The 121,896-nt window shown below is 40.9% G+C and overlaps 5 protein-coding genes and 2 long non-coding RNA genes across 11 annotated transcripts; 3 read left to right on the top strand and 4 right to left on the bottom strand.

The window, feature by feature from the left end:
* The first annotated feature begins 4,516 nt into the window (after positions 1 to 4,516).
* On the top strand, positions 4,517 to 8,812 carry LOC124644599. Of its 5 annotated transcripts, none has more exons than XR_006986090.1 (2): positions 4,517 to 4,818; positions 8,262 to 8,812. XR_006986090.1 is itself a non-coding variant. In XM_047184084.1 (2 exons), exons 1-2 carry the CDS (start codon positions 4,671 to 4,673, stop codon positions 8,586 to 8,588), a joined length of 504 nt encoding a protein of 167 aa, XP_047040040.1. In that variant the 5' UTR covers positions 4,517 to 4,670; the 3' UTR covers positions 8,589 to 8,812. The 5 variants fall into 5 exon arrangements, 3 of the variants coding, with proteins under 3 accessions (XP_047040040.1, XP_047040039.1, XP_047040038.1); XR_006986089.1 differs by having other exon boundaries at positions 4,517 to 4,833; XM_047184084.1 differs by having other exon boundaries at positions 4,517 to 4,847.
* A 2,834-nt stretch (positions 8,813 to 11,646) lies between these two features.
* Positions 11,647 to 12,310, top strand: LOC124644631. The gene is made up of 2 exons (XR_006986092.1): positions 11,647 to 11,809; positions 12,120 to 12,310. It is a non-coding gene; the product is annotated as an uncharacterized LOC124644631 (long non-coding RNA).
* A 2,396-nt stretch (positions 12,311 to 14,706) lies between these two features.
* LOC124644571 (zinc finger protein 557-like) lies at positions 14,707 to 34,893 on the bottom strand. Its single transcript, XM_047184037.1, has 15 exons — positions 34,653 to 34,893; positions 32,103 to 32,237; positions 30,212 to 30,334; positions 28,904 to 29,043; positions 27,711 to 27,860; positions 26,368 to 26,494; positions 25,881 to 25,985; positions 25,143 to 25,294; positions 24,493 to 24,552; positions 23,911 to 24,024; positions 22,049 to 22,180; positions 20,912 to 20,983; positions 18,979 to 19,195; positions 16,795 to 16,941; positions 14,707 to 14,958 (listed from the first exon to the last, which is right to left on the bottom strand). The coding sequence occupies exons 1-15, from the start codon at positions 34,800 to 34,802 to the stop codon at positions 14,833 to 14,835; spliced, it is 1,950 nt and encodes a 649-aa protein (XP_047039993.1). The 5' UTR covers positions 34,803 to 34,893; the 3' UTR covers positions 14,707 to 14,832.
* Positions 34,894 to 36,495: 1,602 nt separating this feature from the next.
* LOC124644601 (zinc finger protein 888-like) lies at positions 36,496 to 49,774 on the bottom strand. The gene is made up of 2 exons (XM_047184085.1): positions 49,454 to 49,774; positions 36,496 to 40,211 (listed from the first exon to the last, which is right to left on the bottom strand). Exon 2 carries the CDS (start codon positions 40,203 to 40,205, stop codon positions 38,994 to 38,996), a length of 1,212 nt encoding a protein of 403 aa, XP_047040041.1. The 5' UTR covers positions 40,206 to 40,211; positions 49,454 to 49,774; the 3' UTR covers positions 36,496 to 38,993.
* Positions 49,775 to 50,163: 389 nt separating this feature from the next.
* LOC124644441 (tubulin beta chain-like) lies at positions 50,164 to 64,631 on the top strand. The gene is made up of 11 exons (XM_047183795.1): positions 50,164 to 50,344; positions 52,098 to 52,209; positions 55,657 to 55,782; positions 56,802 to 56,903; positions 57,704 to 57,831; positions 60,659 to 60,826; positions 61,490 to 61,604; positions 62,080 to 62,290; positions 63,395 to 63,554; positions 63,866 to 63,967; positions 64,521 to 64,631. The coding sequence occupies exons 1-11, from the start codon at positions 50,288 to 50,290 to the stop codon at positions 64,593 to 64,595; spliced, it is 1,356 nt and encodes a 451-aa protein (XP_047039751.1). The 5' UTR covers positions 50,164 to 50,287; the 3' UTR covers positions 64,596 to 64,631.
* Positions 64,632 to 65,609: 978 nt separating this feature from the next.
* Positions 65,610 to 67,384, bottom strand: LOC124644442 (RNA-binding protein 48). Its single transcript, XM_047183796.1, has 2 exons — positions 67,169 to 67,384; positions 65,610 to 66,362 (listed from the first exon to the last, which is right to left on the bottom strand). Exons 1-2 carry the CDS (start codon positions 67,274 to 67,276, stop codon positions 65,616 to 65,618), a joined length of 855 nt encoding a protein of 284 aa, XP_047039752.1. The 5' UTR covers positions 67,277 to 67,384; the 3' UTR covers positions 65,610 to 65,615.
* Positions 67,385 to 67,981: 597 nt separating this feature from the next.
* On the bottom strand, positions 67,982 to 68,932 carry LOC124644693. Its single transcript, XR_006986097.1, has 3 exons — positions 68,780 to 68,932; positions 68,344 to 68,425; positions 67,982 to 68,064 (listed from the first exon to the last, which is right to left on the bottom strand). It is a non-coding gene; the product is annotated as an uncharacterized LOC124644693 (long non-coding RNA).
* Between the last annotated feature and the right edge of the window lie 52,964 nt (positions 68,933 to 121,896).

The raw sequence follows: 121,896 nt of genomic DNA, 5'->3' as shown, positions 1-121,896 counted from the left end.
CGGACATAATCAGATAAAAATATGCCTATAGAAGTCATCCGTAAATTAACTATTTAACACTGATGACATTTTTCAAATCGTATCATATCTTTAGTTCTTAATATTGAACCATTCAAACAAACTTTTTAGTTTTATAATATTGAACAGATGCCTGCTTAATTAACCAAGTCTCTGCGAATAAAGATTTTCATTTAATTTCATTAAGTGCAGAAATGAAATGACGATACAAGGATTCGTGACAATTTTCTACTTTAACACTTAAATGAGAAAAGTTAAAATTTCATCAGAAAAAAACTATTTCATTTTAAAAACACAAAAAAAAAGTTTATTTTACTCTTATAGGTGACTGTTTCGGAGGGCACTCCGAAATTCTTGGTTACGAAGGAACATGGTAGGTTTTAGTCATTAAGAGTCTGACACTCCCTCACGCTGCTAACCCACAGTGGGAGGAGTCTTATACGCCTTCTATGGAGCCGAGCATTTTTTATAATATCAAAATTCGTTGACAGATGTCTCAAAGAACCAAAACGCCTCATTGCCTGCATTATGACATCTGAGGTCATTTTTCCTTACTCCGAAGTTTAAGTAAGACCAAAACTGTAACTTCTCGGTAAGCAAGTGACGCACGGACCTTCCGTCCACTGATACCTTAAAAGCGGTCAAGTGCGAGTCGAACTAGAGCATGAAGCTTAAAATCATAAGTAATAATAATAACCCCATAGTGTCCATGGGATTATTTCAAAAATATTTATATCCCTATATCTAATAAATTATTAATACCAAACAAAAAATTTAAGAAATGAAATTTTGCAATGTTTATAAATTAGCAATTATTTCCAAAATTTAAGAAAAAACCAAAAACATTTCAAATATCAAACAAACTGTCCAGAACTAAAAATAATACAAAAATATAAAATTAAATAATACTAGACGTTTACAAAATGTTAACAATTTTACATGTCAGAAGAAAGACAAAATAAAATGTTTAATTGAATTAGGTAAGTATAGCAATTATTAAATGTATTTTTTTTATTTATGTTATAACTTAGAAAATCATTTATCGTATAACCCCATAGATTCCATGGGGTTATTACAAAAAAATTTGCAGTCATTGTCATAGAAAACACATGTTATAAGTACAAATGAAATTGATGTTATAGTTTGCCTTATTGAATTCTTGTAACGTAACCATACCGCGATGTAGGTTTGCACAACTCGGAGCAACGCCATCTGTTGAGCAAATGTGGTAACGTGCAGTTGGGAGATTTTGATGCCGGTTTTCAGATATAATAAGCTATCTATACATATAATAAATCTGTAAAAAAACTGTGTCTGTACATTGAATATATTAAAAAAATAATAATTGGGTGGGGTTTAGAAACAGTAATGGAGCACAAATCCAAAAAAAAAATTCTGTCTGTATGTCTGTATGTCTGTATGTCTGTATGTCTGTTTGTTTGTACACGCTAATCTTCGGAACTACTGGACGGATTTCAATGATTTTTTCTTTGTTGTATCAGTATTAAGCCTGGTCAACATATAGGCTATAATGTATCTTCGAAACTTGAAGACCTGATGCAGAACACCAACAGACCAACAAAACTATAAGAGATACAAAAATGATGCCATGGCAAAAATTGTTTCATGTGATGAGCATTTTCAGCTGAGATAATACATTTTAAGATCTGGAACACCTGATGTGGAACCCCAAGAGCCCAGCTTCTCTGTACCATATACAGGTATGGCGTTTTAGCAAAAGTTGTTCAATTTGATAAGCACTTTCTATTGACTTATACAAATTGAAGATCTAAAACACCTGATGTGGAACTCCAGGGGCCCAGCTAGACTATAGCATATAGAACTATGACGTTTTAGCAAAAGTTATTCAATCTGATAAGCACTCTCTAAAACACCTGATGTGGAACTCCAGGAGCCCAGCTAGATTATAGCATATGAAGACATGACGTTTTAGCAAAAGCGGTTCAATCTGATAAGCACTCTCTATTGACGTATAAACATCGAAGATCTGGAACACCTGATGTGGAACTTCAAGAGCAAACTTGAAATGTATAGAAATGAATGTTATGAAATAGGTATGGTGAATCAAAAAAAGTAATTAGTCCGTCTTTTAAATAACCCTAAAATAATGGACACGTATTTTTCTTTTCTCTCTCTCACAAACAAATAATAACGAAGATGCAACAACGCTTGAATTTTGTGTTAAGTCACTGCTTAGTACAAATTTTACATATCTAGACGTGACGTCCCGAGCCCCCACTCTCCGACTTTGTTGCGTTATATCTCATTATTATTTTGTATGTCTCTTCCGTACCTCGGGACTACAGAGTTCCGAATTTTTGGGAGGCAAACGTGGGGCCGAAGCCAACACGCTGAAGCCCTTTTGAGACAACTTTTATTAAATGGTGACACAAAACCGACGATTATCCCTTTATACACTATAGAAATGAACCCAAGGACAATCCCCGGTAGACGTCGTTAAAAAAAAGACAATCCCCGGTGTCGGCGCACCTCAGCGAGCAACCGCGATGGCGACCGAAGGGAGTGCTGCGGAGGCCGGGGCGGGGGCTGCCCCGGCTGGCGAGCCCGCGGCCGCGCTCCCTTCACTTCTCCCTGCGACGCGCTTGACCACGGGCACTTACTTGTTTTCTTGTTTATCTTGTAATTTTAACGGCATTAAAAGCCTATGTAATACAGTCCGCACAAAGTTTTATTTATGAAGTCCCGTTAGGGCTCCTACAGTTTGGTCCTTCGCTATAAATTAACGCCAGTCGTGTCGTTAAAATTCGTCGATTCCGCATCGTCATTTTCAACGGTCAACGGTCAACGGTCATCGCCGATGCCGCGTGGAACTTCAACGTGGCCACCGAACACGAAGACAAAGAAGTCGTACTCGTGCAGCGTGCTTCGCCTTATAAGGAGCTGAAGTCATTTACTGGGAGTATAAACTACTTATTTGAGTGAGTCGTTCCAATTTAGTTATTTTTTTCCAATTTTTTCTTGGTGAATAATCGTTTTTTCCCATTTATTTCGTTGAGCAAGTACATTTCCCCCTTCACAAGTGATTTATTGTCAATAGTGCTTTAACGCAGTGTTTATTTCGACGCTTCTTCATAATTGCATAATTTGTAGTAACACTTGTGCGCGCACGCCACTCACGCCACACAGGTGTTAACGTAATCATGACCGATCTCAGTAATTAGAACCGGTCCCTTTTGTTTGCGCGCAGCTGTTTTTTCTATAAGAAGCTCATTAGTGGTATCTATCGCCTTACTGCAGTTAAACACGTGGTTTTTTTGCTTTGTTAATTGCACTTCAAAATGGCAGACGCTTTAAAGACTTTACTTAGAAAACGTAGTTCATTAAAATCAAAGCTTACGATTTACAGCAACTATCTAAATTTAGTTAAAAGTAGTGCACATATATCTGAGATGCAACGATTAGACCTGCAGGAACGTTTTAATAAGTTCGATTCCTTACATAGCCAATTTGATGAATTGCAGACAGAAATCGAAATGCTTGCCGATGATGCTGAGATTGCGTTCGTGGAGCGTGAGGAGTTTGACCGCCAGTTCTTCAATCTGGTGGCACTCACGCGCAGCCTGCTCGGTTCTTCGGTCAACGGTGCTGGTTCTGAGGCGGGCTTCAAAGATGCTGACTCAGGTGCACATGTTTCTAATAGCTTTGTTCGTTTGCCAAAAATTGATTTGCCTCACTTTGACGGGAACTACCAATGCTGGCTCGAGTTCCGGGACACGTTTACGTCATTGATTCACAATAACGCTAGCATAAGCAACATAAATAAGTTCCATTACTTGCGTGCTTCTTTACAAGGTACTGCAGCCTCTTTAATTAAAAATATAGAATTTAGTAGTGATCATTATAAGATTGCTTGGGACTTGTTGTGTGAGCGGTATAACAATGAGTACCTGCTTGTGGCCAATCATTTGCAAGCTTTATTCTTTGATGTTAAGTCAATAAATAAGGAGTCTAGTGTTTCCATTAGAAATCTTGTTGACGTTATTAATAAAAATATTCGGGCACTAGCAAATTTAAAAAGGCCCACTCAGCATTGGGATGACATCATCATTTTTGTCATGGTCAAAAAGCTAGATTTAATCACAAGTCGTGAATGGGAGGAATACAGGAATAACAACATAGTAGGTTATCCAACAACTACTCAATTTTGTTCTTTTCTAAACAGGAAAGCAGACTGGTTGGAATCTGTGGAATGTAACTTTCAGGATAGTAATATTGTGGCCTTGAATAGTAACACTAATTTAAATAAACATAGTCATAATTCATCTAAACAAAAAAACTCAAATAAATCAAATAATAATTCTCATAAAAACAATAATAAATGTCCACTTTGCTCCCAAGTACATACTTTATATAAATGTGAATCTTTTAGAAGCTTATCTATAGAAAATCGCATACAAAAAGCAAAAGACTTAACTGTTTGTCTCAACTGCTTACGTATTGGGCATTCTGTTAATAACTGTAAGTTTTCAAATTGCAGATACTGCAAACTTAAGCACAATACGCTTTTGCATTTAGAAGCTAGTGAACCCAAACCACTTTCTAATCCTCTGCCTTCTGCACTTCTTTCTGTATCGCCAACTACTTCAGATGTTGCGCTTTCAGCTAATTCTATGCAGCTTGCTACTTCTTCGCATGTTTTCCTATCCACAGCTTTGGCGAAAGTGACCAGTGCGACGGGTAAGAAGTTTACTGCGCGCCTACTGCTGGACAACGGCAGTACGGCCAACTTTATCACGCAGAGTTTAGCGGAGCAACTGGGTTTGTCACAACGCGGTATGAGCACCAAGGTAACGGGTATTAACAATCATGTTTCCACCAGTACACAGTCTTGTCACCTTTCTATAGAGTCTTTATGCTGTGCCTTTACTGTAGACATCGATTGCCACGTTCTACCTGAGATCACAAAGGTCCTACCATCTTCGTTTGTAAATGTTAAACATTTATCCATACCTTCAGGCCTTACATTGGCAGACCCGAACTTTAACGTTCCGTCGGCTGTCGACATTCTAGTAGGGGCTGAAGTATTTTGGAATGTCATAGGGTCAAACACGATAGACTTAGGAAAAAATCTACCTAAATTGTGCGAAACTAAATTTGGATGGCTTGTATCTGGTAGTATTTCGCATCAATCTAGTTTTCTTTCCTCTGCGTCTACTCACTTTTGCCATCATTCCAGCGTCACTCCCGACTTAACTCAATTTTGGGAGCTTGACCAAGTCTCATCTAAGCATTCGCTCTCTCTTGAAGAGAGAATGTGTGAACAACATTTTGCAGAAACCACCGTCCGTAATAGTGATGGCGCGTTTGTTGTTAAAATGCCTTTTAAGGAAGATCCAAGCTCGCTAGGACATTCTTATGTTAATGCTAGGAATCGTTTCCTTTCCCTTGAGCGGCGATTTAAGCATGATCCTTCCTTTCACAGTAAATATAATGATTTCTTGCGTGAGTACGAGCGCTTAGGTCATATGACATTAGACACGGGCTGTACTCCTTCACCTGAAAATTCCAAGACAAAATATTTCATTCCACATCATGGAGTCATTAGGGATTCTAGCACCACTACTAAACTACGCGTAGTCTTCGACGCATCAGCCCCTACAAGTACGGGAGTGTCGCTTAACGACATTCAGATGGTCGGTCCGGTAGTGCAAGACGATCTGTTTTCCATTTTAACACGTTTTCGTCAGCACAAGTACGTGGTCTCAGGTGACGTAGAGAAGATGTATAGAGGTATCCAGCTCAGTCCAGACCAGCGCTCTCTTCAAAAAATTGTTTTTCGTTTTGATCCATCAGAACCTCTCAGATCTTACACATTAAATACAGTGACCTACGGTACTGCGTCTGCTCCTTATTTAGCCACCAAATGTTTGGTAAGTTTGGCCGATAACATTGAGGATAATCGGGTAAAGAGAGCCATACAGCGCGACTTCTACGTCGACGATTATTTAAGTGGCGGGAGCACCATATCTGACACTGTAGATATAACAAAAGCAGTAAGATCAGTTCTTTCATCGGCTAAATTTAACTTACGCAAATGGCGTTCAAATAACGTAGAAATTTTAAAACAAATTAATTCAGAAGTAGTAAATAACAATGATAATAACACTCTTCAATTTTCTGAGCATGGTCTCAACCCAGCTCAATCTAAAACCCTAGGGCTTAATTGGGTTTGTGACTCTGATTCACTCACTTACACAATAAATATAACGTCTGCTAATAAAGTCACTAAACGTCACATCCTCTCTGTTATCAGTCAGATTTTCGACCCACTGGGCCTCGTAGGTCCGTGCGTTGTCGAGGCGAAAATACTAATGCAGCGTCTTTGGCTGAATAAATACGACTGGGATGATGCAGTATCGCTCGAGGTAAGGGACGCTTGGTCTTTGTTTGAGAGCACAATAACGGCGTTAAATTATTTAAAGATTCCTCGTTGCGTTTTGCATGAAGACTCCATTGCACACGAAGTACATGTTTTTACCGACGCATCCGAAAAGGCATACGGCGCTTGTGTGTACATTCGGTCATGTAATAGTGTTGGAGCCACAGGTGTACAACTTCTAGTTTCCAGAAACCGTGTTGCGCCCATTAAACCTACTACCATCCCGAGGCTTGAACTTTGTGGAGCGTTGTTGGGTGCAAGGCTGTGTACTAGGGTTCAGGAATCTCTCACCATCCCCATTTCCAAGTGTAGATTCTGGTGTGACTCCACTATAGTTTTGGGTTGGCTCTCTACTCCTTCTAACCAGTTAAAACCTTTTGTTAGAAATAGAGTAAATGAGATACAAGAGAGCACATGTGGTCATACCTGGAGCTACGTACCGTCGAAGGACAACCCGGCTGATCTTGTTTCTCGTGGTCTCCGGGCCGATATTATTAAGGAAACACCTCTGTGGTGGTCCGGACCTTCTTTTTTATTACATAATGAAAGTGAATGGCCCACAATGCCAAACACTGAGAAGCATGATTTGCCGGAAGTAGTGACTCATTTTAATATTAATAGTAACGATCATTCACATAATGTTCATCACACAGACGTAACCTCTCATTCATCTTTCATTCATAACTTGCTATTAAAGTATTCTAGCCTAACTAAAATTCAAAGAATATTTACATATATACAAAGGTTTATTTACAATTTAAAACACAAAACCAATAAGTTGTGTGGCAATCTTTCATTGTTAGAACTAGAAAATTCATTAAATGCAATTATTAAATTCTCACAGCAACAAATGTTCCCTGAAGAATATAAACTTTTAAAAATCAAACAAAAATTGCCACGCAAAAGTAGATTACTTCCTTTGACGCCTTTCATTGATAATCACGGACTTATTCGCGTAGGCGGGAGGCTTGATAACTCCCCCTATGACTTCAACGTGAGGCACCCCATTCTTTTATGCAGTAAGCACATTCTTACCAAACTTATTTTTCAAATGCAACATTTAAAGCTTGCTCATGCTGGTCCACAGCTGTTACTGTCGCACATTCGACAATCTTATTGGCCGCTAGGTGGTAGAAGCTTGTCTAGATTTATTGTGAGTAAATGTCTTAAATGTTACAGGCATAAAGCTCAAAATGTGCAGCCTGTGATGGGTCAACTACCATCATCTAGAACTAATTTTGAGTTTCCTTTTTTAAATTCTTATGTTGACTATGCCGGGCCTGTATTGATAGCCGACCGCAAAGGACGTGGTTGCAAACTAACAAAGGCCTACATGTGCATCTTTGTTTGTTCGGCAGTAAAAGCAGTACATTTGGAGCTCGTCACAGACCTCACCACGGAGGCTTACATGGCCGCTCTAAATCGTTTCGTGGCGCGTCGAGGCAAGCCCCGAAGCATCACGTCCGATAACGGGACTAACTTCGTAGGCGCGTCTAATGAAATGACCAAATTTCTTAACGCATCAAATGTTGCATCGGAAATGGCGCAGGAGGGAATCGAATTTATTTTCACGCCTGCATACAGCCCTCATTTTAATTCACTTGCTGAAGCTGCTGTTAAATCTTGTAAGCACCACCTGAAAAGATTGCTTAGTCTTACACACTTCACTTTTGAGGAACTGTCGACTTGTCTCACTCACATAGAGGCAGTGTTGAATTCACGCCCTCTTACACCTCTTTCTTCGGACCCTAACGATTATTCAGCACTCACACCATCTCATTTCCTAATTGGACGACCGCTCTTATCTGTACCATGCTCTCAGGTGACTGATGCCAACATCACGAGCCTGGATCGCTGGAAGAGGATCCAGTACATCAGACAGCACTTCTGGGGACGCTTCCATAATGAGTACACTTCTCTGCTGCAGGCCAAGTCAAAGTGGTTAAATTCCAGAGGCGAAGTGACACCAGGGTCCTTAGTCCTGATCAAGGACAAGACGACGCCACCGCTGCTCTGGTCCCTGGGTCGGGTCACTAAGACCTATCCCGGCGTCGACGGAGTCACGCGGGTGGCTGAGCTAAAGACGAGGAGGGGCACCATTCGTCGTGCCTTCAACTGCATCTGCCCGCTCACTATCGGAGACTTTTGAAGAGCATCCTTCAACCCGGGGAGTATGTCGGCGCACCTCAGCGAGCAACCGCGATGGCGACCGAAGGGAGTGCTGCGGAGGCCGGGGCGGGGGCTGCCCCGGCTGGCGAGCCCGCGGCCGCGCTCCCTTCACTTCTCCCTGCGACGCGCTTGACCACGGGCACTTACTTGTTTTCTTGTTTATCTTGTAATTTTAACGGCATTAAAAGCCTATGTAATACAGTCCGCACAAAGTTTTATTTATGAAGTCCCGTTAGGGCTCCTACACCCGGTTCTGTGCTAAACTATTGCTAACTATGGAGGAAACTACTTGGGCTATTGTGATGGGATGTTAGTGGATGACAATGTATTAGGTACATGTAAAAATGGCAGGTGGAGACTCGCCACCTCACTTACTGGGCCCCCGGAGACCAGTCACTGAATAGCAACAAGAGGGCAACAGGGACATGAGCGGCTGAAGGGTGAGGATACCTCGGCGGACTTTAAACGCAGATTACGCGCTCCCTGTGCTTACCATGAGGCACCCACCCTCCGAGCAGGGCTACTAATAGTGCTCTAGCGACTCCACTCTGGACGGCCAAGCCAAACCAGAGGCGTGAGACCTACCCCCGTCATGGTTCACTCCGACCGGCCGGAGATGGGGGCATGGGGGCAGTATACTCTCCCTGGAGAACTCAGTATATATGCCCCGCGGGGTCGCTACTCCCCGTCATCAGCCTCAGATGTCCTGCGGTGCTTATATCTCATTATTATTGTAGTTATTATCTCAAGAGCCTTTGTTCCAATTATGTTAGGGTCGACTTCAAATCACGATGCAACTGAGTACCAGTGTTTTACAAGGAGCGACTGCCTTTCTGACCTCCACAACCCGGTTAACCGCTCAACCCAACACCCCTTGGTAAAACTGGTCAGACTTACTGTCTTCTGACTACCCATAACGACTGCCAAGAATGTTCAAGGACAGCCGGAACCTACAGTTTAACATCCTCTCCAAATAACCGTCATTGGTATTCAAAATATACGTAGAAAGTACAAACGAACTTAGAAAATTTGCATTGGCAGGTACTTGCCAGACCTGGAATCAAAGACGCACGCTCATACTTGAGAGATTGGTTCTCTACCCACTAAACCACCACGACTTCCACTAACTCATCACGACTTTGTCATCTCAGTAACATTTAATGTTTTTTTACGTAATAATAATATTTTTGCCACACACAACTTAAATGCGGACTAATTAGAATCACTACTTTTATCCCTATGGTCACGTCTATTGCGGTTCAGTTCTCAGCGTTTTGTTTAGTCTGCTGTGCTTTTGCCGTTAAAGTACAAAAATGAAATATATGGAACGTTTCTAATGGTTATGCGTATTCCGTTGTTTTCAAGTCAACGGGCCCTTAAAATTCAATATCAGACGATTCAGATCTTTGATTTTGCTGACCCCGTAGTCGCTGGCATAAGGGATAGGATCCGCGTACGAAGTCGCGGGCAGAAGCTAGTAATGAATAAAAATAAGCTTGCAGAATTTCTCTCTAAGGTGATTTTCACACTGCCCCGCATCACGCTGCATATTGCGTGTCGACGCACCTACGCGCGTTCCTGCGGGAGTCCAGATCTGCATCATCGTGCAGGTTTTTTGCGCACTCACGCGCGTGGGTGCGTTTAGTAGATTGACGCACGGCGGCTCTCATCAAGATCCATTTTCAAATATACACGTCACGCCCATTCAAAATCACGCGCGGCACTGCGGGATTCGGTGTGCCATATCTTGCGTCTCGCCCCGCACCTACGCGCGGGGGTGCATGTTTCTCCGCGTGTATGCGCGTGATCCGCATGAACGCCCGTGGATGCATTTTCAGTGTGTTGGACTGTGCGTGTTTTCCATACAAACGGAGATATTTACAAGCAACGGAAGAAAACGCATCCACGCGCTACGCTGTATCATGCGGGGCAGTGTGAGAATCGCCTAAATTGACTGTTTGATAATGAAAATATTTTCCTTATCGGTAGAATAGTTCCTGGTTTTAACCATCAAAATGAAGTTACTTAGTTTGTCAATAGATGGCGTTGTGCTCCCTTATTTTATCCAGGTATACTGGGAAGAAATATCCTCGACGCGGCAGAAACCGCGGGAAAACAGCTAGTAATTTACATTAGCCACGGACTGCTGTTATGCGGATTAATGCGAATTAGGTATACTTATGAATTAATAATAGTTAAAGATTATTTATGCTTACCTTAAATTATAGATAACACGCTCAAATAAACAATAATAATAGAAATAAATTATTTACGGCCTAAATGAACTGTTACTAATTAATTATCATAATCACTTAATTACCAGATCAAAAAGGTAAAAGTAAGTATTTAGAGAAAATCAAGATTAACCATATAGTGGATTTTCTGTTTTGATAAAGCAGCCCGAAATCTGGCAGTATCTGATTGATACCCCTGCTTGTGATCTCTCTCCGGTGGTGTCGGATTACCGTGCCATCGCGCGCAGAGTGTGGAAAAGATTGAGTGCACCTGTGGATAATATGTCCAGGGGCCCGATTCTCCTAATTTTACTCAACATACGATTCACGTTCGACTGCGATCCAATCCCGACTCGATTACGATTGAAACGTATGTGGTATTCCGCTATTTTTTCTTTGAAATAAACGTTTTTATCCTTTTCTGTCATTCAATAACGAATCATTTTGTCTGCAAATGATTAACTATTGCAATATGATTGTAGAGCAAACTACCGTATAGACCAAAATCACCAAAATAGCAGACCAATCGCAAACCAATCGAATGTCGTTTTAATACGATTGGTCTTATATTAGTAGCAGAATGCCCGATATGGTTAAAACTGCTATTGCGATCATATTGCGATTCGATTTCTATTAGATTTTGACATTATTAACTTAGGAGAATCGGGCCCCTGAGCAGCTGGCCGATTTCCTTACATGAGATCAGAGAACAGCCGCCGTGGCCGATGAACGGCTAAGACGCCATTATTATTGTTCTTTATCCGTACGCATGCATTTCAGACTTTTACAGCAACATAACTATTCCATATCATACCATAACTATATAATATACCTACTAAAAATAGTATAAAAACCATGGTTTTAGTTAGAAAAATCATATTCTTACTGAATTCATTCAACATGAAGTTCTTACAAGTTGTACTACTCGCTCTAGTGGCGCTCGTGGCTTCTGTGGCTGGTGCAATCCGTAAGTACCTACATATATATAATATCATAAAGCTGAAGTTCTATTTGACTGCTTGAACCCCAACTATGTTAAGGTTCTTCCAACCTACAGACAGACATGTGTTGCTGGGGAGTTTGTTGTGCCACTTCTTCTTCCCAGCAAAAACACATAGGAAGTGGTGAAGGGTGGGCGTTTTGGGGGCTGTCTTATGTAAATTCCTGAGGTTCAAAAAATACTGTCTTGCAGCCAAGTTTGAATAAATATTTTTTGATTTTGTATAGAATTAGCCATGAGCTTTAATGAGTTTTAAATATGGTGTTATTGTTGACAGCGAATGTACAGAATCCTGTCGTGAACATGCGCGATGCTGATCCGAATTTTATAACGGTTCCCCCAAACTGCCCTCCTGGTCAGGTGATGGGTCCAGATGGAGTTTGCCGTGAACCCTGGTAGACTGCGGCTGCAGTCGCTCATGCTGGACTCCAGCAGATGCTAAACTTGCAAATAAATAACTGAATAAAACTGTGGTCTTGTTTTTTCAATTTACATATTATTTTTAACAACCTTTCCAAATATAGTATCTATCCGGTTCGCTTACCACAGATAGAATTTTGCCATAACACCATTTGTTAAAGCACCAACCTCTGAAGTATGAGACTGCGCGTTCGATTTCAGGGTTTCAGGCATGTACTGCCGGGGCTGCGGGATTGTTCGAAAGAGTTACCGCGGCCTACGCCATGTCGTAGGCATTTAATGTACCAGGCGTTATTATTAAAAAAATATTTTTCATTCAAGAAATGCAATTGTTTTATTTTAGCCTAAAGCTTGTGTACGCAACTGTACCATATTAATAAATATACTAACCTTCCAAGTTAAGAACGTTTCTTAGACATATGGCACGGCCGCTTTTTTGTAGCTATCCGAACTTGGTCGGATTATGTAGGTTTTCGATGCTCCGTCAGTATTATAATTGTCTTTCTTTAATTACTGAATTTAATGACATGAAATTTTGCAAGTGAATAGTTGAATGATTAAACTAATTATTGGCATACATTTTACCATGCAATTCCTTTAGAACGTCGTGATATTCGACTGCTTTGTAAACAGTGATCTATTCATGGTAAAATATCCTATAACTTTTTAATTACTAACGGAACATCATTGATACTTGGCAACATGTTGGAGACACTTACAAGGTTTGTGTAAACGTGAAAATCTAGACCCCAAACTGCATACTTTAAGAACTAAGACCTAATAAGTGTATTTTACGTTTATATTTTTATCTTTTAAACCCTACGACTTTTTCTAAATCTGTTTTTTAAACAAATATAAACAAATTCAAAACAACGTATGTAAAAATCTACAGCTCTCTATGTAAGCGCTTTATATGAAAACTAGCTAATGGCCAAACGTTCGCGTAGCGGAAACTTGAATTTCTCCGAAGTTTATGCATGCACTGATTTCATTCATACATAATCAATTATACACAAATACACACTAATTTTCGGACACATCTCTTTTCTTCTAAAGTCTATGGATTAAAAAAAGTTCCGCCAGGACAACGTTCGCCAACGTTCGCCCAGCGGAATCTGTTTTTGGTGAATTTCTCCACAATGGCTGCATACACAAATTTTTATTTACCATACACAATTATAGGACGTCTTACACTAATTATCTGCATAATTAAAATCTTTAAATTCAACAACATTCCGCTGCGCGAACGCACACCATTCGAGGGGATTATATTAGTTTATATAACTATAACTGCCAGAGCTATCATTATTTTGCAAAAAAAAAAACTATTATCCAACCAGAAATCCCGCTTTTTGCGAAGTCGAATCAAAATAAGCATTAATTACTTCCAAACTTTCCAATGTTTTAGAGTCTAGACTACTCAATATCATCCTTTTTTCCTTATCCAGAGGTTTGTACCAATTTCAAGTAAATAACACAACATATTTGAAATATATAATTTATTGAATACCACAATCAGTTCACACAATTTATTTATTAAAAAAAGTCTTGTTTTTACTTTAAATTATAAAATTAAACATAAAAAGTTATTGAGATCATAATTATTAGGACTTATATTAACACTGCAAACTTTTAGTCGGCCGATAGTTTGTTTGGGCTCATAAATCAGTATGAAGATGAAGGATAGTACGCACATTACAAAGATCAGATATATAGTCGGTATCAGACCGACTGAAAACTTTTATTGGAATTAAGATTTCCTTTAAAAAAATGTACCAACCGTCGTGACAACTGTCGGCCAACTTTTTAGTCTACTATTATGCCACAGTTCAAATTCTCGTCAAACGTTTTGAAAAACCCCAAAACTGCACAAATACCACGGAGGAAGGAAACATGAGCCGAGATGCCATAATGCAGGTAGGTCAGGCGCCTTCTGCTAGCTCAAATACTTACGGGAAGCTTGACCAAAACGATCAGTTACGAGTGAATTAACTATTCTTTCGGGTACTCTGAGACATCTGTCAACTATTTTTGGTGTTACAAAAAATATCGGGTGCAAAGAAAAAAGTCAAAGTTAAATCATTTAGGCCATTACAAGCACTTGTTGTACTGTACTGTTACAGCCTTTTTATCGTCCCACTGCTGGGCACAGGCCTCCTCTCACAAAGAAAAGCACAAGCATTTATGAACGTCAAAAATATACATAAGTTTGATTCTAGTTGTCCATTCCAAAAGTAACTTCCTATGGAGAAGAACTCCATGGTTACCTACTCTTTTAAAAAAAGGGTGAAGACAATAACGTTCCTCGTCCCTCGCCCCGCCTGTTGTCGCGTTACTTTCTTAGGAGATATTGCGTTATGACATCTCTGCTAGTCATTTTATTCTCCATAAGTATAAGGTCCCAGTAAGTCTGACACCAGACCAACCGAGGGGTATTGGGTTGCCCAGGTAACTGGGTTGAGGAGATCAGATAGGCAGTCGCTCCTTGTGACACACTGGTACTCAGCTGCATGCGATTAGACTTGAAGCCACAACATAGTTGGGTGCTCGGGAGATGATGATGGGTCAGTCTAAGGTCCTGCGCTGACGCTGAAGAAGACGTCGCAAGGCTGTCTCCAGGGTTCAGGGAGGATGAGGGGCTCCGGCTTGTACGCCTCCAGCTTCGGGGACGGCGGCGCCGGGACTTCGGGCTTCACCTGTAAATGATGATGATGAAATATAATATAATAGCGACCCGCCCCGGCTTCGCACGGGATAACAGTATTTCCCCACTATTTAATTTATGTTATTATACGTATAAACCTTCCTCTTTAATCACTATATCTATTGAAAAAACCGCTTGAAAATAGGTTGCGTAGTTTTGAAGATTTAAGTGTACAAAGGGACAGAAAAACCAACTTTGTTTTATACTATGTAGTGAAATCTAAACAGCTACCTATTAAGCTATTGCATAGCTCCTATCGCAGGCCTTGAGCGCGGGGACCAAATCCAGAAATTCCGTAACGAAAAAACCTCACGCTCCCCACTCCGACGGGCACGGAGGTGTGGCTTGAAGGCCGTGCATCGTCTAACGTCGTGTCAGTTCGGCAGTCTTCGACACGGCGCTGTGTGTCGTGCGATTAGACGTATTGTACGACTTTACGGAACTCGCCCGAATCGAGACGAGCTGCTCCGAAATCGGACGAATACATAATCAGCTGTTTGTGAGAAAGTATATAGGTGTATAAGTATTTATCTACAACAGTGAACGGCTGTACTTGTAAAATTTGTGTATAAAGTGTTTTGATATCATTGTTAGTTGATACAGAATGCTATGCAATCAGTGGCGGATTAAGAGTATCCGAGGCCCTAAGCACAGAGCCTGTGTAGACCCCCTATTACTTAAATGGAAATAGAAGGTTGAAGAAATTGACCGAGCAAAGCGAGAGTGATGCACATGTAGTTTCAAATGCGCGAGCGAAGCGAGCGCGAAATTTTTTTCGGACTCGTACGGAGGTAAAATTTATCCCAAACGTACTTAATTTTTTGTTTGTTGACAAATGCAAAAACGAAGGCACATAGTTTCTGAATACGCGAGCGAAGCGAGCGCGAAATTTTAATTATTTTTATTATAAACTCAGAACCAAAATTACGTACAATGTAGCCCAAACGTACTTAACTTTTAATTTGTTGACAATTTTAAAAACGAGGACATATATTTTTTGAAAACGCGCGCGACGCGAGCGGGAAATCTTGATTATGTTTTAAGACTCAGAACTAAAATTTCGTAAAAGGGCTACATTTCAAACCTTCATTTCTTTCTGTTGGACAAGTAAGATGGATAACGTAAGATCGATAACAACGTCCGCGGACTTAACCGGTGGTCCGCGGACCACTTGGAATGCCTCCAGGCACCACCAGCCCACCACCACCAGGACCACTGATCTAAAGCATCCAAAATTTTCGGATATGTTTGTTATATTGCACTCGTAGTTACAGCGTGAGCTTCCCAACGACTGTACGATAGCGACTTCGGAACGCTATCGTTGCCTATTAATTCTTTGCCCAACGATGAGTAGAAGCCGAAAAAAAATTGTATAACAACTGCACAATTGAAAAAAAAAATCACTGCGATCGTACAACAATCTACAGCACTGCGACCAATCAAGTTTAGAGGCGGGGGTGTATGAAGGGTCACTCCCGAACTGCTCGCGCCTTGTGATTTCGGATATATTGTGGATGAATCTCGATAAAATGTAGGTATAAAATGAAACGCCAGCAGAGGATGGAGGCCCCTGGAGAACAGGGGCCCCAAGCACGTGCTTGTTGTGCTTATAGGGTTAATCCGCCACTGTATGCAATAGCTTTACCGTGGCAGTCCCCGAGTGCCACACGTATTTTTTTGGAAAACAATTTGTGTCCATGCTCCAGTGAGAACTACTGCCCGTACCGGGATAAAATATAGCCTATGTTACACGGGAAGAGTGTAGCGCCCCAACAGTGAAAGAATTTTTAGTGAAACAATCCCGCAGCCCCAGCAGCTCGCCACCTACCTTAGCAGTCCTGGCGAGCTTGAGGTGCACGAGCTTGACGTGCGTCCGCATGGCGGTGCGCTGCGTGAAGCGACGACCGCACTCCGTACACTCGAACGGCTTCTCCCCCGTGTGCGTCCGCACGTGGTTCACTAGCACGCTCTTACCCTGCAATGTCATCATCATCATCATCATCATCATAGTCATTATTATCATCATCATCATCATCATAGTAATCATCATCACCATTGTCATCGTCATTATCATTATCATCGTCGTCATCATCATCATCGTCATAGTTATCATCGTCATCATCATCACCATCATTATCATCGTCATAGTCATCATCGTCATCATTATCATCGTCGTCATCATTATCATCATCATAGTCATCATCATTATCATCGTCGTCATCATCATCATTATCATCGTCATCATCATAGTCATTATCATTATCATCATCATAGTCATCGTCATTATAATCATCATAGTCATCGTCATTATCATCATCATCATCATAGTCATCGTCATCATCAACGTTATCGTCATTATCATCATCGTCATCGTCAACACCATCGTCATTATTATCATCATAGTCATCATCATTATCATCGTCGTCATCATCATCATAGTTATTATCACCATCGTCATCATCATAGTCATTATTATCATTATTGTCATTATCGAGTTAAGTTTACTTATATTCAGATACATACTCTTAACGAAAAAGAGAAAATTAAGAAAAAAAGCAGGAAAATTACATTTATTAGACAAGATGAGAGAGGCTCCTTACGTTTATGAAATATTATATTAAAAAAAAAAAAAAAAAAAACATTTTTTCATGTTAATTTTTCTAAAAACAAGTACAATTCATCATGTAAATGATACTGAACCCCACACTAGGATACCCTGTGTCGTGGGGCTCAGTCTCTTTCTTCCGTGCAATAAACAATAGAAACTTATAAACTAGAACAGTCTAATAGTACTTAAACATTTATATTTGTACAGAATTTTTTACAAAAAAAATAATAATAAAATAATGACAAAAAAATTGAATAGAAATAGGTATTTAAAAGTGATGTTGTAACACAAAATTATATCGTGTTGTACTTTCAATATTAAAGAAGGGCTAAATTGTGTGTGTTTTTTCAATCACCATGGCAACTGTAACAAACTAATATCACAGATTATATAATAGTTACTACGTAACAGATAAATCACTCCATACAAAAAAGTCCATACCTACTGTTATAAGCACCTACAAGTTCCCCAACTACCTACAAATTCCTAGCTGCGTTATAAAATGAACCTTAATAGCTCGAGCGCTTGATTGTTATTCCAATGCGATAGCGCACAGTTCAGTGACCGCAACCGTGCCGTGGCCGTGCTTAGGGTTGCTTCTTACAATTTATTAATATTTAAGTAGGAAAACAAAGTTACGCTTATTTTAAGAGAGCCATTTTTAAAACTGAGTTTTTAAATAAAAAGTAATATCAAGAATATTTTTCTTTAGTTAACTATTGTATTGCCTACTAAAATGGAGTATGGGTATATATTACTAACTAAATATTACCTAATACGTAAGCATAGGTAAGTACTTAAGTAAAGCTTTCGTCAAAATCAAAGTCGGTTTCCAACTATTTTTCGAGCACAAGTGCCATACCCCATATGGTACAACTCCGTCGAGTGTGTTGATACATACCTAAAATTGGTTTCTGCGTAGCGACACGCGTAATGTTCCGAGTTGTCATTAAGTTGGAACTATACCTACTTACACTCGAGATGTGTTTTGAGCTACAAAACTCACAATACAGTTCATATAACCAAGTAGGTATCTAAAGTAAAATAAGTACCTAATGATCTCTGTTGTTAAAATCATAAAGTAGAAATGTATTAATTTATAAAAAAAAATAGAATTACTAGATAAGTTCATACATATAAAATGTTTCTAAATCTTACAATAGTAGCATATAAACCAACACAACTCAAAATAATCCATCAGTTTGTGAGGTAGCTTAAAAAACCTAATAAAAACCAACAGCATAACATGCCATGAAATAAAAATAATAATATTAGAGCGCGCGCGGCGCGTGTGACTGTTGAAAGCCCTGAGCCGCGTGGGGCTACCGGTAACCCAGCGAGCGGTAGGCATTTATCGCGCGCAAGTACGTCGAGTGACAGAGGCCTGCTAATATGTCCACTAACCCGGAATGCCTTCCCGCAGGTGTGGCAGACGTGCTTGGCTTGCGCGCGGTGTCGCTGGTGCACGGCGCGCGCGTGCTTGCGCAGCGCGCCGCGCGACGCCAGCCGCGCGCCGCACGCGCCGCACCCGTGCGCGCGCGTTCCCTCGTGCTGCACGCGCACGTGCACGAGCAGCGCGCGTGCGCTGGCGTAGCGCCGCGGGCAGCGCGTGCACTCGAATCTACGTGAATGAAACCGGTCAGACGGGTAATCAATAATCGAACAAAACAGAACATCTGTTGCGCAAAAATGTCTTAAGCTGGGTACTCACTTATCAGTGAAGCACGTAACGTATCAGATACGGTATCAAGTGAGTACGTAGGCACGAGCCCGCTGCGAGCCGCTCGCGCGTGGAGCGCTGTAAGCTCGCAGTGACCCGCCGAGTGGCGGTTTCACTGCGAACACAAAGGCGGCTCGCAGTGTGCTCGTGAGGACCGTGGACGAGCCGTACCCACTTGCAGGTTGATACCGTATCTGATACGTTACGTGCTACACTGCTAAGTGAGTACCCAGCTATAAGCTGTGTCTACGCTAGACGAACCAAGCACGAGCGGAGCACAAGCGGAGCCGTTTTCGGCTCGTCGTTCGCGGCGTCAAGTGTGGACGTACAACGATCACTGTTAACAAATCCCTTTGTGTTCGTCAAAAACCAACAACAGGGGAACGCAGCCGAGCACGAACGAAATGCTTGCAGCGCGCTCGTTAGAGGCTTGTAAGTTAGAGCGGGGGCACACGATGCGTTGCGGCGCCGCACCGCAAAGATTTCACCGTATTCAGTGGGCACACGAGCGGTGCGGCGCCGTAAGGTTGTTATGTCGCAGCGGCGCCATAGCTTTGGACAGTCTGTTGTCCTTCCTCGTGACGCAAAACAACTGAGCGGCGCCGCACCGCCGCCGCAACGCATCGTGTGCCCCCGCTCTTAGTCCACACTAGACGAATTGTGTTCTCTCACAAAGCAGCCCGACAAAAACAACACCACGTGACGCTTGCCACGTTGGAATCATGTTGTCGAGCGTTCGTCGTACCGACGCCGCACTGTTGCCGCACCGTGCGATTTGTATGAGCATCGTCCGTGCGTTATACACATCTAACACACCACATAAGTTGAAAACGCCCTAAAGTCGCGTTTTCGCTGAAGGCCACTTCTTGGAAACAAATCGTCTGACATTTACATAGTTGTTTCTGTAACAGTTATGCAACAATGGCCCACGACTAGGGCTGAAATCCGTCCGGGTTTCCCCGGATTTGTCCTCGTTTGGAGACCGTCCGGGGGCCGTCCGGGCGGGGTTTCAAGAAGTGTCCGGGGAAAACCCGGACACTTTTCATGTAAGGAAGCACCTCATTGAATTTAAGTATATGTTAATAGTAAATGGATTACAAATTAGGTATTATTTAGTTTTAAAAAAATCGTACTCGTTCGTGGAAAAAATGCGATTTACGCCAAATGTCCGGGTTTTTTTAATGTTTGTCCGGGTTTGGCGAAATTCGAGATGGCAGCCCTACCCACGACCCATGACATGGTCCAATCGTGATCACTATATCGCCAGAAGAGTTTCTCATGACGACTGACCTATTAAAACAAGCATGTTGTATGTAGCCAACTACATAAATGTCGAACGATTTGTTCCCAAGAAATGGGCTACACCGCATAGATAGTGTATACGTCAGTCATTTAACTTAATCTACTATTTAGGTAATCACGCGTCACTAAACATCCAACATCAGTTCAAAGTTTAGACAGATTATAACATAGCCCTTTGAACTGAATATGCATATAACTCTTTAACGTCTCATAAGATACTAAATGACAGACGGACTACAAAGTCGTGGTCATAAGGTTCAATATACTCTTTGGGTGAGAAAAACACCAAAAAAAAATAAAGTTTTTGTCACTTACTTTAAAGTCTGCTTGTCCCGATGTTTCATAGTCTTACTTAAATGTTGGCGCAGATTATGTGCCGATTTGAATCTGAAAATATAATAGAAATGACCTACCTTATGAATATCTATACTAGCTATATGACTGTCAAGTTTCATCAAAATCCATCCAGTTATTTTATAAATAGAAACATAAAAATAGACATCTGTTATCTCAATAATTGGATTTCAGACACCCAGTCAATCTGTGAGTCAGTTAGTCACTCACACATACACTCAGTCACTCACTCACCTGACATCACACTCGACGCAGTAGAACTCCTTAACATCAGAATGGGTGTGCTGGTGAATCTTCAAGTGAGTCCTAGTCCTGCTTTAGTCAGATAGTCAGTCACGCAGTCATTTAGTCATCATCATCATCACCTGACAACACACTCGACGCAGAAGAACTCCTTAGGAAGCACTCAGTCAAACAGTCAGTCAGTCAGTCACTCACACACTCGGTCAGTCCGTCATCATTATCATCACCTGACATCACACTCGACGCAGTAGAACTCCTTAGGTAGCACTCGATCAAACAGTGAGTCAGTCACTCACTCACCTGACATCACACTCAACGCAGTAGAACTCCTTGGCGTCAGAATGGATGTGCTGGTGATAGTCCTACTTTAGTCAGATAGTCATTCACGCACTCAGTCAGTCACTCACTCACCTGAGAACACACTCGACGCAGTAGAACTCAGTCAAACAGGGAGTCACTTAGTCACTCACTCACCTGACATCACTCTCGACGCAGTAGGAGTCAGTCAAACAGGGAATCACTTAGACACTCACTCACGCACTCAGACAGTCAGTCATCATCATTATCACCACTTACCTGACATCCCATTAAACGCAGTAGAACTCAGGCTAACAGGGAGTCTCTAAGACACTCACTCACGCACTCAGTCATCATCATTATCACCACTCACCTGACATCACACTCGACGCAGTAGAACTCTGTCAAATAGGGAGTCACTTAAACACTCACTCACGCACTCAGTCAGTCAGTCATCATCATTATCACCACTCACCTGACATCACACTCAACGCAGTAGAACTCAGTCAAACACGGAGTCACTTAGACACTCACTCACGCACTCAGTCACTCACTCACCTGACATCACACTCGACGCAGTAGAACTCCTTAACGTCAGAATGGGTGTGCTGGTGAATCTTCAAGTGAGTTCTAGTTCTGAATCGTTTGTTGCATACTGAGCATTCATAATGCTTTATGCCGTCATGGATTCTGTGGACAATAAAAATATACAGCCTTACTACAAAAACATCTGTTGAACACATGTCTAAAAAAGTGTGGCTGCAAAATGGATCTTATTTCAACGTCATAATCTGGCTATTTTTTTTAGACAAGTGTTTAACAGAAGTTTAAACATTTATAAGGCAAGACAGATATAGTTTAAAGAACTAAAAAATCGCTTTTAAAAAGAAAGCGTGGATCGTTTACGATCTTTATTTGTACAAAACGCTCCACGCTTTCTCTAGCGTGTTTTAAATTTTTTTTTAACTATTATTATATCTTTATCGTATTCTTGACAGCAAACCCTTTCATTTGATACCCATATCATGGGTGTAGATTTCAAACAGCCAGTCCGCCATCTTGGATAGGCCGCCATGTTGGATTTGTAATGACGTTTCATAGCTATACATGTATTGTCATCAGAACTCAGAGCGTGTGCAAAATTTCATCCTAATCGAAATCGAAGACCGGGAAGTGGATCAAATAAGGATTCTAGGATTTTATTACTTACATAGTTACAAGTGAAGCTAATATAAGCGTGTAAATAAAAAAATAATAATTAAGAATCCAAGATGTTCGTATTCAAAGTGTTTCGTGCCTAATCACATTAAATACGTTAATATACTGGTTAATATATGTTGATTAGCACAAAGAAAAAAATAAAATACGCAAAAAATAAAAATATAAAATGTTTTTTTCAAACAAAGTAATAAATAGAATAAAAATGTGCGAGAATTAGAACACCATATAAAAGTGGGTTATTCCCGCTCGGTAACACCCTTTCATCAACACTGTTGACGATCGGGAAAAAAAAGTTTCGTTCGTTCACAGTGTTGACGAACGCTACTTATTATTTAAGTGTAAAATGGTTATTATGCACATGATAAGGCCACTTTTATTTTCTAGTTAATTGTGTTTTAAAAGATCTAACATAATCCATTAAAACATTTTAAAAATCCATGCCATTTATTTCCATATTTTAAAAATAAAAACCAGCATTCATGGAACTGTGAACGACGAAACTTTTTTTTCCCGATCGTCAACAGTGTTGACGAAAGTCGTGGTAGCCTAGTGGGTAAAGGACCAATCTCTCAAGTATGAGGGCGCGGGTTCGATCCCAGGTCAGGCAAGTACCAATGCAACTTTTCTAAGTCTGTATGTACTTTCTAAGTATATCTTAGACACCATTGGCTGTGTTTCAGATGGCACGTTAAACTGTAGGTCCCGGCTGTCATTGAACATCCTTGGCAGTCGTTACGGGTAGTCAGAAGCCAGTAAGTCTGACACCGGTCTAACCAAGGGGTATCGGGTTGCCCGGGTAAATGGGTTGAGGAGGTCAGATAGGCAGTCGCTTCTTGTAAAGCACTGGTACTCAGCTGAATCCGGTTAGACTGGAAGCCGACCCCAACATGATTGGGAAAAAGGCTCGGAGGATGATGTCAACAGTGTTGACGAAAGGGTGTTACCGAGCGGGAATAACCCATAAAAGTCAGTCGTTACAAACAACGGAAATTGTCCCTTGAAAAACTCCTAACTTTATCTCTGCTTTATAAAAGATATTGTAAATTAAGAAAACGAAAAATGACTCCTGTGGCTAAACCACTGAATGAATTAGGTATTTTTTTTTACAATTCGCCATAGAATATTATAAAGTATATGTAATAGGATTTAATGTGATTTTGTAGAAACACTTTGTATAAGCGTGTTAGAAACAAACTTACTGTTGATGTTCAGCCAAAGAGTCTTTATTTACAAATGTTTTTCCACACTGGTCACACTTCGGTCTATCGCCGCCGTGGTGATTTCTCATATGACCACGATGCGTTTTGTTATTGCTGCAAATAATACAAAAATATTGTTAAAAAGTCGTGGTAGCCTTGTGGGTAAAGAACCAACCTCTCACGTATGAGTGTATTCGATTCCAGTTCAGGCAAGTACCAATGCAACTTTTCTAAGTGTGTATGTACTTTCTAAGTATATCTTGGACATTAATGACCGTGTTTCGGATGCCACGTTAAACTGTAGGTCCCGGCTGTCATTAAACATCCTTGGCAGTCGTTACGGGCAGTCAGAAGCCAGTAAGTCTGACACCAGTCTAACCAAGGGGTATGAGGTTGCCCGGGTAACTGGTTTAAGGTGGTCAGATAGGCAGTCGCTCCTTGTGGCACACTGGTACTCAGCTACATCCGGTTAGAATGGAAGCCGACCCCAACATAGTTGGGAAAAGGCTCGAGAGATGATGATGGATGATGAGTGAAACTCCGGGAATAGTTTGTCTATTAATTAATATAATGAAAACTTACTTGGAAATTTTCCCACAAATACTGCATGTGTATATATTTACGTAACCTTCATGTTGTGACCTGAAGAATAGAAAATCATTTTATCTATAGATACTAATATAATAAAGAGAAAATATTTTATGGTTTATTTGTTTGTGCCCTAAAAGCTCCGAAACTACTGAACCGATTTGAAAAATTCTTTCACAGTTGGAAAGCTACACTCTTTCCGAGTAACATAGGCTATATTATATCTCGGTACAAGCAGTAGTTCCCACGGGACGCGAGTGAAACTGAGGGCAAAAGTTAGTATGAAATAGACACAGTCTAAAGCCTGAGTGAGGACATAGGCTACATATAGTTATCGGCACGAATCTTGAGCTCTGACCTTCACCTGCGCAGAAGTTATTTATTGGGTCCCTATTGTGGTATGAAGTGAGGCGCGGGGGCGGCGGTAAAGCGGTGATTGGCCCGCAGTGCATCGTGTCATAGCCGTCACTCGGGATTGGTTCTTTGCTAATAAATCACTTCTGCGCAGATGTAGGTCAGAGCTCAAGATTCGTGCCGATAACTATCCTGTGATACTGCAGTAACAAATATATTTTAGAATAAAAATCACCTTATTTTACTAATTTCATCAAAAAAAAAACTATAAAACTTTCTATGAAACTTACATATAATGATCTATAATAGAAGTCCGGTCGGTCATCTGTCGCCCGCAGGCCATACATTCATATCTCCGGTTATGTATGTTCGAATGTACGCTGAAACTGTACGCTGTGGGCAAGTACATCTGACATAGTGTACATTCGTACGGACCGCGGGACTAGAACAGAAATACAAAAATATTTTAGCGCAACTGTTGCGCAACTTTTTTAGCCCAAGTTTTTTGCGCAAACCCGCATTTAAAAGCAAATGTAATGTGCACAAAGCAAAGCGGTTTTGCGCAAAAGTTTACACGAGATTTTTGCGCAGTTAACATTACTGTCACAATATTTTATTTAAATAATTTTGCGCCTATAGTGACCAGCTTGACGGGAGCCATACATTTATAGCTTCAGATATGTATGTTCGAATGTACGTAATACTTTTGGCCGTGGGTAGATACGTCTGGCATAATGTCATCATATTTGAGCGCCAATGTATTGCGCAAAAATCTACGAAAAAAGTGACTTTATGCAAAAGCTTACATACCATTTTTGTACAATAATTAAGCATTGTAACAACATTTCTAAAAAGTAAATACACTGGTAATAAGACTTATGCAATTCTGTTATTAGGCAATTATTTGCTAAAGATATTGCGCGAATTATTTTCACAAGACTTTTTGCGCATAAATTACTTTCGATCATCCATTTCATAAGCTCTTTTGAGCTAAGCTACTTAATGACCAAAACTTAAATAAAACTCACCGGACTATGCTTCTTCATATGATTTTGTAATTTCGACTCAAAATTGAACCCTTTATAGCATAAATTACATTGAAACGGGAACTTTAGACCCATCTTGCTTTCTTCCTGAAACGAAATAAACATCATTAACCGACTTCACAAAAGGAGGTATAAGCAGCTTTAGCGGTTACGTATGCATGTACGTTTGTGCGTCATTATTTGACGTTTGGATGAAGCAATTTTCATACGGATTTCAGCATCACATTTATTAGGTGAAAATCTTAAGAGATAATTTGAAGTCAGCAAATTATTTTTGAAAAAAGTTATTTTTTATATTTTAGAATAGTTTTATATAAAAAAGTCGGGGTGGCCTAGTGGACAAAAAACCAACCTCTCGAGGATGAGGGCGCGGTTTCGATTCCAGGTCAGGCAAGTACCAAGTACTAAGACTGGAAGCCGACCCCAACATAGTTGGGAAAAGGCTAGGCCAATGATGATGTATACATACCTCTCTCTGCTTAATTTGTTCTTCAGGGTTCAAAGTGATTATTTTAATCTTGGTAGGATCCAATTCTATTGTTTTTCTTATGGAAGACTTGCCCGGTGTAGATTCTGAGTCTGGCTTTATTTTTTCTCTGCAATAGAAGTGTTAAATACATGTTTGATAAGTCAGTTTTTGCGCAAAGATTGCGCTATTTATTCATTTGCGCAATTTTCAAGTTTTGATGCGCAAAATTGATATGATATAGGTATGCAAAATTCTTATTTTGCTCAAATTGATATTGCATTGAGATTTTGCTAAAAAAATATGAATTTTGCAAAAGCAAATAATGACTTTCTGAAAACCAAATATGTATCTATACTGACATTATAAAGCTGAAGAGTTTGTTTGAACGCGCTAATCTCAGGTGCTGCTGGTCCGATTTGGAAAATTATTTCGATGTTAAATAACCAATTTCTTAAGGAAAGCTACAGGCTACATTTTATCCAGTCATATACAGAAAGACATAGAAGTCGTGGTGGCCTAGTGGGTAAAAGACCAACCTCTCAAGTATGAGGGCGCGGGTTCGATCCCAGGTCAGGCAAGTACCAATGCAACTTTTCTAAGTTTGTATGTACTTTCTAAGTATATCTTAGACACCAATGACTGTGTTTCGGATGGCACGTTAAACTGTAGGTCCCGGTTGTCATTGAACATCCTTGACAGTCGTTACGGGTAGTCAGAAGCCAGTAAGTCTGACACCAGTCTAACCAAGGGGTATCGGGTTGCCTGGGTAACTGGGTTGAGGAGGTCAGATAGGCAGTCGCTTCTTGTAAAGCACTGGTACTCAGCTGAATCCGGTTAGACTGGAAGCCGACCCCAACATAGTTGGGAAAAGGCTCGGAGGATGATATGATGATGCAGAAAGACATAGGGTCCGTTCAGATAGAACGGCTCGGAGAGGAGAGCAAATCGTAACTAATATTATAAATGTGAAAGTAACTCCATCTGTCTGTCTGTCTTTTCTTTTTTTTTCACGCCTAAACTACTGAACCGATTTGTGTGAAATTTGGTACAGACATAGTTTGGTACTTGAGAAAGGGCATAGGATAGTTTTTATTACAAAAAATAATATTTATTCCGGACATACAGCGCCATCCTGCCGGAAGTGACTAATCTACGCGAACGAAGTCGCGAGTAAAAGTCAGTATTTACTAATATTAAAAAGCTAAAGAGTTTGTTTGAATGCGCTAATCTCAGGTACATTTCTTGAGGGAGGCTATAGGATACTTTTTATCCAGTTCCATCAAATATTTCCAACGGGACACGAGTAACACCGATGACAGAAGCCAGTAAAGACACAAACTCACTCTTTCTTCTTCTTCTTAACTTTATCCTGCTTAGTCTTGTTCTTCTTACTCTTCTTGTGTGGCGGTTCTTCTTTTATCTCCACATCTATATGTCCAGTCTCTTGTAATAATGACTGTATGTCATCATCAGTTATCTTTGTGGCTACCGTCCTGAAAAATGGTGTTTATCTCAAGTTATTAAAATCATCATCCTCCGAGCCTTTTCCCAACGATGTTGGGGTCGGCTTCAAGTTTTTTATTGTTTAAATAAAGTGACCAGGTGCGAGTCGGGCTTTAGCCACTCTGCATAAAACTCGCCACCGTGAGGGGCAAAAATGACGTTTGTTGTATGGGAGACCCCAGAAATATTTATTTTATTCTAGTTTACATGACCTTCGCATGATGTTATTGTATGTATCAATACATACAAACTGTAATACCATACTATTTTTAGGGTTAATACTGTGTTTTTTGCCCATTCTTCTCCATATGAAGCTACTTTTGGAATGAGCAACTAGAATCAAACTTAGTTATATTTTTGACATTCATAAGTGCTTGTAAAGGCCTGAATGAAATAAATGATTTGACTTTGACTTTGTTTTCGGTATTTGTTGTTATAGCGGCAACATACATCATCTGAATTCATTTGTGAAAATGTCAACTGTTCAACCATCACGGTTCATGAGATACGGCCTGGTTACATACAGACAGATTAGAAATAGTCCCGTTTTTAGGATTCAAAAAACGGGACCCTATTGTTTTCGCTGCTCTGTCCGTCCATTCGTCCGTCCGTCTGTCACCAGGCTGTATCTCATGAACCGTGATAGTTAGAGAGTTGAAATTTTCACAGAAGATGTATTTCTGTTGCCGTTATAACAAAACTGAAAACTAATAATAATTATTAAAAAAATTTTTTGGACGGCTCCCATACAACAAACGTGATTTTTTTGCTCATTTTCTACATAATCGTACGGAACCCTTCGTGCGCGATTCCGAGTCGCACTTGGCCGGTTTTTCTGCTCATTTTTGCTCGATATCGATAACGGCAACAGTGAATATTTCAAGCATCTACTTGAAATATTCACAGAATATGGAATGTATTGTTATTATGGAACGTTTTATAAATAATTGTACGGAACCCTTCGTGCGCGATTCCGACTCGCACTTGGCCAGTTATTTTGTATTATTCGTCAATAGTCGTAACAACATCTGACCTGCTAATTTCATCCAAAGTTATATTGTCTTCGATGTCAGAAAATCCATTGTTTTCCTCTTTAACTGCCTCATTATCTATTTTATTAAACAAGTTTATATCTATGTCGTCCAAACCTGATTGGTTAACTAGTTTTTCATGCTGAAAATATAAAAACATTAATATTATATTGTGTACTAATATGGTATCTATTATGGTGAAGGGCGGGCGTTTTGGGGGCTGTCTTTTGTAAATTTGACATTCAAAAAGTACTGATTTTCAGCCTACTTTGAATAAATTATAAAAAAATAAAATGTAATAAAAAGGAACAAGCTTTTCTTTTAGTTTTTTTGTACCCTAAAGATTTCGAAACTACTGAACTGATATTAACATTTTTTCACTGTTGGAAGGCTATATATTATTCCCGGGTCATCATCCTCCGAGCCAGATTAACAGTCTAAGGCTCAATTCACACCAAAAGCGCGGCGAAGGGCAGCGAAGCGAAGCGCGGTTTGAGTGTCATTTGAATTTTTACTTTATTCCCATTACTATAATGTATATTTTCGCATGAGAAACTCGAACGAGTCGCGCGGATGCCCGCGGCGCCGCGGGACTTCCCGCGAATTCCATGAACGGAGTCGTGCGACTGCGCGGGAACTCCCGAGAATGCTCTAGCAGTAGCGAGCGGCCGCTGGCAATATCCCGCCCCTCGCGCGTCTGTTGCGAGCGCGCGAGCGAGTGGGTTTTTTCTTTTTAATCTTTTCTTTTTTCTCATTATCTCTTCGGCTTCTTCCTCTTCAATTATATGTGCAATAATGATTAAATCCAAAACACCCATATTACTGCTTAAACACAAGTTTCCTCTTGTTTTGTTGAAAGTCAACTGCGCTAGAAGAGCCGCGGCCCGTGAATTCATCGCGGGCGGGCTCGAAAAGGCGCGCGCAGTCCCGCGACTTCTCGAGCATTCCAGCGAATTCTCGAGCAGTCGCGGGAATCCACGCGCGTTCTCTACCGAGCGGGTCGCTGCGCTTCGCTGCCCTTCGCCGCGCTTTTGGTGTGAATTGAGCCTAACCGGATTCAGCTGAGTACCAGTGCTTTACAAGAAGCGACTGCCTATCTGACCTCCTCAACCCAGTTACCCGGGCAACCCGATACCCCTTGGTTAGACTGGTGTCAGACTTACTTGCTTCTGACTACCCGTAACGACTGCCAAGGATGTTCAATGACAGCCGGGTGACATTGGCTATATTTTATCCAAATATGTACAAATAATTTCCACAAGGTGTGGGAAAATAGCTAGTTGTAAATATGTATATTTTTTTATACGTACCTCTAAAACTTGGTGATAACCAGCTTTTCCTTTGCCAATAATATCTATAGTGAGCACGCCGGTGGTACTGAGATTTGGACTGGAGTATTTTAACAACTCTGCATCCTGAGGCTCGATTGGGAACTGAAATGAAAAAAAAATGGGGTTTTAGGTTCAGGAGATGATGATTTTGAAAGTCGTACAAATCATATATGGCCTTACTACAAAAACTTTAACCCCTGTTTTACACTTGTCTAATAAAATTTTGGCTGCAAAATGAACCGTATGTCAACGTCATAATTTGACATTTTTTTAGACAAGACATAAACTGACGTTTAAAAGTTTTTGTGGTAAGACGGATAATGTTTATGATGAGGACGTAATCTCTAAAAAATATGGTTAAGTGTGACTTGGAACCACTTTCAAATTATTTATTTTCATTTAACCATTCATGTACACCAGTGTTTCCCAAAGTGGGCGATAACGCCCCCCTGTGGGCGCTGCAGGTCTCAAGGGGGGCGGTAAGAGACCCAGAAAGAAAATGGGGGCGTTGTGTAGAGGCCTGGGAGGTGATTTGTAATTTTATTTAGCTAGGAGGCCTCTTAGACAATGACTGCATGAGCTTTCGACTCTCAAGAACAAATTGTGAACATCAACTAAGTAATATGAATTAAAAGATTGCTCAAACTCGGTTCTATATTTCTCTCCGCGTAGTTCATATATCTGTCCTATTTTATTGAATATAGAAAAAAATAAAATCATATCAATGTCTGTCGCTTCGTTTCGTAATTAAAGTAGACACAAACAAACAAATAAAAAGGCAACAGACACATTTTCGAAGAAGTTATAGTGGTTTTTAAATAGGTGAAAAACCGGCCTAGTGCGAGTCGAACTCGCACACGAAGGGTTCCGTACCAGAGCAAAAATGAGCAAAAAAAACACGTTTGTTGTATGGGAGCCCCCCCAAAATATTTATTTTATTCTAGTTTTCAGTATTTGTTGTTATAGCGGCAACAGAAATATCAAAAAATCTAATCTGTGAAAATTTCAACTCTCTAACTAACATGAACCGTTCATGAGCGAAAACAATAGGGTCCCGTTTTACCCTTTGCGTACGGAACCCCAAAAAAGGGGGGCGCTAAAAAAATATTTATTCTCAAAGTGGGCAGTAGACAAAATAGGTTTGGGAACCACTGATGTACACTATAAACACATGACAGAAGAAGTGCCTAATAACATAAAAACCTTCCAAATGCGAGTCGGACTCGCGCACGAAGGGTTCCGTACCGATTTATAAAACGGACAAAAAAATCGCGTTTGTTGTATGGGAGCCCTCCAAAATATTTATTTAATCCTAGTTATCAGTATTTGTTGTTATAGCGGCAACAATAATACATCATCTGTGAACATTTCAGCTCTCTAACTATCGCGGTTCATTAGATATAGCCTGGTGGCAGGCGGACGGACGGACAGACAGAGGAGCGAAAACAATAGGGTCCCGTTTTACCCTTTGGGTACGGAACCCTAAAAAGACAAAGGAATTCAGGACTGTGTCTACTAAAACAAGCAAAAAACATTCGTTGCATGTTGCACTCTAAAATAACAGTATTTTTGTTGTTATAGTGGCAACAGAAATACACCAACTGTGTAATTATCACAGCTTAAGAGATTCAGCCTGGTGACAGATACCTAGGAAGTGCTGTAGTACAAAGTTGACTGTCTTTGGTTTTGAAATTCTAAAAGTGCTGTTTTCAGACCACTTTGAATAAATGGTTTTAGATTTTGAAGGAAATGCAGAGATAACAGAAGTATTCATGATAAAGACCCATATTACCCTTTGGATATGAAACCTAATTTGATATAAAAAATTGATATTTTACATAATATATATTATGTACTCGATAATACGTACTGGAGCACAGCGTGCAAGATAATCATACAACATTGTATGAGCTCTCAACACCTTATTCTTGAAGCGCAGACTCTTTTGCAGCAACGCACCGCACTCAAAGCAAACCCACGGTGGTAGACCATCTGACCCAGTTACCTGTAAACATTTGGAAATTATTATTATTGTTAAATAAACAGACATAAGATCAGAGAATAAGCATTACCATCCAGCATGGCCACTGGCAATCCTACTAATATTATGAATGCAAGTCCATTTGTTTGCTACGCTTTCACCCAAAAACTATGTAACCGATCATCATGAAACTTTGTACACATATTCTTGGTGGTACTAGAATAAAGACAAGATACTTTTTATCAACACACCAGGCGGGCAAAGCCGCGGTCGGATGCAAGTAATAAGTAAAGAGGAAATATTTTTTGTTTGTACCCTAGGGCTTGGAAACTAATTAACTGATTTAAAAAATTCTTTCACTGTTGGGAAGCCACGCTATCTGCGAGTAACATAGGCTATGTTTTATCCGGGTATGGCCAGAAGTTCCCATGGGAAGCGGGTAAAACCGCTCTGGCAGATGATAGCTTATAATATTAGTATAAGGTAGACTGGTAGAAAACGCCTAAGGCGTTAAGTCCACCCTTGTACAAAATGTGCAGAAATATTGAATAAATAAATTAGTAAGTATGTAATATAATAAATCTTTAATATAATAATATAATAAATCTTTATTAGGCATTCCAGAGTATACAGTAATAATTTACAATGACAACCGCACTAGGCAAAGCCTGTATCGCGGCTATCAACAATACGGTTTCCTTAAGGACTAATGAGATCAAAATACAAATACAAGACTTAAAGTAATTATAGCAAGAAGACAATGTGTGTGTTTGTGTGTGAGTGCGTGAGTGTGTGTGTGTGTGTGTGTGTGTGTAATATGCAAAAAATTTCTTCCTCTTACCGTGTGGGTTTTAGTAGCTGTTCTACTTCGTTATATGATAAATCATTTAAATATTTTGTAACCTTTTTTTGAATTACGCGCGCCGTGTCGTCTTTTAATTTACAGATTTTACAGATTTTGTTGTATAAATAAGGAAATAAAAAATTTGAGAATCTTTGTGCAAAGGAAGTAGTAACTGTGGGTACCGGGATTCTAAATATTCTATTTTTCAGCAGTTTGTTGTAAGATTCAGATTTTAATATTTGTTTATGTGTAAGACAGACAGCAGCTTTTATGTAAAGGCGGCGAATACTTAATAAGTTCGTTTCATTGTAAATAAGTGCCGTGGAATACCTTATAGGCTTTTTTAGCATAACCTTTAGCACGGACCGCTGAGAGAGGTATTGATACAATACGTTACAATCGATTGACAAAGAGCAATATAAATATATTTTGCAAGATCTGGATTTGCTACGTCTCTTATTTGTTTCATAACATATATCAACTTTCTGACCCTAGCTGATAGAGCTGCTGTGTGATCACTAAATGTAAGTTTTTCGTCAATATTGACGCCTAAATATTTAATGGTATGAGTTCGTTGAATGAAGTTACAGTTACAGGAGTTAACATTAGGTGGATGATTGCAAGTACGCTCATGAATTTTGATATCAGATGTGACCAAGGGAGATGAAATCGCGGTTTTATGAAAACATACGTATTTCGTTTTTGCAGTATTTAACATCAGTAAATTATCAGAGAGCCACTCAAAGACTTTTATCATTCCGTATTCTACACTTCTAAAACATTCACTCCAATTTGCTTCATGGAATATTATAGCGGTATCATCGGCATAGCAAATAATTTCAGCATTTCGCAATGTTAACGAGGCAAGATTATTCAAATAAATTAAAAATAAAGTAGGACCAAGAACACTGCCCTGCGGAACACCAAAGGACAGTTCTCTGGAGGAACTAACCCATGAATCTATTTTTAAACATTGCTGTCTTCCAGTGAGATAGCTATGGAACCAATCAAGAGCTATACTTCTGACACCGATGCTTTCCAGTCGTCGCAGTAGGATTGGAATTGACACGGTGTCAAAGGCTTTTGCAAGGTCTAGGAAAACACCAATGCATGCCCTGCCATTGTCTAGATTATGTACAATATTATGGGTGAGTAACTTTACTGCATCCTGGGTTGAGCGTTTTGATCTGAATCCAAACTGATTTGGTGATAAAATATTATTGGATTCAAGATACTTCACTAAACGTTTATTGACCACTCTTTCTAATATTTTTGAAAATACTGGCAACAAAGAAAAAGGTCTAAAGTTATTGTAATTATTTAGTCTAATTTCATGTAATTATTTAGTCTAATTTCTTAATTAAATAAGGAATAGACGTGGAATTTATTGATTGTTCTGGATTAGTTAAACCTAAATCCCAGTAGATTTAATTAAAGTGTGTACTTAATTTAACATTAAACATAAACACGAATTATTTTTTTCTTCAAATTAGGTTAGCTCAAAAATTATGTATTCTACGTTGGAAAAACAAATATACATGGCTAATAAATGACTCCTGTAAGTGTTTTTGAATTAAATACTGTTTAAAACTTACGTTTAATCCAGCCAAATCCCTGAACAACGTCTGGAATTTTGTTACGCTCATCATTCGTTTTTCCGTCGTTAAACAGCACCTACATATTACTTTAGTAGGCTCAAAATCATATTTAACATCTTCTCCGGGGTCTAAGACTATTGTTTCCATGATAAAACGAGTGTAATTGAGTTAAAATTAAAAATAATCGCACGCAAGAAATCGGGATACAATGACCCAAAATGTAAACAATATGGCGGGGCGGTGTCACAGAGTAACTAAACAGCTGGGTCACCACAGATTAGCTATGAATTTGGTCTTAAGTCGTGGTCGTGGTGTGAACCAACCTCTCGGGTATGAGTGCGTGGGTTGATAGCAAATCTAGGTTTGTAGTAAGTGTATCTTGGACACCTATGACTTTGTTTCGGAGGGCACGATAAACTGCAGGTCCTGGCTATCATTGAACATCCTAAGCAGTCGTTACGGGTAGTCAGAAGGTAGAAAGTCTGACACCAGTCTTAACAAGGGGTATTGGGTTGCCTGGTAACTGGTTTCAGTAGGTCAGGGGCCCGATTCTCCTAAGTTAATAATGTCAAAATCGAATCGCAATATGATCGCAATAGCAGTTTTAACCATATCGGGCATTCTGCTACTAATAAAAGACCAATCGTATTCGATTGACATTTGATTGGTGTGCGATTGGTCTGCTATTTTGGTGATTTTGGTCTATACGGTAGTTACTGTACAATCATTTTGCAATCGTAAATCATTTACAGACAAAATGATTCATTATTGAATGACAGAAAAGGATAAAAACGTTTATTTCAAAGAAAAAATAGCAGAATGCCACATACGCTTCAATCGTAATCGAGTCGGGATTGGATCTCAGTCGAATCGAGTCGAACGTGAATCGCATGACGCTTAAGTAAAATTAGGAGAATCGGGGCCCTGATAGGCAGTTGGTCCTTGTAGAGGAACTCAGCTGCATCCGGTTAAACTGGAAGCCGACCCCAGCTTAGTGTGCGAAAAAGGCTAGGCAAATGATAAAGTATCCGTATAAATGCTTTGTTAATGAAGAATGTCGTTCCAATAAGTGATAGGGAATTAAGGAAAAATAAAACAACACGTCAGCTTCACATCAAAATATTATATTTACAATAAATATCCATTTGAAATAAAAATAATATTTAACATTAAAATGTACCCACTTAACATCTACGTAGACTGGTTTTTCAGCTGCAGCTTAAAAAAAAATTAAAAGAATATTATTTCAGATCAAATAAGTACTGACAACCAACCATAGTATAGTTCTCGTCAAACGTCATCATCATCTTAGCCATAGTACGTCCACTGCTGAACGTAGGCCTCCCCTTTAGATCTCCACAGATACCTGTTGGAGGCGACCTGCATCCAGCGTCGACGGCGACCTTTATAAGGTCGTCTGTCCACCTCGTTGGTGGACGTCCTACGTTGCGCTTGCTAGTCCGTGGTCTCCACTTCAGCACTTTTCGATCCCATTTTCGTCAAACGCAATATAACAGAAACATAATATCGGGTGTGTCGTTCATAATCACATTAAATCCTATGGCATATACTTTATAATATTCTATGGCGAATTGTAAAAAAAATAACCTAATCCATTCAGTGGTTTAACCACAGGAGTCATTTTTCGTTTTCATAATTTACAACATCATGTGTAAAGCAGAGATAAAGTTAGGAGTATGGAATGTTTTGATCAGTTGACAGCTGTCAGTTTTCAAGGGAGAATTTCAGTTGTTTGTTATGACTGACTTTTATATGGTGTTCTAATTTTCGCACATTTTTATTCTATTTACTTTGTTTGAAAAATTCATTTTTTTATTTCTACGTATTTTTCTTTTTTCTTTGTGTTAATCGACATATATTAACCAGTATATTAACGCATTTCATTTAATGTGATTGTGAACGACACACCCGATATAACAGAAACCACTTTTCGGCGGTTGACAGTGGGCGCGAGAGGTACAAGATGAAATTCGCGCTTGACAGGAATTTTACTTTATGCTGCAAAAGTTGCCCTTATTGTCGGATTTATTTTCTATTTATATATTCTTCTTATTGTCGGAAATATTTAAGACTGTAGCTGAAAAACCAGTTGGCGAACATCAACTAAATAATAACCTTATATACATATGTATAACATTTATACTATAATTATATAAACTTAGCCATGGACTAGATAGACAATATAATGATTTTTATTTTCAATTTTAAAACGTGAGCTATGACGACACAGATTTTTTTTCACATCAAACTGTGTACTTATTTTGATTATATTATAAATAAGAAAGTTAAATCAATTATTCCATTAAAACCCTAAATCAAAATGACATTATTTAAAGACAACACATGAATATGATAAAGAAATTTATTTTTGACTGCCGGATTGTTCGCGCTCATTACCGCGGCGCTGGTACATAATGGGCTGAAGAAGGAACATGGTGGGGTTTGGTCAGTAAGAGTCTGACACTCCCGAGCGCTGCACACACAGTGGGAAGTTTCATCTGATGATTTGCCATCATAAATAAAAGCAGCTTCAACAATATTATTTTAAACATCTTCTACATTTAAATAACTTCTTGTTAAAAAAAATGCATAACAAAATTATACAGTCTACAAGTCCAAGGCGTTAAAAATTTCAAAATTATGAGGATGAGACAACAAATATGAAAATAATATAAGTTACTTACTAAATAAGAACTTATTTAGGCTACGCAGCATAATTTTTAACCGACTTCCCAAGAAGAACGAGGTTCTTTTATGTTTTACTGATTCTAATAGGAGATCTTTCTATTCATTAGCTTAGTAGAGATAGAATTTTAACATTAGCCCCATACAAGTAATGTCAAATCCTTATCTCTAGTAAGCGAAACAACAGATAGATAAAATATTGGAACCTATTTTACCCATGTTACTAAAACAATGATCATTTTTATACATACATGGGTAAAGTTAAAGTTTGTGCATGCATTATGTAATCCATCTTCGTAAAAATATCATAGAATCATAAAATAGAAAAATAAAACTTATTCTACAGAGTGTAGCTAAAAATATTGCACAAAATCTTAAAAACCTGGAATTAAATTGAAAATTAATAAAAATACATAATATCTACTACTATATTAAAAAAAATCACAACTTAATTTATAAATATTGTACTAAATGTACCCTCATAATTTCGAAATACCTACTTAAAATTTTAATTTACTGACCCCAAATAGATAACAATTTTGACTATGGCAACACTGGGTTTCATTCGTTTTTAGTCTCACGCCTCATTTACACAATCATATCAATATTAGTTTTATGTTGTTGATTGTTCTTGTGGCTTCCATATTTTAAGATTAAAAGCATTTAATTGTTTCTTAGTAAAATATAAAAAAAAGAATTTTAAAAAGATTTTTGTACCACCACACGAACAAATCAACATCAGTCTTTTCTACCAAAACCTCAGTGTTGCCACAACCAACACATATAAATCTACCAAAGTAAGAAACAGTTAATACGAAAAACTATTAATTTTTTATTTATCTAAGTCTATAATTGTTAATTTTTACTCCCATTTACTATGCGAAAGATATTAAAGAGCGAAAGCTTATTACATAAGCTAGGACTCGATAAGATTTCAAAAATTTGAATTTTTAAATGCGTCAGACGGATAGACCATACATGAAAGTTCTTGCAAAAGTTTTGATACAATTCTACAATGTTAACGTTAGATGCTAAAAACCTGAAAATAGATTGATCAGAATCAATGAAAGTATGTATTATAAATAAATAAATATGGCGTTCATTTTGATTCATAAAATTACGAATCACAGTAATATTTTGACTATAAGCCTTTCGGAGTCTTCAGTGTGTAAATAAAGCTTTTCAATGGACAAAACCAAAATGTATTTAACAACTGCAATCGTACAATTTGCCCCACCCAACTTTGCCAATCTGAAGTTAGCTATTTGACACATCACGCATGCGCGTAAGTGTTTGCATCATCTTTGTAGCCAACTTCGGACAAGGAAAGCTTCTCGACAATACTTAAGTAAGGAGTCAATTGGCTAACTTCAGATTTACAAAGATACGTGGAGCAAAGTAAAAAATATAATCAGCAAATATGATAATAAGAGTTAATCCACCGTCCGACGCTTTCTTTAGTAACTAGAATAGGAATAAATTTGCAAAAATTTGGTCCTAACTATACATAAAGAGAGAAAACGACCATCCCGGGCCATACTCTATACGTAACACGTTTAAAAACATTAATAAAACGTATGTACAGTAGACTTTATGCACTTTGACACTTCACATAAACAATAGAAGATTCTTTCACTCGGAATCACTTTCCGTTTCCCCGGACTCGGAATCTGAACTAGAAACCGGCTCGCACTTGATAAACTCAATCTCCGCGCGTGCCTTCCGTGGTCTGCCCCTCCTCTTAGCAGCCCCATCCTTGTCATCCCCCATAACAGTCTTCACCATTTGAGAAATCCTTTTCAAATGCTGCTGTTCATGTCTTTGCAAATGATTATTCAAATACTTCTTCAGCTTAAATTTCTTCCCACACTGGTCACAAGAATGAGGATAATTTGTTTCATCAATTTCTAAGTGCACAGCGTTAAAATGCCGACGCAAATAATGAGCGTGAGCAAACTCTTTGTCACACTTTTCGCAACGAAGTTTAGGCTTCGAAGGGTGCACGATCTTCTTATGTTTTTTTAGACGAATAGCTGAGTGGAAGAATTTGTCACAAATATCGCATTTGACCTTCGAATCTAGAGAAGAATGTACCTGCATATGCTCTTTTAGGTACTGATCGTTTTTGAACTCTTTCAAGCATTCGGGGCAGGTTACTTTCGATTCTAAAGGAGGATGGATATTTAGGACATGTCTTTTCATATGATGACGAGATTTGAACGTCATGTTGCAGAAGACACAAGGGTGTCTTTCCACAGGCATGTGTTGGAAGTGAAGATGTCTGTTTAAGTTCAAACTGGATTTATATAGCTTATGGCAGAGGTGGCACTTATACTTTTCTTTATCCACCCTGTGACAAGACTCGATGTGGTACTTCAGTTTGTAAGGTACCGAGAATTCCTTGCCACACTCGTTACACTTAATCTCAGGTAGCGTATTAGGGTGTATTTTCTTAACATGCATGTGCAGAGCTCTTCTGGTGCGGAATTCTTGGAGGCAGAACTGACAGTAACACTTCTCAAGTTCGGAGTAATGTTTGTTCATCCGATGCATGTACAAATAATGTTTGTTTTTAAAGGTCTTGTCACAAATATCACAGATGACTGCTGACTCTTCGGAAGAGTGCACTCTGGTAGTATGAAGGTAAAGGTTTTGGTAGTTTTTGAACTCCTTGTTACACTTATTACATATGTATCTTTTAATCCGTTTGGGGAACATGACCGGCTTCCATGTTGAGAGGACAGATTCGTACATTTCTCTCTGTTCCTCTGTGAGGACCTCGCTGGTCACGCTGATGAACTTCATCACTGGTTGAGGAGTCGGTTCTAGCTTCACCTCCTCCATTTTGACCTGGAAAAGACAGAAGAGGGAGATTTAGTTTTAGGTGTAATCTACGGGCTGCGGGATTGTTTGCGCGAGTTAGAATAAAATAGAATATTCTTTATTGTACACCAAAAAAACATAGACAAGGACACTAAAAACAAATACGCGTGAGTACAACAGGCGGTCTTATCGCTCAAAAGCAATCTCTACCTTTGGATGGAGTCGATTTTAAATAGATAGATTACGGGTAGTAGGCGTACAGATAATGATTAAATAGGTATATATACAAGTATAAGCAAATAAACAATACATACACATCCGCGGCGCTGGTACAAAAAGGGCTTAAGAAGGAACATGATGGGGTTTAGTCAGTAAGAGTTTGACACTTTCTCACGCTGCTAACCCACAGCAGGATGGGTCATTTGAAGATTTCAAAATAAAAAAATGTTGCTTCCCGTTGGGTGTATTTAAATTAGCTCTGCCAATGTGATACAAATAGGAGCTGTTTCATTAATTTATTTATTCAGGCTTCTTTTTTTAAGAGCATACATGAAATAGTAGAGCACGTATATCAAAAATACATTATACGAGCAGAAAAAACCGCTAGTTTTACAAAACTTTTTACTCATATTATAAATCCGATACTCAGTTCGCTAGCTAGCTCCAACATTAAATATACGGTACCCAAGAGACAGCCCCGGCTATATTTTATCCGGACTCGGGAAGCGGTTCCCCCGGGACGCGGGCGAAACTGCGGGAAACGAGCTATATATACGTACATATCTAGTATAGTTATGTTTGCAGTTTTATCCGTACTGGCTTCCGTATAAACCGTGGAGAACAAAATAACTAGCGGAGATGTCATAATGGTAAATCTACTACGAAACAACATGCGGGACGAGGAAAATTACTGGCTCAGGCCTCATACGCCTTCTATGGAACCCGCCTAATCAAAAATCTTCGGCAGGTTGTCTCATGGAATCAGAATGTCTCTTTAGTTCACTCGTGACTACATTTGAGCTAGAAGAAGGCGCCTGACCTACCATACCTTATGGCATCTCCGCTATATTTCCTTTCTCCGTGGTATCAACCCATCCATCCTTTCGTTCGCAATATTTCTTATTTCCTCCGTAAAGCACGGTCTCTTAGGGACAGAATAGGTATTTGCCATGAATGAACATATATCTATGGTGTGTGTGAATCTACATGCACATAGTGTTCGTATGCGGGCGCTCGCTCGCGCTCAGTAGTGGCCGAGTCCCGCACTCATACACACACTATGTGCATGTATGTATATAAAAATTAAACCGACTTCCCAAAACACTAAAAAGCAAAAAAATATACTAATTTTAGGTTCATCGGCCTAGAAGTCGGTGTCTAATGGATGTTACTAAGTCAATTTTGCTTTTTAGTGTTTTGGGAAGTCGGTTTAATTTTTTTGTAAAAAAGTTTTTTATTTACAGCTTTTCAGTGATACGAATAGTTGTCACTATCCATATAAGTGGGAAGTTCTCATCAATACAAAGAATATAAGTCCAAATACGAGGTATTTTACATATTCAGTTGTCGAGTTCCCTCGACTTTCTCTGGTCTCCATCATCAGGTCAGCTCCAAACCTTCACTGTTGCATAGGTCTTGTTAATACAAATAATTTAAGCCCAAACACGAGGTAGTTTACATATTCAGTTGTCGAGTTCCCTCGGCCCTCTCTGGTCTCCATCATCAGGTCAGCTCCAAATCTTCACTGTTGAATAGTGCTTTTAGGCGTACACCTGAGTGTCAAGTTTTTACCCTATGTATGCCTACAACTTTCGAAGCTTGCCCTCGATTTCTCAGGGTTTCCATCATAAGATCCTGACCTGATGACTATGGGACCATCCATCCTCCGAGCCTTTTCCCAAACTATGTTGGCGTCGGCTTCCAGTCTAACCGGATTCAGCTGAGTACCAGTGCTTGGTATGACTCGGACTATGGGACCAACTGGCAGCTATTCCGAGTCGAACAAAAAAAGAATCACGTAAATCGGTCTATAAACCTCGGAGTAATCGATGTACATACATAGAAAAAAAAAAAAAAAACATACCGGCCGAATTGAGAACCTCCTCCTTTTTGGGAAGTCGGTTAAAAAATAATCTCTTTATCACTTCATCAAGGTGAAAATTAGAGGGCGAATTAGCTAAAAGAGATGAGGAATTAACTTAGACCCGGGAGAGGGTCATAGTTTTTGTAACCACCCGGCTATAGGAAGCATTTATCACGGTACGCGTCTAAAACCGCGGGAAAAAGGCTCATAAAATATAGCAGAATAATGAATATAGGCTAGTTTTTATCAACACACGGACGGGTGAAGCCGCGAGCGGAACTCGTATGAAAGATATAAGGGAAATAAGGCCGGATGAGAGTGAAACCGCAGGAAACAGATAGTAATATATAACTAGAAATATTTCAATAGCCACACTTTAAGGTGAATACTTCGACTGGCAGCGGAAAATCCCTACTTAATATTGTAAATGCGACAGTAACTCTGTCCGTTTGTCTGTTACGCTTTCACGTCTAAACCACTGAACTGATGTTAATAAAATTTGGTACAGAGATAGAGTTGACCTTCCTATATATATACTTTGGATAGTTTTTATCCCGGACTTTTGAAGAATTCTCTTGGAAACGCGATATAACCGAACACTGCGCGGGCGAAGCCGCCGGCGGAAGCTAATACTAATATAAAATGATTTTGATATGAGGACATCCTTGGCAGTCGTTACGGGCGGGTAGTCAGAAGCTAGTAAGTCTGACACCAGTCTTACCAAGGGGTATTGGGTTGCCCGGGTAACTGGGTTGAGGAGGTCAGATAGGCAGTCGCTCCTTGTGGCATACTGGTACTCAGCTGCATCTGGTTAGACTGGAAGCCGACCCCAACATAGTTGGAAAAGGCTCGGTCATTTAGTCATTGGTGTCCAAGATATACTTGAAAGCACATACATACAGACTTATGAAAGAATCGAACCTACACTCATACTTGAGAGGTTGGTTCTTTACTCACCAGGCCACCACGTCCTATCTAATGTTAACTTAAAAAAAAAAACATTTTTATTTTATATTTCCAGCTCCAGCCAAGGCATTGGCCTTAAATTCCATAGGGGAATGTATCTAACTACCTATAACTTGCGGTTTCGCCCGCGTCCCGTGGGAACTGCCGCGCGGAGTAAAATATAGCTCTCTAGCTTCCGCCTGCGGTTTCACCCGCGTCCCGAGGAAATTACTTGGATAAAAAGTAATCTATATATTATTCTGATATCTATTCTTCTATTCTAATGTAATACAAAGGAATAAAATACTATTTTGTACCCTAAAACGCTCCGAAACTGCGGAATCGATTTGAAAAATTCTTTCACTGTTGAGAAGCTACGTTACATCGAGTAACATCCCTACTAATATTATAAATACGAAAGTAACTCTGTCTGTCTGTCTGTTACGCTTTCACGTCTAAAGTCTAAACCACTGAACTGATTTTAATAAAAATTGGTACAGAGATAGAGTTGACCTTGAGGATAGTTTTTATCCTGGACTTTTAAGACTTCTCTTGGAAACGCGACATAACCGAACTCTACGCGGGCGGAAGCTAGTAGGCTATATTTTATCGCGGTACGGGCAGTAGTTCCCACGGGAAACGAGAGAAACTGCGGGAAAGCGGCTAGTATCTTATATATCAGAACTAGCTGTTTTCCCGCTAGATTCCGCCTGCGGTTTTACCCGCGTCTCGAGAAAATTACTTGCTGTTATGTATAAAATAGTATCTTAGGTACATATATGCAATTCTGATGTAGGTATAAGGTATACTATCTGTTTTCCTGCGCGTTCACCCGCGTCCCGTGGGAACTACTGTCCGTACCGGGATAAAATATAGCCTAAGTTACTTGGGGATACATACTGTAACTTTCTAATGCTGAGAGGATTTTTTAAATCGGTCCAAAAACAAACTCTTTATTAAATTAGCACAGATTATAATATTAGTAGCTGTACCATTGGATTTTAGACTCTATAACACAGCCAACAGAGTCTACAATACTTTGACAGCAAAAACTAGCGCTCTAACGTCCTATGGGAACTCGGTACTTCCCGCAGGCGGCAAAGTACCTTACAGCTTCGTCTAGCTGGGTATGGGATGGGTAGTTACCCATCACACGTTTATATTAGCTTCACTTTCATTGGGCTGCGGGATTGTTCGAAAGAGTTACTGCGGCCCTGGTACATAAAAGGCCTACGACGGTTTTTAGTCAGTAAGAGTCTGACACCCCCTCACCGCTGCTAACCCACAGCGGGAGGGGTCATTTCAAAAAAAAGCTTCACTTGTATATAAGTATAAGAAAATCTTTGAATCGATCGATTAAGGCGACGAATTGGTCAACAATAATTCCATAACCGGCACGCGCATCTAAGGCGCCAAAAGGGGTCGGAGCGTCTGAGCGGGGCGAGGATAACAATACGCGCGCTAGCTTATAACTAAAAGTCGTAAGCGACAAAATGGTTTTGTAATTTTATTATTTACAAATGACAATTTGATAAAAATTCCTTCTACAATTTTAAAGAGTATGTATATACTCAACTACTAAAAAAGTTAAGAGGCTTAAATCGGTCCCGTTTGCCCATAATATGTGAATCTCTTTTTAAAAAGAGGTATGTTTGATATGTTTTTCTCTGTTATAAAAGTTACCTAATCATGTTTCTACGTCTAACAAAATAAGGTTTATATCATGAACTTTCAGGTAACCAAGTTGTATTTTGATCCGTTTTCTATTTACTGAGAAAAATTGAGATCCTTGGCGCCAAAAATTCCAATTCGTCCTCTTAAGATGAAATTTTGCACACGCTCGGAGTTCTGATGACAATACATTATTACTAGCGTGTTTTTTAGTTTTTATTATTACAAACTTGCTTGTAGAGACTCTGTATTGATCGTCGAGGCAAGCCGTTAATCTTAAGATATAGACTGGCTTCCGCCCGCAGTTTCACCTGCGTGTCGTGGGAACTACTCCGCGCATGCGAGTGAGAGTAGCCTGTATGTCATTTATGAACGTAGTTTTATTCTAGATATTATAAAGCTGAAGAGGTTCTTTGTTAGCTCGAAAGCTAATCACTGATCCGATCTGAAAAAATATTTCAGTGTAAGCTAGGGTCCCAATTACCAGGGCGCATAAAATGGGCGCATCGCACAAAGCTGGTCGCAATTTACAAAATTATGAAATAGATAGAATTTTGAAACAAGAATGGCTAAATTACTATCCCTGGTAAGCTAAACAACAGACAGAATATTGGGAACAATCGTAATTGTTTTTATATTACGTTCTGATGATAACATAATATGTTATCATATGAGAAAAAGGACAGCAGTGGCGAAGGGTGGTTTAATGAAATAGGGAAGCCGCAGCAAAAAAAAAACTGGGGGGGGTGTACTCAGGGATGGGGGGGGGGAGAGGTAATGGAGGTAATTTCTCAGTCCACCTTTTAGCACTGACTGAGAGACTGATAGTTTGAACATGTTTTCTCGAGGAATTCGGCAGATTATTAATATCTATAAAACTTTATTATCTTTAGTTAGGTATATTAACTAGGTACTAGAATCTGAGAAAACTTGGCACTAGAAACAATACATTTTAAGTATTTAATTTACAACGGCCTGTTAGCCATTGATATTTATCGTAGGTATTTATCCGTCAGGACGTTAGTAATTTTAATATAGACGTAATATTGGTAGGTAATTCACCCGAGCGGTGTGCCCGAGTTTTATAACACGTTTTTATTCTCAAAACTTAACCTTGAAAAATAAGTTCCTTCCTAAAGTAAACAATCTGTCGGATCGGAAAACAGTCTAATGCGATAAATGCTATAGGTACATTAAAAAGAAACCTGATGCCAACTGACTACGTATCAAACAAAATACATCATTTCAACGTAGATATCTCTATTTTCACTAGGTACACACACTGTAGTACTGTACTTGTACTGAGTACCAGGTCACACAGTGCGATCGCGGGAATTAGTAGGGAGTAATGATACTGCCAACGATTTAGTCAAAATTATCAAAATGGGTATGATTTAAGCTGTCACCAATTTAATTCATTTTGTGTTTCTTAAATAATAGGGTTTGCCCTCAAAATAGTAGATTTGTCACCAAATGTAGTCACCAAACAATATAAAATCATTTCCACAATAAATTACCGAAAATCATGGAGATATGGGGTCAAGTACCAAATAAATGATTTTGTATGTATTATAATAGGTTTGTCCTAATAGTATTTAAGCAAACTAATTTAAAGAGATCACCAATAAATCATATATTATATCACTAGAAAATTTCATGAAGGTCTAAAAATGTAGGGTGGTCGTCATCATCATTTCAACCAAAAGAGTCTACTACTTAACTGGCCATGTGCCTCCCCCCAAGGGCTTTAGTTTCCACAGGTAGTATAAATATGTTTAAATTAAATTTCTAGCTGAATAGTAAATAAAACAATTAATCAAAGTCAAAATAATCAATATTTATTGTTAAAAATCTCACTGCCCGCGCCCCGCATCGTATGATCGTACCAACCTACAACCCATTCGTTGAGGCCCGAAAGCGCGCCAATTTGTCTCCCTTCCCTTCCTCTTCCCTTTGAACATATTTTTATTAAAATTATAAACTGATGTATTAAATTGGTAACGAATACATTATTTTAATAACTGAACGAAATAAAATGTAACTACTGTATTGGTGACAAAATAACAAATAAAAAGGAGTCGCAGTCAGGGATCGATTAATCGATTTATTTGGTGACAGATCTACCATTTTGAGCACCAAGCTATTATTTAAGTAATAAAACTATTATTATAAGAACGGAGTTTATATTCATGTAATGCACTACAATTTTATTGGTAATCCATCTCATATTTTACACATTATATTAACAATAATTTGCTAATTCATACCTGGGAACACTCTTTGTTTATCTGAGAACGAAAATATTTCGTGGCGATAGATCTATTTATTAGGTGATACAACTTGATGACAAATATAAATTTTGGTGACAAAAAATATAGTTCCCTATCAAAATTACATACTTGGTGAATACATAAAAATAAATAAATTCCCAACTAGGGTCATTAAATCGCGGAGAATCTTAACACCGCGATTCAGGATTTGCATAAAAATGCACAACGCCATCTATGTTGACATAATGTAACTAAAACACACACACGAACTATGTTATTTCCAAATGATACACACACTAATAAATTCAATTAAGTAATACAAAGAACAAATTGTTAATGGTATTATCTAAAACAAAATAAGAACAATGAGAGTGAATTTGTCTGATTTGTTTGTTTACATATTTGAGAAAGCGCTGTCACTCGCGCGTAGACAGATATAGCTACTCTACTCTTGACGCGTTCTTTCTCGTTCACTCGCGAGTTTTGATTGGTGGAAGCCGCTCCGTGAGCCGGCTTACCGCTCGCCCTTATTTTGCGAACATCGCGCGGCGCGGCGTGGATGACGTCACGCAAGCGTAGTTTTGTATGGAGAAGGAAGCCGCGGCTTATTTAGTAGGAGCAAAATGTTTCAAGTAATTTATAGACAATTTTTTTTTACGGTGGTAGGCGTTTTGTTATACCTACATATTTAAATTGTGTGGTTTAAATGATTATATTAATTATACCTATACCTATATTATAACTTATACCTATGCTTCTTTCTTGAAATTCGAAAGGGAAGCCGATGGGAATCGGCTTATAAGGACGCCTCGCCACTGAAGGACAGTCCTAATCAAAAGAGTAAGTATATAATCAGGGAAAACCCATTCTCAACTCTATTTTAATAGGCACTTAACTAATAATAAACAATTTTGATAAGACTTGTTATTTAAAACTTTAGTTAAAAAATAAATTGCTGCGAAAAAGCAATGTCAGTACAGTTAAAAAAAATCTCTTTCCAGCTATTTATCCCACACGGTGGTGGGGTCAGCTTTCCTAATTTGTCTTCTCCACTTCGCTCTATCTACGACAATGTTCTCGGACACCTGGACTCCTTCATATCTTTCGAAACCACATCCCGCCATCTGGTCTCAGGGCGGCCTCATGATCTTCGACTGGAGATTGAAGGTTTCAGAGCCAAATGTCCCACGTAGTCTGATGGTCTTCTCGTTACGTGGCCATACCACCATAATCGTATAATCCACCATAATTTTATTATTAAATTTACTTTATTCATTTGAACCTATCTGTTGGGAATACTGCCTGTATTGCGATAAAATATTTGTAGCTTTCCAACAGTGAAACAATTTCAAAACTGTTCAGTGACTTCAGAGCGTTTAGAGTACAAGCAAACAAAAAAGTATTCCTCTTTACTATATTAGTACCCATAGATATAGATTGAGAGAGCTTTAAGGAAACTAGGTTTTGTAAGGTTGGTAAACCCATATGACACATGCTAAATCTATCTAGGAACTCATAATAGCTATAGTTGTAATATAATTATTTAGTTTTCCCTATGTTCTTCTATGTATGATGTCCTGGAGCTTAAAATGACATCTATATATACAAATATGATAAAGAAGAAACATTTTTTCTAACCTAAAGGAGGCTCCAGAATTACAGAACCTATTTGAAAAATTCTTTCACTGTTACACTATTGGAAAGCTACACTCTTCCTCAGTAACATAGGCAAAAATTTTTCCCAGTATGGACAGTAGTTCAAACAAAACATGGAAAATCATGGAAAACTGGCTCCTATTATACTCAAAAACAACACTTATTGCAGTTAGACCAGCCATTCTTGTTATTGTTTGTACCAAGTCTAATAGGACTAATGTTTGTAATGTAGATGGTCTGAGAAAACTGAATATGTAAATTTCTCTGTTAAAAGCTGTAAATTCAATGTTACAAAGCTACCTAAATATTGTAAGCTTGTGAAAAAACTATACACCCAATATGAAATGTACTATAACAGTGAGAAAGCTAGATTATCTTAGTTTAACGCGCATAAAAAATGGGCGACGCCAAGTGAAAAGCTAGTTTCTAATACCTAAATAGAAATTTAACGTAAAATAAGTCTAATATTGTGAAACTAAGAATAAAGTGAAGAAAAAACTAACATTTCAAATAAAGAACATAAAAACCATAGTGCAATAAATTATGTTTTTATTGCTAAAGGCACCGATGTCCTTCGGAGGTCGTGTTCGGAGTTATCTCTTAGAAAAAAAAAAACACAAATAAATAAAACTAGTTTTACTTACTTGTAATTAGAAACGCTTCTCGATAACCACACACTGCACTAACACGTCATAACTTTATCAATGTCTCGGTTATACACAAAGATTTTTACACTATCATTAAAAAAATGGCCCTTTAGCTTCGGGCAATATTAATAGCAATATGGCGAACTATCATGATTTCCGGCGGTTTCACTGGCGAATAATACACAAATAAACGTAATAGCTGTCACGATATAGTAACTGGAGATGAATAGCGGAGATTAATGAGGAAAATTAATAAAACTTCGGCGTTAAATTATTGTGGAAAAACCTCTTTGACATTAGCTTTGTCAGAAATGGAAAACGTCAAATGAGGCTGGGCAATACAGTTCCGTTCCGAATCGAAGCCGTTTGGTCTCTTGGGAATTTTGAAAGTACGTTTAGTTTTCTAGTGAAAATCTAGTAGGACTTAAAACATCATGAAACAAATACGAATAATTTTTAAAGTTGTAAAATTGACCTAAGTCCATTTAAAAATATTTTGTGTGGGTACATAAAACGTCTAAAAAGGTTGGTTTTAAACAACTTCTTAAATTCATTACAGATGGCGCTGAATTAAATTTATTAAACTCGTCCCCACTAAGAAACAGAACATGATTTTCTTTTACAGATTTCTAAGAATATTTATTGATAAATATCAACATTATTAGCTTAGTTACTATCTAAAACTATTTAATACAAAATTATTACGTATTTGGATCTCTTAACCATACCACGTGCGTAATACGGGAGTAGACGATAAGTTCCTAAAATAGTACATTTCATTAGTTCAATCGGTTTCGTTTGGTTGTTTTGAGGAGTGAAAACATTGGAAAAATGCGTGAAATTGTGCATTTGCAGGCGGGACAGTGTGGCAATCAGATTGGCTCAAAGGTGGGTTATATGAAACATATTTAATATTTTCATATAGATCGTTTATTTTCGTAATAGAACACGATCTATTTTTACGTGATGATCCGGTGTAGGTAACGGTTGTGTATGTTATTAAAAGACATGATATTTCCCGTTAAAGTGCAATAGATCATTGTTTTTATTTGTAATTATGTATACACTTTTCTATACAACTGCTAAGTACTTGAGTATATCGCTTACAACAAAGTTCGAGTCTACGAAAATGCGCGCCAATTATTTTTTCAAACCCGCCAAGCATTGTTTGCCAAAATATTATTTTACATTGTAATAATTAAAGACTTGCTTTATTTATCCATATGCGTGATTTATTTATTTCCTTTTTTAACTTAAAAAAACTCAGGAAAACTGTTTACTTGGGTACTTACCTACTAAGTTTGGTAAAAAAAGGGTAAAAATAAATATGGAGGGATCCCGAATTTTCAACACAACAATTGAAGATTATATAATTATGATAACAATACATTATCATTATTATCCCTAGAAATAGGATAAAATCGTTGGAAAAAGGTTTATTTAATTCTCATCTGTTAATAGATATATTATTATGACAAAATAGGAAAAAAGGGGAATTTTACTCTCATGCATTTACTACCTACGGATTTCAATAACCGAACCATCCATACTTTTCGATGACATATTAAGGTATATGAAGCTAATGTCAATATTCAATCTCCAATCGCAAAACAACAAATAGGTCAGTTATTGAAATCAACAATAAGTCAGGGATGCGAAGAAACCGCCGGAAAAGCCATAGAGTAAATTGCACGGTCTGTTCAAGAATAAGGAGGTTGGTGAACCGCGCCGTTGTTTATGGATAAACATCTAAGTTTCGCACCATTACGCTTTGTATGGTAATTACATGTGAAGAACTAGTGTGCCACATATGTACCTATGGGAAGAAAAAAACTGCAACTGCTATGCAATGCAAAAATCATAGAAATATTTATGGGAAGAAAATTATTTTTCTTATAGAAAATCTATTTTCGATAATTCTTTTCCTACAATATGGAAAATGGTAGCAACAGCTTACGTTTCTCCTAAGAGATATAGCCAAACTTTATGGCGTCTCATACAATTCAGCAAGTCTCTTGCAAAAACATTTGTTTTGTCTCACGAAAGCGGGTGAACCACACTTGTGTGTGTACATTTACCTACATGAACATTTGCATACAAACACTACGTGCAATTACACACACAAGTGTGCCTCACTTTGATCTGAGCCTACCTTCATCAGAGTTCTATCACCATTTAACCATGGAGTTTCTTGCCCGTTCTTCTCCATAAGAAGCTACTTTTGGAACGGCAACTAGAATTAAACTTATCCACATTTTTAACGTTCATAAGTGCTTGTAAAGGCCTGAATGAAATAAAATAATTTGACTGTGACTTTGTTCAAATCTCGCAAGTTAATAGCAAGCCGTCATAAAGTTTGGCGTGAATATTTAAAAAACCCGGACATTTGGCGTAGGTAAATCTCATTTTTTCCCCGAACGAGTACGATTTTTTTTAAACAAAATAATGCCTAATTTGCACTCCATTTACTATAAACATTTACTTAAATTCAATGAGGTGCTTCCTTACATGAAAAGTGTCCGGGTTTTCCCCGGACACTTCTTGAAACCCCGCCCGGACGGCCTCCAAAAGAGGACAAATCCGAGGAAACCCGGACGGATGGCAGCCCTAGGCGTGAACTAACTTTCTATTTTATCTGCAGTTTTGGGAAATAATCTCCGACGAGCATGGCATCGACCAGACGGGTTACTATAGAGGAGACAGCGACCTGCAGTTGGAGAGGATCCAGGTGTATTACAATGAGGCTGCTGATGGTGAGTGTAATTTCTTATTGATTAATGAAATATTTTGTATGGCAAAACAATAATTAATGTAACTTCTTATACTTATTTTTTTTACTAAGACCTTATTCCTGTGATCGGGCTATATATCAGTGATTCCCAAACTTCTGTAAGTATTTATAACTAGCTTCTGCCCGCGACTTCGTACGCGGATCCTGTCCCTTATGCCAGCGACTATGGGGTCAGCAAAATCAAAGATCTGAATAGTCGCAATAGACGTGACCATAGGGATAAAAGTAGTGATTCTAATTAGACCGCATTTAAGTTGTGTGTGTCAAAAATATTACACGTAGGTATTATTTCGTAAAAAAACATTAAATAGATGACAAAGTCGTGGTGACTTAGTGGAATTCGTGGTGGTTTAGTGGGTAGAGAACCAATCTCTCAAGTATGAGCGTGCGTCTTTGATTCCAGGTCTGGCAAGTGCCTGCCAATGCAACTTTTCTAAGTTCGTATGTACTTTCTACGTATATTTTGGATACCAATGACCGTTATTTGGAGGGGATGTTAAACTGTAGGTTCCGACTGTCATTGAACATTCTTGGCAGTCGTTATGGGTAGTCAGAAGCCAGTAAGTCTTACCAAGGGGTAACCGGGTTGTGGAGGTCAGATAGGCAGTCGCTCCTTGTAAAACACTGGTACTCAGTTGCATCGTGACTGGAAGTCGACCCTAACATAATTGGGACAAAGGCTCTTGAGATAATAACGACAATAATAATGAGATATAGGCACCGCAAGACATCTGAGGCTGATGACGGGGAGTAGCGACCCCGCGGGGCTATATATACTGAGTTCTCCAGGGAGAGTATACTGTCCCCCATCTCCGGCCGGTCGGAGTGAACCATGACGGGGGTAGGTCTCACGCCTCTGGCTTGGCTTGGCCGTCCAGAGTGGAGTCGCTAGAGCAGGATTAGTGGCCCTGCTCGGAGGGTAGGTGCCTCATGGTAAGCACAGGGAGCGCGTAATCCGCGTTTAAAGTCCGCCGAGGTATCCTCACCCTTCAGCCGCTCATGTCCCTATTGCCCTCTTGTTGCTATTCAGTGACTGGTTACAGTAAGTGAGGTGGCGAGTCTCCACCTGCCGTTTTTACATGTACCTAATACATTGTCATCCACTAACATCCCATCAAAATAGCCCAAGTAGTTTTCCTCCATAGTTAGCAATAGTTTAGCACAGAACCGGGGATTGTCTTTTTTTTAACGACGTCCACCGGGGATTGTCCTTGGGTTCATTTCTATAGTGTATAAAGGGATAATCGTCGGTTTTGTGTCACCATTTCATTAAAGTTGTCTCAAAAGGGCTTCAGCGTGTTGGCTTCGACCCCACGTTTGCCTCCCAAAAATTTGGAACTCTGTAGTCCCGAGGTCTGGAAGAGATATACAAAATAATAATGAAGATAAAACGCAACAAAGTTAGAGAGTGGAGGCTCGTGACGCCACGTCTAGGTATGTAAAATTTGTACTAAGCAGTGACTTAACACGAAATTCAAGCGTTGTTGTATCTTCGTTATTATTTGTTTGTGAGAGAGAGAAAAGAAAAATGCGTGTCCATTATTTTAGGGTTATCTAAAAGACGGACTAATTACTTATTTTGATTCACTATACCTATTTCATAACATTCATTTCTATACATTTCAAGTGTAGTATTGCTCTTGAAGTTCCACATCAGGTGTTCCAGATCTTCGATGTTTACACGTCAATAGAGAGTGCTTATCAGATTGAACCACTTTTGCTAAAACGTCATATCTTTATAAGCTATAGTCTAGCTGGGCTCCTGGGTTTCCACATTAGGTGTTTTACATCTTCAATTTTTATAAGTCAACAGAGAGTGCTTATCAGATTGAACAACTTTTGCTAAAACGTCATACCTCTATATGCTATAGTCTAGCTGGGCCCCTGGAGTTCCACATCAGGTGTTTTAGATCTTCAATTTGTATAAGTCAATAGAAAGTGCTTATCAAATTGAACAACTTTTGCTAAAACGGCATACCTGTATATGGTACAGAGAAGCTGGGCTCTTGGGGTTCCACATCAGGTGTTCCAGATCTTAAAATTTATAATCTCAGCTGAAAATGCTCATCAAATGAAACAATTTTTGCCACGGCACCATATTTGTATCTCTTATAGTTTTATTGGTCTGTTGGAGTTCTGCATCAGGTCTTCAAGTTTCGAAGATAAATTATAGCCTATATGTTGACCAGGCCTAATACTGATACAACAAAGAAAAAATCATTGAAATCCGTTCAGTAGTTCGGAAGATTAGCGTGTACAAACAAACAGACATACAGACATACAGACATACAGACATACAGACATACAGACAAACAGACAGAATTTTTTTTTTTGGATTTGTGCTCCATTACTGTTTCTAAACCCCACCCAATTATTATTTTTTTAATATATTCAATGTACAGACACAGTTTTTTTACAGATTTATTATATGTATAGATTTTGAACCCGCTGTAATTTTTCTTCATTTTCCCAAAACTCGACAAAAACTACGCCGTCTACATAAACTATTTAGGATTTCCACAGGATTTCCACAGGATTTCCTAAGCATTTACGATAAAACGGAGACTCAAAAGAAAAAAATATAATAAAAAAATAGAGCTCAGAGCTCCTAAAACGCACTGGCTTATGATAGTTTTAAGGTTTTAAAGGACAATGGGCGGTTCCGGTCCAAATGTCCACCACGAACGAGACCTATATGGCTAGATAGCCCGTTAAATGTAGAACATTTTTTGTTATGAAAGTAAAAAAAAATATAATGCCAGAAAAAAGTTATAGCAAAATCAAATACAACATTTTACAGATTTTTTCAATTTCATTTTTTCAATTACTTTTCGTGATGTTCGATTTTCGTACTTTCTGTAACTTCTGACAAAATAGAATTGTTCATTATTAAAAAGAAGACACCACCAGTTACCTCTGGAACCAGGAACCGCTGAGTATATTCAAGCACTTCTGGCGCCTCAATTGGTTAGTGATTCGTACATCCATCGGGCAAAAATATGGGCTGTTTATATGCAAACGTGTCTTACTCATCTTAGTTTTAGATAAAGTGCGGAAATGGAAGTGGAATAAAATAAAAAATTATAATGATAACATACAAAAACTACCGAAAACTAAGAATACATTTTTGGCTATAACTTTTTTTTGGCATTGTTTTTTTTTTACTTTCTTAGTAAAAGTTACTCTAAATTAAGTGGACCATTTGATTATATAGGTCTCTTTCGTGGTGGACATTTGGACCAGACTTCATACATTCTTGCCCAATCTCCTTTACGCTGAACTCGTTAAGAACTTTAGTAACACCACGTTATACATACAAAGAGTAGGTATTGATATAGCAGAATAAAACTGCCGTGCCGATCACAAATAAAAGATGATGTTAATATAATGAGATGGCCTCTGTCAACAGGTGCACGCTTCGTCCCCCGCGCAGTGCTGGTCGACCTGGAGCCAGGAACCATGGACGCCATCAGGTCTTCCACCTACGGCCAGCTGTTCCGACCGGATAACTATGTGTTCGGACAGAGTGGCGCTGGTAAGTTTAATGTGCACTGTGCAGTTATACTTCTACGTCTATATTTATCGTTACTTCTATCAACTATACTAATCTATACAAGTCTACAATATCTAAGTATACTAGTATAAAAAGTTGGGCTGACATAGTGTAGTCTCATATGACATGTCATCGACTCGAAAGAAGAAGAAGAAGTATAAAAAGTCGTGGTGGCCTAGTGGGCAAAGAACCAACCTCTCGAGTATGAGGGCGCGGGTTCGAATCCAGGTCAGGCAAGTACCAATGCAACTTTTCTAAGTTTGTATGTACTTTCTAAGTATATCTTAGACACCAATGGCTGATAAAAAAGGTGAAGGAAAACATCTTGAGGAAACCTGGACTATATAGTTTGAAATCACCAACCCGTATTGAGCAAGCGTGGTGATTAATGCTCAATCTTTCTCCGTGTGAGAGGAGGCCGCAGCCCAACTGAACTGAACTAACTGATCTTTTTGTTTGTTTGTTCCCTAAAGTCTCCAAAGCTACTGAACAGATTATGAATTTTCTTTCATAGTAAGAACTATCCCCGTGTGACATAGGCTTTATTTTGTCTGGGTGCGGGCAGTACCAACCGGACGCGGGTGAAACTGCGAGAAACAGCTAGTTAGCAATATAACCATTAACGGCCAGTTTCTTCATCAAAAGTTAAAGTTAAAGTAATGTCTAAAATAAAAGTAACGGTCAAATACGTTTTTTCAAGGCTAAAGTGACAGCAAAACTAATAGAAAAATTGAATTTGACCGTTACTTTTACTTTAGGCATTATTTTGACTTTTACTTTGGCTTTAACTTTTGATGAAGAAACTGGCTGTAAATCGAAAAAACCTTTCCAATATTTCAAACACGAAAATATGGGTGTTTTATCTTTTTTCACGCTAAAACTGATTTTGCTGAAATCAGAATAACATATAGGCTACTTTGTATCCATGTGCGGAAAGTAGTTCCCTTGGAAACTTCATGAATTTGCCAACCACAGCTAGATACCTATATTTCTACCTTCAGGTAACAACTGGGCTAAGGGCCACTACACGGAAGGTGCAGAGCTGGTGGATGCAGTCATGGATGTCGTGAGGAAGGAAGCTGAGCCTTGCGACTGCCTCCAAGGTAATGTATCACGACAGCGGGTCAGCCATACTTGTGTGTGTAAATTGCACATAGTTTGTGTATGAGTGCGGGACTCGGCCATTACAGAGCGCGAGCGAGCGCCCGCATACATAATGGCATCCACGGCCGATTTCGGCCACAGCGCGGGCGGCTCTCATTTAAAGAGATCAGCGAGCTGCGCAGGACATATTATAGTGCACAAGCATTTACGCAGATACAGGTGCACTCCCTATTCCTACACTCTCATAACCCGATGGGACGGCAATCCGACACGACCGGAAAGAGATCAAGCGCAGGACCGACATTTACGTGCTCTTACGATGCACGGGTGAATCAATCACAAACTTCCAGACTACAGGCTGCTTTGTGAAAGTTTAAGAAAACCTACAAAGCGATTTCGGCCCACCCCCGGGATCGAACCCGAGACCTCGAGCACAGCAGCCGCGCTTGCGACCACTAGACCAACGAGGCAGTCAACACATAGGTACATACACAATGTGCATGTACATGTTCACACTCAAGGATGGCTCGATCGCTTTCGTGAGATTAAATATGTACAGACAGGTAGTATCTTTATCAAGTGTGCATCATTTAGTTAGACTATTATTCACAAACGTCAATTTAAAAATAAAATGTAGCTAAAAATCAATGTTAATATTAAAGTTTATTTAATATGGATATTTATGTAAAAACTCCTATCAAGATTGTTTACTTTTAGTTAAGTGCCTACTCAAATAAAGTTCAGCCAACTTCCTACACACGATGAGAAGTCTGGTCTCATGGTATTTTGTTCTACCCAGGTTTCCAGCTCACTCACTCCCTGGGTGGAGGAACTGGTTCTGGTCTGGGTACTCTACTCCTCAGTAAACTTCGTGAGGAGTACCCGGATAGGATTGTCAATACTTTCAGTGTTATGCCGTCTCCTAAGGTAAGTTTTTTATTTATTTTTCTCTCTATTTCATTAGCGTAGTTCAATGTTTGTTATAGTGTGAACTCTCGAGGGTTCATAGCGTTATAGAAAATCGGAGGCAATCTTAGTTCAGGCTTTTTAGGGAGTTGCTAAAATTATTTTAATTTTAAGTGGGTTCGCATGTTTACAAAGTTTGAGAACCTGATCTTAGCGATCAGCGGGCATTAGATATTTACCTATACAAGCTGTTGATTTGCATCCGTGCCATATTCAAGGAGGTAATTATGCTAATGATTCTCGACCCAAATCAATAAAAAAATTGGTACGTAATTTTTTTTCTTTAATTATTTTCGGAATTCCGTAAATGTCATCTAGCCTTATTTAAACTTGGTGCATATGTTACTGGCGTTAAAACCGCGCTGCACCCTCACACAAACGCAAACACAAAGCATACGCAACGATCACTCATAAATTTCATTCATAAAATTGGATTACTTCGGAAATACCACGACATTACAATGACAAAAAAAGCAGTGCATATTAGTTATTTCCCATCTACTGTAATTCCAATCGATGATTTACGTATTGTATGTCCTCCTCCTGAGTGCTTAGTGCGAGTTTTCGTGAATTTTTTTACGGACTCACATGAGAGCGCGTATACTATAGTTCGGCCATTCAGAGAATGCGTTCCTGACACGTCGCGATTGAACTGACGACGTAACTACATTCATTGATTATTGATATAATAATGTTGTTTTAATGCTCCTCAATTGTTAAAACGGTAAACAACCAGCAAAAATATTTTTATCGTAACTGCAACGCCATTGCAAAGTTACGTCGTCAGTTCAATCGCGACGTGTCAGGAACGCATTCTCTGAATGGCCGAACTTATAAGATTTGTATGCAGTGTTGCCAACTTAGTGGATTTTCCACTAATACTGGTGGTTTAAGTCCCCTATTTAGTGGCGAAATGTTGAAAGTACTGCGGGTCAAGTAGCGAAATGTAAGTTTTGTGGTACAACTTTAAGGAGTTACTATGGAGATTTGAAGTCTCACGGAATGTCAAAAAAGCATCTACAAAACAAAAAGGTGAACGACTACTATATAATTATATTATACTTCGGCCGTTCAGAGAATGCGTTCCTGACACCTATCAGTTAGTCACGACTAGTGATGGGCACAACATAACACTGAGTTCGTTACCGTTCCTTCAAAATGAACCGCCGCATTATTTTAAGATTATTTTCGTTTTAAATTGGCGGAATCATTTGTTTTATATTTTAGTTATTTAAGTGGAAACCAAAAAAAGGTAATATTCATATAATAAAATTGTTTTATTTATTCTTTGTTACAAGTACATTGAATTGAATGTGCGAACAGAATATTAATCAGACTCCGATTTGCTTGAGGAGGTGGTGTCTTCATCATCATCTTCGCCTACATGTATAATTATATTATTATCAATAACAGAATCAATCCTGATATCTCGGTCTAACAAAAGCCGGGTAATCAAATAAAAACAGATCGAAAACACTTGAAAAACGTGGTCTATGCGCACGAAACGACAACGGACGACTGTTTTAGCGTCACAAAATGGCGGCCCATAACGCCATTTGGGGTTACCATTTTTAATCTAAGTATAAAAATGCGGTTTGGTCATAGTTTTATTTTTATATTTCATAAACGTTATAATTAAGTCTTATAGTCCATTATTTTCCAATTCTTAAAAAGAAAATCAAAACGTATTATTTTATATTATAACTGTATAAGAACAGATTACGATACTTGCCTGTTATTTTTAGCACAGCACTACAAAATATAAACCGCTGACATAACCTTGTAATAGCGCAGTATAGATTTAGAAAAATATTGTTTACCAAGTTATTTGACACTCAGTTTGGCACAAAATTATAACATTCATTGATTATTGATATAATAATGTTGTTTTAATGCTCCTCAATTGTTAAAACGGTAAACAACCAGCAAAAATATTTTTATCGTAACTGCAACGCCATTGCAAAGTTACGTCGTCAGTTCAATCGCGACGTGTCAGGAACGCATTCTCTGAATGGCCGAACTATAAGTACTCATTCATTGGTCAAATGCGTAACTAAACAATTTGTGAAACTACTACGCCGATTATAATTTGTGAAGGATTCGGATCGGGTCGGATGAATTGCTAAACAGATGTAATGCTTTGTCTGTTTTAATTTTCTATCGTTGCCGAGTTACATCTTTGGATGATTAAATTGTTTTAGGTTACAATAAAATATAAACAATATTTTTTTAGTGGTGAATTTGGTGATTTTAAGTGTGGGATAAATTTTTGTTAGTGGTTTTCTGGTGGTTTTAAAAGTTGACTCTGGTGGTAAGCTTCTACAACTGTTGGCAACACTGTTTGTATGGAACAAAAACAGGTTCCAATTTTTGACACTAGGTGGAGCTGTTTTTGTTCCATACAAATCTTAGTATACGCGCTCTCATGTGAGTCCGTAAAAAAATTCACGAAAACTCGCACTAAGCACTCTGAACTATGGCACAAATGCAAATCAACACCTTGTATAATTTGCGGTAGTAGATGTAGTCGGTAATTTATTTTACTCTGTACATATAAAACGATTTAAAAATACCGTTCTAAATTGAATAACCTATTCTCTTCAATAATTAATAATTTTCAGCTGTGTAATTTTATAAATACATATTAACTCTGTGTTTCTATTTTAAGTCTGTAATTTTTTTTGAGTTCGAGTCAGAATTCGAAATCTTTCTAAATATCCTTTTGAAACTTTATGATCTGGCCCACCTTAATTATCTCTTAAGATATAATTACCAATATCATTTCCAGGTATCAGACACGGTAGTAGAGCCCTATAACGCGACTCTCTCCGTTCACCAGCTGGTTGAGAACACGGATGAGACATTCTGTATCGACAACGAGGCTCTATATGATATCTGCTTCAGAACCCTGAGGCTGGCATCTCCTACTTACGGAGATCTTAACCATTTAGTGTCCGTGAGTTTCTCAAAATCATCATCTCTCGAGCCTTTTCCCATCTATGTTGGGGTCAGCTTCCAGTCTAACCGGATTCAGCTGAGTACCAGTGCTTTACAAGGAACGACTGCCTATCTGACCTCAACCCAGTTACCCGTGCAACCCCATACCCGTTGGTAAGACTGGTTAGCTTGTCAAAGTCTTTTTTTTTATTCAAATAGACCTAAGAGAGCTCTTTTGAAATGTCATGCTAGTTGCACGGTTCCAAAGAGTGGGTATGAGACCCCACACAGAAGAACCGACAAGAAACTCTATAGACACTCTTTTCATTGTGAACTTGTGACCAAGGAACAATAGCTCGACCGTAAGGTTAAGGCATGCTTGGAGCTTACGCTCCGTTGATGGGTGACCATATGAACAGCTTTAGCAGACATTACGGGTAGTCAGTTAGAAGTCAGAAAGTCTGACAACAAGTCTTACCAAGAGGTATCGGATCGGGCCATGTAAGCTCCTAAACACTCATTTATTGAAACTTACTATTGTACTTTAAATACTAAATTTACAAACTAAATTATACAACAACTTACCTACAAACTATGTAGAATAAAAATAAAATAAAGCTAAATTATTCTCGTCCATCTAAACCCTTAATCGAAATCTTATTGTCACCCTATTGCATTTCAGTTGACAATGTCAGGAGTGACCACATGTCTACGTTTCCCGGGACAACTGAACGCAGATTTGCGTAAACTGGCTGTGAACATGGTACCTTTTCCACGACTGCATTTCTTCATGCCAGGTACGATGTATCTTGATTGATTGGTTACTCCAAAGCTATATTATCTAAATAAGTTCGGCCCTTTTGCCATGAAAGCGTAACAAAACAAGCCCACCGTTCCGAAGTTAGCTGCAGCTGCGACTGCGAGATATCAAATAGCTGGTTTAAGAGCGACAAAGTAATTTGCTACTGGTTTTTTCGTACACTTTAACTAACATGAAGCTTCCAGTAGCTAACTTTGGAGCTGAAAAGTTACATAACAAGAACTTTAATCATTAAACCCCCGTTAGCGCAATGGTCACCATACTGGACTGCCGAAACTGAGGTCCCGGGTTTGATTTCCGCTACGGTCAAATGAGTCGTTTGTGTAATGAGCATGCTTGTTTTTCATGGCCTGGGTGTTTTAATATGTATCTGTAAAAATGTATATGTATATATTTATAAAGGGTTCTTCAAAACTCATCCACCAAAAATGATCTACCTATTTTATTTGCAGGTTTCGCCCCCCTAACAGCTCGCAACAGCCAAGTGTACCGAGCACTAACAGTGCCCGAACTAACACAACAGATGTTCAGCCCCTCTAACATGATGGCGGCTTGCGACCCGCGCCACGGCCGCTACCTCACCGTCGCCGCTATATTCCGCGGCCGAATGTCCATGAAGGAGGTTGATCAACAGATGCTCACTGTGCACGACAAGAATAGCAGGTAGGGTTCATACCGGGTTCACTCAATATTATAGGGTTCACAAAAAAATTTTATCTTTGAAACTAGGGTTTATAAATATCTAGGGTTCATGTTGTGTTGTTGGGTTCATAGTATATTGTAGGGTTCATGTTGTGTTGTAGGGTTCATGGTGTGTTGTGGGGTTCATAGTGTGTTGTGGGGTTCATAGTGGGATATAAGGTTCATCCCATCTTATAGGGTTCCATTCTGTAACATAGGTTTCATGCTATCTGGTAGGGTTCATCCTGTACTCTAGGGTTTACACTATACTGGTTAAGTGTTACTGGGCGGGTGTCAAACTAACACAACAGATATTCAGCCCATCGAACATGATGGCGGCTTGCGACCCGCGCCACGGCCGCTACCTCACCGTCGCCGCTATATTCCGCGGCCGAATGTCCATGAAGGAGGTTGATCAACAGATGCTAACTGTGCACGACAAGAATAGCAGGTAGGGTTCATAAGGGTTCACTCAATATTTTAGTGTTCATGGAAAATTATCGGGTAGTCAGAAGCCAGTAAGTCTGACACCAGTCTAACCAAGGGGTATCGGGTTGCCCGGGTAACTGGGTTGAGGAGGTCAGATAGGCAGTCGCTTCTTGTAAAGCACTGGTACTCAGCTGAATCCGGATAGACTGGAAGCCGACCCCAACATGATTGGGAAAAAGGCTCGGAGGATGATGATGGAAAATTATCGTTCGTCAAAAAATAGGGTTCATAAATGTTGCAGGGTTTATGATGTGATGTAGGGTTCATAGAATGTTGTCGGGTTCATGGTGTTTTGTAACGTTTATTGTGTGTTCGTGCTGCGTTTGGAGATTCATATCGTATTATAGGTTAATACTTTATACCGTAGGTTTGATCCTGTATTATGAAAGTTAATATCATATAATGGGGTTTTATTATGGGTAGTTCACGTTGTGTAACAGAGTTCAACAATGAAATAATTTTTAATATAAGTGGACCCCTTCATAAGACGGGATAAACGCTAAGAAGAAGAACAATGAAACAATTTTTCAATTTCTTTGAACAACTGCATTGATTTTGAGAATTTCCCGCTAACATGTAACTCATTCTCCTTCCCAGCTACTTCGTGGAATGGATCCCGAACAATATGAAGGTAGCTGTCTGCGACGTGCCTCCCCGAGGACTGAAGATGGCCGCCACCTTCGTAGGGAACACCACCGCTATACAGGAGATCTTCAAACGCGTGTCTGAGCAGTTCACTGTCATGTTCCGGAGAAAGGTAACACAATACCTACTAATATTATAAATGCGAAAGTAACTCTGTCTGTCTGTTACGCTTTCACGTCTAAATCACTGATTTTAATGAAATTTGGTACAGAGATAGAGTTGACCTTGAGAAAGAACATAGGATAGTTTTTATCCCGGACTTTTGAAGAGTTCCCTTGGAAACGCGATATAACCGAACACCGCGCGGGAGAAGCCGCGGGCGGAAGCTAGTATTATATAAAAGTATTATTTAAAATTGAGTTCATGTATCTCTCTCACGTGAACTTAGTAACTTATAACGACTATCATTTGTATGTATTTTAGGCTTTCCTTCACTGGTACACCGGTGAAGGTATGGATGAAATGGAGTTCACGGAAGCCGAGAGCAACATGAACGATTTGGTTTCCGAATACCAACAGTATGAGGTGAGTTTAACATATGCATGAACCTTTTTAGGGTTTATCATCAAACTTTAAGGGTTCATCAAACTTTATAGGGTGCATCATCAAACTTCTTAGGGTGCATCATTAAACTTTTTAGGGTTCATCAGTCTTTCTAGGGTTCATCATAGTTAGCCGTTTTAGTACGTCGTCATCATCTGCCTACCTTTGCTCAACTAAGTAAACTGTTGGGGTCGGCTTTCAGTCTCGGATGCAGCTGAGTACCAGTGTTAGTGTACCAGTGTGAGTAGCAGCTACTGCCTATCTGACTTCCTCAACCCAGTTACCCGGGCAACCCGATACCCCTTGGTTAGACTGGTTGTCACACTTTCTGACTTCTGACTACCCGTCTGACAAATATGTTCAAGTAAAATCCAGGACCCACCAACCTGCTGTGGGATTGTTCTTGCTCATTACCGCGGCGCTGGTACATGGCGGGCTTCAGAAGGAACATGGCGGGGTTTACACTCCCGAGCACTGCACACACAGCGGGAGCCGTCATTTGATGATTTTCAATAAAATCATTTTGCTATTATAGGATGTGGGCGTAGACGGTGATGAATTTGACAATGAAGATGAAGAAGGCGCCGAGGAATATCCAGAAGAGGAGTAGCTTCTACCATCAGCTCAACCTTTATAGTAGAAATGGCCAGCTTTAACATGTGTAAATTCTACCATAGATGTTTAAAATTGCATGGCAGAGGCAGTTCCTGATGATCCTATTTTTTTTGTCATTGTAATTTTTAATCGACTTTAAAAAAGGAGGTTCTCAGTTTGACCTGTATTAAACACAATTATCTCACGCTTGTCTCAACCGATTTTGATGCGTTTTCGGCATATTATCTTTCGAGTTAGAAGATTTTAGGTATATTATTTTTGAAGTAGTGTTTTTTTTTAAGTTTTTTAGATATTTACTTGCGTTAAGTTACTCCTCTTTGCTTTAATCAAATACCTTTATTTTCAGGCTGCATTGGCCCATAGATATATAACTTAATGACTAACATACATATTATATTCTAACTGCCTCGTTGGTCTAGCTGTCGCTAGTGCGGCTGCTAAGCACGAGGTCTCGGGTTCGATTCCCGAGTCGGGCCGAAATCGCTTTGTGGGTTTTAGAAGACTTTCACAAAGCAGCCCGGAGCCTGGAAGCTGGTGATTGATACACCCGTGCATCGGAGAGCACGTAAATGTCGGTCCTGCGCCTGATCTCTCTCCGGTCGTGTCGGATTGCCATCCCATCGGGTTATGAGAGTGAAGGAATAGTGAGTGCACCTGTGTCTGCGCAAATGCTCGTGCACTATAATATGTCCTGCGTAGTTGGCTAATCTCTTTACATGAGAACAGCCGCCGTAGCCGATGATCGGCTAGGAGGACATCATCATCATCATCATATTATACAAAATTGTTAGTATATTTAAGTTCCTTAAATTTTAAATTCATATTGCTTTACAATAAGCCAGTAGCAGTAGGAATAATAATTGATTTTAAGTAAAAATATTAGCACATGGGCTGGTCATTAGTTTATAAGCATAATTATTAATCTATTTAAACAATAAGTTATTAATAAACTTTGCAAATACTGTGGGTTTCATTTTTAGGTAAACATACTAAAAAAAAGGCAAAGCGCTTTACTTCACAATTTGTTATTAATATTAAATTGTATTTTATTTACAGGCTTGATAGGTACTTGCTTTATTATTTCTGAACCAAATCGATCATAGTTTAAACTCTCATTAATATTCGTTAATACTTCTTTTTCTGCAGAAGTAAAGTCTACCACTTCACACACACTTTCAGGCTTAGCAGTTTCTACCACTTTAGTAGATTCAACATCAACAACGGCAACACACATTTTCCTGTCAAAATTTCTTGATTTTTTTAATTTGCAATGTTTAACAGACTTAAAATCCGTCACCTTCCTTTTACTTGTTCCAATATTATTTACATCACCCATGTAAAGTTTTTCACTACTAACAGTAGGTACGTTTACTTCAGCACTTGGATCTATAACCGTTTTGGTACCAACCTCTTTATTAACATCAATTTTTTGCAATTTTTTCAGCCTGGCAACAACATTACGCTGTCTTAGCAACAATTTTTGTCTTGTATCGTCAACATTTTCAAATTCTGGTGCATAACAAATGTGTAGGTTTCCTCCATAGAAGTTTTTAGTATCTAGCATCTTTTTAGCCAGTCTAGCTGCCTGAATATCTTGGAAAGCAGCGTGGTATGTCTCCGTAAACTGCTCAGAAGGGTACTTTGTCAAGTTAAACTGCAGTTTACCGAATTTTGAAAATAATGCCTTAGCCTCTTGTCGGAGATTGAGAGACGGCACTCCGAATACTAGGAGATGTCTTGATTCATTGTTGATTGAGTATACCTGGTGAAAAAATGGGTTTTGTTAATGAAAACCTATAAGGCATTATGTAAAAGAACAATGACTAGAGAGATTTAGCTCACTAGAGATTCAACATCACTTCTGTTACAGCCTTTTTATCGTCCTACTGTGGGGCTGCTGCCTCCTCTCACACGGAGAAGGATTGAGCATTAATCACCACGCTTGCTCAATGCGGGTTGGTGATTTCAGTCTTTACAGTTCAGGTTTCCTCAAGATGTTTTCCTTCACCTTTTTATCATACATTGGTGTTAAAGATATACATAGAAAGTGCATACAAACTTAGAAAAATTGCATTGATACTGGAGAGGTCGGTTCTTTACCCACCAGGCCACCACAACTATATTTACAACATTACTTGTATAGAGTCAATGTCAAAATTCTATCCCTACAAATTATTGGATAGATAGAATATTCGGAATGGCCATAAGATTTAAAAATGTAAAGAAACAAACTATGTAGCTTTAGACTCTGCCCCTAAGACAACCCACTGGCAGGATTTGTTTTGTATATTTTATCCCGGTACGTGCAGTAGTTCCCAAGGAAGGGTGCTTACATAAAGAAACAGGTTGCCGGTACAGACAAGCCTGTACGGGTTGGTACCGATCAGTGCAGGTATAATATTTCAATACAATCCTATTCACTCACTTATAAAGAAACAGGTTGTAACTTACCTGTTTCTTTGTTGTTTTTACTTACCCGAATGCGGGTGAGACCGGTGGGAAACCAGCTTGTATTTACTGTATAAAAAAGTTTTTAAGCTGCTTCGAAGTTTAAAATTCGCAACCAACCTTCACAGCAGTAAGTTTTCTTCCCTGTCGGTAAGGCAAGCGCGTTTCACATAGTGCCTGCTGCTCATGATGTGGTAATAGTTCTGGTTCATTATTATCTACAGACATTACTTATTATGATACTCATATAGAAATAAAATATTATAAAATGCTTTGTTTGTTTTGATTTTACACAACAAATTACAATCTGACATTTCTGTCAAAAGGGTTAATTTGACAATGACGGATTGTCAGTCGTTCAAAAACTTTGTGCTAGAAAATTATAATCATATATTTTTTTAATTTTATTTAATACTTAGGTTTAGATTCTTCATTTTGATGTTTTCTTTCACATTACCTTCACGTTATTTCATTCAAAGCTCGCCCTTTTGTATTTTCTGGGTTTTAATCATTTAATAGCTTGGGCCCGCTTTTTCGACTGAGTCCCGTAGCTAGATGACAAAATCTATCCCATGTCCCTCTCCCGGGCCTAAGCTATCTCAAATCTCACGCGTGATGACGTGGCCAAGGGATAGGGTTAATTTATATTAGGCCGGGCCGTGCCGTGCCGTGTCCGGGCTTTTACGAAATTCTAAAGACGAGCGTCGTTTGTGGCCCGGACGGGCCACGGCACTGTCTAATATAAACCGCTTCATAAAAAATGTATGTTACTTTTCACATCCGTGACCCGTACGAGCCACGTACACGTCACGCCCCGGACACGGCCAAGCCTAATATAAATCATCCCGTATAGCTAAGGATTTATTTTTATATATAGGTATAGATAGATAGATCCAGAGTATAAATAAAAGCAAATAAATCAATGAATGAGTTTTTTATTTAATTTTTGTCGGCCATTCTGTCATGGGCCTCGGATGCTGGCAGGATTCAGCTGAGATAACTTCTCGGTACTAGCTCTAAACAAAACAATAAGTAACCATTAATATGAGAAATTATGAACATCACTACATAGTATAAAACAAAGTCGTTTTTCTGTCCCTTTGTACCTACGCTTACACACCTATGTTTTAAGCAAATAAATGTTTCTTTCTTTCTTTCTTAAAACTATGTAACCAATTTTCGTGCGGTTTTTTTTAAATATTTAGATGAGTGATTGAAGAGGAAGGTTTATATGTGTAAAATTATCCATCAAATAGTGTGGTTTATTTTTAAATATATGTTTGTATGTGACTTACCACAAATTACAGAAACACCGTAGTTCTTGCTGATCGCATGTGCACGGCGACAAGCACTCAGCATCAGTTACACATAGCCCTCCTGAAAAACAATACATCTTACTTAACGACTAAAAACGACTTAACGAATAAAAGCCACCATCATCTACCGAGCCTATTCCTAACTATGTTGGCGTCGGCTTCCAGTCTAACAGCATGCAGCGGAATGTGCCACAAGGAGCGACTGCCTGTCTGTCCTCTTCAACCCAGTTACCCGGGCATCAAAATACCCGTAGGTAAGACTGGTTGTCAGACTTTCCGTCTTCTGACTACATAGACACACTGGTACTCAGCTGCCTCCGGTGAGACTGGAAGCCGACCCCAACGTAGTAGGGAAAAGGCTCGGGAAATTATGCTGATGATACACAATAGTAATTGATGTAGGTATTTTACTTACCGTACCAGGGACCGTATTGTGCTGAAATATTAAGGACCAGCAAAGTAAAAACAAATAAAGCAAGGAACCACTTCATATTGGACACAAGAATAATTGTTATTAACAAATGTTGCAATTTTTTCATTTATATACAAACTAAGTTAACATGCCGTAATGAATTTATTACTCGTAATTAGTACAAATCTTTAGTACTTACCTACTTTAATATCTATATTAATACTAAAATAACTTATTTGTTTGTTTGTTTCAAGCTGATCTTTACGTACTACTACTTTGGTAAATCTTCATTTAACAACTACATATGTTAGGGTAGGCTTTCAGTCTTCTGGGGCTTTCAGTCTTCAGTCTTCTCGGACTTTACCCAAGAAGCTTGGGTAATACTAAGTCAACCCGGGTAAACCTAGGTTTACTACACCTTCTAGCATTACCCGTAACAGATACATTATGTTTTTTGAAGGTCTATGCTCATAAGATAGTAACGGTTCACATTGTTTAATTAAAAGATTACAAAAACGCATAAAATTAAGCTATCAAAGTATGATACGATCAAAGTATGATACGCTTAATTTTATGCGTTTTTCCCCATTTCATAATAATCTGAGTTACTAAACAATTTCTTTCACGGCTGGGAAACTACACTCATCCCGAATTGGTTGGTTAGGTACATTTTATTAAGGCGGCCAACTTTCCGAAAACTGAATGCGGGACTTAACCTTTCGTGAAAGGGGGGGGGGGGGGCATTGAAAAATGTTCGGACGGAACTGATAAAATAAAAACCGTAAGCAAAAACCTATAATTTAACCTATCAATATCGTGTCACAGCGTGCACTAATGTCTTATTTTCAAAATCATTAGGCCTCACGAGTTCAGTAGAAATAAAGAGAACGAGATTATGTTATAGGTAATCTGTGTTCCTGCACTGTTGAGCGTGCGCGCAGGTGGGTGTTGTGTAGAAGCGTGGTAGAAAAATAGGGACGCGGGACATGCGGGACGCGTACAACGTTTTGTGGGACTATTTTACTAATAATTTCAAAACGGGATTTCGTCAAGCATTGCGGGACGGTCCCGCAGAATGCGGGATGGTTGGCCGCCTTAATTTATTCCCGTACGGGCAGTAGCTTCCCCGGGACGCGAGTGAAACAGCCTTCGAAACACATATTACTTATATGGTAAAACGTTTACCTATTACCAATTACGTAATAAAAAAAACACTTGAATATAATGAGGGTTTTCGATACTTTTTCTGCCGCCAGGCGGCGCTTCGTATGCGTCAGGTCCAAACAGCTGTCAAATAGTATGGAATTGTAGGGTCCGAACTTATTGTTTATTGAAATTCTGTTATATTGGAAGTGTTATTGATTTTATTATGGACTACGGTCAGAATAAGGTTTCCGAACTAAAAATTGAGCTAAGAGAGAGGGTGCAAAAGTCACTGGTACTAAGGAAAAGCTTGTTGAAAAATTTGTTAACACAATATGATTTAGTTTTTTTTATTTACTCAACCTCAATAGTAAAACAATAATGCAGTGCTTTAATTATAAAATAAAAAAAAACACTAAAATCGTTCACTATTCATAGAAAAGATAAGCACTTTGACAGTTACCTGGACCTGACGACTCGGTGCTGCCACCTCGTGGACGCCATTTTAGAAAACCCTCATTATCAAAGCCAGCATAACCTCTCAACTGCACGTTACCAGTTACCACATTTGCTCAACAGATGGCGTTGCTCCGAGTTGTGCGAAACCTACATCGCGGTATGGGTCCACCCTTTATAGCAGAACTTTTTATGTCATAATCTAATTTTGCATAGATACAGTTCGCATAGTCTTCACTTCACAGAAAATTGTGTGACATACACTCATTTAGCATACATTCGGCTTGCTGGCCAGCTCAGCCGGCCAGCCTCAGCCGCGGCGGTGAGCGTTACAACTACCTGCGCCTCAGCTCGCAGCGGTTTTGAATTGCACTCTATGTTTTTTAATTGAAGGTTATAAATGGCAATTTGCTAAATAAATTGAATCTAAATAAAATTCTACCATCTTCATAGTTAAAAATAAATAAAAAATATAAATAAGAATATATAATATAAGAAAAAATAATATGCCAAGTGTGTTATGCCAAATAAAATTCTGCCAGATAGAATTAACCCGTTATTTACACCCCTTAAAATAATAGGCGTAGTTCAGATCATCTTCATTTTTGAAGTTAAGGGTAAGATGAATGCCTAATTCCAAAATTTAATGCAAATCGGTTCACAGTAAAAAAATTCGGAGGTAGACCGTATTTTTCGCTTCAATGACTGCCCTATTTGTATTCTCTGGGTTTTCATCATTTACTAGCTTGCCTTGCACCCGCTCTTTCACCCGCGTCCCGTAGCTGGATTGTGACAAAAACTATCCTATGTCGCTCTCCCGGGTCTAAGCTATCTATAAAGTCTCGTTTTCGTGAATTTTGCTTGTTTTTGGATAGAAGATGAATCACTTTATAATAACAAACCATAAAACTGTACAAATCACAGAAGAAATTATGGCGAACAGCAATTACTTTTTTAGTAGCAATTTTCTCAAAAATATTACTCTTCATTTTTTTTTGTGCAGAATACTTAAAAAACATCTATATTTATCTAGCTATCCAAAAAGGCACAAAACACAACAACTGCAAAAACGAGACTTTTCTTCTTCTTAATCGGACACTCTTGGCAGAGTGGTCGTGATCATGGATTGTCTCTGGCGGCTGCCCTTGCGATTTCTCTCCACTTCTCCCTGCTGGTGGCGTTCCGTGCGCACTAGACTTTTAACTAATAATAAAAATGTATACGTGTACCTAGACGACTTTTTAAGAAAAGATCTTGAAATTCGATTATCTTGAAACGGGTTAACTTTTGCCCAGTGTATCCCGTGGTCAAATTTGTTCGTATTGACCTATACTATCACCTCATGAAAGGATGCGGTCTACTTACCAGTAACCCTGTATAGGTATAGATAGATAGACATTCAGGTATAAATAAAAGCAAACAAATCAATGAATGAGTTTTTATTTCATTCTTATTAACAAGAAGAACAATGATGGCTATATTTTGTCGGCCATGCTGTCATGGGCCTCGGATGCTGGCAGGATTCAGCTGAGATAACTTCTCGGTACTGGCTCTAAACAAAACAATAATTAACCATTAATATGAGAAATTATTAACATCACTGCATAGTATAAAACAAAGTCGCTTTTTCTGTCCCTTTGTACGCTTAAATCTTCAAAACTACATTTTAACCAATTTTCGTGCGGTTTTTTTTAAATATTTAGATAGTGATTGAAGGGGAAGGTTTATATGTATAATAATATCCAAAAATAGTGGTTACAACCAAAAGTGGCGTTTATTTTTATATATATGTTTGTATGTGACTTACCCAAAGTACAGGAACACCGTAGTACTTCCTGATCGCAACTGCACATCTCCGAGCATTCAGCATCAGTTACACATGGCCCTTCTGAAAAACAATACATCTATAACCAGTTCACCGACGGAATAAACGGCATCATCATCCTCTGAGCCTTGTCCCAACTATGTTGGGGTCGGCTTCCAGTCTAACCGGATGTAGCTGAGTACCAGTGTGCCACACGGAGTGACCGCCTATCTGGAGCCCAATCCTCCTAATTTTACTTAAGCGACATACGATTCACATTTGACTGAGATCCAATCCCGACTCAATTACGATTGAAGCGTATGTGGCATTCCGCTAGTTTTTCTTTGAAATAAACGTTTTTATCCTTTTCTGTCATTCAATAATGAATCATTTTGTCTGCAAATGATTTAGGTTCGATTGCAATATGATTGTAGAGCAAACTACTGAATAGACCAAAATCACCAAAATAGCAGACCAATCGCAAACCAATTGAATGTCGTTGGAATACGATTGATCTTACATTAGTAGCAGAATGCCCGATATGGTTAAAACGGCTATTGGGATTCGTTTTCTATTCAATTTTGACATTATTAACTTCTTAACGCATTGAATTTTTTCAGCTGCATTTGGTTAGACTGGGAGCCGACTCATAGTTGGGAAAGACCAGGGTGATGATGCTGATGATACACAAAATTAATTGATGTATTTTACTTACCGTACCAGGGACCGAGTCGTTGTGCTGAAATAATAACCACCAGCAAAGTAAAGACGAACAAAGCGAGGAACCACTTCATATTGGACTCAGGAATAATTGTTATAACAAATCTGGCAATTTTTTCATTTATATACAAACTAAGTTAACAGGCCGTAATGTAACTAATTAGTACATATCTTTAGTAATTTAATATCTAATATAGATACAGAAATAGCTAAATTGTAAGTTTGTTTATAGGTAATCTCTACCTACACTTCATATATATTTGATAAATAATCATCTGCCTTGCCTTTTCCCAACTATTTTGGGGTTGGCTTTCAGTCTTAACGGATGCAGCTGAGTACCAGTGTACCACATGGAACAACTGCCTATCTGACTTGGCAAACTAGTTACCCGGGCAGCACGATACCTCTTGGTAAGACTGGTTGTCAGTCTTTCTTGCTTCTGACTACCCGTAACAACTGCCAAAGGAATTAAATTACATCTGGGACCCACCAATTTATCGTGCCTTCCGAAGCAAGAGACTTCATTCACGTTGAAGTCGGCCGTGCTTGTGATCTCTCTCCGGTGGTGTCGGATTGTCCTCCCATCGCGCCATGAGAGTGAAGGAAAAGCGAGTGCACCGCAGTCCAAGCAAATGTGCGTGCACTATAATATGTCCTGCGCAGCTGACTGATCTCCTTATATGACAACAGACGTCCTGACTGACCGATAATAATCATTAGGAGGATATCATCATCATCATCATCATGTTGCGTATAACCGAAGGACATCTTAGCTAGCAGGTATATTATATTTTTTGAAGGTCTATGCTCATTAGATATTAACGGTTCACATTGTTTAATTAAAAGATTACTAATTACTTTGATAGGTACGCTTAATTATATGCGTTTATTTCCATTTCATAATAATCCGAGTTATTAAACGATTTCTTTTATGGTTGGGCTTGGTAAGCTACACTCTTCTCGAATTTATCCCGGTACGGGCAGAAGCTCCCCCGGAACGCGAGTGAAACCATAACACATATTACCTATATGGTAAAATGTTTACCTATTACCAAATACGGAATAAAAAAACACTCAAATATACTTATCAAAGCCAGCATAACCTCCCAACTGCTCATTACCACATTTGCTCAACAGATGGCGTTGCTCCGAGTTGTGCGAAACCTACATCGCGGTATGGTTACGTTACAAGAGTTCAATATGGCAAACTTTATAGTAAATGTGTTTTATGCCTTAAAATGTATTTTTAATGACTGCTTGAATATTTTTGAAATAACCCCATGGACTCTATGGGGTTATTATTATCACTAAAACTCTATTGACTTAATTCATACCTTTTAAATTAGTCTACTCAGGTAGCATTGACTCGCACTTTCATACTTGAGAGGTTGATAACCACGAGGCCATCACGACATCAAGATAGGAAGTTGTTCACTTATGGCCGCTTTCAATATTCTATTTTTCTCTTTTTTTGCTTACTAAAGCTATGAGCTTCGACATTACTTCTATGGGCCTATTGGGCAAAATTCTATCTCAAGCAAGTGAACCGGATAGGTATTATAGCAAGTACATTATATTGGGAAAGGCTGTTAAAAATAAATAATGTAAATATTTACTTACATTAATTTTTTAAATAGTAAAATAGTATACACTTATTATCTAATTTATTAGGTACCTATTATGTACACTTACAAATTATTGTAAACTAAACACTTCAAGTGACTGGTTTTTATTTTGGTCAAAAAGTAAGCATTGCCATCCAACGTGGCAACGCTGCCAGCCTCTTGGGTACACTCCCGTTGGGCAGCGATGAAGAGTTTTAGATAGATTTTTTTAAATATATAAATTAAAAAAAATACCACAGTTTTATTCAATAATTTATTTGCAAGCTAAGCATCTGCTGGAGCAGTCCAGCATGAGATACTGTGACTAATCTAATCATACCAGACTTCACGGCATACTCCATTTGGACCCATCTCCTGACCGGGAGGGCAGTTTGGGGGAACTGTTATGATATTCGGCTTAGCAATGCGCCCGGCCATGGCAGGAGGCTGCTCGTTTGCTGTCGACAACAACACCATATTTAAAACTCATTAAAGCTCATGTCTACCTCTAAACTAAAGGTATAGCTTTCTTTAGGAAAACAACAAATGACGACTCCCACTGTGGGTGACTAAACCCCACCATGTTCCTTCTTAAGCCCTTTATGTACCAGCGCCGCGGTAATGAGCGCGAGCATACCGATCTCCTCCACACAAAGTTGAGGCTGGTTAGGAAAAGGCTAGGCACTTAGGTAGATGATGAGTTCCAGAGATAAGATGGTTCAAGCAATCAAACAGAACCTCAGCTTTATATGTAATATTAAATATACTTACGGATTGGACGGGGCCCTGCAGCCACAGAAGCCACGAGCGCCACTAGAGCGAATAGTACAACTTGTAAGAACTTCATGTTGAATGAATTCAGTAAGAATAAGATTTTTCTAACGAACACCATGGTTTTTATACTATTTTCTAAGGGATATTTATATTTTATAGTTATGGTATTATATGGCATAGTTGTGTTGCTGTAAAAGTCTAAAATGCATGATACGGGCAAATAACAATAATAATGGCGTCGTCTTCGTCTCGTTTCCAACGTCTAGCTGATGTATGTCCGAGGAATAGACGAGACAATAGCAAATTATGCATTGTGCCGTGTCAAACGAGTCTGAAGCGCAACAGTATCTAAGTATTGCATGGCCCCAATAATATACAATAAGTTGCCAAATGCCTGGAAAGACTTAAGCACACCACTGTTTAAGAATAAGTTACGCCAATTTCTGAATGATAAAATTTATTATACTATATCAGATTTCTTAGCAGAAAAAATATAATTGTATAAATATAAAATATAAATAAAAATATAAATGTATTAGTAGTAAGCTAATTGATCTCATATAATATTGTGATTATAAATAGTAGATTTATAGTGTTTAAAATGTTTATAATAGTAGGTAATAATGTTTGCATGCCGAATGGTAAAATATGGCTGAACTTTATAATTATAAGACCTTTTGTATACCCATATTTGCAAAATAAAAAATTCTATTCTATTCTATTCTATTCTATTCTATTAACTGTTTGTCGGCCACGGCGGCTGTTCTCATATAAAGAAATCAGCCAGCTGCGCAGGACATATTATAGTGCAGGCACATTTGCGTGGACACAGGTGCACTCACTATTCCTTCACTCTCATAGCGCGATGGGACGGCAATCCGACAACACCGGAGAGAGATCACAAGCAGGACCGACATTAACGTGCTCTCTGATGCACGGGTGTATCAACCACCAACTGCCAGATTTCGGGCTGCTTTGTCTTAGATTTTCTCTTAATATTACATTTACCTTTCTATCTAGTAATTAAGTGATTATGATAATTAATTAGTAAATTAGTTCATTAAGGCCGTAAATAATTTATTTGTATTATTATTGTTTATTCGAGCGTGTTATCTATTGATTGCTTAAAGGCATAGCGTAAAGATTAAAATTTATTTATCAGTACACAAATACCTGTGCCTAATTCGTATTTAAATGCATAAAAGGATGGAAGGTGGCTAATATAAATTACTAGTAGTTTTCCCGCGGTTTCTGGCGCGTCTAGATGTATTTCTTCCCAATACCCCGATACAATAAGGGAGTACAACGCCATCTATCGGCAAACTAAATAAATCTTATTTTGATGGTTTCTGATGTTGATAAGTCGTGGTGGCCTAGTGGACAAAGAACCAACCTCTCGAGTATTCATGAGGCTGATTCCAGGTCAGGCGAGTACCAATGCAACTTTTCTAAGTTTGTATGTACTTTCTAAGTATACTATTTTACCAATGATTCAATTACCAAATAGACACCACTGACTGTGTTTCGGATGGCACGTTGAATTGTAGGTCCCGGCTGTCATTGAACATCCTTGGCAGTCGTTACGGGTAGTCAGAAGCCTGTAAGTCTGATACCAGTCTAACCAAGGGGTATTGGGTTGCCCGGGTAACTGGGTTGAGGAGGTCAGAGTTGTTAAGCACTGGTTCTCAGCTACATCCGGTTAGACTGGAAGCCGACCCCAATATAGTTGGGAAAAGGGCTAGGGAAACGGGATAGTTAATATAAGGAAGTACTCTTCCGATAAGGAAAATGTTTTCATTATTAAATAGTTGATTTACCGAGACATTCTGCAAGCTTATTTTTATCTAATGGGGGCTACCGTTTTTTGTTTCACCAGATGGCGCAGCTGTAGCGTGAGGTCTAAAACTATGGCAATCAAAGTTCGTATTATGAGCGCCAAAACTTATATCTACATTAGATGATTATATTAGATCATATGTAATACAATAGAACTATAGTGTGAACGTATTGGCGATGCCACAGTGTTGCGCAGTGCCGTTTTGCTCGAAAAAGAAATGCGAACATAAGTTTCCGAAAGATTAAAGAGTGTCAAAGCAGTGACATTTATAGAACCCTGATCTGTATTTGCCATAATTAATCTAAAGTATTGTTAAATATTCACAATATTAATTTAATTAGAAATATAAACCCTCGCGCGTAAACAAACACTGGCATTTGACGTTTCGAAGACCTCACGCTACAAAAGCGCCTCTAGCGGCGATTTCATACGCGGTAGCCCTCATTATGTCTGAAAACGATCATAAAATCTCCCAATTGCACGTTACCACATTTGCTCAACAGATGGCGTTGCTCCGAGTTGTGCGAAACCAACATCGCGGTATGGTTGCGTTACAAGAGTTCAATAAGGCAAACTTAGTAAATGATGATTGTATGTAGTATTTATTCAATGTACAACAATCCATCAACTCCAGTAATTTTTGTAATAACCCTTTGCATGCTACGGGGTTATAATAATCCAAAATTAACTTTAAAACTGTAAAACAGGTCGCCTCCAACAGGTATCTATGGAGATCTAAGGGGGAGGCCTATGTTCAGCAGTGGACGTCCTATGGCTGAGATGATGATGAACTTTAAATACCGGCACAATGTGAGTCGGACTTTCGCACGCAAATTCCGCACCATCCCTACTAGTATTCTGTTTTGCAAAAAAAGCAGGCACCTATGCGAAATCTTGGTTTTAAGGACTTTACGTGTATTTCAAAGGGTTTAAATGACTATATAGGTATAGTATGTTGCTAGCATCAAAAGGGTTAGCCAAGCATGCATGAGAGTGTATTCTAAATTTGAATCTTGTAGAATTTTGTATTGTTTAAATCCTGTTTTGGACTAATTCCTGCTAGTATGTTCGTCGGCATTAAAAAAAAAATTGATGTGATTTTTAGAAAACTGATAGATAGATTATTCTTTATTGTACACCAAGAAAATTAACAACACATCATCAGCCTATAGCAGTCCACTGCTGGACATAGGCCTCTCCAAGTGCACGCCACTGAGATCGATTTTCGGCTGCTCGCATCCAGCTCCTGCCAGCCGTCTTGCGCAAGTCATCACTCCACCGTGCCTGAGGACGTCCTACACTACGTTTGCCGAGGCGTGGTCTCCACTCTAGAACTCGTTTACCCCAACGGTTATCGGTTCTTCGGCTAATATGGCCAGCCAATTAACAACACAGGACATCACAATACACAAAGAAGAGTACAAATGGCGGTCTTATCGCTAATTTGCGATTTCTTCCAGACAACCTTTGGATGGAGTTTACCTGGGGCCCGATTCTCCTAAGTTCAAAATCGAATCGCAATAGCAGTTTTAACCATATCGGGCATTCTGCTACTAATATAAGACCAATCGTATTCCAACGACATTCGATTGGTTTGCGATTGGTCTGCTATTTTGGTGATTTTGGTCTATACGGTAGTTCTCTCTACAATCATATGGCAATAGTTAATCATTTGCAGACAAAATGATTCATTATTGAATGACAGAAAAGGATAAAAAAGTTCATTTCAATGAAAAAATAGCGGAATGCCACATACGCTTCAATCGTAATCGAGTCGGGATTGGATCGCAGTCGAACGTGAATCGTATGTTGCGGCGGCGGTAAATAATCGTATGTTGTATCGGGCCCCTGGAGAATTGCTTGAAAATGTGTAGTGATAATGCAGTTTTAATCAATGATTGATGTACCTTTCTGTTACATCAAAACATTTTTGAAGAACTATGCGTTTCTGATAAAATTTTCGATGAAATTATATTTTAGGACGATGTCTGTAGAACTTAAGTAATCCTTTCAGATTTATTTGAAATCAAAAATAATAAATGTCGTAAATTATTTTCTTGATTTTAATTAAATATGTATTCCATCTTTTATGTAAAAGAACCTAAAAGACTTGACTGTCAAACATAGAACCCTACTAAATTGTAGAGCACAGATACTGCGAACATTTTACATAAAAATGTGACGTTTTGTCATCGGTCGGTATACCCGCCATCTTGAAATAGTGTTGTTCTTTGTTTACTTTTCGGCTCACGGCTCGGCGAACAGGGTATAGAGAACCCATGCCAAGTAATGCCAAAATTCTGTCTCTAGTTAGCGAACTGGATAGATACTAGGTATATTGGGAAAGGCTGTTAAAAATAAAAATGTAAATTGAAAAAAAGGCACTCAGTTTTATTCAGTTATTTATTTGCAAGTTTAGCATCTGCTGGAGTCCAGCATGAGCGACTGCAGCCGCAGTCTACCAGGGTTCACGGCAAACTTTATCTGCACTCATCTCCTCACCAGGTGGACAGTTGTAGGGAACGCTGATGCGCCCGACCACGACAGGGTTCTGTACATTCGCTTTCAACAATAACACCACATTTAAAACTCATTACAGCTCGTGCCTAAGTCTATACTAAAGTTATAGCATACCGTTCTTATGCGAAAACATCAAATGACGGCTCCCGCTGTGAGTGCAGCGCTCGGGAGTGTCAGACTCTTACTGACTAAACCCAACCATGAACTTTATGTACCAGCGTCGCGGTATCTCGCGCGAGCATACCGTAACCCCGGCAGGCCTAGGCCCTGGTGGGGACCTGTTTCACGCGAAGGTGAGAGCACATAACTCCTCCCGAGTCAAAACTCAAAATGGGGTGTTACCGCCCCTATTTTGGCGTGCCCGTAACTGGATTGAGGAGGTCAGATTGGCAGTCGCTCCTCGCACCAGAACTCAGTCTCGATTAGACTGGAAGCCGACCCCAACATAGTTGGGAAAAGGCTCGGGAGATGATGAGTTTCTGAGAGTAGCGGGTTCAAGCAATCAAACAGAACTTCAACTTTATAATATTGGGCACGCCACTATAGTGGCGGTAAGTCCCTTCTTTGAGGAGTGGCTCGGGAGGAGTCACGGCGCCCTCACGTACCGCATGACGCAGGTCCTCTCCGGACACGGTTGTTTCAGGAGGTACCTGCATCGAATCGGTCGTGAGGAGGCGCCCGGGTGTCACCACTGTGCGGACAGCCCCGACACGGTGGACCACACAGTCCAGGAGTGCCCTGCGTGGGAAGGGCAGTCCGCCGGGTCCTCGTCGAGGCTTTAGGCGGCGGCGACCTCTCGCGTCCGGCCCTGGTTCAGGCCATGGTCCGGGGCGAGAGAGAATGGGATGCCGACGCCTCCTTCTGCGAAGCGGTTATGCTCGAGAAGGAGGAGGCGGAACGCCAGAGAGTTCGCACCGCTCATCCTGGCCGCCGCACTGGACCAGGTAGACACCATGGGCCCCGGGTGTCGCGAGATGACTCCCGGCCACCGTAGGCGTGGGTCTGTGGGCGGTGAGTTCGGGTGGCTCATCATCCCTCTGTCTGCTTAGACGACAGACCCCTGTCGACGGCGCGCGTTGTTCCACGCGCTCCTCAAAGAGATGTCAGCAACCCCAGCGGGGCCCAGTAAGGCCAAGGCCTGCCGGGGCTGAGGGTTGTTCGAAAGAGATACCGCGGCCCTGGTACATAAAAGGCCTATGACGGAACACGACGGTTTTTAGTCAGTAAGAGTCTGACACTCCCTCACCGCAGCTAACCCACAGCGGGAGGGGTCATTTGATGATTTTTGACGTCGTTAAAAAAAATCTTTATAATATTATATATACTTACGGATTGCACTTATCCCGGCAGCCACAGAAGCCACGAGCGCCGCTAGAGCGAGTAGTACAACTTGTAAGAACTTCATGTTGAATGAATTCAGTATGAATATGATTTTCTAACTAAAACCATGGTTTTTATACTATTTCATAGTAGGTGTATTATATAGTTATGATATGATATGGAATGTTGCTGTAAAAGTCTGAAATGCATGGTACGGGCAAATAACAATAATAATGGCGTCCTAACCAATTGTCAACCACGGGGCTGTTCTCATATAAGGAGATCAGCCAGCTGCGCAGGACATATTATAGTGCACACACATTTGCTTGCACACAGGTGCACTCACTATTCCTTCACTCTCATAGCGCAATGGGATGACAATCCGACACCACCGGAGAGAGATCACAAGCAGGACCGACATCAACGTGCACTCCGATGAACGGGTGCATCAATCACCAACTGCCAGACTTCGGGCTGTATTGTCGAAATTTCAGAAAATATATTATAATTTTCTGCACACATGGTTAATCTTAGATTTTCCCTAAACTTACTTTTGCCTTTTTGATCTGGTAGCTAATTATAATCTGGTCATTATGAAAAGTAATTATCAACAGTTCATTTATAAGCCGTAAATAATTATTTGTATTGAGCGTGTTATTTATTGTTTAAAGGCATAGCGTAAATAATAAAATTTTGTTATCAATTCATAAATACCTATGTCGAATTCGTATTTAAATGCATGAAAGGAATCCGTGGCCAATATTAATTACTAGCTGTTTTCCCGCGGTTTCTGCCGCGTCGAGGGTATTTCTTCCCAGTACCTGGATAAAATAAGGGAGCACAACGCCATCTATTGACAAACCTAGTAACTTCATTTTGATGGTTAAAACCTAGGAACTAGGTACTCTACCGATAAGGAAAATGTTTTCATTATTCAACAGTTAACTTACAGAGGAATTCTGCAAGCTTATTTTTATTTATTATAGCTTATTATGTCTGAAAACGTGCTCAAAACCTCCCAACTGCACGTTACCACATTTGCTCAACAGATGGCGTTGCTCCGAGTTGTGCGAAACCTACATCGCGGTATGGTTACGTTACAAGAGTTCAATAAGGCAAACGTGCTTTCAGCAACATTGACTATATAAGCTCAATTGAAACTACTTACGAATCGAATCGTAGATTAGGGGTATAAATATTTTTGAAATAATCCCTTGGACACTATGGGGTTATTATTATTACTTATGATTTTAAGCTTCATGCTCTAGTTCGACTCGCACTTGACCGGTTTTAAGGTATCAGTGGACGGAAGGTCCGTGAGTCACTTGCTTACCGAGAAGTTACAGTTTTGGTCTTACTTAAGCTACGGAGTAAGGAAAAATGACCTCAGATGTCATAATGCGGGCAATGAGGCGTTTTGGTTCTTTGAGACATCTGTCAACGAATTTTGATGTTACGAAAAATGCTCGGCTCCATAGAAGGCGTAAAAGACTCCTCCCGCTGTGGGTTAGCAGCGTGAGGGAGTGTCAGATTCTTAATGACTAAAACCTATTATGTTCCTTCGTAACCAAGAATTTTGGAGTGCCCTCCGAAACACCTATCCAAGAATAAAATAATACCTAGTTATTTGTAATACAAGAGTGCAAAGTTGCTTTGTAACCGCGGGCTCAATTTTGATGACCGAGCAAGCGAAGGATTCTAAAATTGAAACACGAGCGTAGCGAGTGTTTCAATAATTAGAATCCTGAGCGATAGCGAGGGAATCAAAAGACCTCAAGGTGAAAAATCTTTGCACTCGAGTGCAACACGTAACTTTTCATCCCACCTCATCGAGGAAATTTCTTAACTCAAAAAAAGAAAATGGCACGTACGTCACACATGGCAAATTAAAAAGATGTACCTATAACAATTTATTTATGCAAAAACTCAGTTTAAAAATGTAATGAGGTTTAAAATACACCTCAAAACAACAAAAAATAATGATTTCATCCCATTTCATCGAGGAAATTATTAAATGCAAAAAAAAAATACAAAATGGCGCGCACATATGAGTATCAAATTAAAAAGAAGTACCTATTACAGTTCATTTATTTGAAATCACAGTTTAAAAATGAAACGAGGTTAAAAATATATGTAAAAACAATAATAAAAAATACTTAATTAATTGAATAGTTATTTTAAGCAGTATTTTATTTATTTAATACGTATTTATTTGAAAAGTCACAAATTCAAGATTGTCACAAATGGAGTACCTATTGCTTATGATGTTCTTAATTCAAATCACTTTGCCGTTCTAGAGGATAAAAACGGCTTTTGCGCTCAGATATCAAAGGGTAAAACTACTCTTTCCGAGATGGTGGGATGAAAGCTTTTTTTTGTGTTTCTAAAATGAAATAGTTTTTTTCTGATGAAATTTTAACTTTTCTCATTTAAGTATTGAAGTAGAAAATTGGCACGAATCCGTGTATCGTCATTTCATTTCTGCACTTAATGAAATTAAATCATCATCATCATCATCATCATCTCAGCCATAGGACGTCCACTGCTGAACATAGGCCTCCCCCTTAGATCTCCACAGATACCTTTTGGAAGCGACCTGCATCCAGCGTCTTCCGGCGACCTTTATAAGGTCGTCTGTCCACCTCGTTGGTGGACGTCCTACGCTGCGCTTGCTAGTCCGTGAAATTGACTTACTTGACTTAAAGTCCTATGTCCCCTAGATGGGGCAGAGGGCATCCACAGTGCTCCGCCATCGCGTTCGGTCTTGAGCTTCGCGCTTTATTTCGCTCCACGTTCTGCCTATAGTCGCCGCCTCTGCAATGATCGTCCGCCGCCAGGATTGTTTAGGGCGGCCACGTTTCCGCTTCCCTTGGGGATTCCAGTCTAGGGCTTGCCTCGGGATGTGATCGGGGTCCCTACGGAGCGTGTGGCCGATCCAGTTCCACTTGCGGCGTTTGATCTGCTGGTCGATCGGTGTCTCACCGCAGCGTTCCCACAGTTCTATGTCCGAGATTTTCTCGGGCCAGTATACACCGAGAATACGACGAAGGCAGCGATTGACGAAGACCTGGAGCTTACGCGAGATGTCTTTCGTGGCCTTCCACGTTTCGCATCCGTACAGCAATACGGTCTTGACGTTGGACCGGAATATCTTGAGCTTAACTCTCCTGGTCAGTTTCCGTGATTGCCACACAGGACGGAGCTGTGCGAAGGTTGCTCTCCCTTTGGCGATCCTCGAGGTGATGTCCTCCTCGGTCCCTCCTGTTTCCGACACAACACTACCGAGGTAAGTAAACTTGTAAACCCTCTCCACTCCCTCAGTGCCGATGAGCAACGGTAATGAGCACGTCACTCCGCACCTCATTTCCTGGGTCTTCCGGGTGTTAATTTTTAGTCCCGTCTCCATGGCCTCTCGTTGTAGGTCGTCCAGTTTGGCTTGCATGTCGGTTCGCGTGTGGCTCAATAGGCACAGGTCGTCGGCATAATCCAAATCTTCCAAGACGTTGGATAGTCCCCACTCTATGCCGCGGCGCTTGTTCTTGGTAGTATGGTGCATGATGCCATCAAGGACAATAAGGAAGAGGAGAGGCGAAAGGAGACACCCCTGGCGTACACCCGCATGTACCGGTATGTCCTCCGAGACGAGGCCGTCGTGCGTTACCCTACAAGAATATTTCCCGTAGATGGCCTTAATTATGGTCGTGATCTTCTCGGGGACTCCAATTTCACGAAGCCGGTCCCAGATGCAATTCCATCGCAGCGTGTCGAAGGCTTTTTCGAAGTCCACAAAGGTCAAGTACATTTCCCTCTGCCATTCTGATGCCTGTTCGAGGATTAAGCGCAAGGTGTTGATCTGGTCCGTGCACGATCGGTTGGGACGGAAGCCAGCCTGCTCTTTACGCAGAAGAGGCTCGACGGGCCCCGACAACCTGTCCAGGATGATCTGGCAGAGCACCTTGGAAGGAATCGAGAGCAAAGTGATGCCTCTCCAATTGCCACATTCACTGAGGTCTCCCTCCTTGGGTACGGTGATGAGAAGGCTTTTGTTCCAGTCATCAGGTAACTCTTCGGCTGACCAGATGTTCCGCAAAAGGGGAGTCAGCGCGTTTGCTGCGGGGGTAACGTCGGCTTTGAGCATTTCCGCTGTGATGAGGTCGAGTCCTGGGGCTTTCCCATTTTTTAGCCTACGGATAGCCTTCATTACCTCCTCCCCTGTAGGAGGAGACACATCGATGTCCAGGTTCGATGTGGGCAAGCTGGCAGCAGGTACGGCCGTGGTTACGGGGTCACTTGGGAGTCGGAAGATTTCCTCGAAGTGCTCCCGCCAGCGTTGAAGCTGTCCCTCCGATGTCGCAATCAGCTGACCTCCTTTATCTTTTAAGGGCTTCTTCTTCCTCTGGTTCCGATTCCCGGCCAAGGTCTTCGTCGCCTTGTACATCTCCCTGAGATTGCCGGAGTTAGCAGCGCGTTGTTGCGCGTTGTGCGCAATCTGCAATAGTGTCAGCGTGAAATTGAAATGAAATTAATCTGTACAATATTATAAAACTAAAAAGTTTGTTTGAATGGTTCAATATTAAGAACTAAAGATATGATACGATTAGAAAAATGTCTTCAGTGTTAAATAGTTAATTTACCGGTGACTTATTTAGGCTCATTTTTACCTGATTATGTCCGAAAACCAACATAAAAGCTCCAGACAGCACGTTACTACATTTGCTCAACAGATGGCGTTGCTCCGAGTTGTGCGAAACCTACATCGCGGTATGGTTACGTTACAAGAGTTCAATAGGGCAAACTTTATAGTAAATGTGTTTTATGCCTTAAAATGTAATGTTTCAGTAGATTTTATTTTAGTAATCATTCAGAGGCCCTAATTTTGGGTTTGGGTAACTGTATGGGGTTATTATTATTACTTAAAAGCGCTATTGACTAAATTCATACATCTTAAATTAGTCAAGTCAGATAGCATTCACCCATATACAAGACGAGAAGGCAACGTGTATTTTAGAAAACTCCGAAACGGTTGATAGCAACCAGAGACGTAAAAAATATAGTTTGGAAGAATAAAACATGCTGCGCCGACCCTGATGAGTAGCCTAGACTATAAAACATTGGAAACTAGGCAAGTAATTAATGCTTATTGGACCTGATGGACATTAAATTGGGGAAAAAAGAAGTATGTAAGTTGAAAAAAAGACCACAGTTTTATTCATTTATTTATTTCAAAGACTATGAAACCAGTGGTTATTTACTTTATGATTTATTTTCAGGTTTACCATCTTCTGGAGCATACCAGGGTTCACGGCAAACTCCATCTGTACTCATCTCCTGACCAGGAGGGCAGTTGAAGGGAACCGTCACAAAATTCGGCTCAGCGATGCGCCCGACCACGACAGGATTCTGTACATTCGCTGTCAACAATAATACCATATTAAAAGCTCATTAAAGCTCGTGGCTTAGTCTATACTAAAGGTATAGCATACCTTTCTTATGGAAAATCATCAAATGACGGCTCCCGCTGTGTATGCAGCGCTCGGGAGTGTCAGACTCTTACTGACTAAACCCCGCCATGTTCTTTCTGTAAGCCCTTTATGTACCAGCGCCGCGGTAATGAGCGCGAGCATACCGCAGCCCCGGCAGGCTTCGGCCCTGGTGAGGCGTCATGCGCAGGTGATGGCGCCATGACTCCCCCCGAACCACTCCTCAAAGCGGGGAGTTACCGCTCCTATTGTGGCGTACCCGTATAAAGGTATACTCCTATATAGGATATAGATCACCGGCTGCAGACGAGTACTAATGTGCCACAAAGAGCGGCTGCCTATCTGGCCTCCCCAACCCAGTTACCCGGGCAACCCGATAATCTTGAATACCGAATTCTTTCGTGTTTCGGAAAGCTCTAGAAACTGAAGGATCCCGGCTGTAATTTGAACATCTTGGGCAGGCGTTACGGGTAATTAGACGATGGTTTTGACGTGGTCAGAAAAGCAGTCGCTCCTTATAAAATACTGGTTCTCTCTCAGCTGCATCTTGTTAGACTAGAAGCCGACCCCAACACAATTGGGAAAAGGCTCGGGAGATGAAGAGTTCCTGGGGTTAGCAGGTTCAAGCAATCAAACAGAACTACAGCTTTATAATATTAATTATACTTACGGATTGGACGGGGCCCTGCAGCCACAGAAGCCACGAGCGCCGCTAGAGCGAGTAGTACAACTTGTAAGAACTTCATGTTGAATGAATTCAGTAAGAATATGATTTTTCTAACTAAAACCATGGTTTTTATACTATTTTTAGTAGGTATATTATATATTTAAAATAGTTACGGTATGATATGGAAGTCATGTTGCTGTAAAAGTCTGAAATGCATGGTACGAGCAAATTACATAAATAATGGCGTCTTAGCCGTGTGTCGGTCACGGCGGCTGTTCTCATGTAAGGAGATCAGCTGCGCTGCTCAGGACATATTATAGTGCACGCACATTTGCTTGGACACAGGTGCACTCACTATTCCTTCACTCTCATAGCGCGATGGGACGACAATCCGACACCACCGGAGAGAGATCACAAGCAGGACCGACATCAACGTGCACTCCGATGAACGAGTGTATCAATCACCAACTGCCGGACTACGGGCTGCTTTGTCAAAATTTCAGAAAATCCACTGCAATTTTCTGCATACATGGTCAATCTTAGATTTTCCCTGAACTTACTTTTACCTTTTTGATCTGGTAGCTAATTCTAATCTGGTAATTATGAAAATTAATTATTAACAGTTCATTTAAACCGTAAATAATTATTTATTTGTATTGAGCGTGTTATTCATTGTTTAAAGGCATAGCGTAAATAATTAGTTATCAATACATAAATACATATATCTAATTCGTATTTAAATGCTCGCTGTTTTCCCGCGGTTTCTGCCGCGTTGAGAGTGTATTTCTTGCTCGGATAAAATAAGGGAGTGCAACGCCATCTACCGACAAACTAAATAAACTTTATTTTAATGGTTAATATCAGGACCTACTCTTTCTATAAGGAAATTTTTTTTATTATCAAATAGTTGGTTTACACAGGCATGCTGTAAGCTTATTTTTAAATAATTATGTCTGAAAACGAGCATAATACCTCCCAACTGCACGTTACCACATTAGCTCAACAGATGGCGTTGCTCCGAGTTGTGCGAAACCTACATCGCGATATGGTTACGTTACAAGAGTTTAATACGGCAAACGTGCTTTCAGCAACATTGACTATATAAGCTCAATTGAAACTACTTGCGAATCGAATTGTAGATTAGGGGTATAAATATTTTTGAAATAATCCCATGGACACTATGGGGTTATTATTATTACTTATGATTTTAAGCTTCATGCTCTAGTTCGACTCGCACTTGACCGCTTTTAAGGTATCAGTGGACGGAAGGTCCGTGAGTCACTTGCTTACCGAGAAGTTACAGTTTTGGTCTTACTTAAACCTCGGAGTAAGAAAAATGACCTCCGATGTCATAATGCTGGGAGATCGGGCGTCAAATACGTATATCAGTTACGAATGAACAACGAGGCATTTTGGTTCTTTGAGACATCTGTCAACGAATTTTGATATTTAAAAAAATGCTCAGCTCCATAGAAGGCGTACCTATAAGACTCCTCCCGCTGTGGGTTAGCAGCGTGAGGGAGTGTCAGACTCTTAATGACTAAAACCTATCATGTTCCTTCGTAACCAAGAATTCTGGAGTGCCCTCCGAAACAGTCACCTATCCAAGAATAAAATAATACCTAGTTATTTGTTATACAAGAGTGCAAAGTTGCTTTGTAACCGCGGGCTCAATTTTGATGACCGAGCAAGCGAAGGATTCTAAAATTGAAACACGGGCGTAGCAAGTGTTTCAATCATTAGACTCCTGAGCGATAGCGAGGGAATCAAAAGACCACAAGGTGAAAAATCTTTGCACTCGAGTGCAACACGTAACTTTTCATCCCACCTCATCGAGGAAATTTCTTAACTCAAAAAAAGAAAATGGCACGCACGTCACACATGGCAAATTAAAAAGATGTACCTATAACAATTTATTTATGCAAAAACTCAGTTTAAAAATGTAATGAGGTTTAAAATACACCTCAAAACAACAAAAAATAATGATTTCATCCCATTTCATCGAGGAAATTATTAAATGCAAAAAAAAAACAAAATGGCGCGCACATATGAGTATCAATGATTGATGAGAATGATTCATTTATTTGAAATCACAGTTTAAAAATGAAACGAGGTTAAAAATATATGTAAAAACAATAATAAAAATTACTTAATTAATTGAATAGTTATTTTAAGCAGTATTTTATTTGTTTAATACGTATTTATTTGAAAAGTCACAAATTAAAGATTGTCACAAATGGAGTACCTATTGCTTATGATGTTCTTAATTCAAATCACTTTGCCGTTCTAGAGGATAAAAACGGCTTTTGCACTCAGATATCAAAGGGTAAAACTACTCTTTCCGAGAGGGTGGGTTGAAAGCTTTTTTTTGTGTTTCTAAAATGAAGTAGTTTTTTTCTGATGAAATTTTAACTTTTCTCATTTAAGTATTGAAGTAGAAAATTGGCACGAATCCGTGTATCGTCATTTCATTTCTGCACTTAATGAAATTAAATCATCATCATCATCATCATCATCTCAGCCATAGGACGTCCACTGCTGAACATAGGCCTCCCCCTTAGATCTGCACAGATACCTGTTGGAAGCGACCTGCATCCAGCGTCTTCCGGCGACCTTTATAAGGTCGTCTGTCCACCTCGTTGGTGGACGTCCTACGCTGCGCTTGCTAGTCCGTGAAATTGAAATGAAATTAATCTGTACAATATTATAAAACTAAAAAGTTTGTTTGAATGGTTCAATATTAAGAACTAAAGATATGATACGATTAGAAAAATGTCATCAGTGTTAAATAGTTAATTCAGACAGCACGTTACTACATTTGCTCAACAGATGGCGTTGCTCCGAGTTGTGCGAAACCTACATCGCGGTATGGTTACGTTACAAGAGTTCAATATGGCAAACTTTATATATAGTAAATGTGTTTTATGCCTTAAAATGTAATGTTTCAGTAGATTTTATTTTAGTAATCATTCAGAGGCCCTTATTTTGTTGGGCAAATATTTTTGAAATAACCCCATGGACTGTATGGGGTTATTATTATTACTTAAAAGCGCTATTGACTAAATTCATACATCTTAAATTAGTCAAGTCAGATAGCATTCACCCATATACAAGAAGAGAAGGCAACGTGTATTTTAGGAAACTCCGAAACGGTTGATAGCAACCAGAGACGTGAAAAATATAGTTTGGAAGAAGAAAACATGCTGCGCCGACCCTGATGAGTAGCCTAGACTATAAAACATTGGAAACTAGGCAAGTAATTAATGCTTATTGGACCTGATGGACATTAAATTGGGGAAAAAAGAAGTATGTAAGTTGAAAAAAAGACCACAGTTTTATTCATTTATTTATTTCAAAGACTATGAAACCAGTGGTTATTTACTTTATGATTTATTTTCAGGTTTACCATCTTCTGGAGCATACCAGGGTTCACGGCAAACTCCATCTGTACTCATCTCCTGACCAGGATGGCAGTTGAAGGGAACCGTCACAAAATTCGGCTCAGCGATGCGCCCGACCACGACAGGATTCTGTACATTCGCTGTCAACAATAATACCATATTAAAAGCTCATTAAACTCGTGGCTTAGTCTATACTAAAGGTATAGCATACCTTTCTTATGGAAAATCATCAAATGACGGCTCCCGCTGTGTGTGCAGCGCTCGGGAGTGTCAGACTCTTACTGACTAAACCCCGCCATGTTCTTTCTGTAAGCCCTTTATGTACCAGCGCCGCGGTAATGAGCGCGAGCATACCGCAGCCCCGGCAGGCTTCGGCCCTGGTGAGGCGTCATGCGCAGGTGATGGCGCCATGACTCCCCCCGAACCACTCCTCAAAGCGGGGAGTTACCGCCCCTATTGTGGCGTACCCGTATAAAGGCATACTCCATTTGATCTCACGAAAGCGAGTGAGCCATATTTACTAGTGTGTTATGTGTACATTTACACCCAAAAATCATCATCTCCCAAGCCTTTTCCCAACTATGTTGGGGTCGGCTTCCAGTCTAACCGGATGCAGCTGAGAACCAGTGTTTAATTTTGAGCGACTGCTTATCTCACTTCCCCAACCCAGTTACCCGGACAACCCGATAATCTTAACTACCGAGATCAAAATATGCAGCCGCTTCATAAATACACTGGTACTCTGGTAGTCGGGAGATGATGATGAGTTCCTGAGAGTAGCGGGTTCAGTAATCAAACAGAACTTTAGCTTTATAATATTAAATATACTTACGGATTGGACGGGGCCCTGCAGCCACAGAAACCACGAGCGCCGCTAGAGCGAGTAGTACAACTTGTAAGAACTTCATGTTGAATGAATTCAGTAAGAATATGATTTTTCTAACTAAAACCATGGTTTTTATACTAGTGTTAGTAGGTATATTATATAGTTAAAATAGTTATGGTATGATATGGAATAGTCATGTTGCTGTAAAAGTCTAAAATGCATGGTACGGGCAATTAACAATAATAATGGCGTCCTAACGGATAGTTGGCCACGGCGGCTGTTCTCATATAAGGAGATCAGACATATAACAGTGCACGCGCATTTGCTTGGACACAGGTGCACTCACTATTCCTTCACTCTCATAGTGCGATGCGACGACAATCCGACACCACCGGAGAGAGATCACAACTTGTGATCTCCTGTGTCGTGTACTCTCCGATGCACGCCTGTATCAAATCAAATGAAATCTCTTTATTTTCAGGCTACATAGGCCCGGATAGATATATACCTTAAAGACCAACATACATAATATATTAAACAAAACATTGTTAGTATATAAAAAACTTAAATCTATGTTAGTAACACTTCACTACGCACTATGTCACTCCGTGCGGTTCTGTGGCACTTGTCCGCGGAAGCGACGGAACACCACGCCCTGTCGCCAGAAGTTCTCGTCCAACACGAGGTGCAGGAAACACGTCGGCACTCGCACCACGAACGCCTTGAAGTTGGCGTTATGGCGCGACTCCAGCAGCTGCACTCTCGGGGCGTACCTCAGCTTCTGGCGCACGTACTCCACGATGTCCTCCGCCTTAGTGGTGTAGTGCAGGCGGGAGATGTACACAGGAGCCTTGCCACAGCGGTTCTTGTTGGCTCGCTGACGGCGCTTCCTCCTTTGCACCATCACGAACCCATCACCAACTGCCAGATTTCGGGCTGCTTTGTAAAAATTTCACAAAATCCACTTTAATTTTCTGCACACATGGTCAATCTTAGATTTTCCCAAAACTCTTACTTACTTTCACGTTTTTGATCTGGTAATTAAGTGATTACGATAATTCATTACTAACAGTTCATTTAGGCCGTAAATAATTTATTTCTTTGTACTATTATTGTTTATTCGAGCGTGTTATCTATAATTTACGGTAAGCGTAAATAGTCTGTAACTATTATTAATTTATAAAAATACCTAATTCATATTAATCCGCATAAACGCAGTCCGTGGCTAATGTGAATTACTAGTTGTTTTCCCGCGGTTTCTGCAGCGTCCAGGGTATTTCTTCCCAGTACCTGGAGAAAATAAGGGAGCACAACGCCATCTATTGACATACAAAGTAACTTCATTTTGATGGTTAAAACCAGGAACTAAGTACTCTACCGATAAGGAAAATGTTTCATTATCAAACAGTCAATTTAGAGAGAAATTGTGCAAGCTTATTTTTATTTATTATAGCTTATTATGTCTGAAAACGTGCTCAAAACCTCCCAACTGCACGTTACCACATTTGCTCAACAGATGGCGTTGCTACGAGTTGTGCAAACCTACATCGCGGTATGGTTACGTTACAAGAGTTTAATAAGGCAAACGTGCTTTCAGCAACATTGACTATATAAGCTCAATTGAAACTACTTACGAATCGAATTGTAGATTAGGGGTATAAATATTTTTGAAATAATCCCATGGACACTATGGGGTTATTATTATTACTTATGATTTTAAGCTTCATGCTCTAGTTCGACTCGCACTTGACCGCTTTTAAGGTATCAGTGGACGGAAGGTGCGTGAGTCACTTGCTTACCGAGAAGTTAAAGTTTTGTTCTTACTTAAGCCACGGAGTAAGGAAAAATGACCTCCGATGTCATAATGCTGGGAGATCGGGCGTCAAATACGTATATCAGTTACGAATGAACAACGAGGCATTTGGTTCTTTGAGACATCTGTCAACGAATTTTGATATTAAAAAAAATGCTCAGCTCCATAGAAGGCGTAAAAGACTCCTCCCGCTGTGGGTTAGCAGCGTGAGGGAGTGTCAGACTCTTAATGACTAAAACCTATCATGTTCCTTCGTAACCAAGAATTCTGGAGTGCCCTCCGAAACACCTATCCAAGAATAAAATAATACCTAGTTATTTGTAATACAAGAGTGCAAAGTTGCTTTGTAACCGCGGGCTCAATTTTGATGACCGAGCAAGCGAAGGATTCTAAAATTGAAACACGGGCGTAGCGAGTGTTTCAATCATTAGAATCCTGAGCGATAGCGAGGGAATCAAAAGACCACAAGGTGAAAAATCTTTGCACTCGAGTGCAACACGTAACTTTTCATCCCACCTCATCGAGGAAATTTCTTAACTCAAAAAAAGAAAATGGCACGCACGTCACACATGGCAAATTAAAAAGATGTACCTATAACAATTTATTTATGCAAAAACTCAGTTTAAAAATGTAATGAGGTTTAAAATACGCCTCAAAACAACAAAAAATAATGATTTCATCCCATTTCATCGAGGAAATTATTAAATGCAAAAAAAATACAAAATGGCGCGCACATATGAGTATCAAATTAAAAAGAAGTTCATTTATTTGAAATCACAGTTTAAAAATGAAACGAGGTTAAAAATATATGTAAAAACAATAATAAAAATTACTTAATTAATTGAATAGTTATTTTAAGCAGTATTTTATTTGTTTAATACGTATTTATTTGAAATGTCACAAATTCAAAATTGTCATAAATGGAGTACCTATTGCTTATGATGTTCTTAATTCAAATCACTTTGCCGTTCTAGAGGATAAAAACGGCTTTTGCGCTCAGATATCAAAGGGTAAAACTACTCTTTCCGAGATGGTGGGATGAAAGCTTTTTTTTGTGTTTCTAAAATGAAGTAGTGTAGCACCACCGAACGCACGCCGCGCTCGCGTGCGCACTCACACTGTGTCGGGACGGGACACAGACGCACACTAGCTTTTTTTTTTTTTTTTTTTTTTTGGTATGGCATCTCGCAGTTCAGCCTAGGAGGCCGTGTACTGCTTAACCGGACTTTTCCCTGTGGATGCCTAGAATTTAAGGCCTCCAGCCAGGGGCGTAAACAAATTATCAACTAAGCGACTGCGCTAAGGGTACCCCCTGTGGGGTCGGACCTCGGCTTAGGGCGTCGCTGGGGAGGCAGCAAAGGGACAGGCTGGATCATATGATCATTATTATTAAATGGGGAATTTAAAGCTACTGGCTCAGCTCGCGGGCTGGCTCGATGAGCAAGGGTCGGGAGGACAGAGAGCAGGACGTCGCGGCGGACCTCGGCGGCGAGGTTTGTACGAACGCGGTTTGTGTTTGTGTAGGGTGCTAGTGAGTTTACTACTCTCTTGGAGGACAGTTATCTCATCGTCAGGTTCTAGAAGGGCATGCCTAGGGCGGCGAATCCTACTGATGCGGGAGGGAGTGTAATTACTGGCTGACACGATAAGTGAGTTATCGTGTTTCTCAGCGCGTTCGAAGTACCGTATGGCGGCACGCTTCATATACTGGCGGATGGTGGGGATTTTTAAGTCGAGATGAAGAATCTCATTTCGAACATAATAGGGAGCTCCTGTGATTTTCCGTAAAGCACGGTTTTGAAGGGCCTGCATTCTGTGAAGGCGGCGATGGCTTGCCTGTGCGAACACAGGGCAAGCATACATCATGACGGGGCGTATGCACGATACGTAGAGGCGTAACTTGCATTTATGAGATAATTTGCTCTTTGAATTGAGCAAGAAGTGCAATCTGCCGTACACAAAGGCTGCTCTAGAGCGCACCTTACGTATGTGCTCGGCGAATGAGAGGCGCTGGTCTAAGATTACACCTAGATATTTGGCATGCTCCTTCCAAGGAATCGGCCTACCAAACATGGTGACTGACGGGGGCGCGGGAGGAAGCCTACGGCGAGGGCTCGAAAAGAGTATGGCCTGGCTTTTGTCGGGGTGGAGTTCGATTCTCCATAGCCTAGTCCAGACACCTAGGGTGTTGCAATAGGCTTGGAGATGTCTCACTATGGCGGCTGGGCTGCGGCCTGAGCAGTAGATTGCCGTGTCGTCGGCGAATAGGGCTAATTGAACATGCTTGTTCTTAGGAATATCGCTAGTGTATAGCGTGAAGAGGATGGGGGAGAGTACCGAGCCTTGTGGGACGCCAGCTTTTATAGGGTGGGCCGAAGAAAGAGTGCCGTCTATGCGATAGCGAAAGGTGCGATTCGACAAAAAGTCTCGTAAGATGACGACGAGACGGTCTGGGACACCGAGTTGGTAAAGCTTGTAAATCAAGCCTTTGTGCCAGGCTTTGTCGAATGCCTTTGCTATATCGAAGAGAATCGTACCGGTGAGTTGGCCACGTTGGAATCCGTGACTCACACCTTCCACGATGCGGTGGACTTGTTGGACACAAGAGTGATGGGTTCGAAAACCAAACTGTTCTAATGGAATAAGACTCTTTGCTTCGACGTAATCTTTGAGACGCTTATAGATAAGTATCTCGTAGATCTTGCCGAACACATTGAGTAAACTGATAGGGCGATAGCTGGACGGGTCTGATTTTGGTTTACCGGGTTTGGGAATACCGATTACGGTTGCCTCTTTCCATGCCTGTGGGAACAGGTTATGGGTCATGGCGCAATTGAAGATCGCGGTCATGAGCATTACGAGGGAAGCGGGTAGGATTTTGAAAACTTTATTGGTTATTCTATCTGGGCCCGGAGCTTTACGGGGTTTGAGACGTTTGATGATCTCTGCCACTTCGTCTGGAGTGACGGGAGGCAAGGGATCGTCGGGGTCTTCTTGCGGTGGTAGGGAGGATCTGCGCTCGACCTCGGCTTCGACCTTTAGTAGGTGAGCCGGGTCGACCGGTTGGGTACTAGGCGAGCATTGAGCCTCGAGGCTGTCGGCCAAACATTCCGCTTTTTCATCGTCCTCGAAGGCGATGGAATTGTCGGGGCGTTTGATCGGCGGGGTGGAAGCTACTTCATCGGATTTGAGTTTCCTTTGAAGCTGCCAGAAGGCTTGATGAGTCGGCTCGAGTTCGCTCAGCGTCTTGTCCCAGCGCGTTTGACGCATCTCAGCAAGGCGTTCCTTTACAGCACGCTGTAAGTTACGCATGTGAGACTTGTTAGCGTCGCAGGGAAAAGTACTGTAGGCACGGACAGCCGCGTTCTTCTCGGTCACCAGAGCACGTACGTCATCCGGGAGCTTGAAGCGATGAAAGCTCGTCGCTTCAACTCTACGTGAACACTTGTCCACGGTGGATTGTACGTGCTCGGTGAACGAGCCGATCGCGCCCGTCATGTCAGCGACTGAGTTGATTTCATCGGGAATTGATTCTAACTGGGCGGAGGAGGATTTCAAGCTTTCGCTTAGCATTCTCCAGTCCGTGACAATCTGGGTGGGAGGAGGGCGATCCGGGTCGAGTGGGCCTGAGCGCGAGGCTAGTTCCACAAGAACCGGTCTGTGGTCGGAGGTGAGCTCGTGTAGTACCTCGATCGAATGTAAACGTAAGTTTACGTTCTTGAGGAGCGCTACATCGAGAACGTCGGGAAGGTGGTCGACTATATTAGGAAAGTGAGTGGGATGCATCGGAGCGATGACATCGAAGTTGAGGGATTCACACTGATTGAATAGCAACCTGGCTCTTGGAGAAGTAGTGTTGCTATTCCAGGCGGGATGTTTGGCGTTTAGATCGCCTGCTATTATTACAGAGTCGCTCAGGCCTAGTAAGGCTCTGAGATCGTTCGTGAAAAGGATCGGGTCGTAGGACTGAAAGGATGAGAACGTGGGAGGGCAGTAGGCCGATACGAGAGTGATCGACTGGTGATGGGACATGGCTAGTCGACAGATCGAGGCTTCAATGCAGCTTAAGTCGGGGGGAGTGATCTCTACACAATGTAGCGATCTTTTATAATAGATAAGCGTGCCGCCTTTGTGGCGTGTGATCCTGTCATTTCTAATTAACTTATAGTTAGCTATATTAGGGCCGCGTACACGCGGCTTTAGGAAGGTCTCTTGTACGAGAAGAATGTCTATCTTATGGGATTGTAGGAAGGCGGAAATCTCGTCGCGTTGGCCGAGAATACCGTTGGCATTATAATAGCCAAGCCTAAGGGAATGGGGTTTAATTTTTGATGTATTATCCATTTCTATTTCCTAAAGTGAGGCAGGTTTTGAACTGCCTGGGCGACGTCTGAATACTCCTGCATAACGGAGTAGAGTTTGATAAGGTCGCCATTGCTGGCGACTATCTCCCTCGAAAGTTGTTGAGCTCTGTCGCTCGTGAATACACTGAACGTGCTCAGTATAACGTTCATAGAACTGAGCGCTGATACTGGGCTAGAAGAGGGCGCGATCGCTTGCGCTTGCGCGGGCTTGGCGGCTATAGGAGCCGCGGAGGGCGCGGAGGGCGCGGAGGGAAGGACGGGAGGGACGCGAGGTAAGCTCGCGGGCGCCGCGGTGGGATTATTCACCGGGGCGGGAGTTGGCTGGGGCTGAGTTGGCCTCGGGGTTGGAAAGGCTCTCTGATGGTTGAGAGGGTTCCATGGGGAGGGCCGTTGTGGGCTGAGACGCTCGGGAAGTTGAGCGGTAGGTAGCCTCGCTGATGGACTTTCCCTTAGCTGGCGGGCGTTTGCACGCTTGGCTAGCTTGGGAGACGTTTTTGGGGCCTTTGGGCAGCCGCGGTAGTTGGCGGGATGGCCTGAGGCGCCGCAGAGTACACAGCTCGGAGGCTCGGTGCACAGAGTGCGGTCCTTGGGTCGTGGGCAGTCGGAGGTGCCGTGTTGGCCTAGGCATTTCACGCACCTAGGCTGGGCGAAACAGTTGCGCTGTGAGTGACCCCACAGTTGGCAACGGTGGCATTGGGATACAATGCCAGATCTATTTGGCTTCTCGATTGAGATGCCGGTTAAATTACACACCGATTTGATGTTAAAAATCGGGTGGATTTTAGAAGGACACGGCTCGCATACTACGAGCACCATGTCGAAGGCGTGGCCGCTGCGGGCGCGGTGCATCCTATGGACTTGCGTCGCAGGGATGTTTTGTGACTTAAGGTCACTTAAAATGTCATCCGAAGGGATTTCCTTCGGAATACGGGTAATGACGACCCGGAGAGGTTTTTCCTCGGGGAGGGAGTATGTGTGGAACGAAATGTTCCTCGCTCTTAGCGCTTTAGTTATCTCCCTATAGTCGTCTGACGTAGGGAGGACGATTTTTATACCGTTGCCGGTATTGGAGGCCGATCTGTAGTTGATCTTACGATCAACACACAGCTTGGACACTTCGGTCCATTTTGCCTTGTCCTGTAAGTATACAGGCGGCGGAGGTTTGTTTTTTGGTGCGCTTTTGGGCTTAGCGGCACCTTGGGAGGAAGCGACCTGCGAGGTCGAGGGTGACGGGGCGGGGGATGCTGTAGACACAGCGGGCGGGCTAGGGAGAGGAGATGCGACAAGGGCGATGGTCTTGCGCGCCTTGTCGTTGTTTTTGTTCTTTTTCCTCTTACCTCCCTGTACGACGGTGAAGTCGTCGTCGGAGGAAGAGGAGTCAGAGGGCTCGGAGGGTTGAGCATCCTCTGGGACGGGTGAGGCAGAGCGGGAGGACGAGGTGTCCATGCATTCGGCGTCGGCGTTTGACGCAGGTGCACTCGCCTGAGTTATTTCCATTGTCTGTGAGACAATGGGATTAGGAACAATGGTCGAGTGCAGCTGGGCATCGACCATTGTATTCGGGATTACCGTTTCCGCTAATGCGGCGGTTTTCTCCGAAGAGACGATTATAGGTTCAACAATGGGGCGCGACACAGCTGCGCCGGCCTCCTTTGTTGAGCCGTTATCGGTGATAATACAATAGCGCGCTAGGCGCGGGTCCTTGATATCAAGGTTGTTGATCATGTCGCCATATTTGGCGACAATGTCTTGGTCCTTGAGGAGGACCTCGAAGAAGAATTTATAGACTTCGGTAGTCATTTTCCCGTGAGGGAAGAGGCCTACCGAGCTAAAAGTGATGGGGGCCTAATTATAAAAACCTAAGACCTATTTCCTATCTCCCCGGGTGGATGGGCCCGGGGATGTGTAACCCTCCCTGCCGGGTATAGGCAGGGAGGTGAGTACCTATTGGTGAGCCCTAAGCTTGTAAACCGTTCGCCAGTCTTATTGTGCGAACGGGCCCTAGCCAGTCTAGTGCGAAGGGTATAGAGATACCCAACCGACACCAGGTGTGTAGCTGTGAAAGCAAACCAGATGCAAGGCACGACTAGGAGATCCCCCAAGGCCGAAATCCGAGCTCCCGTCCAATTGACTGCCTTGCCCTGAAGGGGTTCGGCGGGTGTGATTGGGTCAACACCCTCTCGGCTTCGTTGGCACCGTATGGTTTCAACCGAGAACCACGAAACTGTGGCTTTTACCCAGAAGGGGTCAAATGAATTTACTTGACACAAACGTTTTAGAAACAGGATAATCGTCCGCCGCTTTGAAAAAAGCAGCTTTGGATTGATATATTTGTAGTCGGCAGAGCGACTACGGTGAGCGTTACGTCGGGCGTAACAAAGACAAAAGTCGTAAACGGGCGAGCGCAGAGCGACACGTCCGTACACGACGAGAGTCAGAAGCGGAGCTCCATCACGCACACTAGCTCGCCGCGCCACCTTTATAAGGAGCCACCGAGCCATCGATCGGCAGTCTCTGCGCTAGCGCGCCGCTGTATCCACGCATTGGAAGAGCCCGCCTAGACTGAGCCGCCCCTGCCCGCTCGCCCGTGGTGACGTATCCTGCTTGTTTCGTGACGTCACGACACGAACTGGCCGGGACCGTACCGCGCGTCGATCCGTATAGAGTTAGTGTAGTCATACGAGTGTAGAATTAATGTTTACACATTTGTAAGCAAATAAATTGCCTTGAAGTTTCACCCCAAGTTTTATTGAAGACCTTAACAATCTTACAATCTGGCGCTCAACGTCAAGGCCCGGAAGCTGGCTAGCCCAAAACAAGGAACACGTAGAAGAATAAAAGAAGAACCGCTGAACACCATGAGTTTGTCAACCGAGCAATTTGAAAAGTTACTGTCAGTAATTGGTAGTAATCAACAGCGACGGGGTTCTTTTACCACCTGTAAGGTTACATTTAATGGTGCTAGGGACACAGAAACTGTGGAATCTTTTCTGGCTGCGGTTTCAGTGTTCAAGTCTGTGGAACAAATCCCTGATGAAGATGCCATTATGAGCGTTCCCTTAATTTTGAGAGAAGAGGCAGCTACCTGGTGGAATGGCATAAAGGAACAGGTAAAAACCTGGGAAGAATTTATTTCAAGAGTTCGCCACGCCTTTGCCCCCAAGAGACCTGGGTACCAATTATACCAGAACGTGGTGAACATTAAGCAAGGTGAAGATGAACTCACAGAGGTGTTTGTTGCAAAGAAGAGGGCGCTTATCGCACAAATGCCAGAACCACACTCGGAAACTCAACAAATCGATATGATTTACGGGCAGTTACGGTACAAAATCAGGGTAAAAATGCCACGCGACACCGTCAATACCCTTGACGCCCTAGTGAAGGCAGCCAGGGGTATAGAACAGCTCCTGGTTGAGAAGAAGATCCCAGAAGAAGGGACAAAGAAGGAGGAAGAAACAGGAAAGGTGCCATTTAAAAAGAAGCGCTGCACATACTGTCGATTGCCTGGGCATTCAATCGAGACATGTCGGAAGAAGGAAAAGAAGGATCTCGCTTCTGGTACTTCTGATGCTTCTGTCGCGAAACCTGCGCCTAAAAATGTTGCCATGGGTACTCAAGCACCATCGCCCTCCACACCAACGTTTGCATGCTACGGATGTGGTACACCAGGAGTGGTCCGTTCAAAATGCACCACCTGTGCCAACGCTAAGCCGAAGGTGGGAAGAGCTGAAGTAAGTTTCTGCTCAATCAACACGGTAGATGTACGCGCTCGACCAATTGTGGGTATTGCTATAGGCAAAATAACAGGGAACGCCTACGTGGACACTTGCGCGAAGACAAGCGTTGCCTCATACGCGCTGTACAAATGCCTGCGTAGACTTGGCTTTGCGTTCCAGACACAACAGCTGATGGTGAAACTGGCTGATGGCACCACTACTCAGAGAGACGTATTAACGGTGGAGGCCCCCGTTAGTATCTGCTATCGTGTTGTACCGACGACTTTTATCGTCTTCCCAGAAGCTCGTGAGTCTCGCACACTGTTGGGTATTGGGTTTATCGAGGATGCCAAAATGGTACTCAACGTACCTCAGAAGACATGGTATTTTGAGGATCACCCTGGAGATGTCTTCGACCTCCAAGACGAAGATGCTGAGGAGATATCACTGGCCAAGATGGAAGCTACGCCTATTCATTTTAATCCTCGGTTACGTCCTATACTAAAGGATGTCGCGGTGCCTGAATTTATTTCCCCTCTGTCAATAAGTCCAAGATACAATAGCATACGAGAACCGGCGCTGCCACGATCCAGTATATGCACACCAACAACTGACTATCCATCCAGCGGTGAACCAGCACTACCAGAAACAAGTGCCTGCTCCACACATGCAATGTCATATCGCGTAGTGCCAATTGCGCTGTCTCCCATTAAAAGGAAGCGAACATTCGATGGGTATTCACCAAGATTCGTCGACTTTATGATCCATGATGCCCAGATACAACTTCACGGTGCTACGTGTGAACTATCTCCACATTCCAAGGCACTTTTTCCTAGCGACCATAGTAATAGTAGCACTGATGTTGAAATTGGATCTTTGGAAGTGGTTGCGGTCTCATCGGATACCCTAGACGCAACTCAAAAGTCACAGCTGATGGAAATACTGGGGGATTGCCAAGAAGCTTTCAGCGAGAGTGGAGAACCAACCACCCTCACAGAACACTGCATCGATACGGGTGAGCACAACCCCATCTCTGTACCTCCATATCGTTTATCACCGCCACGATTAGCTGTGTTAAAAAATGAGGTGAAGAAGATGTTGGACAGTGGAATAATCGAACCATGCTCATCACCCTGGTCTGCACCCGTTGTAATGGTACCAAAGAAAGACGGTTCAGTACGAGTTTGCGTTGATTATCGTAGACTCAATGCCATCACGGTCCCTGACAAGTATCCTATCCCACGTATTGATGACCTGCTTCATGCAGCTAAGCCAACGCCTTTCATGTCAACCCTGGATTTACGCGCAGGTTATTGGCAAGTGAAGGTAAAACTCGAGGATCAGGACAAGACGGCATTCATAACCCCATTCGGTATGTACCGTTTTAAGAGGATGCCATTTGGACTTCGCAATGCACCCTCTACATTCCAGCGTTTAATAGACCGAATTCGAGTGAGCCTGGAGAATGTAAAGATGTTAGCATACCTAGATGATTTAATAATATTTTCAACTAGCTTTGATGGACATCTAGCAGATTTATGTAAAGTACTAAGAAAGCTGCAAGAAAGCAACCTTCATGTAAACTTTGGCAAGTGCCGATTTTGTTGTTCAACCATAAAGTATTTAGGCCACATTATTACGCCAGAGGGTCTGAAGACTGACCCCGAGAAAGTGGAAGCAATACAAGCTTATCCAGCGCCGAAGAATTTAAAGCATTTGATGACGTTCCTACAGACCTGCTCCTGGTACAGGCGATTCATCCCAAACTTTGCCAGTATCAGTGAACCACTCTCCCGTTTAACAAGGAAAAACGTGATATGGACTTGGACAGTGGAACAGGAACAGGCCTACCAAGAGCTAAAAACACGTCTTACATCCGCCCCGGTGCTGCGACAAGCCGACGAGGCGAGGGGTTACATCATCAAAACTGATGCAAGCAACTATGCACTTGGAGCAGTTTTAGTGCAGGGGGAGGCAGAAGAGGAACATCCAGTCGAATATGCCAGTAGGCTTATGAGCCCTGCAGAACGCAATTATTCCACAATCGAGAGGGAGGCTCTCGCAGTAGTTTGGGCCCTTAAGAAATTTCGCGGATACATTGAAGGCCTTCCCGTAACCGTGGTTACGGACCACCAAGCCCTGAAATGGTTGATGTCATTACGGTCTCCAACTGGTCGATTAGCTAGATGGGCCTTGCAGATACAGGCGTATGACGTTACAATCAAATATACACCAGGTAGAACCAATGTGGTTGCAGACACGTTGTCCAGGCCTGTTTGCAATGAAAGCACTGAAAACACCTGTGGAGTGTGTAGTGTAGTTGTGGATATGCCGCAAAGACCGTTATCCGAAATAAGGAAAGAACAGCTAAAGGATGAAAACATCGCCAGCATCGTAACCGCCTTAGAAGATGCAGATCGAAAAGATAGCGCCATATACTGGAGTAACAAAGGGTATGTCATGAACAACGGATTGTTGTATCGATATCACCCGTCGTGTGAATCAGATGAGGCTCAGCTTGTGGTACCGCAACATGAATGGGCTAACATTCTATCGGTATATCATGATGATCCTTTGGCGGGACATTATGGCACTGAAAAAACATTTCAACGCATATCGAAGCGGTACCATTGGAAAGGCATGAGAAAATATATCGAAGCGTATGTTAAAAACTGTGTTGCATGCCAGAGATTTAAACCGTCCAATCTAAAGCCGGCTGGTTTACTCCAAACCATGCCCGTTAATCAACGATTCGAAACCCTCGCCTTTGACTTGTTTGGACCTTTACCGTCGACGACTAGCGGCAAAACTTGGATACTAATAGCTGAAGATATTGCTACTGGTTGGATTGAATTATTTGCCCTGGAAACTGCTAGCGCTGAAAATTGTGCGACAGTTTTGTTGAACGAAGTCTTTCTCCGTTACGGCGTGCCAAGGCGCCTGATAAGCGATAATGGACCACAATTTGTCAGTGCAGTGATGCAGCAAGTAACATACTGTTTACGAATTAAGCACACATTTACACCAGTGTATCACCCGGCAGCAAACCCTGTAGAAAGGAAAAACAGAGATCTAAAGACGCAGTTAGCCATTTTGGTCGGAGATGACCATGGGAGTTGGGATGACAAATTACCCAGCATACGGTTCGCTATGAACACCGCAACCTGCCTCAGTACAGGACATACGCCAGCGTACTTAACCTTCGCTCGGGAGCTGCGCACTCCAAATGACAACACCTACGATTTTCGACAGATTTTAGTTTCCGAAAACTTCGTGCCAGAAATTACGCCGAAGTTACTACTCCTCGCTAATACGCTAGATAAAGCTAGAGATGTCAGAGAGCATCTGGAAGAGCGCCGAAAGAAGACGGCAGACCAAGGACGTAGAGAGGATCCAGGTTACTCTCCTGGTGACTTGGTATTAGCGACAACCCATCCAATAAGTAATGCTGCCCGAGGAACAAGTGCAAAATTCTGTCCTCGCAGGGACGGTCCCTATCTAATCCTAGCACGTCATGGTGCTTCATCTTATCTGATTTCAGATCCCACTACTCCAGATAAACCCCTTGGAGTATATCACACGTCCGCCTTGACTCCGTTCCAGGGCCCTGCGGCGAGTCCACTTCCGCCGCCAATTCGCCCACTGAAGAAACGCGGGCGTCCGCCTAAGGCCAGGCCTACTGAGGACTCCACTCCGCCCTCTCGCGGACGAGGACGGCCACGGCGACACGCTTCGTCCTGCCCAACATCGTCAGTGCAACATTAATTGTGACTGGCTACTCGTCGGGGCGCCTTCGCATCCAGAGGGGGAGCCTGTAGCACCACCGAACGCACGCCGCGCTCGCGTGCGCACTCACACTGTGTCGGGACGGGACACAGACGCACACTAGCTCGCCGCGCCACCTTTATAAGGAGCCACCGAGCCATCGATCGGCAGTCTCTGCGCTAGCGCGCCGCTGTATCCACGCATTGGAAGAGCCCGCCTAGCCTGAGCCGCCCCTGCCAGCTCGCCCGTGGTGACGTATCCTGCTTGTTTCGTGACGTCACGACACGAACTGGCCGGGACCGTACCGCGCGTCGATCCGTATAGAGTTAGTGTAGTCATACGAGTGTAGAATTAATGTTTACACATTTGTAAGCAAATAAATTGCCTTGAAGTTTCACCCCAAGTTTTATTGAAGACCTTAACAATCTTACAGTAGTTTTTTTCTAATGAAATTTTAACTTTTCTCATTTAAGTATTGAAGTAGAAGTTGGCACGAATCCGTGTATCGTCATTTCATTTCTGCACTTAATGAAATTAAATCATCATCATCATCATCATCATCTCAGCCATAGGACGTCCACTGCTGAACATAGGCCTCCCCCTTAGATCTCCACAGATACCTTTTGGAAGCGACCTGCATCCAGCGTCTTCCGGCGACCTTTATAAGGTCGTCTGTCCACCTCGTTGGTGGACGTCCTACGCTGCGCTTGCTAGTCCGTGAAATTGAAATGAAATTAATCTGTACAATATTATAAAACTAAAAAGTTTGTTTGAATGGTTCAATATTAAGAACTAAATATATGATACGATTAGAAAAATGTCATCAGTGTTAAATAGTTAATTTACCGGTGACTTATTTAGGCTCATTTTTACCTGGGGCCCGATTCTCCTAATTTTACTTAATCGTATGTCGATTCACATTCGACTGCGATCCAATCATGACTCGATTACGTTTGAAGCGTAAGTGGCATTCCGCTATTTTTTCTTTGAAATAAACGTTTTTATCATTTTCTGTCATTCAATAATGAATCATTTTGTCTGCAAATGATTTACGATTGCAATATGATTGTAGAGCAAAGTACCGTATAGACCAAAAACACCAAAATAGCAGACCAATCGAATGTCGTTGGAATACGATCTGGGGCCCGATTCTCCTAATTTTACTTAAGCGACCTTCGATTGACGTTCGACTCGATTCGACTGAGATCCAATCCCGACTCGATGACTATTGAAGCGTATGTGGCATTCCGCTATTTTTTCTTTGAAGTAAACGTTTTTATTCTTTTCTGTCATTCAATAATGAATCATTTTGTCTGCAAATGTTTTACGATTGCAAAATGATTGCACGGCAAACTACCGTATAGACCAAAATTACCAAAATAGCATACCAATCGCACACCAATCAAATGTCAATCTAATACGATTGGTCTTTTATTAGTAGCAGAATGCCCGATATGGTTAAAACTGCTATTACGATCGTATTGCGATTCGATTACTATTCGATTTTGACATTATTAACTTAGGAGAATCGGGCCCCTTATTATGTCCGAAAACCAACATAAAAGCTCCAGACAGCACGTTACTACATTTGCTCAACAGATGGCGTTGCTCCGAGTTGTGCGAAACCTACATCGCGGTATGGTTACGTTACAAGAGTTCAATATGGCAAACTTTATAGTAAATGTGTTTTATGCCTTAAAATGTAATGTTTCAGTAGATTTTATTTTAGTAATCATTCAGAGGTCCTAATTTTGTTGGGCAAATATTTTTGAAATAACCCCATGGACTGTATGGGGTTATTATTATTACTTAAAAGCGCTATTGACTAAATCCATACATCTTAAATTAGTCAAGTCAGATAGCATTCACCCATATACAAGACGAGAAGGCAACGTGTATTTTAGGAAACTCCGAAACGGTTGATAGCAACCAGAGATGTGAAAAATATAGTTTGGAAGAAGAAAACATGCTGCGCCGACCCTGATGAGTAGCCTAGACTATAAAACATTGGAAACTAGGCAAGTAATTAATGCTTATTGGACCTGATGGACATTAAATTGGGGAAAAAAGAAGTATGTAAGTTGAAAAAAAGACCACAGTTTTATTCATTTATTTATTTCAAAGACTATGAAACCAGTGGTTATTTACTTTATGATTTATTTTCAGGTTTACCATCTTCTGGAGCATACCAGGGTTCACGGCAAACTCCATCTGTACTCATCTCCTGACCAGGAGGGCAGTTGAAGGGAACCGTCACAAAATTCGGCTCAGCGATGCGCCCGACCACGACAGGATTCTGTACATTCGCTGTCAACAATAATACCATATTAAAAGCTCATTAAAGCTCGTGGCTTAGTCTATACTAAAGGTATAGCATACCCTTCTTATGGAAAATCATCAAATGACGGCTCCCGCTGTGTGTGCGGCGCTCGGGAGTGTCAGACTCTTACTGACTAAACCCCGCCATGTTCTTTCTGTAAGCCCTTTATGTACCAGCGCCGCGGTAATGAGCGCGAGCATACCGCAGCCCCGGCAGGCTTCGGCCCTGGTGAGGCGTCTGTAATATAAATGAAAGTCCTTGATCTTGGGTTACTTGAGTTTTATTTCACAACACACATTCACACAGTTACATAGTCGACCCATACCAAAGATATGGAAAAAGACAGATGACAGATCATAGCGGAAGTTATTATATTAGTGACGTACTAATTAGTATTACTAATTAGTGATGTTACAACATCCCCCCTGTTAAGTTTAAATTAACCCTTGACAAACAATAGACTTAAGACTATGGACTGACTTGACAAAAATTGACTTTATTATACATAGTTATGATAGACAAAGGTTTTTACTTAATTATGACTTAATTTAGATTACAATTATATACTTAATCTATTTCTTCTATTAGCCTACGAGAAGGCTTTACAAATCGACCTGAACGTGTGACAATTTGACTACTTGAGGATTGAGATGAGAGTTCTTGAGGTCCAGCCTTCTGACTGTCACCATCCTCTCTCCCCTGCGACGATGACGACGACGACGACGAGTTGGATAGCATAGGAGAGTACTTATGCCTTAAGTGAATTCTATTTCTCCTATACCTAACTCCATTGACATCCTCAATGACATATGACCTATTATTTGCCAGCCTTTGCTTGACAATGGCATGTTCCCAATTATAATTTGGTTTTCTTTTAAAGTAGACATGATCATTAGGATACAACAATGACAAAGGCTTAGAATTTCTATTATAATATTTTGACTTATTGACATTATTCTTGTTTACACATTCTTTGTAATCTTTAAATTTTACAACCTTTGGTTTTAATTTTTTATATGACTTTGGAACATTATCTCTTAAATTCCTAGACATTAACAGTTGTGCTGGGGATGGTAAATTATTTTTAGGTGTATTTCTATATTGTAATAAGGCTATATAAGGATCAGACGAATTTTCTTTACATTTTTTCAACATATTTTTTACAATTTTGACTGAACTTTCTGCTTGACCATTTGACTGTGCATGATATGGGCTAGTAATAATATGTTCTATGTCCCATTCATGTAAAAAATTCTTGAATTCTAAAGATTGGAAAGGAGGTCCACCGTCAGACACTAATGACAAAGGTATACCATGACGGGCAAAAATAGACTTTAAATGTGTAATTACATTTTTGGCTGTACTATTTTTATTTAACAAAGCTATCTCTATGTATTTAGAGTAATAATCTGTAACAATTAAATAAGAAAGGTTATCAATATACATTAAATCAATACCAACTTGTTGCCATGGATACTTATTAATCTCAAAATTTTGTAATGGTTCTTTTTGGTTACAAGGTTTGAATTTTGCACATATAAGACATTGTTCTACTAAATTTTTGATATCAACCGACATGTTTGGCCAATATAAAGAATCTCTAGCTAATTTAAGACATTTGTTTATACCTTGGTGACCTTCATGAATTTTATCCAACATTTCCTTATACATAGACTGTGGTACTATCAATTTTGAACCTTTGAACAACAAATCTTTTACGACATGAATTTCAGCTTGTATATTCCAATATGGTTTGACTAATTGACTGACTTTACTTTTACTTTTTGGCCAACCTTCATAATAATATTTCTTTAACAATTGCAAACTTTCATCTTTATTGGTATGTTGTGACAATTTTGTGCTGTAATCTTTAGTGACTGCTAAATTTGAATACATTAAATTGACATGACAAGTTATTTCTGCCTCATTTTCTGGTGTATAATAATCTTTTAAGGCAGCTCTAGACAAGGTATCAGATATAAACATTTGTTTACCTGGGACATGTATGACTTTCAAGTCATACTTTTGTAAAGTTAACATCATTCGCTGTAACCTAGCTGGTACATCATGTAATGGTTTATCAAATAAGTAGACTAATGGTTTATGATCTGTATGAACTGTGACTCTATGACCATATACATACTGATGAAATTTTTCACAACCAAATTGAATTGCAAGCAATTCTTTCTCAATTTGAGCATACCTAGACTGAGTTGTGGTTAATGTTTTTGAACTATAAGCAATGGGTTTATTATTTTGTAAAATGACTGCTCCCAATGCTGACTTAGACGAATCTACTGACAAGACTAATGGAATATTGGGGTTATAGTGAGCTAAAACCGGTGACTTTGTAATTTCATCTATTAAACTCTTAAGACATTTATTATGATTTTCATCCCAAGACCAGACTGCATCTTTTTTCAAAAGATTTCTTAAAATTTGAGTTTTTTCTGACAAATTGCTAATAAAGGGACCTAAATAATTGATCATACCTAATATTCTTTGCAATTCTTTGACATTTTGTGGTGTAGGCATATTGACAATTGCTTTTACTTTTTCTTGGTCAACCCTTGCACCATCTTTACTAAAGACATAACCTAAAAAACAGACTTCAGAAACTAGAAATTTACATTTGGACTTGTTAAATTTTAAATTAACTTGACGAGCTCTTTGCATTACTTTATGTAATCTCTCATTATGTATAGACTCACTTGGACCATAGACTAGAATGTCATCGATGAATATCAAGACTCCTTCTAAATCACCAAACAAATTCATCATAACTCTTTGAAATATTTCTGATGATGCATTTATGCCAAAAGGTAATCTTAAATATTTATATCTGCCAAATGGTGTTTGAAAGGTACATAAATTAGAACTATATTCATCTAATCTTAACATCCAAAAACCTGAAAATGCATCTAAATGAGAAAAACAAACAGCTCCTACTAATTGAGATCTTATCTCATCAATTGACTTTATTGGATAAATTTCCCTTATAATATTCTTATTCAAATTTCTAGGATCTAAACAAATTCGTAACTGACCTGAACTTTTGACCGTAATTACTATGCTATTCACCCATTCTGTAGGCTTAGTGACTTTTTCAATGACTTGCATGCTCTCCATGCGATCCAACTCCTCGCGTAGCTTTCCAAGCATCGCAAATGGTACTCTCCTGGGAGGATCCACGCATGGTACTGCATCAGGTTTGAGTTTCAGGTGACAGACAGGAGGTAGACAGCCAAGACCCTGAAAAACATCATTATATTGTGTTAGAATTTGTTGACAAAAATTTTGTTTAGATACTGAAAAAACTCTTTTAATTATTCCTAACCTTTCACAAGTAGGAAGACCTAGGACATTGGGACATACTAAATTTGCGACTATGAACACTATATTTTCACTGACAGTGTTATTATTTAATATTAAATTGCATTTAATATTGACTTTTCCCATAATGGGTATTGACTTGCCACAAAATCCTGTGACATTTATGTGACATTTGACAAGTGACATTTGACTTTGTTGACGTTTTAAAGAAACAAAAGTTTGTTTTGACATTATGTTAAGATCAGCTCCTGAATCAATGATACAATTAAATTGTGAATGACCTACTTTAACATTTATGTTCCAAGACTGTTTACTATTGTTAATGTTATGTTTATGTTTTGACTCGACTGTATTGACCTGACTAAATGATGATGTGACTTGTTGACTGTGATATGGTGATGTGACTGTTGTGATTGTGTGAGGTGATTCCTCAGACATGTGTCTGTACTCATCATTAAGATACCCACTTTGACTATCACAACTTTTATTTGAATTATGACAATATGACTTGAGAATTGATTTCTCTGACTGGTGACTGCTTTCATCACCGAGGTACTTTTCAGACCTCTCAGACATGACATTATCACCATTATCATCATTGAAATATGACTTGAGAATTAATTTCTCAGACTGGTGACTGCTTTCATCACCGAGGTACTTTTCAGACCTCTCAGACATGACATTATCACCATTATCATCATTGAAATATGACTTGAGAATTAATTTCTCAGACTGACAATATGAGTCTCGGTGAGATCTCTCAGGAATGACACCAATGTCATCACCGGAATCATTCCCTGACTGTGACTGACTATGTATGTGTGTAAATTGTGGTGGTGGAGACAAGTGGTGCAGTGAATGTGTGCTTGCTGACTTGACATGTTTATAGTGACTGTTATATGACTTTAAATGACAATTAGACTTATGACTTTGACTGGAGCTATGACTATTCAAAATTCCAACAAAATAATCTTGATTATTATTATGACTATTACTTTAATTAAACGACTCTAAATGACTGATATTTTTATTTTTGAAGCAATATTTAGCAAAATGACCAAATGATTTACATGACCTGCATTTGACTCCTTGCGCTGGGCACTTGTAGCGGTGAGATTGCCCACAGCGGCTACACGTCCTCGAGCGCCTTTCAGGGTTGGGAGACTTCCCTGCGCCAGAACCCTGCTGACCGACTGGTGAAGCTCGCTGTCGACGATCCCCTCGACTACGGCTCCTCCGACGTAGATGCATGACATTTTCTGACTTTTCAACGTTGGAACTACTGACAATTTTTTCAGCATCCTGCTGTGCGACGATCAGTGTTGTTGCCAGTTCTCGCATCTTCTGATATGTCAGATCAGGTTCCTGGAGTAGTCTCTGACGTACATGCGCTAAATCCATATGCAGATTTGCAATGAAAATATCCCTGATGAGCGATTCCCTGAGTGTTCCAAATTCACAATCTTGGCTTTTGTTCTCCAGATCTGCTAGGAATCCTTCGATCGACTCGGATTTCTGTTGCTTTCTGGTGAAGAACATGTGACGGCACATGGTTATGTTCCTTCTGGGCTCAAAAAAATTTTGAAATTTGGACTTGACTTCGGCAAGCGTGGTCTTCTCAATGGTGAGGTTGAAAGTATTGAATATATTTAAGCCCTTTTCACCTATGAGATGCAACAAGATAGCTATCTTACGCTTTTCGGGTGCCTTATCCAAACCCGTGGCCAACAGATACAGCTCCAACTGCTGCCACCAGCGTTTCCACGCCTCCGCATTATTATTTGTGGAATCTGACGAAATTTGCAGTGATTTTATTTTGCTGTTAAGGCCTTGGACGCCATTATGGTCGCCCACGCCGCATGGCTCGGAACTCGACTGGTCCATTTTCGCGACCGACTGTCTTCCAGACTTCGACTTTTTTTTGACTTGAGTTCTTCTTGACTTCTGACACCATGTAATATAAATGAAAGTCCTTGATCTTGGGTTACTTGAGTTTTATTTCACAACACACATTCACACAGTTACATAGTCGACCCATACCAAAGATATGGAAAAAGACAGATGACAGATCATAGCGGAAGTTATTATATTAGTGACGTACTAATTAGTATTACTAATTAGTGATGTTACAACAGCGTCATGCGCAGGTGATGGCGCCATGACTCCCCCCGAACCACTCCTCAAAGCGAGGAGTTACCGCCCCTATTGTGGCGTACCCGTATAAAGGTATACTCCATTTGATCTCACGAAAGCGAGTGAGCCATATTTACTAGTGTGTTATGTGTACATTTACACCCAAAAATCATCATCTCCCAAGCCTTTTCCCAACTATGTTGGGGTCGGCTTCCAGTCTAACCGGATGCAGCTGAGAACCAGTGTTTAATTTTGAGCGACTGCTTATCTGACTTCCCCAACCCAGTTACCCGGACAACCCGATAATCTTAACTACCGAGATCAAAATATGCAGCCGCTTCATAAATACACTGGTACTCTGGTAGTCGGGAGATGATGATGAGTTCCTGAGAGTAGCGGGTTCAGTAATCAAACAGAACTTTAGCTTTATAATATTAAATATACTTACGGATTGGACGGGGCCCTGCAGCCACAGAAACCACGAGCGCCGCTAGAGCGAGTAGTACAACTTGTAAGAACTTCATGTTGAATGAATTCAGTAAGAATATGATTTTTCTAACTAAAACCATGGTTTTTATACTAGTGTTAGTAGGTATATTATATAGTTAAAATAGTTATGGTATGATATGGAATAGTCATGTTGCTGTAAAAGTCTAAAATGCATGGTACGGGCAATTAACAATAATAATGGCGTCCTAACGGATAGTTGGCCACGGCGGCTGTTCTCATATAAGGAGATCAGACATATAACAGTGCACGCGCATTTGCTTGGACACAGGTGCACTCACTATTCCTTCACTCTCATAGTGCGATGCGACGACAATCCGACACCACCGGAGAGAGATCACAACTTGTGATCTCCTGTGTCGTGTACTCTCCGATGCACGCCTGTATCAAATCAAATGAAATCTCTTTATTTTCAGGCTACATAGGCCCGGATAGATATATACCTTAAAGACCAACATACATAATATATTAAACAAAACATTGTTAGTATATAAAAAACTTAAATCTATGTTAGTAACACTTCACTACGCACTATGTCACTCCGTGCGGTTCTGTGGCACTTGTCCGCGGAAGCGACGGAACACCACGCCCTGTCGCCAGAAGTTCTCGTCCAACACGAGGTGCAGGAAACACGTCGGCACTCGCACCACGAACGCCTTGAAGTTGGCGTTATGGCGCGACTCCAGCAGCTGCACTCTCGGGGCGTACCTCAGCTTCTGGCGCACGTACTCCACGATGTCCTCCGCCTTAGTGGTGTAGTGCAGGCGGGAGATGTACACAGGAGCCTTGCCACAGCGGTTCTTGTTGGCTCGCTGACGGCGCTTCCTCCTTTGCACCATCACGAACCCATCACCAACTGCCAGATTTCGGGCTGCTTTGTAAAAATTTCACAAAATCCACTTTAATTTTCTGCACACATGGTCAATCTTAGATTTTCCCAAAACTCTTACTTACTTTCACGTTTTTGATCTGGTAATTAAGTGATTACGATAATTCATTACTAACAGTTCATTTAGGCCGTAAATAATTTATTTCTTTGTACTATTATTGTTTATTCGAGCGTGTTATCTATAATTTACGGTAAGCGTAAATAGTCTGTAACTATTATTAATTTATAAAAATACCTAATTCATATTAATCCGCATAAACGCAGTCCGTGGCTAATGTGAATTACTAGTTGTTTTCCCGCGGTTTCTGCAGCGTCCAGGGTATTTCTTCCCAGTACCTGGAGAAAATAAGGGAGCACAACGCCATCTATTGACATACAAAGTAACTTCATTTTGATGGTTAAAACCAGGAACTAAGTACTCTACCGATAAGGAAAATGTTTCATTATCAAACAGTCAATTTAGAGAGAAATTGTGCAAGCTTATTTTTATTTATTATAGCTTATTATGTCTGAAAACGTGCTCAAAACCTCCCAACTGCACGTTACCACATTTGCTCAACAGATGGCGTTGCTACGAGTTGTGCAAACCTACATCGCGGTATGGTTACGTTACAAGAGTTTAATAAGGCAAACGTGCTTTCAGCAACATTGACTATATAAGCTCAATTGAAACTACTTACGAATCGAATTGTAGATTAGGGGTATAAATATTTTTGAAATAATCCCATGGTCACTATGGGGTTATTATTATTACTTATGATTTTAAGCTTCATGCTCTAGTTCGACTCGCACTTGACCGCTTTTAAGGTATCAGTGGACGGAAGGTGCGTGAGTCACTTGCTTACCGAGAAGTTAAAGTTTTGTTCTTACTTAAGCCACGGAGTAAGGAAAAATGACCTCCGATGTCATAATGCTGGGAGATCGGGCGTCAAATACGTATATCAGTTACGAATGAACAACGAGGCATTTGGTTCTTTGAGACATCTGTCAACGAATTTTGATATTAAAAAAAATGCTCAGCTCCATAGAAGGCGTAAAAGACTCCTCCCGCTGTGGGTTAGCAGCGTGAGGGAGTGTCAGACTCTTAATGACTAAAACCTATCATGTTCCTTCGTAACCAAGAATTCTGGAGTGCCCTCCGAAACACCTATCCAAGAATAAAATAATACCTAGTTATTTGTAATACAAGAGTGCAAAGTTGCTTTGTAACCGCGGGCTCAATTTTGATGACCGAGCAAGCGAAGGATTCTAAAATTGAAACACGGGCGTAGCGAGTGTTTCAATCATTAGAATCCTGAGCGATAGCGAGGGAATCAAAAGACCACAAGGTGAAAAATCTTTGCACTCGAGTGCAACACGTAACTTTTCATCCCACCTCATCGAGGAAATTTCTTAACTCAAAAAAAGAAAATGGCACGCACGTCACACATGGCAAATTAAAAAGATGTACCTATAACAATTTATTTATGCAAAAACTCAGTTTAAAAATGTAATGAGGTTTAAAATACGCCTCAAAACAACAAAAAATAATGATTTCATCCCATTTCATCGAGGAAATTATTAAATGCAAAAAAAATACAAAATGGCGCGCACATATGAGTATCAAATTAAAAAGAAGTTCATTTATTTGAAATCACAGTTTAAAAATGAAACGAGGTTAAAAATATATGTAAAAACAATAATAAAAATTACTTAATTAATTGAATAGTTATTTTAAGCAGTATTTTATTTGTTTAATACGTATTTATTTGAAATGTCACAAATTCAAAATTGTCATAAATGGAGTACCTATTGCTTATGATGTTCTTAATTCAAATCACTTTGCCGTTCTAGAGGATAAAAACGGCTTTTGCGCTCAGATATCAAAGGGTAAAACTACTCTTTCCGAGATGGTGGGATGAAAGCTTTTTTTTGTGTTTCTAAAATGAAGTAGTGTAGCACCACCGAACGCACGCCGCGCTCGCGTGCGCACTCACACTGTGTCGGGACGGGACACAGACGCACACTAGCTTTTTTTTTTTTTTTTTTGGTATGGCATCTCGCAGTTCAGCCTAGGAGGCCGTGTACTGCTTAACCGGACTTTTCCCTGTGGATGCCTAGAATTTAAGGCCTCCAGCCAGGGGCGTAAACAAATTATCAACTAAGCGACTGCGCTAAGGGTACCCCCTGTGGGGTCGGACCTCGGCTTAGGGCGTCGCTGGGGAGGCAGCAAAGGGACAGGCTGGATCATATGATCATTATTATTAAATGGGGAATTTAAAGCTACTGGCTCAGCTCGCGGGCTGGCTCGATGAGCAAGGGTCGGGAGGACAGAGAGCAGGACGTCGCGGCGGACCTCGGCGGCGAGGTTTGTACGAACGCGGTTTGTGTTTGTGTAGGGTGCTAGTGAGTTTACTACTCTCTTGGAGGACAGTTATCTCATCGTCAGGTTCTAGAAGGGCATGCCTAGGGCGGCGAATCCTACTGATGCGGGAGGGAGTGTAATTACTGGCTGACACGATAAGTGAGTTATCGTGTTTCTCAGCGCGTTCGAAGTACCGTATGGCGGCACGCTTCATATACTGGCGGATGGTGGGGATTTTTAAGTCGAGATGAAGAATCTCATTTCGAACATAATAGGGAGCTCCTGTGATTTTCCGTAAAGCACGGTTTTGAAGGGCCTGCATTCTGTGAAGGCGGCGATGGCTTGCCTGTGCGAACACAGGGCAAGCATACATCATGACGGGGCGTATGCACGATACGTAGAGGCGTAACTTGCATTTATGAGATAATTTGCTCTTTGAATTGAGCAAGAAGTGCAATCTGCCGTACACAAAGGCTGCTCTAGAGCGCACCTTACGTATGTGCTCGGCGAATGAGAGGCGCTGGTCTAAGATTACACCTAGATATTTGGCATGCTCCTTCCAAGGAATCGGCCTACCAAACATGGTGACTGACGGGGGCGCGGGAGGAAGCCTACGGCGAGGGCTCGAAAAGAGTATGGCCTGGCTTTTGTCGGGGTGGAGTTCGATTCTCCATAGCCTAGTCCAGACACCTAGGGTGTTGCAATAGGCTTGGAGATGTCTCACTATGGCGGCTGGGCTGCGGCCTGAGCAGTAGATTGCCGTGTCGTCGGCGAATAGGGCTAATTGAACATGCTTGTTCTTAGGAATATCGCTAGTGTATAGCGTGAAGAGGATGGGGGAGAGTACCGAGCCTTGTGGGACGCCAGCTTTTATAGGGTGGGCCGAAGAAAGAGTGCCGTCTATGCGATAGCGAAAGGTGCGATTCGACAAAAAGTCTCGTAAGATGACGACGAGACGGTCTGGGACACCGAGTTGGTAAAGCTTGTAAATCAAGCCTTTGTGCCAGGCTTTGTCGAATGCCTTTGCTATATCGAAGAGAATCGTACCGGTGAGTTGGCCACGTTGGAATCCGTGACTCACACCTTCCACGATGCGGTGGACTTGTTGGACACAAGAGTGATGGGTTCGAAAACCAAACTGTTCTAATGGAATAAGACTCTTTGCTTCGACGTAATCTTTGAGACGCTTATAGATAAGTATCTCGTAGATCTTGCCGAACACATTGAGTAAACTGATAGGGCGATAGCTGGACGGGTCTGATTTTGGTTTACCGGGTTTGGGAATACCGATTACGGTTGCCTCTTTCCATGCCTGTGGGAACAGGTTATGGGTCATGGCGCAATTGAAGATCGCGGTCATGAGCATTACGAGGGAAGCGGGTAGGATTTTGAAAACTTTATTGGTTATTCTATCTGGGCCCGGAGCTTTACGGGGTTTGAGACGTTTGATGATCTCTGCCACTTCGTCTGGAGTGACGGGAGGCAAGGGATCGTCGGGGTCTTCTTGCGGTGGTAGGGAGGATCTGCGCTCGACCTCGGCTTCGACCTTTAGTAGGTGAGCCGGGTCGACCGGTTGGGTACTAGGCGAGCATTGAGCCTCGAGGCTGTCGGCCAAACATTCCGCTTTTTCATCGTCCTCGAAGGCGATGGAATTGTCGGGGCGTTTGATCGGCGGGGTGGAAGCTACTTCATCGGATTTGAGTTTCCTTTGAAGCTGCCAGAAGGCTTGATGAGTCGGCTCGAGTTCGCTCAGCGTCTTGTCCCAGCGCGTTTCACGCATCTCAGCAAGGCGTTCCTTTACAGCACGCTGTAAGTTACGCATGTGAGACTTGTTAGCGTCGCAGGGAAAAGTACTGTAGGCACGGACAGCCGCGTTCTTCTCGGTCACCAGAGCACGCACGTTATCCGGGAGCTTGAAGCGATGAAAGCTCGTCGCTTCAACTCTACGTGAACACTTGTCCACGGTGGATTGTACGTGCTCGGTGAACGAGCCGATCGCGCCCGTCATGTCAGCGACTGAGTTGATTTCATCGGGAATTGATTCTAACTGGGCGGTGGAGGATTTCAAGCTTTCGCTTAGCATTCTCCAGTCCGTGACAATCTGGGTGGGGGGAGGGCGATCCGGGTCGAGTGGGCCTGAGCGCGAGGCTAGTTCCACAAGAACCGGTCTGTGGTCGGAGGTGAGCTCGTGTAGTACCTCTATCGAATGTAAACGTAAGTTTACGTTCTTGAGGAGCGCTACATCGAGAACGTCGGGAAGGTGGTCGACTATATTAGGAAAGTGAGTGGGATGCATCGGAGCGATGACATCGAAGTTGAGGGATTCACACTGGTTGAATAGCAACCTGCCTCTTGGAGAAGTAGTGTTGCTATTCCAGGCGGGATGTTTGGCGTTTAGATCGCCTGCTATTATTACAGAGTCGCTCAGGCCTAGTAAGGCTCTGAGATCGTTCGTGAAAAGGATCGGGTCGTAGGACTGAAAGGATGAGGAGGTGGGAGGGCAGTAGGCCGATACGAGAGTGATCGACTGGTGATGGGACATGGCTAGTCGACAGATCGAGGCTTCAATGCAGCTTAAGTCGGGGGGAGTGATCTCTACACAATGTAGCGATCTTTTATAATAGATAAGCGTGCCGCCTTTGTGGCGTGTGATCCTGTCATTTCTAATTAACTTATAGTTAGCTATATTAGGGCCGCGTACACGCGGCTTTAGGAAGGTCTCTTGTACGAGAAGAATGTCTATCTTATGGGATTGTAGGAAGGCGGAAATCTCGTCGCGTTGGCTGAGAATACCGTTGGCATTATAATAGCCAAGCCTAAGGGAATGGGGTTTAATTTTGGATGTATTATCCATTTCTATTTCGTAAAGTGAGGCAGGTTTTGAACTGCCTGGGCGACGTCTGAATACTCCTGCATAACGGAGTAGAGTTTGATAAGGTCGCCATTGCTGGCGACTATCTCCCTCGAAAGTTGTTGAGCTCTGTCGCTCGTGAATACACTGAACGTGCTCAGTATAACGTTCATGGAACTGAGCGCTGATACTGGGCTAGAAGAGGGCGCGATCGCTTACGCTTGCGCGGGCTTGGCGGCTATAGGAGCCACGGAGGGCGCGGAGGGCGCGGAGGGAAGGACGGGAGGGACGCGAGGTAAGCTCGCGGGCGCCGCGGTGGAATTATTCACCGGGGCGGGAGTTGGCTGGGGCTGAGTTGGCCTCGGGGTTGGAAAGGCTCTCTGATGGTTGAGAGGGTTCCATGGGGAGGGCCGTTGTGGGCTGAGACGCTCGGGAAGTTGAGCGGTAGGTAGCCTCGCTGACGGGCTTTCCCTTAGCTGGCGGGCGTTTGCACGCTTGGCCAGCTTGGGAGACGTTTTTGGGGCCTTTGGGCAGCCGCGGTAGTTGGCGGGATGGCCTGAGGCGCCGCAGAGTACACAGCTCGGAGGCTCGGTGCACAGAGTGCGGTCCTTGGGTCGCGGGCAGTCGGAGGTGCCGTGTTGGCCTAGGCATTTCACGCACCTAGGCTGGGCGAAACAGTTGCGCTGTGAGTGACCCCACAGTTGGCAACGGTGGTATTGGGATACAATGCCAGATCTATTTGGCTTCTCGATTGAGATGCCGGTTAAATTACACACCGATTTGACGTTAAAAATCGGGTGGATTTTAGAAGGACACGGCTCGCATACTACGAGCACCATGTCGAAGGCGTGGCCGCTGCGGGCGCGGTGCATCCTATGGACTTGCGTCGCAGGGATGTTTTGTGACTTAAGGTCACTTAAAATGTCATCCGAAGGGATTTCCTTCGGAATACGGGTAATGACGACCCGGAGAGGTTTTTCCTCAGGGAGGGAGTACGTATGGAACGAAATGTTCCTCGCTCTTAGCGCTTTAGTTATCTCCCTATAGTCGTCTGACGTAGGGAGGACGATTTTTATACCGTTGCCGGTATTGGAGGCCGATCTGTAGTTGATCTTACGATCAACACACAGCTTGGACACTTCGGTCCATTTCGCCTTGTCCTGTAAGTATACAGGCGGCGGAGGTTTGCTTTTAGGTGCGCTTTTGGGCTTAGCGGCACCTTGGGAGGAAGCGACCTGCGAGGTCGAGGGTGACGGGGCGGGGGATGCTGTAGACGCAGCGGGCGGGCTAGGGAGAGGAGATGCGGCAAGGGCGATGGTCTTGCGCGCCTTGTCATTGTTTTTGTTCTTTTTCCTCTTACCTCCCTGTACGACGGTGAAGTCGTCTTCGGAGGAAGAGGAGTCAGAGGGCTCGGAGGGTTGAGCATCCTCTGGGACGGGTGAGGCAGAGCGGGAGGACGAGGTGTCCATGCATTCGGCGTCGACGTTTGACGCAGGTGCACTCGCCTGAGTTATTTCCATTGTCTGTGAGACAATGGGATTAGGAACAATGGTCGAGTGCAGCTGGGCATCGACCATTGTATTGGGGATTAACGTTTCCGCTAATGCGGCGGTTTTCCCCGAAGAGACGATTATAGGCTCAACAATGGGGCGCGACACAGCTGCGCCGGCCTCCTTTGTTGAGCCGTTATCGGTGATAATACAATAGCGCGCTAGGCGCGGGTCCTTGATATCAAGGTTGTTGATCATGTCGCCATATTTGGCGACAATGTCTTGGTCCTTGAGGAGGACCTCGAAGAAGAATTTATAGACTTCGGTAGTCATTTTCCCGTGAGGGAAGAGGGCTACCGAGCTAAAAGAGATGGGGGCCTAATTATAAAAACCTAAGACCTATTTCCTATCTCCCCGGGTGGATGGGCCCGGGGATGTGTAACCCTCCCTGCCGGGTATAGGCAGGGAGGTGAGTACCTATTGGTGAGCCCTAAGCTTGTAAACCGTTCGCCAGTCTTATTGTGCGAACGGGCCCTAGCCAGTCTAGTGCGAAGGGTATAGAGATACCCAACCGACACCAGGTGTGTAGCTGTGAAAGCAAACCAGATGCAAGGCACGACTAGGAGATCCCCAAGGCCGAAATCCGAGCTCCCGTCCAATTGACTGCCTTGCCCTGAAGGGGTTCGGCGGGTGTGATTGGGTCAACACCCTCTCGGCTTCGTTGGCACCGTATGGTTTCAACCGAGAACCACGAAACTGTGGCTTTTACCCAGAAGGGGTCAAGTGAATTTCCTTGACACAAACGTTTTAGAAACAGGATAATCGTCCGCCGCTTTGAAAAAAGCAGCTTTAGATTGATATATTTGTAGTCGGCAGAGCGACTACGGTGAGCGTTACGTCGGGCGTAACAAAGACAAAAGTCGTAAACGGGCGAGCGCAGAGCGACACGTCCGTACACGACGAGAGTCAGAAGCGAAGTCTGTTAAATAGTTAATTTACCGGTGACTTATTTAGGCTCATTTTTACCTGATTATGTCCGAAAA

The sequence above is a fragment of the Helicoverpa zea genome, chromosome 30 (assembly GCF_022581195.2).
Source record: "Helicoverpa zea isolate HzStark_Cry1AcR chromosome 30, ilHelZeax1.1, whole genome shotgun sequence".
NCBI lineage: Eukaryota > Metazoa > Arthropoda > Insecta > Lepidoptera > Noctuidae > Helicoverpa > Helicoverpa zea.
This window is presented reverse-complemented; position numbering and strand designations above follow the sequence as displayed.

Bases quoted from the DNA above. Each gene is read 5' to 3' on its own strand.
- LOC124644571 (XM_047184037.1), bottom strand. From the start codon at position 34,802: ATGGAAACAATAGTCTTAGACCCCGGAGAAGATGTTAAATATGATTTT. The intron at 27,861-28,903 runs GTCAGATGTTGT...ACCATTTTTCAG, and splicing joins ACTTTGGATGAAATTAGCAG to GACGGTAGCCACAAAGATAA. The intron at 16,942-18,978 runs GTTAGTGGACAT...ATGACATTGCAG, and splicing joins CCTGCGGGAAGGCATTCCGG to GGTAAGAGCGTGCTAGTGAA.
- LOC124644441 (XM_047183795.1), top strand. From the start codon at position 50,288: ATGCGTGAAATTGTGCATTTGCAGGCGGGACAGTGTGGCAATCAGATT. The intron at 50,345-52,097 runs GTGGGTTATATG...TTTTATCTGCAG, and splicing joins GCAATCAGATTGGCTCAAAG to TTTTGGGAAATAATCTCCGA. The intron at 57,832-60,658 runs GTAAGTTTTTTA...TATCATTTCCAG, and splicing joins GTGTTATGCCGTCTCCTAAG to GTATCAGACACGGTAGTAGA.
- LOC124644442 (XM_047183796.1), bottom strand. From the start codon at position 67,276: ATGTCTGTAGATAATAATGAACCAGAACTATTACCACATCATGAGCAG. The intron at 66,363-67,168 runs GTTGGTTGCGAA...TTTTTTCACCAG, and splicing joins GAAAACTTACTGCTGTGAAG to GTATACTCAATCAACAATGA.
- LOC124644599 (XM_047184082.1), top strand. From the start codon at position 5,313: ATGTGTGAACAACATTTTGCAGAAACCACCGTCCGTAATAGTGATGGC. The intron at 6,426-8,261 runs GTAAGGGACGCT...CCATGCTCTCAG, and splicing joins ATGATGCAGTATCGCTCGAG to GTGACTGATGCCAACATCAC.
- LOC124644601 (XM_047184085.1), bottom strand. From the start codon at position 40,205: ATGGAGGAGGTGAAGCTAGAACCGACTCCTCAACCAGTGATGAAGTTC.